Source organism: Seriola dumerili, unplaced genomic scaffold (genome assembly GCF_002260705.1).
Source record: "Seriola dumerili isolate Sdu_G_001 unplaced genomic scaffold, Sdu_1.0 BDQW01000068.1, whole genome shotgun sequence".
In the NCBI taxonomy this organism is placed as follows: Eukaryota; Metazoa; Chordata; class Actinopteri; order Carangiformes; family Carangidae; genus Seriola; species Seriola dumerili.
The window spans coordinates 17,636,028-17,778,521 of NW_019174323.1; the positions used below are offsets into that span (position 1 = coordinate 17,636,028).

The window sequence follows — 142,494 nt, forward strand, 5'->3', positions numbered from 1 at the left end:
TTTTATGCCTTAGTATACTATGACGTTTTTATGCCTTACTATCCTATGTCGTTTTTATCACTTTTTATGCCTTAGTATACTATGACGTTTTTTTGACTTTTTATGACTTACTATTCTATGTCGTTTTTATCACTTTTTATGCCTTAGTATACTATGACGTTTTTATGCCTTACTATCCTATGTCGTTTTTATCACTTTTTATGCCTTAGTATACTATGACGTTTTTTTGACTTTTTATGACTTACTATTCTATGTCGTTTTTATCACTTTTTATGCCTTAGTATACTATGACGTTTTTTTGACTTTTTATGACTTACTATTCTATGTCGTTTTTATCACTTTTTATGCCTTAGTATACTATGACGTTTTTTTGACTTTTTATGACTTACTATTCTATGTCGTTTTTATCACTTTTTATGCCTTAGTATACTATGACGTTTTTTTGACTTTTTATGACTTACTATTCTATGTCGTTTTTATCACTTTTTATGCCTTAGTATACTATGACGTTTTTTTGACTTTTTATGACTTACTATTCTATGTCGTTTTTATCACTTTTTATGCCTTAGTATACTATGACGTTTTTTTGACTTTTTATGACTTACTATTCTATGTCGTTTTTATCACTTTTTATGCCTTAGTATACTATGACGTTTTTTTGACTTTTTATGACTTACTATTCTATGTCGTTTTTATCACTTTTTATGCCTTAGTATACTATGACGTTTTTTTGACTTTTTATGACTTACTATTCTATGTCGTTTTTATCACTTTTTATGCCTTAGTATACTATGACGTTTTTTTGACTTTTTATGACTTACTATTCTATGTCGTTTTTATCACTTTTTATGCCTTAGTATACTATGACGTTTTTATGCCTTACTATCCTATGTCGTTTTTATCACTTTTTATGACTTACTATTCTATGTCGTTTTTATCACTTTTTATGCCTTAGTATACTATGACGTTTTTTTGACTTTTTATGACTTACTATTCTATGTCGTTTTTATCACTTTTTATGCCTTAGTATACTATGACGTTTTTATGACTTTTTATGACTTACTATTCTATGTCGTTTTTATCACTTTTTATGCCTTAGTATACTATGACGTTTTTATGCCTTACTATCCTATGTCGTTTTTATCACTTTTTATGACTTACTATTCTATGTCGTTTTTATCACTTTTTATGCCTTAGTATACTATGACGTTTTTTTGACTTTTTATGACTTACTATTCTATGTCGTTTTTATCACTTTTTATGCCTTAGTATACTATGACGTTTTTATGCCTTACTATCCTATGTCGTTTTTATCACTTTTTATGACTTACTATTCTATGTCATTTTTATCACTTTTTATGCCTTAGTATACTATGACGTTTTTTTGACTTTTTATGCCTTAGTATACTATGACGTTTTTTTGACTTTTTATGCCTTACTATCCTATGAAGTTTTTGTGATGTTTTTATGCCTTACTATACTATGACGTTTTTGTGACGTTTTTATGCCTTACTATACTACGATGTTTTTATGGCATTTTATCCCTTATTATTCTATGACGATTTTATGTCTTACTATACTATGTTGTTTTTATCACTTTTTATGCCTTAGTGTACTATGACGTTTTTTTCACTTTTTATGACTTACTATTCTATGTCGTTTTTATCACTTTTTATGCCTTAGTATACTATGACGTTTTTATGCCTTACTATCCTATGTCGTTTTTATCACTTTTTATGACTTACTATTCTATGTCGTTTTTATCACTTTTTATGCCTTAGTATACTATGACGTTTTTTTGACTTTTTATGACTTACTATTCTATGTCGTTTTTATCACTTTTTATGCCTTAGTATACTATGACGTTTTTATGCCTTACTATCCTATGTCGTTTTTATCACTTTTTATGACTTACTATTCTATGTCATTTTTATCACTTTTTATGCCTTAGTGTACTATGACGTTTTTTTGACTTTTTATGACTTACTATTCTATGTCGTTTTTATCACTTTTTATGCCTCAGTATACTATGACCTTTTTATGCCTTACTATTCTATGTCATTTTTATCAGTTTTTATGCCTTAGTATGCTATGACGTTTTTATGCCTTACTATCCTATGTCGTTTTCATGACTTTTTATGCCTTACTATACTATATTGTTTTTAAGCCTTACTATCCTATGAAGTTGTTGTGATGTTTTTATGCCTTACTATACTATGACGTTTTTGTGACGTTTTTATGCCTTACTATACTACGATGTTTTTATGGCATTTTATCCCTTATTATTCTATGACGATTTTATGTCTTACTATACTATGTTGTTTTTATACCATAATATCCTATTTAGTTTTTATCACTTTTTAGACCACACTATACTATGAATGTTTATGCCTTATTATACCATTACGTTTTGATTCACTTTCTTTTAAGTCAGACAATGACAATGAATGCCTCCAACACAGACTGGCCATCCATCTGCTGCAAGGAGTCTCAGTTCATATAAATGTGATATTTTTGGAAAAAATAAAACACCTGCTCATCATCTGTATTCTGTCTCATGACTCAGTATCATCATATGTATTTATTACAACATGTCAGTACAATGTTCAGTCTATGATCTCAACACTGCAGAGAAGCAGAGACCTGATGTTCTACTAATCATATGAAATATATTGTAAGATACTGCACTGTATTTAATGAGCTTGTGCAGAATCATACAATAGTTATCCTCTGCTCTGATCAGAACCAGGATGTTATTGGTTCATTAGTAAATCTTGTCTCTGGGTGTCAGACTCTCTGATTGCTCCTCCTCCCTCTGGTTACCAAGAAGTTGCATCACAGGATGAAAATAGGGGGGAGGTGTTGTCCCCAGAGGCTGTTTCTGCAATCTCCTCCAGCACTCGTCACATGTGGAGGAAGGGGCCTGATTTACAGCAAATACACCCTGTGGGTTCAGGGACCACCGGGGGCCATTTATAGAAAAATAAGTAGGGAATTGTTTTGTTTTTACTAAATGATGAAAAAAAGATCTCTTTTTTTGTTTTTCCTCCTCAGAATGTGCATTGATTCTCTTATAAAACTAGAATCACCTCCTCGTGGTTGTCTGCCTCCACCACTAAGACTAGTTCCAGGTTACATCCCTGTTTATCCAGAGAAATGGAAAATATGACCCATTTGTGTTAATTTCTGTCATAATTGTTGTGTGAAATCTTAAGTAAGAGTTAAGAGGTGTTTTGTGAGGTCACACTGACCTTGACCTTTAACCTCTGACTAAAATCTAATCAGTTCGTCCTTGAGTCCATGTGAACGTTTGTGCCAAATTTGAAGAGATTCCCTTGAGGAGTTCTCGAGATATTACGTTCACAAGGCCACCACCGTGTTTTGTGAGGTCACTGTGACCTTGAGCTTTGACCTTTGACCACCAAAAACTAAAACATGTGGTCTCGGTGGTGGCAGTTTTGTGTGGTTCAGGCTTGACCTGAAGAGACTGTCAGACGCCCTCTCCTCTGAAGACTAATAATGGTATTTAAGGTTTTCGTGTAAGTGGTTTAAGATTAGTGGAGGAGCATCATATGGATGTTTTGTGTGTCTGCTCCTTGTGACAGTGTAATCAGCAGGAATGATGGGAGCCTGTGAGGGACCTGTCCACTCAGCTATAATCACTTCATCTGTCAGCGAGGTTCAGGTGACTGAGGATGTAACAGCAGCGTTCACACACACGAGTCAGAGTAGTTCAGTTGACAAAAACAGTTTTATTTTGAAGGAATGCTGGAGTAAAGGTGAGGTAGGGGATTAAAAAAGGGTTAAAAACATTCAGTTTGTCACTGACCCCTTTAAAACAGTTCAAAGACTAGAAAACACACATCGAGTTCGTTGGCAATAAAAATAATGTTTTGGACAGAAAAATGAACAAGGAATGTGCAAAACTAATAAGATACAGTAGTACATCAGTTAAAAGAACTAAAACCAGTGCAGTAGGATAAAGTTAAAAAGGAGACCAAACACTGGACCTGTCACTGTGGTGAGTTTTAGTGCAAATATCCCACAAACTGAGCCTCAAACAAACAGGTAAAGTGCCAGGTCTTTTGTGTGAAGATGCTGTGCCAGGTTCCGGATGCGAACCAGACGGACGTTGTGAGCGTCTCCGGCGCTGTACACCCTGAAGATGTGGTAGCGCTCCTTCTCCCGCAGAGCCAGGTCCAGCTCGTTGGCCGAGAGGTGGATGAATGACTTCTCCTTCTTAATAGTCGACTTCACCTCCACGTACACCACCTCCGCTCCTCCTCCAGCTCCGAAGGTGAGCCTGAAGTCGTAGGGCTGGCCGCTCTCTCCGCTCTGGTTGCACCACAGGACATGGGCGGGGCGCCCAGGGTCATCGCCGTCCCGCCAGTCGCACAGGAAGGAGTTGACCAGCTGCTCTCCCCACTCACCAATCGCCGCCACGTCCATGGCGTCGTCAGATAACACCACCTGCGGGAGAATAGCAGTTTAGCTGGCTAACACTCAGCCGCTGGGAAACCATCACATGTGGTGGGAGTACTCACGGTGGTGGGCCTCTGGCAGGTGAGCTCCATGTCCTCCAGAGTGGCCTGAGGGGGCTGGACTTTGCTCCAAAGGGGGAAGTCCAGGTTCAGAGGGGGGCGCTGAGTGTCTGCGGTCCCCTGAAATGTACTGGAGAGCACCACGGCCTCAGGGACGACGCTGAGAGACAAAGGGAGGAGCAGGTGGAGAGAAGTGGGATTATAGATTAAATAAAAATCAACATTAGTTTTCTACATGAATATTTCAGACTGTGGGAGGAGGAGGAGACGCCTACAGGCTGCTGGGAGCAGGCTGCTCTCTGACGGTCTCAGCAGGCTGTGCAGATGGAGGACTCTGTGCTGGTCTGGGATCTGGGGGACCCTCCTGTCTGTCAGTGGTCTCATTCTGCTGACCGTGATCTGTCAGACAAACAAGACCAAGAGGAAGAATTCACATTCACTGTGGAGGATCTCTGCTCTGTCACACTGCAGATAAAACAGAACCAGCTGATCTGTGTTATTCATTAAATATTAAAGGTCCATATAGCCTAGAGGTAGATGTCCATGTGTAGTGTGATTATAGATCAGCTCTAGCTTTTATATTAATACTGTGAAAGTATCAAAGCCTCAGTCCACAGAGAAATGCACACAGCCTGTATTCAGAAACTGAGCCTTAAAACCAGCCGTCAGGACTTCTGGAACTTTGTGATGTCACAACAAAGCAGTCACCAAGCCCCGCCCACCTGGACCCACCATCCAAACCTTGCAGGATTTGGTTTCTCTGAATGTTTACTTGAAATCTTGAAATCTTTTTTTTGTTTGATCGCTCAATAATATATAATAATATAATGAAGCTGAAACATGGCCGACGTGTTCAGGAACCAGAAACCAAAACAATGACCTTAAAGAGGCTAAACCTCTGCAGAGCTGTGCAGAAATGTATCATTAAATATTTAATGTTCACTTCGCCAGACATTTGATCTATTATAAAAAGATAAATATTGATCGGTGGTGCAGCTTTCGGTTCAATAACCACATTGACTGGATTTTCCCTGTAACACTGAACCAGTACAGACAGACGGACGGACGGAGGTTTGTTGAATGCGTTACCTGGAGGTGGTTGTGTGGAGCTGATGTTGGGGGTCACAGCAGCAGGGTGAGGCAGGCCCGGGTGGCTGAGGGCTCTGTGAGGGAGGGGCTGGTCTGGAGGTCTGCTGCTCCTGAGTGGCTGGTTTCCTTCAGAGCTGCTGGGACTCTGGGGGGGGGCATAGCTGCCTTCTCTGGGCCCAGCGTCTCTCTCTGGGTCCCGGTCTTTAGGCGCAGCAGGAGGTGGCCACATCTTCATTACGGCTTCTACTACGCCTCCACCTGTCTGACCTGTTGGCACACAGACACTGTGAGTCATGGGAAATGTAGTTTCTCCTCGTTTCTTCCTTTATTTTGAACGGCTGTGTAAATACCTGATCGACTGGCTCCTGTGTTCAGGATCGACGCTTTAGGAGGCCAGCAGACCAGCGTCTGCTCCCCATCCTCCTGTGCAGGGTGGGCCGGCTCCTCCAGGGAGCTGACGGAGGAGTAACTCCTCGACAGCACTGAAGACAAGAATTAAAACCAACGAAGAAGAAGAAGAAAGCAGAGAATAAAAGCTGTGAAACAACAATCACATAAAAGCCTGTCTCACATATTTTGTAACGAGTCCTTTGATGAAATGAATCCACGGGAATGTGTGTGTGTGTGTGTGTGTGTGTGTGTGTGTGTGTGTGTGTGTGTGCGTGTGTGTGTGTGGTCTACTGATGTTGTGGGGACCTAAATCTGTTTATACTGTTGCATTATGTAGACAAAAAGTAAGTTCCCATCATTAAATTTTAAGGGCGAAGACGTGTGTGTAGGTGTGTGTGTGTGTGTGTGTGTGTGTGTGTGTGTGTGTGTGTGTGTGTGTGTGTGTGTGTGTGTGTGTGTGTGTGTGTGTGTGTGTGCGTGCTCTGCTGCAGTGAGGGATCTGCTCCTCTCACTCTTTGAGCCTTGGCAACAGCTGCTCTTTTATGTTGCCACACACAACAGTGAACAAACTCAAATTAGCATATGTGAGAAACGCACCAGTTATCTTTCTCGGTGTGTGTGTGTGTGTGTGTGTGTGTGTGTGTGCGCGTGCGGGGCTGAGACTCTTTGAATATTATGAAATGATGGTGGAAATCAGGGCAAATGTGACAGAGACTTGGAGAAACAGCAGATGTGAAGCGGCTCTGTGTCGTTAGGATTCATCTCAGGCTGCAGTTATATCACAGTTACAGTTACAAGATGATTCTCTGCATCAACACTGAGCTGCAGATACAGATTATTAAAGAACCTCTGATGAAGATCAACCTTGTTAACGTCCATATGATGTTTTTATATAATACAAACATATGATGATGAAATAATCATCAACTCCATGACCGAGTGTTTCCACCTCGAACTGCAGTGAACCAATCACAGTCTCATAGAAACAGATTCAGGGTTTCATACGTCACAAACTTAAGGAACCAATCCTGTCACCTTGTGGGGACGGGGGGCGGGGCTAAATACACCTGAAACCTTGTCAGTACATAAAGCGAGAGAGTTAGCATTAGCGCAACTGCTAACACTGTGTCCGCCACTGACCGTAACAAGCTAACAAACAACATAAACAAATAAATGATGCTGGTTCTGATGCGTCTGCTAGTCTCTGGTTCTGGTCTCAGACTCCTCCTCTGAGTCTGGGTCTGACTGAGGCTCCAACATGTGGCTGAGTCTCTCTGATGTTTCCTCCTCTCACCATCTTGATGCTCTCTGCTCTCTCACCTGTCCACCTGGAGCCAGCAGGTGGTGGGCGGGGCTTAAGGCCTGATCCAGGTTGATCAACCAGGAAGTGAGAGGAGATGAGCTTCAGACTCAGTTAAATGTGTGGAAAACATGTTAAACTAAACATGAATCACAGCAGAGGATTTTAAAAACATGTCTGGAGGAACTACTTAACCCAGCACCTACATACACCTGGAGCTCGGACTCTGTACCTCTGTCCAGGTTCATATCTGGTCTGGGGGGCTCGGGGACCTCCCACTGCTCCTCCTCTCTGGGCAGCTCTCTGATGTCCTCTTTCTGCAGCAATCTGTTCAGAGCTCCTGCATCCTGCACACACACACACACACACACACACACACACACACACAGTTCATGACCTCATCACGATGTAGGACATTACATGTGTTTTATATATAAGATTTTATGAATGTTTTAAGGATTAACACGCAGCACTGATCCAGTGGTTACATCATAAGACCCGAGCTGAGGACATGTTGGGTTCCTCCTCTCAGATCCTCAGAGAAAATGTTGATGACCTCATTAACCCGTCCTGCCAGTGACTGTTTGATCAACAGGATTAACACAGTGGAGTCCAGACGTCTGCGGCCGCTCTCCCAGTTACAGTAATAAACAGATATAATGAGTGGAGGGGCAGATCAGTCCACAGCCGCTCACATCATCTGACTCCGCTGCATCAAACGTCTGTAACGCTGCAGAATCTCATCATTAAAACCTTAAATCAAATCAGTTTCTAATATTGATGATGTAACACAGCTGCTGCACAAAAACACACCGGATGAGTTGTTCAATAGAGAGAAATCAGAGCTGAGGCCTGATGTTTTAACCTCTGACCTCTGAGTCTGTGTGAGAGAGGAGAGCGAGCCGCCACGTAAACGAGACTCCCTCCAGGGAACCGGCTTATTAGATACTGCTGCGCTCCGCTCTCTCTCTGTGTGTGTGTGTGTGTGTGTGTGTGTGTGTTCGAGTGTGTGATGGAGAAGGACAGGATATGGATTAGTTACATCGAGTGTGGTGATCAGGGCGCTCAGGAAATGCATCAGCTCTTTTCTGTGGTCGCTCTCGGTGCAGAACAGTTTCACCAGCTCCCTGAAACACACACACACACACACACACACACACACACACACACACACACACACACACAAAGACACACACACATCTATGAGCATCACATGATTCTTTTGTTGATAACACTCAGTATTAACTTGCAACAAGAGGAGAGAAGAAGCTTGAAGAATGGCATTGTGGGAAAAGGCTGCGTGTCAGGACTCAGCAGAGAGAGTGTTTCGGACCTGCAGATGTCCAGCCGAGCGGTCAGGTGATCTTTCTGGATGTAGAGCTCCTTCTCGTCCTTCAGCAGACAGATGACGTCCTGCAGCTCCACCACCGGCACATCGATGTCGGCGACATCCAGCTGGTAGCGGATGTACAGCTTCCCCACCTGTGAGCAGACAGACAGCAGGTTCCAGGGTGAGGCCAGGTGTACGTAATAAACAAGAGCTGAGGGGACAGACAGTTACAGTACTGAGAATAACTGGTCTGTCACATGATCAGATCCACCGCTGACCTGCACCTGATGAGCGGCAGACTGAATGTGGACAGTAAGTCTGAGACACCGACTGAGCCGACCTGCCCTCAGTGTTCATGTTAGTAAATCTGAGCTGACAGAACCGCAGGGACACGGAGGCTGAGAGGAGGTTCCTGCTGCTGAAGCTGTGGTCGGCAGCAACAACAACCGGCCCGCCAGATTATTCTGATAATCTCTTCTTTTATTTTATTTCAAAATATCAGACTGACAGACCCGCATGAAGTTATAATGTCCAACTAGATTATACTTCTTTGAACAGGGACGAACAAAGCCTCAGTCTGATCAAACAGGAAACAACCTGCAGGTCCCGAGTGAGCTGTGAGCGTCCTACCTGTCCGAAGTAAAGACGCTTGATCTTCTCTCCGATGTTGTTGTCGATCAGGTCTGAGTAGACGTCACCCAGCTCTTCGTGGTGGTAGAGGAACCTCTGGATGTAGGGGACAACAAAGCGCACCATGGCCTGCATGGGCGGACAGGGCCTCAGGTTCTCAGTCTGAGGCTCGGTCTTCACGCAGTGGGACAGAGGACGGATGCCGCAGATCTCCAGAAACAAAGATCGGTCCTTCTCTTTGAAGGCTGGGGCGGAGTTCGCTCGCTCTCCTGTGACTGTGGGACACAAACAGTCACAATCTCCATTTTGAATATTTGTCTAGGATCAATAATTAAACAGTGTTAATCTAACACTACACAGGTACCAGAGTTCCCGGTCCGGCCTCTCGGAGCCGCCTTCTTGTCTGCTGGCGGCAGGTGGAGCAGACAGACCTGCTGGCGATGTTTAAAGATCTTCTCCAGCTCTCTGTTGTCAGCGATCATGGGTTTACGTGCCAGACTCACCCAGCTGCTGTCCTTGGTGGGGAAGACCCTCTTATCAGACACCATACCTGGACACAGGTAAACAGGAAGGAGAGTCAGACGTTTGTGTTATTCCATTAGTTCCGTTAGTTAACGGCTCCAAGACAGAAGCAGCTGATTCTCCACTGATGCTGCTCTGACAGGTGGTGGATGACGCTCGTTCACACAGACTGAGGAGGTGATGGAGGTGGATTGTGTTTGTGACATCAGTGTGAACTTCACTCACCTTTCAGAGTGGAGCAGTAACTCTGATTGAGCTTGAAAGTGTTTTCCTGTTCTCCAGACACTGGGATTTTACACTTTTGAGCTGTTGAAGACATAAAGACATTATTTATATTATATTATATTATATTATATTATATTATATTATATTATATTATATTATGCTGAATGCTCTTACCAAGTCGGGCGTAGAGCACTGACACATCCTGCAGCACTTCAGCAGTCGGGATGGGCGATGAGGAGCAGATCAGCTCCATCAGACCCACATACTGGTTCATATTGGGGCTGGGCTCCACACTCAGGAGCTAAATATAAAGAGATGTAATCACAGACACATAAACAGTGTACATTAGCTTCAAACAGCCAGGTATAAGTTCATTAAAGAAGCTGAGGACAGCCTGTGGAGCTGGTTTCCCAGAGTCCCGAGGACTAGTCCTGCCTGCTAGCAGAGGTTAGGCTAACGTTAGCTAGTCACCAGAGGCCTTCTCTCTTGTAGATTTAAAAATGAAAACATGCAGTTTGAAAATGGGAACCAGTAAAAGCAGCAGGTTTAAGTATTTCTGAACTGATCTCACGCGTTTCTTTATTTGTCTTCTACATGGATCATCAGCTGTGTTTAGCTTTAGCTCCCATTTTAAAGCAGCTAGCGTCAGCTGGAAACCAACTCACATAGCTAACGTTAGCTTATTTAGCTAGCTAGCTACACATGATAAAGTCATTGTTGTTGTTAGCACCTAGAAACCTTTTATATCTTTTGTATATTCAAATATTTGTATCCCTCCACTGTATATACTGTGTTGTCTTTGCTGTTTCTTTTACTTGATTGTTTTAAAGAAACGTTTTTTTTTATTATTATGATTAGATTTTTTTTCTTTCTTTCTGTTTTTGTTTGATCTAAATAGTTTTTATGTTGAGATGAGGTTGACAGAAGCCCTCCATGGGTTTTCTCACCTTCACATCCACGTCATAAAAAAACTGTACAATGTATTTGTAAAGTTTTCTGTGTGCGAATAAATAAATCAAATCAAACATTGTCGACATGTAGGGAAATGACTGAGCATTGACAGTAACAGGCAGCACAGCGTCGAGCAGCGTACCCTGGTGAAGAAGTCTTTCATGCCGTCCAGCTGGCTGTAGAAAGGAGCCAGGAGTTTGGGCTCCTGGACGCTGCTGTCCTGGCTGTGGATCAGCTGTTTGTAGCGCTGGAACATGGTGGTCGTGTCGCTCCAGCACACCTCCTTCAGGTGGTAGAAGCGTCCTGAGCACCAGTCGTCAGCTCGTCTGGGGAAGAGAGGTTTTACTCAGGGGTTTAAGATTCTGACACGAACCTGAGAAAAGAGAGAGAGAGCGACAGAGCTGACGATGTACCTGTTGTACTCTATGAAGACTGCAGGTGTGTGCTGGAACAGCTCCTTCAGGCTGCTCTGGGGACAGTTTGTGTGCAGGTAGCTGTACATGTTGTGGATGTGCTGAATGGTGGAGATGAAGCCCGCCCCCTCTGACTCGTCCCCAGGTTGTCTCTGCTCCTCGGGTTTGACGCACCACTCCTTCAGGTAGGTGATCAGAGCCTCCACTGAGATGCTCTGTCTCATTCCTGAAGGAGCGAAAACACAGTGACAACCTGCAGTAAATAGAGGATGATCAATAACTAAAGATATCTGATCTCCACCACAGCAGACACATCTTTACCCAGAGCTCTGCTGAAGTCGCTGGGGTCTAAGTCCACGTAGAAGACGTGAGTCCCCAGCAGGCTGGTGACCTCAGGTGAGGTCAGGTAGACTGAGTTGGGACACAGGAACTTCCTCTCTCTCTTGTCTCCCTCCAGCGGGCGATAGGCTGGCAGCCAATCAAGACGACGCAGGGCGTGGGAGAAGGAGGAAGTGGTGTCTTTGATTGCTCGTCCGTCGCTGTCAATCACCTGGGCTGTGAGGAACTGAGAGTAGCGGTGCCTGACGGAGTGAGACAGGTGAGACAGGTGGAGGTCAGTAATGGTTGGAACAGAAGAGATGACCTCTTCTTTACACCCTGTCGTATCACCTTGGGGATCGTTTGATAACTCTGTGTCTTCGGCTGCAGCTCAGTGAACTTCATGTCATTAAAGCGTCAGGACTGTGTGCCCCCCCCCCCCTGCAGAGGCTTCAGCGCTCAGCAGAGCTGCACGTGCTCAGTGATCAGAGGTCGATGCTCTGAAGAGAAAGCTACTCGTGTTAAATGGACCGGTTTAATGGCAGCTACGCTCCACATGCGCCTGCAGAGCCACGACTAAAGAAGAAGAGATTACATGTGAAGTTTGTGACAGACACAAAACCGCTGCAGCGTCTTCCTGCCTTTACTGAATGTAAATAAGAGCAGGTATGAAAATATGGAAGTTACACCACTGGTCGGCCAAGTGTTGGGCTTTTCCCATTGGCTGCTGCTCTTTCAAAATGATTTGGTGCAAACGGTTTTACAGAAACATGGCTGTGCGTCTGTGACAGGTGTGTTACCCAGTGTCCCAGTTGGTGGCCAGCAGCTTCAGTAAGGCCGTCCTCTGCTGCAGGAGGACGGCGTCCGGCAGCTGGGCAGTGGCCAGGGCACGAAACTCCTCACAGGGGTAGTCATCGAGCACACAGCCCTCCCCAGGGATGAGGCGCCACATTGTGCTTTCAGATGACCAGTGGCTGGAGGCCTGGGGGAGGGGGAGGAGGAGGAGGAGGAGGGGGAGGGGGAGGGGGAGACAGAAAAGTATTAAACAAAAACACCTAGTGTTACTGAAGAGGGGACAGGTGAACGTGACTTTTCACGCCGTCGCTGCGTTTAAAACAAGAGCTCCCTCCATCTCCATTTTTAAATCTCAGCTAAAGACACATTTGTACTCACTGGCCTTTTTTAGCTCGCTAACCTTTTAGCCCGTTGTCATGTTCATAATTGTGTATTTTCCTTGTTATTTTCTTGTTTCTGTCAGTGTGTTTACGTGTTTCTACTTTCCTTGTGCTTTACTTATTCTTCACATTTGTTTTACTTCATTTTATTTATTCTAATCATCCTCCGGCTGTGTTTAAATGAGCTCTAGAAATAAAGTTAAACTCTCCACCTCACTTGTTCAGCCTTGTTACGCAGGAAATATGAAACTCCATTGTTCCAACATTACGTGAAGGCAGCAGGAGTTTCTCAGTGACTGATGGTGTCAGGACAAATCCACATGTTATCCCCCTCTATCTGCAGCTCAGGCTAAAACAGGCTCCGGGCCTCAGCTCTGTCTGTGACACCTGCTTTTTCTGCTCATCTTCAAAGCAGATATTGATCTCTCTAATGACTCATCATCGTTAGTATCTTCATCCTTTAATCACCACCTGAGTCATCGTGATGAGTCACACTTGTTTTCTAATGCAGAGGAAGAGTCTGTTCTGCCTCTGGTGTCCATGCAACCGGTAAATATTGTGTCTTCACACGACACATCCACAGCCTTTTATCATCTGTGCTCACAGCTGCGGTGTTAGCGGTGCGACGGCCTCCTCACCAGTTCTTTAGCGCTGAGCGTTTGTGTCTCTTTGCGGATGATGAGACCATCTCTGACTCCCAGTCTGCTGAACAGCTCCCTCCATCCTGCCACATCACCGTCTGTCTGCACGTAGCAGGGACTCAGTAAGATCCAGTCGCAGCCTGGAGGAGGAGGAGGAGGAGTCAGGATTAACGTTTCAAGGAGGAAAAAATGAAACAACAATGAATCTGAAATACTGTAAATAGTAGTGTGTGTGTGTGTGTGTGTGTGTGTGTGTGTACCCGGCAGTTCCTGCGGCAGGTTGATGTTGCCGTACTCCTCAGAGAAGTGCACTCTGTCCTGTCCCGGGCACAGCAGCCCCCTGCTGGTGAGGACGGGTACTGCGACGTCTGAGTACTGACTGGAGGAGGAATGCTGCTTGATGAAAACCAGGTAGCTCACCACCACCGCCTCGGGCTTCAGCTGATGATGATGATGATGATGATGATGATGCAGAAAGAAAGACACTTCAGCCAAGTACAAAGGTAAATACATTTTTATGCATAAAACCTGTAAAATTACTATAAAATCATGTTAATGACACCCAGTGGATCCAGTATATCCAGCGTCTTACCTTCCACTTGTTGTTGCGTATGGAGGGGTAGATGTGTTGCTCCAGCAGCTCCTGAGGCTCCAGTTCGTGGACTCCCAGTCTTCTGAGCAGCTCTCGAACCTGCTGACTCTCCAGAGGCTCCACGCAGCTCAGCAGCGAGGGATGAACGACGTTCACGTCCTTGTACAGTGCAGACAGCGGCCCTGTGAAGAGACAACATGGAGACTCTTATTCCACTTCATTTCTAAGTTACATTTATTTAGGGTTAGAGAAGAGAGAGGCAGAGGATCTGGAAGCGTAAAATACATCGAGTTCCTCATCAACCTGAATGTCTTAGTTTCCTCTCAGCTGAATCTGAACAGACATAACGACAGAACAGGTATAAACACACCTGAGTGTGTGTGAGTGAAAACCTCCAGTGACCTACCCCCCCCCCCCCCCCCCCCCCGAGCTCTGCACTGCTCAATATTTCAGTGGAACTCGGTTTAACTCCGTCGCCTGTCTGAAGTCATCACACACATCTCTGCCGACGTCACCTCTCAGATCTTCAGGCATTAGCTTCACTTGCAGAAGGATGAACTACACTCAGTGACCTGGAAACCGGCCTGAGTCGAGACTTCACTCCCTCTAATATCATTTCCTGTTCTTTGTTTCCAGGCTGCCTGAAGCGAGAGCTGGTGAACGCTGTTCTCCATCACACATGACTGCAGGAATGTGCTTATCTGAAGAATACACCAGTAATTTAGTGTTGGACACCTTTACAGGTGTGTGGCTGCGGTCGAAGATGGGCGTGTCATAAGTCAGAACATCAACATGTTTGACAAACGTCGTGGCTGCTGTGCTGCAAAAAAATTCGTGTTGCTTTTTTGTATTTGATGAAACATGATGATGTGATTTTTGTTGGTCTTGTACCAAACAAACATGTTCTTTTACATCTGGAGAACACGATCTGTAGGCCGGGGCGTCTCTGTAGCGCCACAATGCTAATGGTGCTAACAGTACACAACAATGTGACACGTTTGACCTTCATCAGATAAACTGCAGCTCCTGTGATTCAGATATCACACTTGGTCACATTTTGATTTTATTTGGATTAATTGTGCAGCTCGAGACGGGATCAATACTTTCTTGACATTTTATAGACCAACGAGAGAGAGACAGAGAGACAGAGAGAGAGAGAGACAGAGACAGAGACAGAGAGACAGAGAGAGAGACAGAGAGAGACAGAGAGAGAGACAGAGAGACAGAGAGAGCAGAGAGAGAGAGAGAGCGAACAGAGAGAGAGAGAGGAGAGAGACAGAGCAGAGATGAGAGAGTGACAGAGAGAGAGACAGAGAGAAGAAGAAGAGAGAGAGACAAGAGAGAGGGAGGAGAGAGAGAGACAAGAGAGAGAGATAGAGAGAAGAGAGACACGAGAGAGAGAGAGAGCAGAGAGAGAGAGACAGGAAGAAGAGACAGACAGAGAGGAGAGACAGACAGACAGGATGTTCACAAAATCAATAATTCATGTCTGCTATTCTAACCCTCTTGCTCTGGCCAAGTGTGTGGATGTGGGTGAGTGTTGAGCAGTTTCACATCTTCTTCTCAGAAGAAAGGTGGTGGTTTGTCAGCATGCTTCCTCTCTGTAGCTCGGTGTGTGTGTGTGTGTGTGTGTGTGTGTGTGTGTGTGTGGACTCTCACAGAGCAGACAGCTGTTGACGCAGGTCCTTTAAAACGTTTCTGAATCACCGTCTCTGTTTGTCTGAGTATCACATAATCCACGGTGCTATTTTTATTTCGCTCATGAAGAACCACCGTCACTCTAACCTTCACTGCCGATGCTCTGTGAGACAGATGGAGAGTGGAGCATGTGAAGCTCTCACCACCACCGAGGTGATATATATTTATCTGTTTTTATTTCTCCACATCAGCTCAACACATTTTTAGAAAGTGGAAACTGTGAAAGTGTCCTGCCCTACATCCAGACGGCTGCTGCTCCATCTGTTGCTGTTATTGTGATTTAGCTCCGTCCAATCAGGACACGTCGATAGAAACTATTTCTACTGACTATAATAATATATTCTGTATTTGAATAAGTTGAATCAATAACTGTTGTATGATTTAACTGTGTGAATATGTTCAAAATAAATTACCTGTCTGAGCCTGAGCTTTCTTTTTCTTGGTCCTGGCTTCCTCCATTGGAAAGAACACGCCTCCACCGCTCAGTGCCACCACAGAGCCGTCAGCCAGGGGGATTATGGGTAGATCCTTGAGGGTCTGCAAGATGGAGTCTGCCTCCGCGTAGCCGTGCTCCAGAGCTCGGAAGTTGCAGACCAGCAGCCTGGCGAGCCGCCGCAGACCGGCGTCTGGGAAAGAGACACAGGGGCGGAGTCAGAGTGAGTGGCTGTGTCAGGGTGCAGAGAAGACACACCTCTCAGAAAGTGACAGGTAAGTTTCACTTCCTCCTGACAGCTCATTCTTCACCTTGAAAATAGTAACTTCTGCCTCTAGGCGTCTCTCAATCAAAACAATAACAAAAGGTGACGTTGGGTGACGTCATGAAATGGCGTGCGATCATGGGAGTTGTTTTCTTCACCACCATTACCGTAAGCTCCTCTCGGTTTGGATTCCTTCAGTGTCAGTGGTTCAGTGAATCAAACAGACCCGGTGATTGTAACCAGTAAACAAATAAAACGGTTTCACTTTAGAAATCAGAGATTCACCGACGCTGACAGAGGACGGGACGTCTCCAGCTGCTGGGAGCCGAGCTGTCTAACATTTACTCAGCTTGCTTCTCTGATAACTTCAGATCCAGATGTGCGACGACTAAAATCATCTGGTTCAGATACAGAGCTGAAAACCACCGAGGTGTAAAAAGTGTCTGTGGCTTAAAACTAGATAGAAGTCAAACTGATGACCCGTAAAACCTCTCCTCTCGCACACACCTGAGTGGATGCCTTCCTCCTTCATCAGCTCCTTGGCCATGGCTGTGGTTACCGTGGTAACGTCTGATCCCCGCAGGTGTCGGACTCCCAGGTGAGTGAGCAGGGAGGTGGGCGGGGCGGGGCTCAAATCCGGGTGGAGATAGGACAGAGACAGGTGTCTTTCGAGCTCGTCTCCACCAATCACCTCGCGGATCACGGGGTCCTGACAGACGGCCACCTGGGACGGCAGCTTGTACACGACCTTAGAATCTGGGAGGGAGGGAGGGAGGGAGAGAGGGAGGGAGAGAGAGCGAGAGAGAGAGAGAGAGAGGGAGGGAGGGAGGGAGAGGAGCATTCACAGCGTTTACTACATATATTTATTTATTTATTTATTGTGAGCGTTTTCATTTTCAGGTTTGAATTTGGAGCTCGTGAGTCACACCTGAGCTGAGTGTCGGCAGGAAAGCTTTGCCCTTCAGCAGCTGAATAATCTGCCCGGCAACAGGCTTGAAGAAGTCCAGCACCTCGTCAGGCAGAGGGATGAACTGGAGGAACTGGCAGAGACCCTTCAGCCCCCTGAACTCTGGGTGATTCTGGAACACAGGTTAGAACAACCAATGACTAAAGACTGACGAGTGCATCGTGTTTTGAACTCCCTGTACAAATCCTGATTCTGACTCTTACTTCATATTCCACAGACAATTTGATTTAGCTCAGCTGTAAAGAGTTTCTGGCCTTCAACTGAAACAGGAACAAACCTGTAAATTTTATATTTTAGTGAAACCTGTCACTGTTTTCTGACCTGCTGTCTTTTTAATTTGCTTTAAACTCCAACACTTCCTCCTGTTCCTGGTAAGCTTTTAATTTGAAACATTCACAGGAAATTTCTTTAAATGTAACTTACAGTAGCACATTACGCTGAATTTACCATGTAACCTCTTCAATGTGTTTTTACTTGTAAGTCATATATTATACTTGTAGTTTGCCGTGGTCGGTTTGTAAATGATCAGATTTTCCTTGAAGGCATCATTTACGTATAGTCTCCGCTCATCTGTTCATCAGGATGTAACTATATATCTTATATATATATAACACGGTCTCACAGTGAAGACATCCATGGCGTGGAGGAAGAGCTGCGGTATCTCAGATCGAAGCCACTGGTTCCAGGGGCTGTCTCTGTCCACGTCCTCACGAGACGAAGGGATGTCAAAGTCACCTGTGGAGCAGAGTCAGGTGAGTGGATTGCTCCGCCTCTCTGTGTCTGAGTGGACACCTCTACCACCTCAAAGTCCGTCCTCACCTTGGACGATGAAACGTAAGCCGAAACTCCGCAGGGGCAGATAGGCGAACACGGGCTGTTTCTGAGGCTGGCATATGATGTCACTTCCTGCGCTGTCGCTGCAGAGCTGGAAGGCCAGGGCGAGTTCGGTCGACTCAACGTTCTCTTTGATCTGACGGTGAAACAGATACAATTCAAGTTCAAAGACGCTTTATTGACATGACCAATACATGACAAATACAGCATTATCGAAGCAGACTGCACAAGCAGCGTCGGCTTCTAGAGGCCGGTCGCCATTATGTAATAAATAACATGACGCCAGCGAAAAATGTACGAAATCTAAACATTTTTTTTATTCCATATATTTAAAGGATTTTCAAAATATAAAGAATGTGAAAAACTGTGTAATTTTCAAAATATATATAATAATATATGCTAATCGGCCAATGGTTGTTTAAGGGGGCGGGAGCCGCGTTTTGAGACACTGCTGTGGAGTAAAGTTTGTCGGCCCTCGGGGGCCCCCCTCTGACAGCTGCCCGTTCACAAGCTGCTTCTCCGTGTGTGTTTATTACCTTCTTGGGCTCCAGCGTAGTTTTGACGACCAGCCAGCGCTCCACGCCCTCCGTGTGCTCCACCTCCAGCACGTCGTGACTCAGATCTTTTCGAGTCATGGTCATGAGACGTTTCTCACTCTGCGAGATGGAGAAAAACCAGGTGATTCCTCGAGACCTCTGTGAGGTTTGACGCAACGACTTCACCTGTGTGTGTACGTAGGGGAGCTACCTGGTTGTAGATGATGATGGAGCGCAGGCGGTGCAGGAAGAGCAGCAGGGAGGGGTGCACGTCATGAAACAGGTTTCTGGTCTGATGGCTCTCAGATCGCAGCGGGAGGCAGATCTTTGTGGTCCAGCTGGAAGTTAGAAAACAACAAATATCAAACAAGATTCCTCTGATTCATCCAACACTCACTCAAAACATTTTCAACATGACGTAACAGACAAACAACAAAGTTAATCATCCACTTATTGGTAGAAATATGCTTCAAAATCATTTTAAAACTGCAGTAATCAACTCTTATGACGCGGAGTATTTACAGAACATCCATCGTCCATGTTATTAATCCCTGTGTTTCTCCTGTGACAAGTGACAAAGGCCTGTAACCTGATGTGATTGACGTTCTTCAGCTGAGCGTCCACAGGCCTCTCGTCCTCAGTCCAGTGGGGGAGGATGTATCCCATGGAGCCGCACGTCCTGTCGAAGCGTAAGTGGAAGCCGTTGGAGTGAATCTCAGGACAGTCTGTGACCTTGAACACCGACTTGAAGCCTATGCCCTTTTGTCCTGTGAAGTAGCACAGCGAGGATTATTAAGAAGCTGTGATATATTTTCAGTAAGGAGTAAGTTTTTAAAATCTGTTTCCAGAGGAACTGAGACGTCATGTACGTTCGTACCGATGTATCCGTATTTGTGTTTGCCCTTGGTGCTGCAGCCCACGTCGCAGATGGCCTTGATGTTTCTCTCCTGGAAGCCGATCTCGTTGTTGAGAACAGTGATGCAGTCTTTCTCCACCACGAAGGCCAGTGACGGAACCACACCGACCTCTGACGGGTAACTGTTGTCATCAGCGTTCTGAACAGAAGGAAAAACAAGAACAGGGAGTTAAAATTACATTTAAAAAATTACGTTACTGAGATATCAACAAAATAAAATAACATGCGATAACAAAATGCCTCCGGCTCTGATGCAGGAATGAAAACATGAGGCGGATGTCCAAAGTCATAACCCTACACATACACATGGTTCATTATAACTAGGTTTCATTATCGGGGTGTTAGCGTGTTAGCGTGTTAGCAGCCACCTGAATGAGCTCCAGGACAAAGTGTGTGTCTTTGCTGTAGAGCTCCGTGGAGAGTCGCTCCAAGCTGCGGCCCAGCCGGTCCTGGTGAACCTGCATCAGCTTCTGGCCTTCGGCGGTCAGTTCCACACCGATACCAAACTCACTCTTCCTGAGAGACAGAGGAAGAGACAGATCAGCTGAACAAACCACGTCACCTGAACGGACACAGCGAACGTCACTAACGGTGGTAAATAAGAACCAACCTGATGTCCTCGATGACGGCTCTGTGGCGGTCCGATGTGGTCTCTGATGGACAGCTGGTGCCGTCCTTCTCGTTAGAATCAGACGTGTCTGACTGCTCCTCCTCCTGGCCTCCTTCAGCTTCGACGCTGACGTCCGATGTCTCCCCGTTAGGCAGTGAGGCCAACTCAAACAGCTCCTCTTCATCCTCTTCCTCCTCAACCGTCAGGTCCTGCTCTCCATTCACTAGAAGAAAACATTTAACAATTAAAAACTGAGGAAGGGAAAGTGGTTCGGTCCTCATGTCTATGTGCGCTGCAGCCACCTTGTGGTGGACTCTGGTTGAGCTGGGAGGAGACGAAGCCGTTGTCCATGACGTCCTCGTCTTCACTCGTGTTCAGGTTGGACAGACTGCTGCTCTCAGAGTCTATTAAATTAAACTGAAGTCAAACAGAAGAAGAAAGAAAATGAGAAGAACAGAGTCATGACAGAGAATTATCAGCTGTGTAACACGGCTACACATATACTATGTACTGTATGTTGTCTTTGTATCACGCCACACTGAGAGTGTGCTGGTGTCGCTGTTGTTTGTTTTTTCCGTGTTTCTTGTGTTCTGACCTTGGTCGGTTCCACGGGAGCCGTGTGTGAGCTGTAGGCGTGGCTCTGAGGCGGGTTCAGTTTCTTCTGGTAGTCTTTGATCCAGTCCGTGATGCCCAGCAGGATGCCCAGCCGATGCAGACAGTTCATGTGCCTCGGGTCGGACTGGGCCACGGTGATCAGGACCTGTTTAGACTTGGCCTGGCCCAGGACGGAGGAGAAAGGCTCCAGAAACACCTGAAGTCACATTTGAACGGGAACGGAGAAACGCGTGTTAATCAGGAACTGGACCACCTGAGCTGCAGGTAAAAATGAGCCACAAGGATCCGTTTACTGTCTGATGTAAGAAGAAGAGAGTTTAACACAAACTGACCAACAAGCCACAGAGCTGCTGGAAAAGTATGTGGTTGTCATGACAACGGCGAGACTGATAACCACCTCCTCAGCAGTTCATTATAGCAGATTAGATTCACTGCCCACTCCTTCAGGACACACTGAAGGGATGCAGTTTGTTTTTGTTGTTTCCTCATTAAACAATTCTTCACTAAATTTAAAGAAATACTTACATGTTTTTTTTATTTCCTGAGCATCACCGCTAACGACGCTACACTCCGACTTGTGTTAATCCTGAATACACACATTATTATTCTGAGACATGAATCATGAATCTCTATTTCCTGTTTTTCTGCCACAGGATGAATTTAACAGCTTCCGTGTGGAAAACTTGCTCTCAACGCTACGACACCACTGTTAAAGTCTGACACCCTGCCTCACCTGCAGATCACCTGTCATCCTATTAGCCACACCCAGGTGGTGATATGACTCCAGCTTTCTGTGAGTTGTCACTAACCTTATTTGGTTAATACTACAGCAGTTATTTGGTTAACCTTTTATTGTTGTGTGACCTTTGAATGTTTATTTGTGTTACGTTTCATTAGGTTCCTGTTTCATACCCTGGAAGGGAAGAAGGAAAAGGTGGATGCATAAATGACGTAGGAGGAAGTAACGGCTTGATTTACTTTAGTTTATCGTTAGACATTTTAAGTTGATAAGTAATTTTACTTATTTTGTCTTCATGTATTTTAATATCTCATGTACAGAAAAAAATCCTCCCTCCATCCATTCATCCTTTAACCATTAAGCATCTTGAGTTGTGACAAATAACACTGTTGGACCGGCTCCTTGAGCCTGTGATTAAATTATACAGGAAGTGTCTGATCTGATCATGTGATGTACGTGGGCCGTGCAGTGTGACCGTGTGACCGACCTGCTGCAGCAGAGCCTGACATGTTCTGGCGGGGATTCGTGTCAAACAGGCGAGGAGGAACTCGGCCACTCTGCTGTAACACGACACGTCGTCTTCAGCCTGAGACAAATCTGACAAACACACACCGTGTTTTAGTGACGATGAAACGTTAGAGCAGCGTTGAAACATGATGATTTATTAATTCCTTCCTTGCATCGCTACCTTCTTTAGCCACGGCTGCTGCCAGCGAGCTCTGCATGTGATTGGCCAGGAGGGCTGTGGGAGCATTGACGATCCCGTCAGCTACCACCATGGACACCAGATGACCAGCTGTGCCGACGGGGTCAAGGGTCATGGCGGCACTGGAGAAATGCTTGGCTCCCGTGTGTGTGGTGATCCTGAGCAGCGACCCTGGAGTGACCTCCAACGCCTCCAGGCCGGTGTTAGCTGTAAATACAAAGAGTGTCGTTCACATATTAGTGGTACGTATCATTATCTGGAAATATTAAGTAAATAAAACATGAATTATTGGGACTTCTACCTGCATGTCTTTCGATGAACTCTTTGAGGGAGCCGTGAATGGGTTTAAAGATCAGATCCCACTGGCTCCACTCACTTAAATCCTCCAGCAGAGGGCAGGACAGCAGACTGGCCAGGGCCTGCGCCTTAGACATCTCACCCAGACGCCCCACCGCCTCAGACCCACCATCAGCACTGTTCACGGGAGGGAGAGGGAGACAGACCGATAAACCTTTTATTCATCAAAAAGTTTAATTAATACAAATATTATTTTATCCTTTTTAATAAAATTTTAAAATGTCTAAAATCCCCAAGTGTAGAAAAATGAATTTAAATGATTTTACTATAAACACTTCTTCCTGAATGAACTGTAGATAAAGACAGTGATGAAACAGGAAGTGGAAGATGATGGAGTTAGTTTGACCTTGCTCTTGTTTCCTCATATATTTGCATCTTCATTTACATATTAGAAAACAAGTGCTACAGGTGTAAAATAAAACTACCCTTATAAAGGATTTATAAATGGTTTATAATTAGGTTTTTAATTCAGTTGTTGACACTTTATAAATCATAAATAAACAATTATAAACTAGTTATAACACAGTTTTCATACATTGATGCAGCTCACTATTTGGCAAGATGAAGTTAATGCTAAACTCATTAAACTTACTAACGACTTATTACCATTTATAACTGGTAAAAAGGCGCCTTACATTAAAGGGTGAAACACATCATCATTTATTAATGACACTTCTACACTACTACTCTAGACTACAACACTTCTAACCTTGATTTGCTGTGTTTGGCAAACAGTGCAGACTCATAGTAGACCTGGCTCAGTCCTCCTCCCGCCAGTCCTCTCTGGCGTTGGACCAGACCAGCCAGCATCTGCAGAGATCCGTGGCCCAGGTCCCGACTGTCCCGGACCCTGTAGTGGGACCTCAGCGCTGACTCGATGTAGGAAAGCTGCGAAAAGGAGACGGACGATGAAATTGTTCCTGTCAACTCGTAGATCAAAAAGAAACGTATGAACTGAGAGAAGAGGAGCTTTATTCTGTGTGAAGGACTAACTTCATCTGGATCAGTAGATGTGACGTCACTACACTGTTTGATGAACTCGAACACGTCTTGTCTGCTCGGTCTGAACCCGCTGCCCCCAGGCTCCATGCCGCCACCGCCCACAATCAACGAGGACCCCAGCGTGTCCTGCAGCAGCTGCACGAAACCAGAGACATGCAGGAGGAAGACGACATAGATTATTATCTCACCGCTGTGGCAGCATCAGGAGGGCACACACACACACACACACACACACACACACACACACACACAACTAGAATCATCTCCTTGTGGTTGTTTCCTCCGCCAACCAGACAAGCAAATCAGTTCATCTTTGAGTCTCACTGGACATTTGTGCCAAATTTGAAGAAATTCCCTCAAGGTGTTACTGAGATATCACGTTCACTAGGTCCAAAATGTGTTTTGTGAGGTTACTATGACATTGAACTTTGACCTTTAACCACCAAAATCTCATCAGCTCATCCTTGGTTCCTAGTGAACGTTTGTGCCAAATTTGAAGAAGTTCCATGAGAGCGGGACGGACGGACAACTTGAAAACAGCATTCCTCCGGCGCTGACTGTCTCCGGCGCGGAGGCATGAAAAGAGATGAAAAACTACCTGACTGTGTTTCACCAGGAACTCCAAGAAGCTTCCCTGCTCCAAAGACAGGAACTCTTTGACCTGGAAGTGTTTGGTCAACTTCCTCTCCAGGGCGGCGACGTGGGCCAGAGTGACGGCTGAGCTCTGAGAGGACAGGCTGTCTTTAACGTACTGCTTCACTTTGGCTGAGAGACACAGAGCAGAGCTGTCAGTCACACACCGACACATCAGACCCTGTTTCTACCTGAGGCAAAAAACCCTGCTACCTTCACTGGGGAGGGACGTGGCGGGTTTGTCCTCTGTCGTCGTCTGTGCGCCGGTTTTTGGCGCCTTGTCTTTGGGCACCAGGTCTTGTGGGACGGCCAGGGAGCCGCCGCAGATGGCCAGCTGGAACAGAGCCTTCGCCAGCCGGTCACCCGACACCTGCAGCAGGAAGCTCTGGACGTGCTGGATCGGAAATCAAACAGAGCCGCGTGTCAGACAATCACCTCGAGATTCACACAAGATCTGTCACCTGATTTAATGAATAAAACTGCATCATAATAAAACCAGTCAGGCGGAGTCAGACACAGCTCACTCTGAGCTTCAGAAACGCTCTTCAGAAACCAGTTGTTACGTCCATCTTTATTTACAGTCTGTGCTTTTAGAGAAAGGCGTGTTTCCAACTTTCTACCTCATAAATGAATGGAGGTGATAATATAATGTCGACCTGTGTGTTTTAGAATGAGTGTGACTTTAATGATGATGAAAAATGGCTGAAATGTCACAGATAAGTTGGATAAATTCACAAGTCGCCGTCAAGATGAGTCTAATGTCATCCAGTGTTAATCAGTTAAAACAAACTTATTTTCTAGCGCCTTCATTAAGGGGTAGGAAATGATGAAGGGTGACATTTTATTTATCGGTTCAGAACTGGAGAGAAGCTGTGGAACACTGCCACCGAGCAAACACTCTGATGCATCTGAGAAGGCGTAAGATTCAAGAGTCGGGGCCCCCACCTTGGTCATCTTGGGACTGAACACCCCCTCTGCGTTGGAGAACACAGCCAGAACCACGTCGGCTGCCGGCATGGAGGCGTATTTCTTCCTGAGGTCCAAGCCGCCGCTGGAGGAGAAGGAGCCCGCTCCCTGCACCGGATCCAACACGCTCTTCTTGATCTTCCTCAGCTGCTCCTGGGTCTCCTCCACCAGCTCCCTCTGGATGACCTCCCTGGCCTGCTCCATGATGGCGTGCTCACAGCGACTCACCTTCAGCACCGTCTGGAGGGGAAGGCCGGGGGGGTTCATTTGCATTTCATTTGCATTGCATTTCATAATACAAACATTATTTTTCTAACCACATAGTTCACCTGTACGCTTTAGCTAATGATGCTGCAACTACAAACACTAAAACTGTTTCCTCGGATCAGTTGCGTTTGTCTGTAAAACACAAACGCATCAGTGAGAGAAGATCCTGGACACAGAGCAGTAAAACTGAACTCAGGTGCTTAACATGATGAACCGATATTAATCTACATTTAACCTTCACGCTGTCAATGTTCAGTCTGACTAATGATGATGATCTGTGAATAGCTAAATGTTCAGTATTCATTCTATCTATCTATCTATCTATCTATCTATCTATCTATCTATCTATCTATCAGGCTTGAAGTCACGTCTCTTACTGATATGGGCAGCCCAACACTGTGGATCCTGATCCCCAGCTCGTAGGGGGATTCACAGTTGTAGTGGTCGGCCAGATACTTCATGAACTCGGCCAGGTCGACTTTGGGTTTGTTCTGCTTCCTCCGAAACACACGGAGTTGCTACGGAAAAAGAAAGAGAGTGGAGACGTTTGGGAAAAATGTTAAATCAAGTTAAAATGTTAGACAGAGCCCACGGTCATTAAGCTACAGCAAACTTTCAATTAAATAGATGACAACTGTGGTAATAGGAAATTCACCAGTGACTATTGATGACAAAAGGAAAGCTCCACATTTGACTGTCTGCACTGATTTAGTTCATGTGAGTGTCATCTTTAAGCTGCACACCGTGGTTCACACTTCACCATAGCAACCTATGTCACATGGGTTTATTATTGCTGAGCAGCTTGAGGTCATTTGCATTATTGTCTTCCTGGTTTAATTCAAATCTGACTCTGGAACCTGGACTTTCTCCAGATGGTTCATACTGGTCATCAATGAGCTTATGAGACATATTTCTACATAGTGTAATAGAAAAATCACATTTTGTACTTTGTACGACCTAAGACATAAATCTGTCCTCACACCTGTGCTCCTGCTGTCTGCGACAAACTAAGGAGTTGCTCGTCCTTGAACACGCAGCTGTTTCTACCTGACAGTTTTGATAGAACCCAGAGTTGTTCACACACACACACACACACACACACACACACACACACACACACACACACACACACACACACACACACACAGGCATCCTGACTCTGCCTCCTCCGTTCATGTTCATGTGTGTTCTTTGTTCGACATCCGTCTGCAGTTACACTCTGTTGTGACTCTACACTGACCGTGAAAACTTTAAAACTTGGCTACAAAGCTTAATCAACAGTCACAGAAATATAATTCTTATGTTTACGAACAACTCATCCACTAAACCTCTGAGTGAAAGTGAGTCGTACCTTCAGGATGTCTATTGTCTCGATCTGGTGGATGTCATCGTCCTTGGTGTTGCTGTCGATCTTGAACATGCGGTGGATGAGCGGGAGTTTGCAGAGGGGCCCCAGGTTCAGCTCTTCGAAGCGCTTCTTGTCCTTCAGACCCGCCAGGGACTGGCCCAGCTCGTAGAGGGTGCAGATGGAGGTCACTGCTTCAGTGGACTGGAACAAAGAGGCAGTGAGACTTCATAAGCAAACACACACCCTCATAAACACAGGTCAAGAGTAAATGCACCTGTTTGCTGACCTCTATGAACATGTTGATCTCTCTCATGATGTACTGGAGGTGTTTCAGAGCTGGAATCTTCCAGGGTTTGATCCGTGCAGATTCCAGGGAGGAAATCTGCAGCAGCACACACACCCTGGATATCACCTGGACACAGGTGTGGGATCAGAAATTAATTAATAATGAAAAGAAATCCAACATTCAAATGACCTGCACACGCACACAGGCAGTGTGTTCCTGGTGTAATAGAAACCATAAATTCATGGAGGTGTTGTTTTATTGAAAATTTCCCTCTTTGGTCCAATTTCATTACGACATTATATTTCTAACATTTCTAACACTGACCACGTCACTTACTTAAAGAGTTATTCTTGGGTTTTGCTATTGCTACATAGCTAATGTTTCACATTCACTCATTCACACACTCATTCATATGGTGCATCTCTATCACACACACACATCGATGAAACATCAGGGGCTATTTGGGGTTCAGTATCTTGGAGGACATGTGACTATGTGGACTGGAGGAGCCGGGGATCGAACCACCGACCTTCTGATTAGTGGACGAGCTGCTCTGCAGGTACTGCTGCGTTAACAGCTGTTAACTTACCAGTCTCACTGAGAACCTCAGCCACCGTTGTGTTTACAACTCAAGACGTTATAATACGTCCTCTGAGCAGCGACATCTGGACGCTGCAGTGACTCGGTATCGGAAAGTGACGACACGGGCCGACGCTTACGTCATACTGTAAAGTATTATTTTTATATTTGTATAATATTTTTTTATTGTAAATGTTTTATTGGAAAATGTTTCCATTAATATTTCAGCTACCTGACCTGCAGTATTTATGTAGTATGCTAAGCTAAGCTAATCGCCTGCTACATGAGGATGATATCAATCAATCACAAATCAAACACTGTCCTCCTCCTCCTCCTCCTCCTCCTCCTCACCTTCTCCTTGGTGACCAGCTCTCCCTGTGCAGCGATCTCTCGGATCACATCCTCCATCAGACTGTTGACCATGTCCTGATCCACGGGCCTGTTCCTCCTCCTCCCTGTCACCTCCTCCTCATCCTCCTCCATGGCCTGCAACGCCCTCATATTATCTCCATGCACCTCTCTCAGCTGTGCGTGATAAGCCTCTTTAAAGACAGGGGCGCTGCCCCCTCTCGGAGCGGCATCTTTCACTTTGCTCTTCTTCATCTCTGCCCCCAGCTCTGGAAACTCGGAGGCAGAGAGGAAGTCAGAGGTGACGTCTGCTGGCTGCTGCTGCTGTTTTTCAGGCTCTCTTGTTTGACTGTTTGCTCCTGTGGAAGGACATGGTGACATATTTGTTTCATAAGTTCAGATATGTAACTCTGTTTTTATGCAAGGAGAGGGATGTTGTCACATCTACTGCCTACCTGCAGTTGTCTGTGGTACACCTGTGTTGCGATCTGCTGCTGGTTCAACCATAGTGGGCGGAGTCTTAAGGCACGACGCCCCCAAGTTGTCGTACAGAGACATGTACTGTGAGAGAGGCAGCCGCTCACCAAACTGATCCAGATAGCAGGCCTGGAGTTGCTCCATCGATGGAGTCCTCAGCTGGTACTTCTTTATCACCTGCAACATCAACACATCTTCACTGAGCAGGTGAGTCACATCAAGCACAAAGATCAACAGGGGTAATTACTTTGTGTGCTGTAAAGGTCAAAGGTCAATTTTTAGTTTAGAGGTTTAGATTAGTAGGTTAAAGCCCCAATATCCAAATTAAAACTACATCCAAGTGAATATCATTTTGTACTTTTAAAGGATTGTTTATGTGTTTAAACTTGTTGATCATTGATTTTCTATCTGTGACATTGCCATGACACGGACAAAAGCAAATACAAAACCAACCACGTCTTTGTCAGTATCAACACCACACCCACAGTGTCAATAATCTGCATGTGACCTGAATGACATGAGACATTTACAGCTGTTGTTTCAAAGGTTTCTCAGTGCATTAAAGGAGAAAGAGACTATGCCTGAACCTTTGTCACAGGTGTACCTGACTGAACTCAAGCGTCTCACCTGCACAGCCAGAAGCTATTAAGACCCTGTTCCTCTCACTCTCTCTGGGCAGTGACCTTCTTTATGCAGATTCATGAAAATTACACGTCCTCTGCATGTGTTATTAAAAGATACAGCTGGTGTTTTGAATCTACAGAGTTTTATACATCTGGCCAACGGACTGTGATTTTATTTTGAGCTTTAATGCCAGTCTGACTCTGTGTCATGTGAGCAGCAGCCTGGCTGTTCACACCAGAAGCTCATTTCTCCACCGGTCAACAAGTGATTCTGCTCCTCTGTTTTAATCACACATAGAGCTGATCTTTATAAAAAAGCTCATGACTTTGTAACGTAGACATTTTTCTGTTCCTGGATCAGTGGGGTGCGGTTCCTATGCAACAGTGAAGTTACAACTAAAAAATAGTCCCCAATAAATACACAGTTTACTCCAGTTTGAGTAATGTTTGTTAAAAACTCCAGTACCCAACTGATTCATGACGTTACTGAGCATTTAAAAAAAAAAAAAAATATGGATCTGTGACCAGTTTTTATACATTTCTGTCTATAGGACCCTATGGGCTCGTGGCTGAGTGACGTTCAGGCAACAGGATGGAGAAATCAAAAAGTATTGAGTGAAATCTAGTGGTCATTTGTTAATTCTGTAGGAGTAAGTAACTCTGAAGACAGATGTTTATTCTGCCGCTTCTCGGACACAGAAATTAGGTTTAATAAAGTTAGTGATTTCCTCAAGACTACGATCTGCCTTCAAACTGCAGTTAAGCTAAGCTAAGCTAATGACAAGAGTAACATCACACAATATTTTTTTCCGTTATTTTTTCCACATTGATAAACATTGAGTGGTTCATTTGTCTTCGTAACTGACCTCTAAGACCCTCTGGTACAGCTGCTGCTGGGTCAACTGCTCAGCTGGCTTGCACACGGCAAAGAGAGGGTTAACAGGAAGACAGTGGGTGGAGAATAAAGATGCAGTGGGAGGCAAAGGAGGACCAACAAGGCTGATTCCCGTCTGAGTGGGAGGCACAGAGTGAGGTTTGACATCTTCCTGTGGCAAAGTAAGAGTGGGGGTGCTGCTCCTATCTCCAACTGATCCAGTTCTCTGGGGAGTTGTGGGTCTGCTGTCCAGTCCAGCTCCAGCTCCAGCTCCAGCTCCAGCACCAGCACCAGCTCCAGCTCGACTTCCACACCTATGGTCCCTGTGAAACACCAGTTCCTCTTCCACAACCAGATCCCTCTCCAGAGAGGCCACCAGGCTGATCATGGAGTCGAAGCCTAACCAGGACAGAGTCAGGTTCTCGTGGTATGTCTGGCCGTAGCATACTGCCAATTTTTTCAGGGGGATCCCAACTTGGTGCTGCTTCACCATCACCACTATATTCTCCAGAATCTTCTTCCTGCCTTTTGTAACTTTTTTTGATGCTCCGGCTGAAGCTCCAGCTACAGCTCCAGCTCCACCTCCACCTGCAGCTCCAGCTACAGCTGCAGCTCCAGCTCCACCTCCACCTCCACCTCCACCTCCACCTCCAGCTCCAGCTCCAGCTCCAACATGGTCCCTGTGAAACACCAGTTCCCCCTTCACAACCAGATATCTATCCAGAGACGCCACCAGTTTAGCCATGGAGTTGAAGCCCAGGTCGGACAGAGTCAGGTTCTTGTGGTACGTCTGGTTGTAGAACACAGACAGTTTTTTCAGGGGGATCCCGGCCGGGTATTGCCTCACCATGGCCACTATTTTCTCCAGAATCTTCTCCATGTTGAGCAATGCTGTCAGGGGAAGAAGACACCACCATTATACACTGCAGAGTATTTGACCGGTCGTCTGTGCTCTCACCAATAAGTTTCCTACAGTGTTTGTGGTTCAAATAACGTCCTTTAAAACACACAGAGGGATACAACAGAGAATGATCTTAAATGTCAAAGAGGGAGGGAAAATACTTCTCAACATAAACTGTCAATACTGGGGCTGCCAATTAGAGAATGACTGCCTGGCTTTGGATTGATCTACATTTCTGCATTTGTCTTAAAAAATGTTCAGATCTTAGTCTAAAATATGAACAAGCACAATCTATTTACATTGTGTTGTTCTCGTCACATTCACAGTGCAGTTTGTGAACCAGTAAATGCCAAGAAATGTACAACCCAGCTGAGTGTCGGCGGAAGAAGCTCAGAATCATGGAGCACGAAGCTGCTGCTCTCCAAAACAAACCATCTTTTCACTTCGCCTACAAATGAAAGGCTGAATCAATCCACTAAGTTATGATGTGCGGCTAGTTAACAGTCAGTCGTCAGGTAACACTCAACAACCTCAGGCTCCTCGGACCGAGAAGAAGAAGCTAACTGCTAACTGAAGACACGACAGGTGAGGAGAGCAGTAAAAACAAAGATCGAAAGAGCGACCAAGAAAACTTTCAGATAAAACTGCAACATCTGCAAAAGTCACCAGGAGGACACCTGACCTGTGACCTCAACACTAAATCAGTTCGCAAAGCAACATCTCGATAAGACGGAGTCATTATGGAAACAAGTGCCACACCCACTAAACAAGTCCGGACACTTCGCCAGCTGTTGATGATTCAACAGATTCAACGAAACACCGGAAGATTATGGATGAAAAATGTCCTGCCGTCAGTAAGAAAGTGAAAGTGAAAAGAGGCTTCTACAACGAAACAATGATCCACACAGTAGTAGATGTTATTTATATTGTCTATGAATAATATCACAATACACAATCTATATCTGGATACTTTGAAATCTCCTCTAAAGCTGTTCACAAATGTGAGTTTTAACTCTTTGATGCATAAAAACTCAGCAGTGATGATTCTAGTCCGTGCAACATTCAAATCTTCTTTTCTACTGTTTGTTTATCAGTGGTTTCTATGGGAACAATTTCACATTTGCATCCAAGAAGACAGAAATCACAAATTAAATTTAACCCTGAACAAAAACTGAACTCAAAGAGACAGAAAAGTTCATCAACAAGAATCGAGAGAAAGACTTTGAACTCAGAGCTGCTTCTTCTCTGAACCAACTCATCGCCTCCATCTTCAGTTTGATCACATATAAACTCACTCACTTTAGTGCTGCACTTCTTTCCCTTTCTCACACACACACACACACACACACACACACACACACACACACACACACACACACACACACACACACACACACACACACAGGAGTGTTTTCTGGATGGGAGAGAAGCCAAACGCCAAAGAGAATTTCATGCCAACAGCTTAAAACAATTACGTGATAATTTGTGTTACACTGTTACAGTCCAGGTGGAACAAGCCACAATACATCAAGTACATTCATTATAATCCAAATCCACTTAAAGAAACACAAGCTGAACCCTCGCTGACCTCTGACCTGAACATCATTGAAAATCTGTGGGAGCCTAAAAATATCTGAGAACTCAAACTGCAGAAGTGGATGCAAATCCCTCAATCAAGAACAGAACCAGCAGCTGCTGCTGAGACATCTGCTCTATAAGGTCTCTGAACTTTTACACAGTTACTGTCTACAGTGTTGTTCTAAGTTATGAAATAAAAAGCACCAGTGCACTGACATTCAAAGAGAGGCTTTGCTTTCAAACTTCTGCACACAGGTTTACACACATACAGCACAACAGACTGTTTATCTACGGTCAATGATCATCTGATGCAACCACCTCTTCTCAAAAATGAAACCCATCTAGTGTATTTTTACTTTGTTAAACCACATTACAGAAATAATCAGCACTTGTGCTAATTAGCCAGCGTACACAGTCAACAGTTTAAATCTGCATGAGCCATAAATAGAAAACAGAACTCAGGTCTGTCTTACCTATTCTTTCAAATGAGAAGTTGTGCGGTTCATCTCCGTCACCAGTTGAACTGCTGTGTATCACCCAGCAACAATCTTCCTGTTTATAACCTCCCCTGCCTCCTCCTCCCCCCTCCCCCACTGTGTTTCATTCTAGGCTAAATTACAGAGAATGGAAAGTGAAAGTAACAGGCAGGCTCATTCAGATCTATGGCTGACTGACCAGCTGCCACATTCTCATATTCCTGGAAATGGTCACAACACACAGGCATGACAAGAGGCAACCATGAAGCAGGTAGAAACAGATGGAAGCAGTAGAGCAATATCAGGGCCTGTCTGTCATCACCTCCAGCACAGTACACCTACTTCACTTATGCTCACGGGAAATCTGCCAAGTCACGGAGTTAATGATACGACGCTGAATCTAGTTTCCGATTCGGCAGTTAAGGGAAAAGTTAGAGGCACATTTCACACATTGGACCAGGTCCAGATGAAAAACCACAACACTTTGACATGTCAAATCTGAACTGGATTATCCCAGAGTGACTAAAGACTTTCTAAAACATTCTGTTTGATTTGTGAAAGGTTTATTCTATTTGTGAAAATGCAAAAGAGGTACATTTCACTGCATTTGTCTGCATCTAAACCACATTGGACCAGGTCCAGATGAAAAACCACAACACTTAGATATGTCAAATGGACACTTGTTGCTAAGTTATGGTTCTAACCTCAGTATTGTGTTAATGATATTGTATTTACAAGATAATGTAATGAGGAAACTAAGTACAAGTGCACTGTAAGGAGACATCAATGACAAATCAAGAGCAGGAGGGGTGATGTAACAGAGGAGGGAGGAGGAAAGAAAAACTGGCTTTGAGTTTCACATTCCTGTCCTTGCCCAGCTGATTCACCAGCTGATGTGTAAAAACCATGTGATGTGATATCAATAACATTTGAGCGGTAAAAACAAACCTGTACTTAAGGAAATGAAACAGAGGCTCTGTGTAAAAACTGTGGATGTCAGGACATGTTACACCTCTTTAAATCCGTCCAGCTCTTGCTTCATTTCTTCCTTACTTAACTTCTAGCTGATGGTGATTACACAACCAAGAAAAGGAGCAGAGCACCACCCATGATGCTGCTGCACAATCCTGTGAGAGGGTGGCAATGACACGAGAATACAGTGACTATTAACAGAAGTATGACACTAGTGATTGCTTTGCATTGCTGCTGTGTAGTAAATGAAAATCTTAAAGATCCACATTTTCTTCTCAGGCTCAGAGGAGGCTCTGAGCCTCTCTTCTGATTGGCTGACTGTTTTCTGACTGATCTAATAAAAATATAGCAGATTTCAGGTAAAACACTCAGAGAAACCAAATCCTGCAAGGTTTGGATGGTGGGTCCAGGTGGGCGGGGCTTGGTGGCTGCTTTGTTGTGACATCACAAAGTTCCAGAAGTCCTGACGGCTGGTTTTAAGGCTCAGTTTCTGAATACAGGCTGTGTGCATTTCTCTGTGGACTGAGGCTTTGATACTTTCACAGTATTAATATAGAAGCTAGAGCTGATCTATAATCACACTACACATGGCAAGAAAGACCTGGGCTGTGATCTTGGTGATGAGGAATGGTTAATAATATTATTGAACACTGGGAAATAGATTAAGGAGTCTAATGGAAAATGTGTTCAGTATAAGATAATACAAAGGTTTCATTTTTCTCCTTCTAATCTTAGGCTGGAAATTACCAAGACTGTGCTTATCAGGGGACCAAACAGAATTGCCCAATACATCAAAATATGACTTTACAATGATAAGGGTAAGTGTCATCACGGCTGTCCAAGTGATCGTCCTTCCTCTCCAGATCTTAAAACATGGATAGAGTCTATGTTAGAGATAGTATCATAGGAACACGTTAGCTAAAGTCAATTATGAAGGTGAAAACTTTAAGAGGTCTGTGTCTTGACTTGTTTATTTTGGTTTTAAATACGTATGTGTACCATGGGCCTTCTCATAACCAAAGATAATTATACTGTCTGTTTGTGTATATTGAAATACGTAAATAAATACTATAATGAAAAAACACACAAGGTGATCTTACTTTATACCCTATGGGACCTTTAAATGCAAATTTGAATTGAATGAAAAGCATCATACTTTCTTTATCCATATGTAACTCTGACCAGCAGTCTCTACAAGCCACAACAACATACCTTGGTGAGCGTGCAAAGATGTGGTCAGTGCATCTTATGTTCTCTCCTCCCTGGCGGGGCTGTAGCTTTCAGGACGGGGAAAACACTGTGGATGATGATGAGGACACAGGTGAGTGACAGGCCACATACTGTTTCTAATTTACCTGAACAGAGTGAAACTGAGCAGGTAAATAATTCCACCAGACCACAGTATTCTCTAACCTGTTGAGCAGAGTGACTCATGGCACATGACGTGTTGACCAACTGACCCAGTGCAGGTCATATACAGGTGTACAGTAAGTGCAGCATTCATATCCGATTATGATATTGATATTGAATATATATCTCATACATATACATTTCTCTTCCGTTATTGACTAAAATGACACATAATATATCAATATATTAAGCTGATTGAATATAAAATGATGGAACAAACTTATAACAGTTTCACTTCTGTAACAACACAGGTATACAACAACAGACAGCGACCGACTCCAGACAGACAGTAACGTAATGTCACTTCTGAGCAGCAGCAGCAGCAGAGTTACGTGCTAGCAACACTTGGAAACTCAGTCGCAAACACGAACTGAAAAGCTGGTTAAACGTGTCCGATTGACTCTCCAGCTACCTGCTATTGTGTCGGACATTTCCCGTCAGTGGCAGTTGTCGGGTGTGTGTCTCTGTCCTCACTCAACATTCTCAGTTTGTACTGAGGGAGTTACAACACAGCACCGCTGGGGCCGCTCACTTTAAGCTAGCGGAGATGCTATTCTTGCTAGCTAACGTTAGCACGGTTTAACTTCGTATTAATCACGTAAGTTAGTTAATGACGGGCTTTAAAATGGCCACTGGTACAGTATTTACATTAAGGAGTCTTAACACTGTTGCGATTAAAAATAATATGATACAAAAGAAGCGAAACTCAGAAACCTAACGGTGTTTTTGTTTACCACTGCTAGCCGGCTACCTAGCTATCATATGCTGCGTTCACGTCACACGACACAGATAGTAAATACAAATTCTCTACTGCAAAAAATGTACATGTACAAAAATGCCATTATTTCAGCCACAAAGTTTTGTTCAAACCAGCTTTATGTTAGTTAATTCTTCTCAAGAATTGGAGTGTTGTCTTGTTCTCCATTATTTAGTGAATGTTTAGCACCAATGATGAGAAAGCTGTCATCTACCTGAAGGACTTTATTTCAGTTAGTCCATGGCACTCATTAACATTTTATTATCACTGTGAAATAGTAGATCAGTTGCACATCAATAAACAACCATCAAGTTTCCAGGTTGCAGAAATATTCTTACTGAGGATTGGTGTCAGTCGGGTTTTCTCACAGGTAGTTCAATGCAGACATCAGTATAACAAAGTAACAGTTAAATTCTTGAACTACTACTATACAGTAGACAGAATCCTGATTACTGAACATAATATTGACTTATTGTCACTTTAAATATGAGAAAAATGGTGAAAAAAGTGCTTTGTGCTCCGTAAATAAACTGCCCCAGATAGCAAAATAGATCCAGTCCACGTGCTTGTTTTCTACTGGCCCAGTATACACCTGGTACACCTGCCAACATGTGGAGGTATATGGGCTAGTTTCATTTTGCTATCTGGGGAGGATGATGGGTTGTCTAAACTGCAGCTTGGAAACAGTCCTGACACTTTATTTATTCATTAATATTCATGAATATGTTAATATTGTAATCAAGGATGTGATAATACAGTGATTTCTGGATAAAATGTGAACATACAAACAAGTGTTCATTCCCAGTTAATTTCATTTCCTTGCTGGCGTTTGGCTAGAATGTAAAATATGATATAGATCACCTCCAATAACAATGGAAGAGAATTATTATTTATTGAAAAACACGACATCACCTGCAAATATTATGGAAGGTTTAAAATGGCTAAATTAAAACACATCTATTGAAGAAATAACGTTAAATATAATACACATTGTTTCCTGTGTTTACATCTACTTTGTCATCAAATGAAAACAAGTGAATTAATTGATTTTCATTGTGACATATTTTTTCCATGACACATTAAATTAAAACATGATATTTACATGTTCTTCAGCAGAGGGCAGCATTGACCTGCTAATGCTAAATATAAAGTACTGGGGGCGGGAACATGTGGAGCTATCATCAATTAATAACTAATAATCAACACAAAACAGTGGTCATTATATGAATGGTACAAATTGTTGAACATTTTGTAGGTGCAGCAAATGATCACTTATTTGCTATCAGAAATTAACAACAATAATAATAATAATAATATTAAAATATTGATATTAACTAATAACTTAAATTAGTATTTAAGAACCACCTTGACCAGGGAATTGATTGTTAATTCACTGATTCATCAATTTGGAATCTGAAACTCTGATTAATAATTAATCTAATAACCACAACTAAAATAACCAGATCAATAGTTAGTAAAAGTTGAAGGTTGAAGTTCTGCAGAGTTTGAAAGATTAAAGGTAAGCAGCAAAGCATTTATTTAAAAGATAACAAAAGTAAAAACACACAATGTCTCATCTGAGATATAATTATATATACCGCTCCTACACATGGCTCCTGTTGTTTGAAGAAAAACTGAGCTGGCAGACTTTGTTTTATAGCTGCTGGTGCTAAATTAAACTTGTTGACTCACTGCTGCTGTGAAAGAGAACAGAGCAGAGGTCTGCTGCAGCAGGTCTGCAGAGGAGAGAGCAGGAAGAGAAGAGCTGTTGCTGCCTCTACAGTTTCCCTGAAGAAGAGACAGAGAGCAGGAGGTTTTGACCTGATGTGAAGGAGAATTCATAAGGACTGAGCAAAAGAATCTGAATGCGCACTCACACTATGATTTTTTGAAATCAACTTTATTTATAACACATGGACAATGAATACTTTACTAATCACAAAAACCTTTTGGATTTTTTTTTTTGATTGAAATGTTGAAATAAGATAACATGAAAGGAATACACAAGTAAAAAGAGTTTTAAATGTTGTTGCAGCAAGGAATTGTGGGATGGCATTTCTCCTTTCCTTTCATAGAGGAAGCTCCAGTGTTTCCTATGCTGACGGACATAAGACTGATAGAGACAGTCTTCCTAATTCAATTGGACGGAGGCAACACCTGAACACTAATATTTATTCAAGGGGAGAGTTCCTGAACGCAGCACTGAGGAGAGCATGAACTGAATAAACAACATGAGGAAGATGAAGTCAGTGAGAGGATCTAAATGTCAGTTTTGAGAAGGACACACGTCTGTGCATCGTTCATGCATATGTTCATTAAGTTTATTTTAATCCCAGACAAATTTAAACTTGACATCCTTCATTTTGTCTTTGTAGACTGTATCAAAGTGCTCCGCCTCTGACGCTGTCAGCTGGTTTTTCCAATCTCCAGCGATTCCTGAAACACAACAAGAGGAAGCAGATCACATGTGAATAAACAACATGTTGTTTCCTTATTTTGAGTGAATATTTCGTAAGGTAGGTAAAGTATTATTCAGTGAAACACACCTTTCCTGAGGAACTCAGACTTGGTCTGGTCCATGAATTGGGGAGGAACAGCAGAGTAGTTTGACATGTTGTTCTGCTTCATGTTCTTGAACAAACAGCGCTCTGCTATCTTCTCTATCACCTCAGAGTCCAGAGGTTTCTCCAGGAACTGAGCGAGTCTGGACACAGAGTCCTTCAGGTCCTGAACCAGAGAGAAGCACAGCAGTGATGGGACAGTGCGACTGTGTGAGGTCAGAGCTGCTCAGAAAAGGTCTCAGAGATTTGAGGAGGAAGGTTTGAGGAGTGTCACTGAATCTCACCACGATCATCTCTTCATAGCAGATGTACATGATTCTGTCTTTATCCTCAGCGTTCAGCCAGCCCTTCACATGATCGAACCACGAGCCAAACATGACTGGAGGGGACAGAAAATCACAAGTATCATTATCATGAGTAAATTAAACTCTGTATAATCAGCTGACGGCTCCTGTCACTGTGTATCATGAGTTAATACTGAACACTGAGTCCGACCTTTTCCGTCCAGGAACTTGTGGAGGAAGTCGCTCTGTGGGCCTGGGTCCACCAGGAAGGAGGACATCCCATAATAATGAAAGGAAGATGTAAACACATCTCTGGGGTTCCTCATGACGTAGATGACCTGCAGTGATCATATGACATCCATTAATTCATTGATGAAGCCTTGAACACTGGGTCCTGTTAACGTTTCCTCTGGACCAGGTGGTTGTTTGTTTCATAGTGAGGACAGTGTGCGACGTGTGTGAACGAAGAAAGACACGTGTTTGTCACCAGAACAATAAATAAAACAACCAGCAGTTCGTTGAATTAACTGATCTACACTGATCTATTTTTTTACGTTTTTATTGTATAAATAGTAAATATTTCTTACTGTGTGAATGTTCAGTTAATGCTTAAAAGAATAAAGACATTTTATTATCTAAACATTTGACCACATATTTGTTTTGTTGTTTTTATAATATTGGAATGGAAACAGGGACTCGATAAGAACCAGAATCAGAATCATTAAAGTTCTGACGATACACAACCAAGTTTCTAGAACCACATATTAGAGAAACTGCACAGATGAGTTTCTCTGTGCCATTGACTACAAATGCTATTTAGTGTAAAACAATGTTTTGTTTGGAGCATCTGTAATATATACACATAATATATAATATGTGCAAAACACATTGACAAAGGTTTTCACTGAGGTTCCCTGTTTAGACCTCAGGACTGTGTGGACGTGATCTGTGCTGCATAATGCTGCATCAAACCTCCACCTGACAGGAAGTGTCATCAGTAACTGAAAACCCCTGTGTGGGCGTGCAGAGCCTTTTAAGGTCAGGTAACAATACCTGACAAGTCCAGTCAGGTCGATGAAAGCAGAAAGGTTATAAAGGAAAAGGTATCAGCCTTCTTCATGGCAGCGGCTGCAGTGGCTCAGTCTATGAGAGGACAAAGTGACTGACATACAAACAGACCTCGTCCTGCTCTGACAGGTGCTGCAGTCACACAGATCTACCTTTGGCTTGACTTGGAAGAAGCCTGGAGGCATCATGTTGTAGTGGAAGTGAGTAGTTAACATGCGAGGAGACGGCCTGTTCTCCAGATTCAGGATGCAGGCCCGACTCTCCTCCAACCAGGGAACACGGTCCCAGTTATGAAGACTCTCAACAGAAGCCGGATCTCCTCCGCTCACGATGAGAGGGACGATCTCCTGCATCCAGGTCGTACCTGAGGAAACAAGAGGCCTCCTGAAATATGTCGTTACACTATTGGCTAAAGCACATTTACCTTTTTATCTTTACATTTAGCTCTTATTTTGGAATGACACTACACATGGACGGTACAGAGCACAAAGCAACCACCACCAGTGGGTCAGCCTCAGTCTAAATCAGTTAAAGCCAGTATATATAGTCCAGTCCATGTTGTCCTGTTGATAAGATTCTGCTGAAAACTCTGTGAGAATCCCTTGCATCATTCTGTTAGTTTGTGTCCCTGAGCACGTTAACACCCAGGCCTCACCCTGTTTCCTTCCTGAACAATGAGCTGCTGTGGAGGGGGGGGAGCAGAAACATTGCAAATGTTCACCTAAAACAATATCAGTTTTAGTGTGCACTTTATTTTGAATTTTCTCAAACTTTTTCTTGAACTTCTGTATTCCTACGCACTTACGCTGCGCACTGTATTACTCCACAGATCAGCTGTTTGAATCACAGTCCCAGCATTTTGTGGAAAGGATGATTTCTACTTTTACTAAATTACAATTTGATGAAGGAAAACGAATTAGTCAGTTGGAGAGGATGATGTTATTTGAGGGGACGCAGAAACAGTAACAAATATAGATGTAATCTGATCCTGATGATCCAGTGGTGAGACGTAAAGTTGGCAAATATAAGAAGTAAATTTACTCAAGAAGCAGAATTCATTAGAAACCTCATGAACTGTTTTCATACTGATGATGTAACAAGCCTGAATCTGAGAAATGAGCCTTGTGATTATACAGCCATTATTCTCCATAGTTAAATTACACAATACTTCACAAACAGCTTCAGACACGGAGTCACTGCTGTTGAAATGTGATGGTTTACTACTTGGTCTGAAAACATTCCAGCAGCGAAGGTCCTGAGGGAGAAAACGAAAAAACATTCAATTTCACTTATCAACTTTTGATTTTTGTCTCAATAAGCATTGTATTCTGAAAATATGCAGTTTTACAATAATATGATTGTATTATTTATTTATATAATATAATTATTTAATTATAATGCACATTTTCTCCATTTTGAACTAAAGATTATTGAAACTGCTGTTTGTGTGTTCTGCGTTGATTTGCTACAACAACTTATTTCAATTATTTTCAACCTGTCAGCCAGCACATGCTAACTGTGTCATGTAGAAGTCAACAAAACAATGATTCAAACTAAATTTTGATTCATTCAGACTAAAGCTCAGGACAGCTTGACAAAAAAATGACTTTCATTCCTCTAAAACAACTTTTCCTGGTGAGGGAGGGTCTCACTGAGCGTGCGCAGTATGAATCTCATTACTCTAGCATGTTTCTTATTGGAGGAATAAGACCCAAGTCTCTAGTAAGAGCTTAAACACATTTGACGTCATGTATACAGGTGATAATGCAGGTTATATTACAGGTGAGCACCGGAGCTGACACTACAATTAAGTTTATCACGCAACTTAATCAATGAATTCGACTTTGTCTCCATCTGCACCGTGGGACCAGGAATACCTCCACACTCTGCTTCACGTGCTTTAACGGTAACTATCCGCTTTGCTCGTGTCCATATCACGAACCAGCCGAGTTCACGGAGAGGTCAACAGGACCAGCGCGTGTCATAGGTCAAACTGACAGTGAGTGTTTACAGCATCCTCTGCTGGATCACAACACAAACGACTTCAATCAGCCTGTCGTGCTTCAGGCTGGGAGTCAAGTGAATACGTCATTACAGTTCGAATACTAACTTTTCCTCCGCGTGTTCGAATGTTCGAATTTCGAATGTTACAAAGTAACGTAACGCACGTTCGAGTGTCACTCACCTGACTTTGGATACGTCACAATGATAATATCATCGGGGCGGAAGGTGAAGTCCTCGTAGTACTTCAGGCTCTGAGGAGGGTGCAGACCTGAGGGAACATACACACCTTTATACAGGGAGTACAGCTCGGCCTCAGTCATTGTTCACAGCAAACAGATCTCTACTGAACTGTTGAACTGTTTCACTCTAGTGTCTTCTGCTCTCTCTCTCTCTCTCTCTCTGTCTCTCTCTCTGTCTCTTTCTCTCTCTCTCTCTGTCTCTCTCTCTTTCTCTCTCTCTCTCTGTCTCTCTCTCGCTCTCTCTCTCTCTGTCTCTCTCTCTCTCTGTCTCTCTCTCTGTCTCTCTCTCTCTGTCTCTCTCTCCCTCTCTGTCTCTCTCTCTGTCTCTTTCTCTCTCTCTGTCTCTCTCTCCCTCTCTCTCTCTCTCCCTCTCTCTCTCTCTCCCTCTCTCTCTCTCTCTCTCTCGCCCTGCACAGATTAGATGATGACTGTATTTGGATATGGCATTAACTCATCTGACTCATCTATGTGCATGTGTGCCTGCAAGATGCTCAACACTGACTTTTATCTAGTTTTGAGCCACATTTAATTTTTACACCTTGGTTGTTTTCAGCTCTATATTTGAACCAGACCAAGGGTTTTAGTCATCGGACGTCTGGATGTGAAGTTATCAGAGAAACAAGCGGAGGAAATGTGAGACAGCTCAGCTCTCGGCCAATGAATCTCTGATCTTTAAAGTGAAACTGCTTTCTGGGTGTTTCTACTGGTTTTAACCCCCTGGTCTGCTTCCTATGTAGAGGAGGACACCTCTGTGATTAATTCAGCTGCTGGTTAGACATCTGAGATATCAGACTGCTGTGGAATAAATCAGAAAGTGAAACTTTAACTTTTTTCACACCAAGAAGCAATAAGCTGCAGTTCATCTGCATAAAACCACAACCACTGCCAACACTGACATCTCTGATCAGTTCACTGGGTCAAATGAAGAGTAACGGAAATAATCAGATTAAACAAAGCAATAATTCAGTGGGTAAGGCTGAGAGCAGGTCCTGGTGTGTGTGTACTGATTAGTTTTGTTTTTCTTACTTTGAAAATCATTTGATCACAAACAACTTATTATTTTACACTAAGAGGTCGAGTCATGATGTTCAACACCTTCATCTTTAATCCACAGACACAAAAGGGCAGAGGTCAGAGTTTGTGGGTGGTGGTCTGTGTTATACCCTGTGTTACAGCAAAGTTAGCGTCCTTCATCATTTCATTCAAACTGATGAAAAGCTCTTTAAGATGCAGACGATGGAGCTCTGGTTTGGTGAGTTTCCGTTAACGCTCTGTCGGATTTGATTTGTTTTAAAAGGAGCCACTGTGTCTGATACAGTGTTGAACTGTTCATGTAATAATTAGACAAAAGTCTCCACATCATCACAGTCTGACAGTACATCACGGTGCGATAGAGCTGCGACATTTTCAACTGTTCTCTGGTTAATGGTGCACATGTGAGACACATGTTAATGGGGCAGCGGATCTGTGCTGTAACTTCTTATTTACTGGACCGGCATGAGAGTGGTACTGATCCTCTGGTAGAACTTTCCCTTTAAGACATCGAGACCTGAAAATGTCTCACGGCAGAACTTGCAGCAGCTTGTTGGCCCTCTGGCTGACAGTGCTACTTAAAGAAAAGAGTGACACAGTCATGTATTTTTGTTAAGAGTTGAACCTACTCCTCTGACTCAGACACGGCAACATGGTGGAGCAGTATTAACCAATCAGAGATGTGTTTCAGAAGTATATACCTGGAATTACACCTTACACCTCACAGCTCACTTTCAAAACTGAATTTAAAGTAGAGATGCTTCTTGTTGGTGAACTGCTTCATACAAGGATCTATAGGTTCAGAAGTCACTTTTCTATGTATTATGTAACCTGTTCTTCCAGGCGAGCAGAACAAAGAGAGAGAGAGAGGCCAGAGGAGATAAGACTCAGTCGTAGTAAAGTCCATCAGTTCATTAGATGGGTGTCACTCTCTGAGTCTCTCCTGCTGCTGACATCCTGCTCATTCACTCCAACTATGACTGAGGCTGAGCTGTACACCTTGTATAAAGGCATTTATCTGCCTTTGTCTCTGCACCCTCCTCAGTGCGAGGACTTCACTTTCCGACCTGATGATATTATCATTGCAACGTATCCCAAGTCAGGTGAGTTCACTGTCACATGACAAATGTGCAGATCAGGATTATACTTTATACATGTCTTGAAAAATTAGTCTGCTTCTAAGGTTAAAGGTGCCACCACTCAGAAATGGGATTTTCTAAATTTATGTAAAAAGTCTTAAAAAAGGAATTTAATAGTAAATGTACCGGCCGGAGTCACATCTGTCCTGCGCAGCTTGGATACGATTGTTAAAGGCTGTATTTGCTGGTTTGTTGTTTAACATGTGAACAGGTTGACAGACGATTAAAGGGACAGTTCAGAATATTTAAAGTGGGGCTCTGTCAGCGTATTAATTGAGTTGCATTGTGGGTAATGGAGGCTCCTATGAAGGACAAAAAATGACATAAGTGCAAAAATAAATACATTTTGGTAATGAAAAATGCTGTATCTGTTTTTTTTACATTTATTTATTCATTTATTTACTGTATTTGTTTATATGTTCTATCTCAGTTAAGAAGTGTTGCTGCTCTTTAATACTTTGTGTTGTGTTTTTATTGAATTGGTAAAAAGTTAACTGCGATCACTGAGGTGAATTTCAGTCAGAAACATCCAATTACTGAGCTTTTAATAACAATAACATTAATAACATTAATCATGGCTGCATTCCATTTAGAGTCGGTCCTGGTGTTGTGTGTGCTGATTCACTGAAAAAGCCTTGTGGGAAACTTCATGCTATAAATCCATCTTTGCTTTTCCTGCTATGACGAGTACAAAATGTGAAAAGGTGTCACAACATTTAACATTAGTCATTATAATACCCATCAGGCACGTCAAGTCCAGTCGTATAGGACTGAGTCAGGGGCTCAGTTGTTACTAGGATCAATATCTGTAATCAGAGAAACACACTGCACTTTGATATCAGCCTGAACGCCGAGTCAACAACACATTTTAATATCAAAGACCTCTCACTCTGTCGCTCAGATGAGATGGAGATCAACTTAAAATGGACAGTTCCTTTCCTGTCTCTGTAAAAACACATTCACAGTAAAAGGCGACTGTGCTGCTGTGACCTGATCCATCATGGTTAAGTAACCACTCCAGCAAAGACGTGACTGACGAGACGTTAACAGACATCGTCGAATTTGGTCTTTTCTTAAAGTAGCAGATTTTACGTGTCACAACCAAACTCCTTACATTTTATAACCTAAACATATCTACGTATGTAATAACATATATAATATTTTTTACAGTACAATTGCAAAATCTTCCAAGTCAAAACAGAGCACAGTCCACTGACCTAACACGTACTGTACCTTTGGACCATTTCCCCTTCAAGTTAAACATCAGCTATTAACAGCTCTTTCATCACATACACATACTTTAAATATTTAACATCTTAGTCTCGATCATAAAGATTAAATATTAGTTTGATCCTTTGACAAGTTCATTTTTATGCTTTCAACACTGCATCATGATCTGCCCCTCCTGATGAACCTCCTGCCTCGACCCTGTTAAGTGTTTCCTGTTTAATTTTGAAATTATTGACCTTATGTAACGCCAGTTTTTGCCAATCAGTGTTCGGTGTGTTTGTAGCCTTGTGTTTCCTCCATTGGCAGAACATTATGTAAAGTCACAGCATGCTTCATGGCCTGGTTCCTCTTGTTTATCTGTCTTACCTGCTGGATTTGTTGTTTATCTGTTTGGCTGCACCTCCTGGTTTTTGACCCTTAAATCATTGATCTAAATGAGCTCTGGCTGAACATCTGCATTTGGGTCCTCCTCCTGTGTTGCACTATCTTCCTTGCACCAAACTTTATGGATTGTAGTTTCCCCTCATATGCCTGTATGGTGAGTGGAAGAGAGTACAAAGACGCCGCTCTGAGGGCTGCACCCGAAGACGTGTCCAAAAGAAGAGTTCGTTGCCTGAGTGGCTAAAGGACTTCGTCAACACCCCTGATCCTCAGCCTGATAGCCACCAGCCTGTTCCAGTGTTTGCTGACCCTCATCCTACTTCTTAGTTTGCCTGCAGCCTGCTTATGAGTCTACTAGCATCCAGCTAGCCTCCCAGTCAGCTAGCCTCCCTGTTGGCTAGCCTACAGCCTGCTAGCCTCCAGCTAGCCTCCCAGTTGGGTAAGCTCTGGCCTGCTAGCCTCTGGTCTGCACCCAAAACCTGCTTGTAATCTTGTTCCCTAGTCGACCAGTTTCCTGTTGGATCCTGACCCTGAGGATCTCGAGTAGTCCCCTTCTCTTTGAGACCTGTCAAGCTATTTCCCCAAGACATCTAGGGGTTGGAGTCCCTAGAAGGAAGTGTGGATGACGGAGATGTTGATCCCCCAAGCTACCCAGTTCCCCAGATCCTCAGCTGTCCAGAACTACAGATCCTTAGTTGTTCGAAACTACAGATCCTCAGTTACCCAGAACTACAGATCCTCAGTTGTTCAGAACTCCAGATCCTCAGTTGTTCAGAACTACAGATCCTCAGTTACCCAGAACTACAGATCCTCAGTTGTTCAGAACTCCAGATCCTCAGTTGTTCAGAACTACAGATCCTCAGTTACCCAGAACTACAGATCCTCAGCTGTCCAGAACTACAGATCCTCAGCTGTCCAGAACTACAGATCCTCACGTGTCCAGAACTACAGATCCTCACGTGTCCAGAATAACATAGCCTCAGTAGTCCAGCACAGAGCCTCAGCAAGGCGAGGTAGAGCTGTAGGGGCTCTACGCAGAGGTCGCCGCCATAAGTAGGGGTCATGGCCGGTCCTATTAATGTCCCATCTGTTCCTGCACTGGGGTTGACGTCAAGCCTGATTCTGGTTCTCAGTCAGTAGTGACAGTCCTGTTTCCTAGTCGGCAGCCTGGCCAAGGCGTGGTCCTGAGCTCCCATCAGCCTCCTCTGTCTCCAGATGGGACCTGCCTTCTTGTGTGTTTCTTCTGTTGTTGTTCCTTGTGTTTGTGTCTGTGGCGGACAATGAAGATATATCTTCACATTCATATTCACAATGTCGTTCACTTTGTCGCGTGTCATATTAGTCTTTCTTTAAATGTGAATCCACTGTTACTCTTTATTTCATGAACTTCAAAAAGAATAAAATAAAATCAAAGATGTGGCTTTTGCTCTGTGACCTATACTGTATGTGAAATGGCATAGAGCTAGTAGTTATTTATTACCAGGGATTAAAGTGGGTCAGAACAATCTGTAAGAGTGTTCTGGCACCTTTGGTTAATAAGTAAATAAATCACACCATTTAAACAGAGAGTGAGACAAGTGAGCGCGCACACGCACACACACACACACACATATTCATGAGGTTACTATAAAGATCAGCTCTGCATGTGATTGAAAAAGAGCGATGTCTTAGGAGCTTTTTCTGCATCTGATTTTCATGATGTGAACAATTCCTGAACAGCATTCAATTAAAACTCCATATTTTGTTCTTCTTCTGTGTTTTATTTGAAGTGTTGATCCATGAGAAGATATATTTGTGGTTTTAAGAACTAAAAACCATCTCAGTGTAGTTTTACATCTCCTCTCTCAGGCTTCTCTCTGGAGCTCTACTAACAACAGGTCGGTGAGCCAATCAGAAGAGAGGAGGCTCTGAGCCTCTCTTCTGATTGGCCGACTGTTTTCTGAGTGATTCAATAAAAATAAAGCAGATTTCAGGTAAAAACACTCAGAGAGACCAAATCCTGCAAGGTTTGGATGGTGGGTCCAGGTGGGCGGGGCTTGGTGACTGCTTTGTTGTGACATCACAAAGTTCCAGAAGTCCTGACGGCTGGTTTTAAGGCTCAGTTTCTGAATACAGGCTGTGTGCATTTCTCTGTAGACTGAGGCTTTGATACTTTCACAGTATTAATATAGAAGCTAGACCTGATCTATAATCACACTACACATGGACACAGACCTTTACACTGGAGGAGCTTTAAATAGTCTTCATTATCCACCTTAGTTGATCTCATTTTGGACGAGCACACCTAAATCAGAAAAAACTAAACTAAAAGTGGAACAAAGCTAACCTAATTTATTAAAGTCATTTGACTGATTTACCGAACAAGAGGAAAAATAAAAGTCTGACAGGGGAATGAACACGAGCTACAGAATTCAGAAAACCTCTTTTGTTCAGGTACAACCTGGATGCAGGAGATCGCCCCTCTGATCATGAGTGGAGGAGATCCGGCCTCCGTTGAGACTCTTCCTAACTGGGACCGTGTTCCCTGGCTGGAGGTGCGCCGGGCCTCTAACCTGTACCTGTCAAAGAGGCCGTCTCCTCGCATATTTGCTACACACTTCCACTACAACATGATGCCCCGGGGCTTCTTTGAAGTAAAGCCAAAGGTACATTCTGTGTTAACGGGTCATTAAGACATTCAAATTGGCAGCTATCCAATGTGTTTCACTGCTGGTTTAGTAGGAAGTGGTTGCTATGTCGTTTCTAAGTAGCTAGCATATGGTTGCTATGGCGTTTTATGTGGCTGGTAGTGTACTGCGATTGTTATAGGTGGTTACTAATGTGGTACCAGATGATTGCTAGATAGTTGCCATAGCAACAGGAGGTAACCTGAAGGCAAATGTCCAAATCACTCAGTGGTCAAGTGAAACAACAGCCATCATGAGGACATGTTCACTTCCTGATTGGCTCCTTCCCTGATTCGTCGCGCTCCATCACATGACCCTTTTCACAAGAAAACAAATGGCATCAGCCACAACTACCAGTGGTGACCGCAACATGGATGAGCAACCAACTACAGAGTAGATAATTTGCTTCCTGTTTACACCGCACATGCTCAGTGCACGTGAATGGTCATGTGATGTGTTTTCAAGAGAATTAGTATGGACGGAGACAATTTCTCAAACAGAGAAACACTCGTCTGGAAGGAGCTCGTTTTAGCTTTAAAATTAAAACGAATTATGTTTTATTGAGAAAGCAATACTTCTGTCTTTATGTAAAATGTACACACGGTTAGAAAATGACTCAGGAGCCGATGCTCCAAACGTCTCTCCTGAAGAAACAGTTTGACTCATTGTTCAGAGGTCTTTGATTTACAGAGGGCACACAAACACAACATACAAGACGACGTCAGACAACAGTAGTCACAGCAACCGAAAAAAAAGATGCTAAAGAAAGCTATGTTAATTAATAAATTAATGGATGTCATATGATCACTGCAGGTCATCTACGTCATGAGGAACCCCAGAGATGTGTTTACATCTTCCTTTCATTATTATGGGATGTCCTCCTTCCTGGTGGACCCAGGCCCACAGAGCGACTTCCTCCACAAGTTCCTGGATGGAAAAGGTCTGACTCAGTGTTCAGTATTAACTCATGATATAATACACAATACTGTGTGTCAGACAGGTGGGCATGTGTTTACCATGTGCAGTTCAAAGACCATGACGTTCAGTCCAAAGGACTTTCTATAAATAATTGATGACAACGTTATAATTCAACACATTAACTTTGTGTTTGTGATGTTCCCTCTTCCAGTTGCCTTTGGCTCGTGGTTCGATCATGTGAAGGGCTGGCTGAACGCTGAGGATAAAGACAGAATCATGTACATCTGCTATGAAGAGATGATCGTGGTGAGATTCAGTGACACTCCTCAAACCTTCCTCCTCAAATCTCTGAGACCTTTTCTGAGCAGCTCTGACCTCACACAGTCGCACTGTCCCATCACTGCTGTGCTTCTCTCTGGTTCAGGACCTGAAGGACTCTGTGTCCAGACTCGCTCAGTTCCTGGAGAAACCTCTGGACTCTGAGGTGATAGAGAAGATAGCAGAGCGCTGTTTGTTCAAGAACATGAAGCAGAACAACATGTCAAACTACTCTGCTGTTCCTCCCCAATTCATGGACCAGACCAAGTCTGAGTTCCTCAGGAAAGGTGTGTTTCACTGAATAATACTTTACCTACATTACGAAATATTCACTCAAAATAAGGAAACAACATGTTGTTTATTCACGTGTGATCTGCTTCCTCTTGTTGTGTTTCAGGAATCGCTGGAGATTGGAAAAACCAGCTGACAGCGTCAGAGGCGGAGCACTTTGATACAGTCTACAAAGACAAAATGAAGGATGTCAAGTTTAAATTTGTCTGGGATTAAAATAAACTCAATGAACATATGTAATGAAAGTTGGAGAGGAGATGTCACAGCAATGCTAATGTGGCTAATGGTTATGGTTAGATTGTGTTTGTTGGCTCTCGTGTTCACAGGGAAACTTCATCCAGCTTCTTGTTGTTTGTTTAATGGATGATTTCATCACTAAGATGCTGGTAGTCTAGTGCGACATCTAGTGGCAGATCGTTTACAGAACCTTTAAAAATGTGAATCCATGATGACGGACTCCTGCAGATTCTCTGCTTTGATTAAATCAGGACCTTTGTCTACAGAGTGAATAAATCAGTGACCTGTGAACTAAATGATGAGGAACAGAAGTCGTCTGTGTTTATGTTTATATATACATGTATATATTTATCATTTAAAATTCAGACTCACACTGATCAACAACATGGAACAAACATCACGTCCAATCAAAAAAAAAAAAAACTGAACAAGAACAGCAGCGACGCTCTGACAGAGTCGCCGCGCTTCAGTTTGTGAAACGGGTCGTGTTGCAGTGACGTCATCGCATGTAGGACTTGAACCGTCGTGTCCCGGAAACTGACGTCATCAGTGAGTAAACTCCTCATTAACAGAACGCTGCATCACTACATCAGTAATTATTATGATATGATAATGGGAACTACAGGCAGGTGACACATTAAAGGAAACATATTGATCAAATACTCATAAATACAACATGGAGAAACATAATGATGTGAATCATCATCTCCACCCCTCAGGTTTGAGACTCTCCACCACCATCACACCGTTCATCCGTCCAGAAGAGTTCAGAGAGGTGGGGGCTGTGAAACGAGGAACGCTGAAGCTTTATGTGGATTTTTTCTTTATCTTGTCTCTGTTGTAGCTGAACGCTGGTCCCCAGTTCCACCGGGACAAAGCTCATCTCATTAGTGCATGTCGTCCTCCTCAGCGACTCTGAACCTGAATATTCAACCAGCTCTGATGAGTGTGTCTGTGCTGCTGCAACAGTCTCTCAGTCTGAAACAGTCAGCAGTCAGTCTGTATGGCCTTTGCCATCCAGTCACATCTGGCCAAGAGTAACCTCAGTCTGTCTCCGGATGACTGGATCAGCTCCTTCCCACTGACAGGAACAAAAACACAGAAGAAGAAGAGGAGGAAGAAGAAGAAGGAGAGAAACACAGAAGAAGAAGAAGAGGAAGAAGAAGAAGGAGAGATGTAAAAACTGAGATCTGATATTAATTGTTAATCCTTCAGACCTGGACGTGAGTCCTCCTCACCTCTCGTAGTCCAGTCCGAGCAGACTGACTCCGTTAACGGCCAGGATCCGGTCTCCTGGAACCAGCTTCTCACAGCGAGCTGCAGGAGAGTCCGGGACCACGGCACGGATGAAGACGCCCTTCACCCTGAAGGAGGTGTCCTGGAACAGGAGGTCAAAGGTCACTGATGATGAATACTCACAATGACACTGTTCACACGCTGAGGTGTCATGTTCTCCATGTTAGTTCAGTGTGTTAGCGTGCTGATATTTGCTAATTAGCAGTGAACACACAGAACAAGTTTCCATTACGGAGCAGAACGTCTGTTTGACTGGCGCTGTGTGATCCCGCCCACCGCCAGTTTCCACACCCAGATATGAAACTTAGCTGCAAACACAGCGTGTCGCAGCAGTGGAAGCCAGCAAAAGAACTGGAACATCTGGGCAGATGTTCCAGTTTAGATTCTTACCGACCTGAAAAGCTGAATGATCAGAGACGGAGTAAAACGGGTAAAATGTCAGAGCTGCATGTGAAAGATGGAGACAGCTGAGAGCTCAAGACTTCAAGATGGACGCCAACAGGTGAGCGTTGAGCTGCAGGTAAAGTTAGCTAACCTCAGGTAATTAACACACTGTTAAGTCATTTGTTTAACGATCTCTGTCACTCACCCTTGTGTCAACCAGAGCAAGACCGAGTCCTCTTTCCCCTCGCTCCAGCTCCAGACTGAAAATCTCATTACTGCTGTCGTCATAATGGTCCTCCTCCTCCTCCTCCTCCTCTTCCTCCTGTTCCCCCTCTTCCTCTTTAATTTTCTTCATATGAGGACAGTCTGATGTCAGACGGTCCGCTCTCAGCGCAGACAGACACTCAAACACTAAACCACCTGTAAGAGACACACAGAGGAGTTCAGTTCATTTTCCAGCGGAAGAAAAGATGAACGGTGACGAGTGTCTGTACCTTCATCATCTACATCAGAGGAGCAGGGCAGCGTCTCACTGTCGGCCTTCATCCTTTTCTCCTGGTCTGTCTTCACCTGGTCCCCAGGCTCCACGACGTGGGGGGTGTTTGGAGGGGTGAGGAGACAGGACGGGTCCAGAGCCGACCTCCTCACCTCGCTGCTCGTCATCTCTCGGATTTGCAGCTCCAGATGTCTGAGCTTCTGGGACAGGAGGACGGCGCCGCAGGAGCTGAACTCGTCCAGGTAGTGGGTGGAGAGAGGGGAGGGGGGTGACGGGGGTGATGGAGGTAAGGCAGAGGGGGGTGGGTGGTTGTGGAGAGTCTCCTGAAGACAGGAACCACTCTGGAGGATGAATGACATCAGAACAAACACACATTTTAAATTTACATAATTTAAAGGAGCAGTCTGACATTATTATTATCATTAGCTCATTAGCTCATTAGCCTTGTCGACGGTTAGATGATGATGACGATGATGATGATGAAGATTGATATCACTCTTATGTCTGTGCAGTAAATATGAAGCTAGAGTTAGCATCACGTTAACAGATTAGTCAGAGCCACACTAGCTGCTTCTACTGCTTCCTGTCGTCATGCTACGCTAGGCTAACATCATCACTTGTTAATATAAAATATTCATTTTAGCAGCTTTAATGTTCTGTGTGTGGAATTTAAATTTTCTATCCCATCAATGGTACAACATCAAAAAATAAAGGTGAGTGATTTTCTTTTTCCTGAGAAGAAAGAAAGAAAAAACATTATAAAAATGATCGTGTAATCTCAGTGTTTAACTGATTAAAACACATTTCAGCCGAAAGAAGGAACAGTAAACTCATTTTTTCCCCCTGTGGAAATCTTTTTTTCCTTTCGATGGTTGTTTTATACAGATGATAAAAACAAAGGGCTTCTGTGAGTGATGCTAAAAGAATATTTCAACTCTTTATTGACTTTCTTCCAACAGTACAGGGAACGACTGTTCAGACACTCTGCAGAGGGCTTTTAATTTGAAATGACGGATACAGGAAGGAGACACACGAAGAGGACAGAGGACAAGAAGACAAAAAAAAGAGAGAGACAGAGAAAGGAAGATTTAACTAACTATCATTGAGTTAGATCTTTATCACCTGTTGGCGTTCACTCAGGTGTGACAACGCCCCCACCCCAGGTCGTTTCTCTCACCTGCTGCTGCCTGGTAGCTGTGACCTCAGAGGACCGAGGCTCAGGCGGAGAGGGGATGAACGCTCTGAGCTTGTCGAGCTGGTCCCTCAGACCTGGATCTGTTACAGCTCTTCTCACTTGGAGCTGGTACCCCCCCGCAGGCAGCACCAGAGGGTGGTGGGTGTCAAAACTCTCCAGGACGTCAGCTGAGGAAGGACAGAGGATGATATTGAAATAAAGAGAAAAGAAGTGAAAGATTGTACATGAGATGATGATATTCGTGACTGTATTCACCAGCCAGGGTGACGGTCTCACCGGTTCCATGAGCTGCTGCTTCGTCCTGAGCCGACGGAGTCCACATGTGTCTGCAGGGGGACGCTGGGCTGTACAGACCCAGCAGGTAGTTCAGCTGAGCCGGTCTCAGGGAGGGGTAGTGAGACCGCAGGGACGTCCAAGATGATTGCACACACACACACGCACACGCACACGCACACACACACACACACACAAAACACATGAAGAACACATCCGGTGAGTTGAAGCACCAGATTTTCCCACCATGACTGATCCAGTACTTCATCTCTCATGTCAGGTGACCTCATAAACAACAACACTCCACAGGAACACACACGAGATTTATTCTAAAGGAAAATTTACTTAAGTTTTATATTTTAATCTATTTCTTTCCCGCCATAAATAAATGCTACTATATATCTCTATTAAACCAGACCAGTGTGTGTGTGTGTGTGTGTGTGTGTGTGTTACCTGCAGTAAATTCTTCCTGGGTGTGGCCAGGAGATTGATAGCTGAGGAGAGTGTGTGTGTGTGCTCCAGTGCCGGTTCTCCCTGTCCAGCTGCATGGGCCCAGTCCAGGACCAGGTCCAGATTGGCCCTGATCCGTACTCCTCTGGACCACTGGTAGAAACCTGGCTCTGAGCCTGTGAACACACCAGGAGAAAGTCCTCTTTCAAAACCTCCTCCTTCTTCTTTCACTCTGGTTTCTCATCATGAAGGTCTGAATGTTTTTCTTTGTAGATGAATGTTGAAGTTACAATATGTTGTTTCTGAGTTGGAGCCGCTCTTGACTCCAGACAACCTGAGCACGCTCAAATCTATCATCTGTATTTGTGTTAAAAAAAAAGTAGATTTTTACCATAATCCAGAACTACCACAGCAGCAACCGACCCAAGCACTGAGCAGCCGTTTGAGCCGATCAACATCGGCCCATTTTCATTAAAATACATGATCGGTGGATCAGAATAAATACTTCTAGTCACCAATCACCTGAAAACCGATCACCTGTGATTAACACTCTGGTCTCTGGCTGAGAGAAGCGCTGTGTGCTGTGTAGTGTAGACCGGCTTTGATCAATGCGCCGGCAAGCGACAGTCCTCCAAAACAAAACAACATGTTGCCGTGTGGAACTTTTACAAAGTGTGTGAGACTGATATAATGTGATATAACGAGATATAACGAGATATAACAAGATATAACGCCAAGAATGATGGTTATCGGCCAATCTCACCTTGGCAAAAAACATGATCATGTTATCCCTACTACCAATGTGTGGTTCGTTTCTCTAATAAGAACCAGAGTTTTCATTTCCTGTCATTATCACAGTCTTGCGTTGTTCTGAGCTGCAGTGAAGGATTAAGTGTCAAAGATCGGTCAGTGTGTGGCTGTGACATATTTATTACACATATTATATAATGTAGATGTTATATACAGATTATATAGGTGTTGTAACAGAGCTTCCTGTGTGTAGGTCTCTGGTACCTCTCTCCATGAGCGAGTTGACGAGCGATGCGTTGATGAAGTAGAAGACGTAGCCAATCAGCTGAGAGGAAATCTCTGGATGGAGCTGACAGTCTGAGAGCAGCACCCAGGTCTCGTTCAGGACCTCCACAACCTGCTGGATCTCTGCGGGAACCTGCGGTCCGCTGCTGCTCTCACCTGGACTCTCCCTGAACGGGTTGCAGTCCAGGAGTCCAGGTAGGATGGGATAGAGGACCTGAGGAGACAGAGGTGTTGTCATGGGAACTGTGCGGCTCAGAGACTCTCTGCAGAGTGTTGATCATTCCTGTGGGTCAGTGTGAGGTTGGAAAAGTTGATGTTCTGATCTCTGGGATAACCTCAGACATGTAGCCCTCTACCCCAGACCCAGACCACCCACTCTGCCTCTACATGTCTCTTTGCTTCTCACACTGCTACAGGAGTTGATATAAGATTAGTTTTCCTCTCTCTCAGCCAAAGGTCCTCTCTGCTCTTCACAGCGAGCCCATACAACCGCGGCTTTGTTCGGGTTAATTGTACACAGACATCCCCTCTCCCCTCTAATCTCTCTCTTACACCCACCACGCTTCCAAGGCCAGCGCTGCCCGGAGATCCACATTCCTGAAGAGCTGAATATGGCTCATGTGGGCCTGGCACAGCTCTGAACAGGACTGCTGAGTGAAGAGTTCTGGAGGAATCCGCCCTGAACAGATCATCTTACATTTACTGTAAGGCCCCGCAGCCAGGGCCGCAGCCGGGGTCCAGCCGGGGCCCAGCCGGGGCCCAGCCGGGGGCCCAGCCGGGGTCGACTTAACACGAACAGTACAACGTAACAGCCGCAGCTCCCGTCACATGAGACAGTGGAGCTGGGTGAAGACTGAGCCAAATAATCCTGCTGTGTTTCTGGTTGGAAAATGTCACTGAGCGGAGCCAAGAGGACTCATTCATTCAATAATGCCAGAGTGACCACACAGCACCCACGGCACGTATCCTCCAGAGTGTGTGCTCGCCGCTTATTTCTGCTTTCATTGTGACGGGCAAGTAAAGGCACAGACTGACCACAACCCTGTTTAAGAGCATGTGTATTCATCAAGACACGTCTCCAGCAGTGGCGCCTTTTGTTTTCCATCCTGCAGTGATGACGCTCACATTGACGGCCCAGAGTAAACAGAGTTAAGACAATGTCACCACCATCAGACCGACTGCACCACAGTAAACACTGACACTGTGTCATCACTCTGCACTAAGTGAAAGGATAAACACTGGAGTAAATCAATAGGCCTTTAGCCAGGTTAGTCCCACTCTTGACACCGGTGACTGTCAGTCCAGGACAGATGTTGGTCAGAGCCTGCTGTGAAGTGACAGGTATAACACCTGGATCCAAGAAAAACTGACACTGTCCTCACAAAATAAAATGTGCATCCAGGATTTGTGTAAAGATCATCAAGACGTCACCCACAGGTTTCTAAAGCCCAGAGTGAGCTGCTCCACTGTCACCATCTTGGCAGTGTCTGACTCCGCCCCCTAACTCCCAGCTAAACCAAAAATGGTCAAAGAGGAAGGACGTGTGTGGAGCTGAGATTTCAGTGAACGCCAGTTTGTGGCAAGCATACACTCACCCATCCGTCACTCAAAGAGGCCACGCCCTCAATCCTCCATAACTTTAGTCCTTAATAAAATGTAAACAGGTGAGTTATATAAACAGGTGTAATGAAGGAGGACATTAGCTCTAGAGACCAAAACTGTTTTTGTACCAGGCTGTAAACATGTTTATTTCTGCTGTAAAGTTGGACATTTTAACATGGGAGTCTATGGGGACTGACTCACTGTTGGAGCCAGACTCTAGTGGTCGTTAGAGGAACTGCAGCTTCAGGTTCTTCAGTGTTGATGCGTCATGATTGAACTCTGTAGGAAGCTAGCTCGAGCTAAAGGTAATTTACCAACTTGTTCTGACCTGTTTTCTGTGACTGAAAATTTATTTTGATGCTCAAAAACAGATAAATTAACTTGTTAAAAGGTAAACTCGTCTAACTTTTTTGTTTTTTAGAATAAAGTATTGTTTTTATTTTGTATATCATTTGTTCACAGTTTTCAATCAGTCTTTTTTCTGTTTACTTTTCTACAAATACAAACTTGAATTTCTCCTGCAGATTTATTTTACACATATAAAGGTTGATTTACAAAAACAAACTTTAGCTTCATCTCTTTACAAGCGCAAAATCTTTTTGAACCTAATTTGAGCCCATAAATCATCATATCAAAACTTTGTCCAAAACCTTTTCATATTCATAAATCACTGTCACTGTGCTCTTAAATCATCTTTGTATACATAATACAACAGAAGGGTCAATCTAGATAAATGAGATGTATGATTCATATGTTTGTGGGCGCCTCGATGGCTCACCTGGTAGAGCGTGTAACACATGGGCTTAGTCCTAACTGCAGCGGCGATGGGCACGAGTCCGACCCATGGCCCTTTGCTGCATGTCGTCCCCTCTCTCCCTCCCTGCATCTCTCTATCTCTTACTATACTGTCAAAATAAAGTATGTCATTAATATTGGTTTTGATTTTTTTCCATTTTCCTGCAGACTTTATTTTAAGTGGGGAGTTAACGCGTATGCGGCCCCGGCCCGGTCGGGGAGGAATTCAGACCATAATGCAACACATCAATTCAACATCAACTTTAAATGAAATCCTGCAACTTAAATCTTCATGAACATGCTGTATTATACTCCTGCATTATTTATGGATTTACTGACTAACCACATCTGGAAGTCATCAGCTGCACCGGGCAGACTTGTTGAGAGAAATATATGCTGACTGAGAGGAGGAGTTAGAGAACCACATCCTCCTCTCGGAGCAGGAATGTGCTGTCTCAAACCTGCAGGACATTTAGGAACATGGAGGAATTCCTATAGTTTCCTCTGTAGAGATACAGTGTCATATTCTTCCTGAGTGGGGAGGAGGAGGGGGGAGGGGGCATGTGAAGTCCAGTTGGCAGGACCTGGGACCCTGGTTTGGCTGCTGCTCCTGTCAGACCAACACTGTATTAATGGTATCTGTGATGTGGCTCAGTGCTGGACATGGCTTTCTGCAGCTCTGGCCCCGAGCTCATCGACTGGGCGTAGCTGGTTTGGATGATCCTGGTCATTAGAGGGGCTGTGATTCTGCTTCAGCTCAGATACTAACTGAACGGTACGACATGTTCACTGTACGAACTTGAATAGATCAGGCTCCTCGTTAGAGTTTTCACCCACAGCTCCTCTGGAAATTTGTCTGAATCTTTCCGAGCTCAATTTCATGTAATGGGTTTGGAGCTTCAGCGAAACTGCACACAACTGGATTCTGTGGCTACAATCACATACCATGTTCTCTTTTTCCAAATAATACACTGTGAGAAAACAACAGGACTGTGCACAGTCAAATTCAGTATGTGAACTTCTCCTATTTACCTCCACAGACAGACAGCCGTTACACAAGAGAAGAAAATTATGTGGCGTCAGTGAAACTCTGGCCAGAAATTATTTTCTGTGAAGTTATTTTTTTGGGGCATTTTTGTGTCAGAGAGACAAGAAAGATATAGGACTGAGGGACTGAGCATTAATGGTACGTGCCTCTACCAGGTGAGCTACTGGTGCCCGAGGGATTATCTTTCCTATTACCTGAGTGATGATGTGATGCAGAGGAATGCTATCTATCTATCTATCTATCTATCTATCTATCTATCTATCTATCTATCTATCTGTCTATCTGTCTATCTGTCTATATGGTCAACACACGTGTTTGTGTGACAGTTTCAGAAAGTAAAACATGTCCAGTACTTCATCAGTATATCCAACCTCACAGCTGATCAAGTGAAATATTAGAGGCTGCAATGCAAAGCTTCTTTGGCAACACTTCATTCCTTCATCCTCCCCAACACACACACACACACACACACACACACACACACACACACACACACAAAGCCCTTGGTGTCGTGTCTCTCCCCCCTGTCATAATGCCCCCAGTGTAGTCTGGCAGTGAGGCTGTCGGCACATTAGAGGCTGTCAGAGCGGCTCACTGGGCTCTTTATTCTCTAATTATTTACTTTCTTAATCTACACATCATCATGAGTGAGAGGACTAGAGTCTGAAACTAGAAACTGGTGCACTGATATATAACCATCATTCCTTAGAGAACCATGACATTATATCAGTGCTTACCCAAATAAATTACTCTAAATAACACACACACCTTTAACCTGTGTGCTTGGGCATCGTCTCACCTTGGTGACGTAGTACACACACTGCTGGAAGGCCAGCATGACGACCTCCTCCAAAACCGCCATCGTTTCCTCACTGGCTGAACGGACACAGGACAGACGGAGCGACTACATGGCTGAAAGGACACACACACACACACACACAAATACACACTTATCTATAAATATCTGTAACTGATGTAGGTGTAGCTCAGCTCAGCTCCACTAAAATACTGAACATATCTTAAAGGTGCACAAGGTATGTTTTTGCCTTTTTTGGCGTCCATCCATCCATTTTCTTCTGCTTATGGTTGGTAATGGTGGCAGCAGGTCAAGAAAAGTGGTCCAGACGTCTCTCTCCACGGTAACACTTTCCAGCTCCTCCTGCGGGATCCAGAGGTGTTCCCGGGCCAGATAGGATATATAATCCCTCCATTGAGTTCTGGGCCTACCCCGGGGTCTCCTCCCAGTCGAATGTAGCCAGAAAACCTCCAAATGAAGGCGCCCAGGAGGCGTCCTAACCAGATGACCTAATCACATCAACTGGCTCCTTTCAAAGGAGCAGCGACTGTACTCTGAGCTCAGCTCCCTCTCCGCCACGGCGGTCCAGAACTGCTGATGCCGCACCAATCGGACTGTCAATCTCCCGCTCCATCTTACCCTCACTCATGAACAAGACCCCGAAATACTTGGACTGCTTCAGTTGGGACAACAACTCAAGAACCATGGCCTCAGACTTGGAGGTGCTGACTCTCATCCCGACCACTTCACACTGTCCCAGTTCATGCTGAAGGTCCAGGTCCGACGAGGCCAACAGAACCACATCATCTGTGAAGAGAGATCCAATTCTGATGTTCCCAAACCGGACACAGTCCCCAGCTCGGCTGCGACTTCTGATCCGGTCCATGAAACAGGATCGCAGACGAGGGACAACCTTGGTGGAGTCCACACTGAATATCTGTTAGACTTTGTACCGAGATCACGGACGCAGCTCTCCCTTTGACCGGGCCGGATGGTTCTGATCAACGGCTCCGATACCTCATACTCCTGCAGTGCCCCCCCCCACAATCTGGACAAAGCTGCCCCCGAGTCTTCAGACTCTGTGTCCTCCACAGAGGACGTGTTATTCGGGTTCAAGACGGACACAGACCTGTGATGGTCATGATTTAAGCTGATACAACATACAACAGTGCAGCTTAATTGGTCATACGGTCACATGACCATTGATTTACATACCTAAGCTCTCCGCCTCCTTGCTCTCATCATCTTCCCTTTCTTCATCCTCCTCCTGCCCCTGCTCCTTTCTGCTTCTCCATTCCAGAATAAGAGGTAGCTGGTACTGGATGAACTGCAGCAGCTCCAGACTGTTGGACATCCACACCACCAGGGGGCGCAGTCCTGAGATCACCTCGGGCAGGCTCAGAGGCTGGAGGTCCTCTGAGTTTGAGTCTTCACCACTGAGACTGTAGAACAGGATAAAAGATCTGCAGTGGACTGTAATATAAGAGACTGCTGAAGACAAACTGTAAAGTGCACTTACGCTTCAGGCTGAACTGCTGCCAGATCCTTAGTGTGCTCCTGCAAGAAATAAAGGCTTTGTACATCAGTACAGGAAACGTGATAATATCATGACAACAATGTTCATTTATAAGTAGGAAAACAATACTAAGAAGATGGAAGTTGAGACAAAAAGTATAAAAAGTAAATTAAAAAATCAATAACGGAAGATGCAAAGATATAAAAACAGATCACTACTGCACATTCAAAATGTCCATAAACGTGAGTTTTCAGGAGAATTTCTAACAGAAGACTTGGCAGCTTAAGCCCCCCCAGGCAGTATGATCCACATCCAGTATCTTTAATTGAAAACAATGGAGCTCTTATTGTTTATAATCTAGATTTTAGAACAGCCAATAGAAACCAAAGTCCTCAGGCTGCACCAGTGAAATGAAATCACTAACTCTTTAAAAAGTTGCCAATTACAAAACAAGTCTGGAGCAACTTGTTAGGGGGTGTACGGTCACGTCAGACAACACACCAAGGAATCATGTGAACATAACAAAGAAATAATAATGGCCTGAGGATGAAGTAAAAGTAAAAATGCTGCATCACAACAAACTGTAAACACAACGATAACTCCTCACCAACACATTGTTATGGAGAAATGTGTTAGCAGGTGCTTATTTACACATCCCGCAGACACTGAGCAACATTAGCATCATTAGCATCAAAATTAGCCACCTGATGAATGTAAGTCTGAGTAAGACTTCGTGTGAGACGCTTCGATCTGCGATTGTGCGTTTTCTAAAATTGATCTTGGGGCTGCAGCTCACTCTCAGAGGAAGGTGTTTCTGCTTTAACAGCACCGCACTGGACAGGTGACAGGTGTGTTACCATCACTGCTGATCGGAGCCGGAGCTGATAAATATCCGGTACCACTGCAGTCATGTCAATGAAGATTGAACCCTTTTCCATTGCCAACAAAAGGCCAATGTCAGCGGGTCTTAGCGGGTTTTTTGAGAAGCTTATGAGTGACCTATCATCTCTTTACAATAACTCACCCACATGACTCTCTGGATCCCACTGGCAGTGAGCAGCAGGAGTCTGCGCAGGTCCGAGGTGTGAAGACATGTGGACGAATACTGAACACACATACACAGCAGAAACGCTGCAGTCAGCACCGGTCTGTCTTTGACTCTGGTGCTTCCCATAGCAACGATCTCCCTGACGATGCGATCCTCGTCCTCTGGGTCATAGTTCAGAGTCAGGCTGTGGCCCTCAGGTGACTGTAAAAATGGGGGGCCCCTGCTCAGGGGCTCTTTGCTGCTCTGGGGGTCAGTGCAGGGGGAGATGCAGCTGTTGCAGAGGATCTTGTCTGTAGTGGGGCTTGTTCTAGTGGTAGAGGTGCTATGACCCAACATCCAGGGGACAGCAGACCAGCTGGGCTCAGGGGCAGAACTGTTCACCTCCTTCATTTCCCAAGAAACAAGAAACACAAAGATTGAAACAGGAGTTATATGAACAATATCACATTCAAAACACAAAGTTTAGCCTCTTCAGGATATGTTAAACAATGTGTGTACAATCTGAACTCATCTCTGGGATGGACCAGTGTCTCACCTTGTGCATCAAAGCAACCGGATCCTTGAAAAGAAACAGGTAGTGTTGTCCCAGTCCGATGACATCACCAGGATTAAGCCGTACTTTTTCTCTCAGGACTTCGCCGTTCCTCGTGACCACAGCATCCTGAGAGGGGCAGAGCACGGTGGGGCCGCCGGGGCTACGGCGATGGAAGCAGCAGTGTCTCCTAAGGATGTCGTTGGCGAACAGGAGGATGTCAGGTTTTGACCCATCTTCATGATCACTTCTCCGGCCAATGACAGTTTCGAGCCCCACAAGTAGGTAGATGAGGAAGTCCTGCGTGGAGAGAAAAATTATGAGTTAGCATTAAATCTGAGAAAATCTGAGTGGATATCATTCATTTATAAAGACTTTCTTAACCGCTTCTTCTCCTGATGCTCTTTTCTTTGTTTGTGTAGCCATTGTTGCTATCGCTGCTCATATGAACTAGCGTCTAAGCTAGTTTCTCCTAAAGTTTAAGTAAAGTTTTTTTATTTTGCCAAATGAATTAAATCAATTTGTCTACAGTGTGTAATGGTCCCACAGAAACTCCTACCAGCAAAGATTGGAATAGAAACATTAATCATTTGATCTGATGGTCATATAAACTTTACTGGAGCATTTCCATTTGATGTGATATTATATTTCTGTTCCACTATAATATTATACTTTTTACACAGTGCTTGAAGTGGGAAAAAAAGTGTCTGAATGGAATTAACTGGTTTGATTTCTGTGCTGTTCTCACCTGGGAACTGATTCAGTAACTGTAGTTGGTGACCGTTGACGTTCTGACGTGCTGACGTCAGTGTAGTGTCTCATCTCCAGTCTCTAGAGTTTCTGTTACTGATAGTTTATTGCTGCTGTCTGAACAGTTAATATTGCTGTTTTCTCCATCACAGTGACTAACTACCTGCTGTACATTTAATTCTGCTCCAGCACCCAGAGCTCTCTGCTCCTTTCACTAATTCAGTTGTTTACATGCTGTCCAGATCAGTTAGCTACTTTAGCTTAGCAGTTAGCGCTAGCTTCTCTCTCTCTCTCTCGCTCGGTGTGTCTTGAACCAACAGGTGAACGTGTTCATCAGAGTGCGGTGTTGTTGTAACTTCACTGTAGAGGATTGTGATGTTTACTACAGCTTCAGTGACGTCTGCTGTCTTACCTTCGACACACAGCTCCGCACTTTCACCTGACCCGCAGAGTCAGTGACCAACTGCGTACACAGCAGCCTTCAACGTGATAGGCTATTACTCGTGACGTAAACCAATCAGATGGTGCTGTGGGCGGGACATCTCCCGACAAGTTTTTTTTTACAAAAACAAATCGCCCAGATCCTGGAACAGGGAGTGCAGAAGAGTCCCGGCAGCTAGTGAGAAGTTCCGGTACGCAAGAAAAAGTAACGGTACACTAAAGACTAACATAAAGAAGTGCCGGTACCGGCCCACTTCAATCACTGCAACTACATTTAGTTTACATTAATTAGTTAATTGGCAGATGATTTCACATGTGAAACATATGATCATAAATTATGATTCATTGTTGTAGATTTAAGGACCAAACTGTTTATAAAGTGGTTGAAACGAGCTGTGTACGGTGGCCCTGAGAGCTCAACACACAGCAGTTTAAGAAAACACATGAAAACAGAAAAAACATGAGCTGCAAATACTCACAACACAACAGAAGTGTTTCCAGGGGAACGAAAAAAGTGATGAACTCTACTGGGACACATTTGGGTTGTGTCTGAAATCACTTCCTCCTCCCTCCTCCCTCCTCACCATGGACAAGGGCTTTACACTGAGCTCATTGACACAATGAAAAAACTCTTTCAGACACTCAGGTCATTTTCTCTGAGCTCTTTCTTTCAGCACAAGAGCAATGCATGATGTATATGTTGCTTGGTTAGTGACCACTGATTCTTCACTATTTTTCATGATGCATTGTGGGATACTATGAGTCAACAATGTCGGGTATAATAATCAGTCCCAGCCGGGTTTGTCACTTTTATGTGTCCCCGGTTGTCTGTGCTGCTTGCAGAGTGTCTCTGTATTTGTGTTTTCTTCAGCAGCAGTGTGTTGAGCTCTCAGGGCCACCGTAGCCACGCCTTAACCAGCTAGTGTAAGCAACATCAAGATATTGCTTACACTTTTAAAATGTATCAGTAATAATTATCAAATCATATTCTACAATAATCTGTAATTACACATATTCTAAAGGGGTCAATCCTGCATAATACATACTTTCACTTTTAATACTTAAGCACATTAGCTCCTGTTACTCCACTGAAGGATTTCACCACTTTAACTGATGTGTAAACCTCCTGTGTGTATTAAGCAACTTCTGGTCAAAATGAGTAGAAAAAGTAAAAACCTGGAGTGAAACTGAGTCAATGTTTTGTTTCATCAATCGCTGACAAAGAGCAGAAAATCAGAGACTGAATATTTAGCAGCAGCTACATAACAACAGTCCCTTGGTTAAAGCTCCACAGTCTGATCATGTGGAGGTATTAGAATTATAGTCCTGATCCAAGCCTGATTAAACAAAGAGTGTTTTATCAAATTTAGTGAGTGAGAACAATGAGCAGGATTATTATGTTTGACATGTCTCTTTTCCAACTGGACAGATTTAACTCAACACACTGGCAAATAAACTCCCTCTGATAAAACCCTCAGTAGTCAGAATCACAGCAGAGTGTGTGTGTGTGTGTGTGTGTGTGTGTGTGTGTGTGTGTGTGTGTGTGTGTGTGTGTGTGTGTGTGTGTGTTGTCCAACATTAAAAACCACCAGTAATCAGTCAGGAAGCAGAGCCTGGTTTTGTCTTTCTCTGTTTCCTGATCAGTGTTTTGACACTACATTTACTTTATGACCTTTGTCGTAATGATTCTGCCTCCGTCTCTGTTCACACTGAGACAACAGGCTGATGGCGGCAGATTTACCATCAAAATTTCACACCAATCTTTTAATTCAATGGCTCCTTGATTTTACGCAGAGGCAGACAGTAGCAGGACTCTTGTTTCCAGCTGATGATCTGATCACCGGCTGAAATGAGGACTGCTGCTGGCAGTTTGTCAGTTGTAGCTAAGTTAATTAAACTAATGTTAATGTTTCTTTATAACAGAATTTGACAACTTTTAAATGAAAACTATAATTCTCTTAAATAAACACTTGACCCTCTGATCATCAAATCAAGTGTTTAACCTTGTTCACCTGCAGTGAACCAATGACAGTCTCATAGAAACAGATTCGGGTTCATACGTCACAAACCTAAGGAACCAATCCTGTCACCTTGTGGGGACGGGGGGCGGGGCTAAATACACCTGAAACCATGTCAGTACAGAGAGAGAGAGAGTTAGCATTAGCACAACCGCTAACACTGTGTCAGCCACTGCCAGTTACAAGCTAACAAACAACATAAACAAATAAAAGATGCTAACTGTGCTAACAGTTCTGATCCGTCTGCTAGTCTCTGGTTCTGGTCTCAACAGACTCCTCCTCTGAGTCTGGGTCTGACTGAGGCTCAAACATGTGGCTGAGTCTCTCTGATGTTTCCTCCTCTAACCATCTTGATGCTCTCTGCTCTTTCACCTGTCCACCTGGAGCAAGCAGGTGGTGGGCGGGGCTTAAGGCCTGATCCAGAGTTCCAGATCTATTAAGACTCAAGCTAATGCATATCTGGCAAAAAGTCAGCAAATAAAGGAAAGATGTTTCAGTCCTATGAGTATGACAAAGACCATATCTTGTTCTAACGTATCCATGTTTGATTAGCTTGCAAACTTTTTGTCATATTTTTTTAATGTTGTGTGTTAATTTTCGACATAATAAAATAAAAATCTTTGAGGGCGAGGACCAGGGTGTTTGTTAAAGATAACATTAGCTGGAGTGTGAATTTCCTAAATCCAGCTCAGGACACAGTTCTAACTGGCCTAAACTTTGATAGCATCCAGAGCTGTACCTAGATAAACTAGTTAATGATGTGCTCCCTTGGAAGGAATGCCCGGTTACTACTGTTGGCGGTGAGCTAGTTAGCTGAACGTGCTAACAGTTGTAGCAGATAAAGACAATGTTCCTTACACTTCTGCTGCTGTGTTGTTGGTTCTGGAGAACAGTACACCCCCCTCCACATTCTTTAAACAGAGTGTCACTATCACTGCAGCCACATTCACACCACCTCCACATGTGGAGCTAGACAGGCCTGATGAGTCGTGGTAGGTTTGCTGAGCTGTGTGTGTGAATGAGATACCTGTGTGGGGCTGCAGCCCTGCAGCAGCAGCAGGTACGGACAGTCGTGAGGAGGGTGAATGGCGTACTGTGTGGCGTTATCGTCGCTGCTCTCCATCCCCTCCCTCTGCGACTCCTCTCCTTCCCGCTCGCCTCTCGGCCTTGACGGACAGAGGGTCTCTGTTTTGGCCTGAAACCCCTGGGGGGGAGTTTCCAGGCTGTGAATGTGATTCTGTTCTGGGCTTGTTTTGGGGCGCTTGCAGCTCTGCGGTGACGTTTGATTCAGGCCCTCGCCTCGATCCTTCACACACTTATCGCGATCTGCGTCCTGTTTGGTCTCTGTGTCAGAATCTAAAAGGTCCATCTCACTTTTGCTCCTCCACAGTTTGTGGCTTCGACCCACGGTCCTGTGTATGAGGGTGGAGGTCACTCTGGAGCGGCTCTTCTGCAGCTTTCGAGCCTGAGCATTGATGCCTGACAGGGACATGAAGAAGCAAATAAGAGAGTTGGGAATGCTGTTAAAGCCGTGGGCTAATTGAGCAACTATACATTAAGCACAAGTGTAAAGGAATGTGGTGACAGGGCAACACCTGTTTTTTTTTCCTGAGGTATGGTAAGTGTGTGTGTGTGTGTGTGTGTGTGTGTTTGCTCATTTGAACATCATGTGTTTAGAGGAGCCCCACACAGAGCTCAGGAAAACAGAGTTCAGTGGAAAGAATGACAGAGCTCATGGAAATAAAAAAAAAAAAAAAAGTTCATCTACACAGCAGGCATCCGCAAGCTGGCACTGATAGAAGCTATCACAGGCTGCGTCATTCATAAAAGCAAAGCACAAAACAGGACACACTCTCACACCATGACCACAGCTGTGTCAACCTCAGCCAGGGCCTCCAGGAGAAACGATAGTGGGACTGACAGACAGCGGTCCGCCCTGCTCGTTAGGCAGAGCCTGCAGTGTTTGCGTGAAGCGGCCGTGGAAAGTTTGGGGTATTTTTCTGTTGCATCATTCTTTGTAAATATCAGTGAAGAGGACGTTTTATAACATTTAGTTTAAACAGAGGAGACGTGTAAGTGGAACAAGTTTAATTAGATCACAGGATGTCTATAATGGTCATTAAACTTAAAGTTCCTCAGACCATTGTAAAAGCAGTGAGGATGAAACATGAGCCCAAATTTGTCACAGAAATTGAAAAGAACAAACAAAAAGAAATTGTGGAGCTATTAAATACAATTTGGTCTGTGTGGCTTGGATGATTTTCTCTGGAAAAACAGCGTGCCAACAAACCACATTTTTACTGTGAGAGCTTTAAAACTGGATTTAATACTGACAATACTGACTTTATTTCATGGTAAAAACTCCACCCTGAATCAGGATGTGGTCCCTACAGACAGACACTCTACCAGCAGTGATGGTGTCTTTGTCTCTGGACGTCTTCTCCTCCACCAAGCTCCTCCTCTGGATCTCGAACCGTCTCGCCAGGCCCTCTCTGGGTTTCCATAGTGACTGCAGGAGGAGGGGCTTCTCGTTGTCGCCGACGACTCTGAACCCTTCCGTCCTCCACTGATGTTCGCTGATGGAGCCGATGGCATCGCAGAGAACGTAGGACTCTGCTTCCTCCTTGCCCAGACCGTACCTGTACAACACAGTTGGTTTACAAATTCTCGTCAAAATGGTCAAACAGCTGGATAAAAACAGCTGGATAAAATTTATTTAGAACTTGAGAAGCATCCCTGTACTTTTGGAAACTTCTGGTTTCTTCAATTGTAAATAACAGTGTCTACTCTGCTTAAAGTCCTTGTGTAGGATTTGAAAATTACAGACTCCTAACAGTGCTGCTCACCACTAGTCATCCATTCCCCCGAAAGCTTCTGGAAGCAACATAGACACACCAGTTTCTCCAAGACTGTCTAATATAACTCAAAATATATGAAATAAATAAAATAATAATATCAAATTCAAAATAATTTGAAGGCAGCTATGATTACATAACAATTTAACCAGCAGAGGAAGACTATGAGATGGACCCACAATTCAATGCATTCAAGGGTTTTATTGCTACAGTCTTAGTCGGTGACCAGTATCTTATGGCAGCTGATGTTAGCTAATGTTAGCTAATGTTAGCAGACTTGAGATAGATATTGCTACTTGTGCTATTGCTGCACTACGTATTAGCATTTACCATTAACTGGACACAGTGGCTGCTGTTAAGTTAGAAAAAGGCTTGCTATGCAAACCAACACAACAAGCTGTGAACACAATATTGATTTATTATCACATTATAAAGTCAATACACTGAGCATGTTAGCGAACAGTTACAGGAGTCATGTTTCCTATGTAAGTCCAGTATTCACTCTACGTTTGGTCCTACTAAGCTAAACAATCAGTTATATTCCAGAGCCAAACAGCAGATAGACAGTTAGTTAGTTGCTAACTGTCTATCTGATGCTCAGAAGGTTTATCAGAGCTTTTCTGCTAAAAATAAAAAAGAGATGTGGAGAGGTGCTGTCAAAGCCGTGTCCTTCTAACCAATCAGAGAAGGCTAAAGTCAGGGATGGGAGCTCACAGCTGTCAATCAATACATGCACATGCACTACACAGCTTCTGTGGCTTCAAACTAGCATTAGCTACCAGAAGCAGTCACTGCGTCTGGTTCACAGACTAGCTAGCTCCTGATTCCTGCATGAGCTGAGACAGTGAACACGACGAGGATGTAGGGCGGAGCACAACAGAGCAGGAGGAGAGGGAGGGGTGGAAAGTGGTTTAGTTTTGAGTCTCATGCTAGTGCTAGCTTGATTTTCAGAACTTGCATATTGTAGCTTTAAAGTTGTGGGCTGTAAAACCAAAGATGCTAAAAAAGCATCGTAGAGCTGAGGGGAACTGAAGTCATGTCAGACTCTATTGGTTCATCACTACATGAAAGTGCTTTAACATCGTACATGGTCATTACATCCATTATCAATATAAAAATACTGATTAATGTAAAACACTTTAATATGCAAACATTTAGAAGCTTTGACTCACTGGAGGGTTGTTTTTTAGCTGTTTCTCTTTCTTGCTAATCAAAGTCATATCTTATCATGATATTCCATTAAACCAGCATGTAAGAGTCATAATGTACTTAATGTATTTACTCACCCATTACTGACAACCTGATATTGATATAAATGTCACCGCTGCAGTGTAAACTTTTACTGAGGGAAGAGAAAATGATTCACTCTTTCCTCCACAAGCTGAATACTTGTATTGAACATTCCATTATGTTTTTGGCTGAGACGAAGGCAAAGCCTGACAGACGCTCACCCTGCGGAGGGGCCGCCTCTGAGCCGTGGCCGACACTGGCTGCCTCTTACACAGATCTGTGGTCTGCTCCAGACCTTTTCAAAACTACTAAATGAACTACTTTACACACACACGCACACACACACACACACTGTGCACATTGTACTGCAATTATGACAGACAGAACAAGCTGACCTTGTTCATCTGAAATATAGTAATCACAACAACATGAACATGCTAACCTTTCATCAGCCGTGCCAAACTTCTGTGAAAGACAGACAGTTCTGACTGATTTTATAAATATTCATGTAGCACACAAATATACTGCAGCAGAGGAAGCATGTGGACGGACTCGTATCTCACCCTGAATAGAGAAACATGGACACACATACAAAGAGAGGACACATATGGCAGGCAGATACTCACACTCACACTCACACACACTCACACACACACACACACGACATGGTCTTACCGTTCCAGGGCCTCTTTGACCAGCTCTTTTGCACTGGAGTGTGTGGTGGCCAGGACGCTCTTGTAGTGAGCTCCTTCACAGATTTCATTTCCAAAGATCTTCAGGATTCCTGGAGCACTAATCTGATTGGACAGCTCAGACGGGTCGTCCGCAATCAAAGGATCCGCAGAGATCACTGTGTAACACGACAGAGGAAAGACGTTTCAATGCCGGGGTTAGTTGTGGTTAATGAGCACAATGATAGACATTTACATACAGATAATGTATGTATGTGGCCTTACAACGCTGCTAACATCTGTCAGCGATGTGAAAAGGTACAATTGGTATTCACTCCCGAGTCAAATGATGTAGTAGTCCCTGGTATTTATCGGCTCCGGTTCCGATCAGCAGCGATGGAAACATGACACCCAGGTGAACCTAGGCTGTCAAGCATGGTGCTGTTAAACCAGAAACACCGCGCCTGCACCTTCCCCTGAGAGTGAGCAGCACCGACCCAGGGATTAGACAGATCCATGTTACCAGACTGACCAGCAGCTAACGGCTCACTGTCTGAATCCTGGTCGCCGACGACCAGTTAGAGCTAGAGCTAACTGTGTAGGCAGTTTGTATACAGTGAAACAGAGGTGCGTACCAACAGGAGTAGTGTCATGCAAGACCCCATGTTGAAATCTAGCAATTACCATTACCATGTGTATAGACATTTGTATGTTACTATAACAAACGATGGTTAGAGGTATTGCACTGCTATGTATTTACCAGATCATGTGATATGTCTCCCTTATTTTTATTTCAACACAATGTGAAATTCAGTATCAAAGACGTTTATCTCAATACTGGTTTTCTTTGTTTAGCCTGATCAAGTCCCACCCACATACATTTTGGTTTTTAGTTTCTTGAATGGATCAAGAAAATTATTGCATCCTGCAATTCCTATAATGCAACCCATAACCTTCTGTCAGACCCTCCTTGTCTGTTAAACACTCAAATCTTTCAAACTCCACCTTGTGATGCAGATTTCCTGATATAAATTTATAGTCTCTAAATCTCCTCCAGAGCCACAAAAGAAAACCGTTCTCTCAGGCAACTCCCTGCGACTAGTAAACTGACCGTAGTGTATAAAGTCTGTGGCTCTTTTAAAGTGAAATCTCAAAAAGACGCAGCAATGATTTATTAATGTAAAATACTAGGCGCAGCACCAACAACCATTTCTCTTTCTCTTCTCTAATCTTTCAGTGAGAACCAAGTGCCAGCACAGATAACGTAAAGACAATGTGACGTACTGCTGCCTTTCCTGGCCTGGATGGACAGCGATGACCTGAGACCTGCCGTCAGAGCCATGGAGCCTGGGCTGGAGGCGGGGCCGCGAAGGAAGACACCTGAGAGGCGGTTGGTATGGCGACGGATGCTGCTCTTGCTGGGCTGTCTGACGGCCACTCCCTCGGCTGACCTGCTGGTGGATGAACTGCCGGTGGATGAAGCTGATCTGATCAAAGAGGGAGAGTCCTCGATCAACACCTGTCCTGACTGCGAATTCCTACCAGCAGATCTGTACCTTTACCTGCGACTCTGACATCCTTACAAGGAGAACAGGACTAAGAACAATGATTGATGCTCCAGCAAAGGATGAAGTGAAGTTCAGTGGAAGGAAAAAAAAAGAAGCATGAAAAGAACTTTAACCATAAAATATTGTGTAAGTCAACACAGAGCCGTCCAGCCTGACTCACCTCTCCTCCCTCAGCTCCCCTCACAGCATGAATGAAATAATGAAGTGTTGTTTACTGAAACCAAGCTTGTAAGCTTCTTATCGCTGGTTCAAAGGTTCTCTGCAGTGACGCCACCACATGGATGTAAGAGATTTAAAAACTTCTCATTAAGGATATTAGTGAAAATATTAAAGCTTTATGATGGAATGATGAAGATGATGGAGTGAAGGTCATTTTGTAGTTGTGTGTGGCAGTTGAACGAATGTGTAAATATATTAAAATGTTGTTTTCAGATGTATTTCCTCTCCTCCTCACAGTGGACTGACTGCTATTTCTCAATTCATTTAAGAGCATAAAAAGAGAGTGACACATTCTCTACAGACAAAAAACAATAAAGGTCTATTTCCTGGTCTGAACATCTCAACTCTCACAGAACTCAGAGGTTGTGTTTGTCGCCCAGTTGTTCACACTCACTGCTGAGAGCCATCACTCGTCTTCCTCCCCAGCTTCACGAACCGCCTCTTCGGGGAGGCTGCAGGTAAACTCGGCGGTCTCGGTGGAAGAGAACTCAGCTCCTTCATCCGGTTCATTCCTGTCCGCTGCACCTGGATGCTCCTGTTCAAGGGAAAGTTTCTGTAAGTGAAGACAGGACTGCTCCTACATGTCCCATCAGCCCGTCACGCTCCCAAACCGCTTCGCTTCATTCCTGGGATGTTTCATCCGGGACAGGCGGCAGAGAGCCGTTCAGCTGCTGCTTCATTTTACAAACTCTGGAACAGACGCTGCAGATGTTTCCAGCCCTCATCCAGCTGTTGTAACCAGGCTGTTCGACTCCAGCTACTCCCACTCGCGCGGTGTCTGACAGGTCAGATGGGTTAAATAAAGCTGAATGACAAGACTTCAGAAAGATCTAATCACAGTCTGTATCATATCACATGCAGGCTGAGGCAGGAGGAGGCAGTTTGTTTCAAATTCATAACGAACGCGCTCTCCAGATGTGCGTCCACGGCGCAACTGCCTGAAGGTGCCAAGTGCACATACCCATAGGCGGAGCGAAGGGGGGGGGGCTTACCGGGCTCCAGCCCCGGATGTTTTCCCAAAAGCACCCAATCTTATATGAAGATTATTATAACATTATTTACATTTATAATTTCAACTTGGTGTCACTTCCTCTCAGTCTCTCTGACTGGACCTGCAAATCAATGGAGCTCTGTTAGTACTGTACTGGGGAAATAGACATTTACAGGTCACCCAACAACTTGTGGAGCATTTGGGCTTTACCCAAAACACTTGAGAGCAAGGGGAAAGGACGGGACAACCTGTGGACCAGGAGAGGAAATAGGAATAGGAGAAGAGGTGATGAGGGGAGAGAAGAGAGAAGAGGAAGTCTGGATTTGAAGAGTGGAGAAGAGAGTAGAAAGGGAGGAAAAGAATGAAGGCGAGATGGATGAAACGAGATAAGAAAACTTGTGCAGGTGAAGAAACAGGGATGGGTATGGAGGTAGATTTGTCTCAATATCATTTATGTGAACTGATTGACAACCAGTGAGTAAATGTGTGATCTGTAAATATAAAACACCCTCCACAAATACAAAAAATAAATTTGTAAACTCACAAAAATATCTTGCAAATATAAATCTAAAATAATAAATCTACAAACAAATTTCACAAACAAAAACATATCCGTGAATACATTCAATTAATTTACAAATAAATGAAAAATCATTGGTAAATTTCTTGCTAATATTTACAACTTTCAAACAAACATTAATGAATCAATCTTCTTTTCTCTACGCTTGTGGATTTGTGTTTTATACAAACCTTCTTCTGGTCTGAACGAAAATAGGAAAACAAGTGATCGCCTGCTGACATTTCCGCTTTTCAAAATAAGAGCACGCAGTCTTCTTGGAGCTGTTTTATTTCCTCAAATAATCGGCGACAAGTCACGAGTGCAACGTTAACGGTTGTAAGAAATAAAGTGACAGAAGCTGGTTAAGGTCTTTGATAGTTTGGCTTTTGGTGTTGATGTTTGCTTTGAGAAGAAATGGCATATTACAATTTTATTGTTCATTGTTAATATGCAGGCTAAGCTAACGTTAACTACTAAACCGGAACCTGTTGCCAGGGTGACAGTAAACAGTCGTGTTGCAGACCGAGGGAATGAAAGCAGGGTTCTGACATCCCATACTGATGAAGACTGATTGTAAATAAAACACATTTCATACCCATCCAACCTGTAAAGAGATACCTGGTGTCATTTCTTTACCATTGAGTTTATTGTAATGATTCAGTCATTTGCATAATTGGTATTTTCTACATGTTGGCTATAATCAGTCGGCAGTTCTCAACATTTGTCCTGTAGTCACTGGAACAGCCAACTCATCTCTTACAGGTGGCAATAATAACAAATATGTCATAATGCACAATATTTACTAAATAAGTGAAAGAAAGGTTACAAGGTTCATTTGACACAGGGTTGTACAACAAGATGAGACCACCAATAAAAATATTTTTATTTACATGACATCTTATTTATTAATTCATTTACAGTAAATAATTTTATTCTGTTGAATGGAATAAAGAGAACGGCAACTAGCACTTCCCCATATACAATGTTATAAATATCCAGTGAAAGAAGACTTCAAATAAAGATAAATTAAACTCATCATGCAAACATACACTATACAAAAAGGTCAGTCACAATTTTTCTACCAAAACGAGTTATCACGCATGAATAAAGTGTACACAGTATACATTACACCTCATCCTAGACAAACTCCCCGGTGGTAATATGTTGAAATTGTTTAATTCATTCATCAATGTACAGTACAATGCCAGCTAGCAGCTTGCTAATGCTAAGGCTAATGCTGATTCGGCAGCTTAGCAAGCTTGCTGCCGAGGGGAAACAAAATGCTAATGCTAATTTTGGGGGAGGCTGCTAGCTTGCGCCCTCCATGGGCTAGCCGGGCTTAGCTTAGCCCCTGACTTTATATAGGCTCAAAATGATTTTGAGCTTGTAAAGCAATGTTTACAAATAATTCCAATGTTTGTAGTTGTAAATCAACCTTTGTAAACATGTAAAATAAATCTGCATGAAAAATTCAAGTTTGTGCTTGTGAAAAAAATTGAGCTTGTGGTAAAAAAAATTTGTATTTGTTAAAAGAGACTGTGTGAATCAAAACCGAAGCCGTGACCAGTGGTGAGGTTACACAAAGACAGGGAAAGAAGAAATGGCTGTGTGGATGTCTGTGTACAGATACAACAGATAAAACTCAGCACTCAACATTCCCAGTGTGTGACACTGACAAATACAAATTTTGACCTGTATAATGTCAGTGGCACACACTGTGGAAACTTTTGAGTGCAGAGTTTTACACAGTTTTCTGTTCTGTATTAGTACACAGATGTTGACAAAACCATGTCTTTTTTTATGTCTTTGTGTAACCTCAGCACTGATCCTTTGTTCATAGTTTTCATTCAGTCTTTTTCTTTTTTTTTTTTTAAACAAATACAAATCTCTTTGACACAAGCACATTCATTTTCCCCACATGTAGAAACAGATTTAATTTACAGGTTTACAAAGGTTGATTCACAACTACAAACTAATTATTGGGATCGCCAATGACTTACCATTTCTTGCTAGTTGTGGTGGGTGAAGGTGGATTCTGGTATCCCTGTGAAAACACATAATTATACTAAATAAAACAAACTTCACATTACAGGGAAAACCCGGTCATTTTAGGCAGCTGTTCACAATACAGTACTGAGTAGCATTTTTTTTTTTACTAAAAATTCATTACTCTTACCATTATTAACTCGGTCAGGTGCCAGTTATGCAGGAAGCTCCTCAAAGCAGGAAGCCGCGCAGCTCCAACTGCAGGTACTCTACAACTAAAAAGTTGGTCTCTGTGATTGGACCGTCGATGTCGAATCAGATTCACTTGGGCTAAAATTTGTACTTGTAACTGCAGCGTCAACCACTGGTCAGAAAACCCGCGAACATCGGGCTTTTGTCGGCAACGGAAAGGGTGCTATCGGCATTCACACCCGGGTCAAATGACTCGGCCGTAGACGCGGCTCCGGTTCCGATCGGGACTGATGTAAACTGAACACACGGGTGAACCCGCTAATTTTCACCCCCTTTCCTGCTGTAATGTCTTTCAGAGCACAGACACTGTAAACACACCTGTCACCTGTCCAGCCCACACCTGTTCTAACACACCGCGGGTACACAGCGCTCGGGGGTGAAAGAGTAAACGCAGCCCCGAAATTAGTTTTTAAAAACACATATTAACCGATCGGAGGCTCCGACACTTTTATAGGAGCACCGACCCGGAGATGAGGTGAGACAGATCCGTTTTACCAGTTTGCTTGGCGGCTAGGAGCATTCAGGCCATTAATGTCGCACTGTTCACACGAAGCATCAAGAAATTAACATTTTCTTGAAACACTTTGATGGACTTACCTCCGGTACCGGGCAGTTAATTTCTTGGGGGAAGTTTCAGAGTGTTTGGACCGTGGACTGTTCTCAGAGCCAGGTATGGGCCAACTGCGACCTTCCTGCTTTCTTTTTGTCTTCCGTATTTAAAGCAAAGTTGGCGCCTTTCGGCCAAATGCCCGTATGTGCGCAGACCATTAAAGCAGACAGATGTGCGCACCTCTGGTTTTTTCCCTCCACTCCCCGTTTCCTGTTCGTCCGATTTCCGAAAGTGTCACAGGTACGAAAAGTTTCTGCGTTTGTTTGTTCCCCACTTTACTTTTCTTCTGCTGTTATTACCATTATTCTGGAGAAAGACTCGGCCGGGTCTGGGCCCAGAGATCCGGCTGAAATGCGGTCCGACCGGTTTTCCGAGTCCAACAACCCACAACCAGGCCGGAAGCAGCCACCCGAGCCGGACGGCCATTAGACCTACTGCTCTGGCGCTGGGCCTGAACGGCGTTTGTTAATTTCCTGCTGTTTTCCCCACGTCAGCCCTTCACTTAGATACAGGATGGAATCAGATTACATAACATGCTGTCTTATTAAAATACACATTTATACACAGAGTAAACCAGCATCAATTCCACAAGCAGCAGCAACAATCAACAAACTGCGGCTGTAAATCCACCAGCAGCTGTGCACGAAGTTTAAGTTACTAATAAGTAATAATCGCAATGTTCATAAACGTACAGTTCATTATTATGAAAGTAATTTTGACTAAATCAAAGCTTTAAATGTCACATGTGTTACTCCTGGGCCCAAGGTCAGTTAAATCTGAATTATCTGTCCTAAAATAGAAATCAGAGATAATCCATAGATTAACACAAGGGGCTCTGACTTTGTGAAGAAACAACAGATATGATTTCCAGCAAAATATTGATTAAATGTCAAAAGTGACAAATGAAAATGTGGAATAAAGGAATTGCATTACTCTGTTTAATTGAGTCAGGCTACTGAAGTTATAAAGCTGAAATGACTTTGAGCCACTAAATTCCCTCACTAACCCATAATCTACAGTAGCTGTGTCCTAACAGCTCTCATCCACATGTTGAATTGGTTATAAAAATAACAGACTAAAATTATAAATATTAAAGTCATTATAGAAGCCTATTGGGAACTTTATTTATGATCATGTAAACTTGAAAATGTAATTCCATGATAGCGATGTAATTTTTCACATGTGTTTTAGGATTACACTGGACTTGATGAATATGAGCAGAGCAGCAGAAGTTCCTGGGCAACTTTTATATTTTTCCCAAATGATGTACAAATGTCTTGATGCAGTAAACAGCATGTAGCTGTTGTGAATGGGGGAAAAAATCTCCAGGGGAGCATGTCCCCTGAATATTGACTTAAGTTGGGGCTAAGCCCCCAAATGTTTATAATGTCTGTCTCCGCCCCTGCACATACCCCTGCCCACCCACAACACAACTTTCAAAATAAAACCCTCACAGAGGGGCATGGGTCAGTTCTTTAAACCAATCACTCAGCCGTACGACAGGGATCCAGAGGAGGAAGACTGAGTGTGTGGCCTGCGGCAGAGAAACAGTCCTCTGTGAACCGAGTGAACCACAGGACCGAACAATGGTGTGTTCATGACTCCATCTTCTGGCTGCGCACAGATCACAAGAGAGAGACTCTTATTGTATTATACAAGTGATGGAATGATGTGCTCACACATGGCTGGGACTGACCCCACCCCAAATCAACAGGCTTTTTATTGATGATAATGACTTCTGGCTCTGTTTATCTGGCAGCTGCAGTCCATGTTTTTTTAGTCTAAATCAGGGAAGAGGTTAAACTGCAAACAGCACTAACCCATTGTAATGGTAACCACACTCTGCAGGACATTTTAGGACATGTTCGCACATAAAGCAGTGCTCCAGTGATTTAGAATTAATCTTCCATAAAGGTGAAAGACTCACAAGAGGCGGAGAAGAAAAGAAAAAAAAACCCAGAAAGATACATTTTGATTTATATTCTCTTATCTATGCTGATGCTGGAGTGGATCATTAAGCTTGGGATGTCCAGCACTGCTAAATATCTAATGACAACATATAATCCGCACAGTGAGAGCTGCGCTGCTGCTGCTGGTCCTGTCAGCTGCATCAGCTGATCACATGTGCATCACACATACAGCTCAGAACCATCATTAAACACCTTGTTCTTGTGGTTTACAGACGTATTACATGAATCGTAAAACTCTCTAATACATGTAAAGAGTTAACAGTACAAGTAGGACAATGAAATTAGGCAATACCCCCTAAACTGGCACTTTTTTTGATTGTACAACGTGAAGAACTGCAGAAGAATTATACTTCATGAACGGACCACCATGGACAGAAGTAGTTAAGTCTAATGTCTAAATCTGATGCTAATACTAAAACAAATATTGATGTAACAGCTACTCTTCTTACTAATATTGATTCTAATGTTATTTCTATGTGTGTCACAGGTTCCCACTGACCACTAGATGGCAGGCTTTTCCCTAGAAACACCTAAACCAGGTGTGACAAACTGAACCGTTTCTTACAGATCAACTTACATGTTGCTTTTGTGGAGAACAATGAAGAACAATGAAACAACTGCCATAAAAATCATATATATCACAGCATCAATAGAGTAGCAGCAGTATAGTGTAAATGCAGCTTTTTGTCCATTTAGTCTCATTTACAAAGTCAGTATTTTCTATGAAATCATCCTTAAGGCTTCACAGGGTTTTACTTATTTATAACTTCCAGCTTTCATCCATTTATTTTCTGTGACACGATTTCTGCAGCTTCAGGTCTCCTGTGTAAATCGAACAGCCGTCAGGGAGGCGCAGGGCCGTCCTGGCCCAGCATGTGGAGATAAACGGGCTTACAGGTCCTGGGGCGGAGCTGCTCTGTTAAGGCCTCCCTTGCATAATGTGACGCTGCTGATACGTGATGTGCTGTGACAGCTCCTGCACTGTAAATACAGCACAGGTCTTCCCTTACATGGCACCAGTCCACACTCTGCAGGTCTTCAGCTGGGCATCTTCATCCATCTGCACTGCATTAGAAAGGATATCCAACTAATTGAGGACATTTAAGCATCTGTCTGCGGGCCAAGGTCAGCTCTTCTTGGAACGTATAGAGAACAGAAGGGCTTAACGTGTGGTAATCAGATCCCCGTTGTAAGATCCTCTGCAGCAGGAGGCCCGGAGACTTAACAAAGCCTCACTGCTGAGAGCATGTGCAGCCTATACGACAGGAATGTCAGTGTAATGTGGTGTTAAGTTCAGTCAGTGCTGCTAAGGTTTGCAGATGTTCCCACCGACAGCCGACAGAACACCTCTGCTCTTTCTATAATGAGCCCGAACCAACATAAAGCACTGTACATTTCTTACCTCCCTGTAATGACCCGCGTTGACTTCCCTGCACCACAGCGTGCGACCTTGGTTTGTTAAAGTTTTATCTGACTCAACGATTACTGAGAACTTTGAAGGTCGGTATCTCAGAACTCAGGCAGATATAACCTCACCACTCTTAACGCCACAGAGATACAGCCTTAACCAAAACAGAGGAAGGACTCTGTAACTGAGCGATGCATGATGTGAGTTAGATAATACCAAGTAATATTGGGTTTCACTTCCAAGCTAAGGATGCACCAGTCAGTCATTTCACCAGGCAGTAACACTTAAAGTGTCCGTTTACTCAAAACAAAGTCGTTTGTTCAAGTAATTTAACCACATCAGAGGGCAACGCTGTTCATAAAGAGGGTGAAGAGGCTGTTGTCATAGAAACTAATAAGCACATAAGGGCGCACACACTCCTTCAAGGTATTCTTGCTGCACTCAGTTGCAAACATGAAATATTTGTGTGACGGGTGTAAAAACCCTTTCTACTCCCACACCTTGCTAATGTCGCGTTCATGTCTTATCGGAGTTACTGTAATCACGAATATCTGACTTGTAAATGTAGTTCACGTCAGCAGGAGCCATCGCAGCTCACAGTCATTAGCACTGGACTAACAGCTGTTTCACACGGGGCATCTTCAGGTTGGGATATCTCACATGACCCCCACTGCTCTGTTTACGGGGGGGGGCACTGTCTGTTAGCATGGTGCACAGGTGTGTTCAGGACCCGGAGAACTGGAGCTACTATTTGCCTACTGGCTCATTGTCATGGTTTACTGGGACGCACTTGTATTATATTACATCCTTGCACCCTTGTTCAATACTTTTAACTTCAGAAGTCACAGAGTGAACCGAAGTGTGTGGTTCGTCACTTTTTAGCGTCCCCTTGAAACACTTCTGTTGTGTGTTGTCAAATTGTTGAGGGTGTTTTTCTGTGTTTTGTCTGTTTACACGTTGCATTGTGTTGAGCTCTCAGGGCTTATCTCATTAATCATCCCACTAAACTCTACTTTCTGTAAACGATGCTGCTTAACATCTGAACTTTAAATTTAATTTCCTTTGACACAGGTGTTGGAGGTGAAGGGTACGTTAATACTCAGGTAGGTACAAGGTACCTACTCACTGAGGGCGAGCTGAGGAGTGTTTATTTTGTGTGTGTGTGTGTGTGTGTGTGTGTGTGTGTGTGTGTATAAAGTTGCTAATTGCTGCTAACACATACTGAAACAGCAATTTACCTGTAAATTCACATCTGACCCCTGTGACTCAGCATGACTTCGTGTGTGTGCGTGTATGTATGTATGTATGTATGTGTGCGTGCGTGCGTGCGTGTGTGTGTTTGAGAGAGAGAGAGAGAGAGAGAGAGAGGTAGGGGGCGGGGTTAGTAAGTAGCCGCCCTGCCTTCCTTCACCCTAACCTCGGTTAATTCTTCGCAGGCTCCAGATGAGTTCTCCGCTTCGCCTCTCAAGAGCGGAAGGAACGGAGCGTTTCCTGACGCAGGTCGGTCCACGCTGTCCGGGTGGGTGGGGGGCGGCGCAATAAAATACCGAGGCGGTTCCGCTACAACACAGGGCCTAACCGACCGCCGGTGTGGCATGTGACAGATAACGAGCGTCTTTTTTTTTTCACGGCGAGAGGATCAGGAAAGCGGAGATCGGTGAGAGAGGGCTCGACCTTCAGAGCAGATAAAAGAGCTCCGCGGGCTCCCGCCACGGCAGAGATGGAGCGGCTGTGCGGACCGCAGCTTCCCTTCTGGGTGAGTACGCTGCGTCGTCCCCGGTCTCCGTCATGACCGTGTGTGTGTGTGTGTGTGTGTGTGTGTGTGTGTGTGTGTCACAAGATACTGTAACTCCACTGGCTTTGTGTGTACTTCGCGTACTATCTGAAAAAGGATGCACAAAGTTATGTGACCGGCTGCTTTTGTTTTCTCCCCGTTCAGAAGTTCGCGGTTCACCGTAAATATCAGCGTCATTACCGGATTACTACGTGAACAAGACACCAATTAATACGAGGTTACATCACATCCATTCGTTTAGCTTTATAAAAAACAAAACAGCGTGTTGTTGTTTACAGAGGAAGAACACGGAGTTGTAAAGTTTATCTGAATGTGTTGTAGTGTTTGTGACAGATCAGGTCCATGAACTCATCTCAGTCAGCAGCTGTAGCTCCTGCAGGATCATCACAATATTTCACCTTATAGAAAACTCACAGGAGACAATTATCCCTAACTGACTATAACTCCACACTCACTCTTTAATGTGTCAGCACCATGAATATCACACCACAGAACAGAACAGCTCCACAGACACGCACATTAAATCCCACTGGGAATATTATTGAAGCTTTTATTCTTCCTCAGAGATCACCTGTTCACCTGTAGACTCACCTGGATGACGAAACTGCCGTCACACGCACCCATACACAAATATTATATATGTACATAATGAATTTCCATATATGAAACACATTTACATATAAGATAAAAACATGTAAAAAAATACATATGAAACCTGTTAGATATTGTAATAATTTCATGTCTAGCCCATACAAATATGTATGTTTATAAATGTTAATATGTTATGTATGTATGCTTATATTGTAGACATAGCATGTTAATATATGTTGATATTATAAACACTAGGGTCCAAAAGTCTGAGACCACTTTCCCAGTTATATAAACTTTCCCAGTTGTTTTAATAAACTTATATATATATATATATATATATTAATTTAATATATATTGTTAAACCATATATAGATTCAGCATCATTTTTAATATACAGTATGTACATGTTCAGATTTGACAATAAAAGTATATCTTCATATGTCCAAAGGATGTATATAGGTGATAATAATATGACATTACTCTTGATATAAACACATATATGCCATGTATTATATTTCCATATGTGTGTTCAGTTTTAAAATAATAATTTTTTTTAAAAGTTTTATTATTATTATTATTATTATTTTAATCATGCAGCAATACAGATGTTGCAGCCTGTTGCTGGTCTGTTACAGGTGTGTTTTCCCACAGTCATTAAACACAACAGCAGCACCAGAAGTACTCATGCTGTGTTTGTCAGATACAGATCAGTGTTTGATTTTATCGTGAACCAGTTTTTGAACCCAAACGCTGCCTTCAGAGGATGTTGGGAATTCTGTGGAAGTCTGTTCATTGTGCAGTTTCAGCACGTCTCCAGTTGTTTGTGCTGCAAATATAATGTAGCATAAAGTATGAATGGAGGCAAAACTATTTACAAGCTTCATGTTGAACTTTAACATCAGATAAAAGTGTAACAATATTAAATTTGTTGAATCCTGTTCTGATGCGGCATTGAAAAAGCCTCCTCAGTCACTACCTGTGACCTGCCATGTGTTACAGTAAAAGTCTTCCCCTCCTCATACATTTTTCTCTTTGACATCTCCATGGGGGGTCGGAGGAGTTTTGTTCGTGGTCTTGTCGATATCAGCCCTCTGCAAAGTGCTTGTTGTGGAAATGCAGATAGTGACTGTGTTCTGTAAACACGGAGCCGCCGGTGTAGAGCTGCTTTAAACCTGCACTAACTGTTTTAGATCACGTGGCTCAGAGCGACACAACACTCGGCTGTTATGGTGAGTTTGTATTTATGAACGCATCCAGCAGACTCATGTTTCTGACCCTTGGGGAATGTGAGGTCAGTATTCACCTGTTTGTTTTGGTCTCCACCATCTCCTGACAGAGATATCGTTCTCTTCAGCTGATAAATCCTCCTCCACGTTCACCAGCTCTTCTCTGACTGAGTCTGTGCTCCACCCGGAGACACGAGCTGCAAATACTGATAACACAACAGAGCTGTTTCCAGGGGACACTAAAAAGTGACGAACCCGGCTGGGACGCACTCGCGTGATGTATTTTAATGCATGATAATAATTATTTTCAATTATTTTTTTTTATAAATCTGATTATTTTCTGGGTTAATTAATCAGTTGTTTGTCTTTAAAACATCAGAAGATAATTAAAAATATACATGATGATTTCCAGTCATTGATAAATTGAATAATTATTTCTCATGTATTGTAATCCATCTAATCTAATACATATAATCAGTGCACACTTGTTGTTCAATGCTTTTCATTTCAAAACTCAACAGTATATATAAGACATCACGCGAGTGCATCGCAGCCGGGTTCGTCCCTTTTCAGCGTCCCCTGGAAACGCCTCTGTTGTGTTATCAGTATTTGCAGCTCGTGTGTTGTCACATTGATGAAGGTGTTTTCTGAACTGGTTTGTGTTTCTTGAAGTTGCAGTGTGTTGAGCTCTCAGGGCCACCGTAGGTCCGTCGCCTTTCACTCAGTCACTTTAATCTGTTGTTAATATGACAGTTTAGATCAGTGCAGCTTTAGCTCTGCACGTGTGTGTGTGTGTGTGTGTGTGTGTGTGTGTGTGTGGAGGCCTTGGGCCCACGCTGCCTTTAAGAACCTGCTGCAGCTCTGCAGCGGAGTGTCGTCTCATGAAGGGTTAAGACCGGGGCAGAATTTTCTCTGAGGCCAGGTTGTTTTCCAGTCTTCACTCTGTGCTGCTGTTTACGTCCACTTCAAACAAACTGCAGCCAGTTGTAATCCCCCAGCATGCAACAGGGCCTGTTCTCTGAGAGTCAGGTCAAACGCTGAGGCTCGGCCACGGACTGAGTTTGTAACCCGTCTGTTTTTAAAAGTGTGATATGTAACCTGCTCCTTCATCTGTAGCTGACCTCAGATCAGGTCAGTGTTGTAGATTAATGAATCAGCCTCTGAGTGACAGCTGAGCTCCGTCTTAATGAAAGTCTCTGTTGATATAACACCTTCTTTAGACGGATAAGATCAAGATAAAACCAGCACCTTGTCCCTGAGCTGCCGGACTGTTTACAGAGCTGTAGCTGTGGTGAATCAGTGTTCTCACCATGGAGAGGTAAATACTGTGATGGTGCTTTCACTGTTTCTTATCGTTTGTGTCTAATGTTATTACTGTAATAAAATCAGAGCTATTAACGCTATCTAACAGATCAGGGTCATCAATAATAATTATTTCCACCTTTGATGAATCATCTGATTATTTTCTGGATTAATGAATCACTTGTTTGGTTTTTACAATGTCAGAAAATAATTAAAACGGTGGATTATAATAAACTGAATAATTATTTCTGACATTATCAACCTCCAGCTCTGCTGAATCATAGTCATTATATTCTGTTGTGATGCAGCAACAAACTGTGTGTGTGTGTGTGTGTGTGTGTGTGTGTGTGTGTGTGTGTGTGTGTGTGTGTGTGTGTGTGTGGTGTGACTGCAGCTGCTTCATCATAAAAACAATCCTGTGATACTTTCTTCTTCTTGCTGTTTATGGATCTCCGTCACTTTTCAGCTGTTTGTAAAAAATGTTCCTCAATAAACCTCAGAGCCCTTTAGTAGATGTGATTTGGGCTTTCAGTTGTATCACATGACATATTCTATCTATCTGCACATACTATATTGTTATACTATATTATTTATCTATTATTTATCTTATGTAAATCTTGTCTTAGTTTATATTAATTTATCAAAAATGAATCAGTTTATCATCATTGTTGTTGTGGGATTTGTTCAAAGTAATAATTCTGGAGATAAAATAGAAATTTAAAATGGAAACTTGGGAAGACCATGGGATACAACTGAAAGCTCCAGAACATATTTGAACAGACCTCTCCTGTGTATACCTTTTGATATTTCAGCTACTAGAGTAATGGCAGCTCAAACATACTGATATATAATAATTATCATGTTGTTGATGCAACACGCACATGGAGAAACTAACGTGTCGTATGCTGTATGTGGTATGTTGTATGTTGTGTGTTGTATGTTGTGTGTTGTATGTTGTATGTTGTATGTTGTATGTTGTGTGTTGTATGTTGTATGTTGTATGCTGTATGTGGTATGTGGTATGTTGTATGTTGTATGTTGTATGTTGTATGTTATATGTTGTATGCTGTATGCTGTATGCGTGTAACGGAGCAGCGGGGGGGTTAGGGTTACAGGGTGCAGACGGGGGAAGGTGCAGCAGGTAGCACACACGGCACCAGGCTGATGTAAAGCCTGTTTATCCTCAGCGTTATAGAGCAGCTCACTCTGTCAGCGGCAGCTTGAATTACAGCTGTGAGCGAAGAGAAAGAGCAGGAGGAGGAACTGAGTGTAAATCTGTGAGCTCAACAGAAACCGAGGAAGAGGAAGTCGCTGTGATTGAAGAAGTCGTGCTCATGACGACAGGGGTGTTTGGTGGGAATGTCCAGGGTTTCCCAGTCGTTAGCGTGTGTTAGTTGAGGTGTGTGTTACCTTTTAACTGACGTGGGTTATAGAGATGATGCTTCAGGGTCAGTGAGAAATCTGACTGTGGTCAAACAACAGTAGCACCGATGATCAACGTTTCATCTTCATGACTCATTAGTTTTTTTTCTTCTGTGTCACAGAAACGTCTCACAATCACTGCACTTCTTCTATCCATTCATTCATTTCTTTTCTGGATGACTGTATAAAACAGCAGCAGGGTCTGAGCCAGAGTGTTTGCCGTTACAACACCTTTTAAAATTTAAAGTGTCTCCTCGCGACGACGTCCCTGCTCCAGTTTCCCTCCTTAAAATCAGGGGGCAGGATCACAGCTGTTGGCAGGCGTCTCATTTTTAGTTTTTATGAGCTGTGTCCAGAGTTATTCCATGATTAGCCCATCGGGCTGTAGCGTTAGGTATCTGTGCACGTCAGGTGTCAGCTGGACAGAACTGACCAACAGCTAACAGGTGGTAAACATTAGTCTGAATCCCTTAGTTACAGTTGGTTTTTAGTGGAGCTGAGTGATATGCAAAAGACATGTTGCAATTACAAGATGAGTCATGAGTTCAGTAATTTTCAATAAATACATTCAAAAACGACGATGGTGTGATTTTTGTCGAGTCTTGTACCAAACAAACGTGTTTCTTTTACATGTTTACGGTCCGTTGTGACACATTTTACCTTTATCAAAAAGCAGCTCCTGTGAATTTATATATTTTCATTATATTTTGATTAATTGTTCAGCACCAGTTCTTAGTCACACTGAGTGACTGGTACCTGACACCCAGAGCTGAGCAGCAGCTTGTTCCGTCAGTGTGTAAAACTGTAACGTTAGCTAGTAGTTAGCTAATAGTTAGCTAGTACTGTTTATATTAGCTCAGCAGGTGAAGATGAGACTGAGAGCTGTTAGCTGGTTCAGTTTAGCTGATGTCTGAGCTCCTCAGCCGTTGGTCATTGTGACCAGGTCTAAACCGAGTATCTGTTGTGACCACATATGGTCAATGTGTGAAAGCGAGGGCGTAGATAAACTGTAAACAACTGACATCATCTCTTCCTGTTATCATTCAGAGAGGGCAGAACTGGAGACTCTTTTACAGCCAAGGTTTGTCCAAAAAATGGGAAATCAATGGGGAAACTCCAACTCAGTCACGTGGCACTTGGCTGACCAATAGTGAAACTCTGATCACTCAGTCAGTCACAGATATTTGTGATTATAGGGCTGTGGTCCAGCCAGAAACGACATATCAGTAAATATAATACCACATTTCACTGTAGTGACTAGAACGTAACGTGAAGTAAGTTCAGGAATCCTGGTAATGTAGTTTTATAAATGAGGTTTTATTAATGAGTACGACTGTAACGTGGTCTGGTTGATTTCAGTGTCACAGTTGAATCCTGATGAATGGAAAGTACTTTCTCTTCCCGTTACTCATCCACATGATATGATTTCTTCAAAATTCTCATTTCATTAGTGCAACTGAAACAAACTTACATACAATATGTTAGTTATCATTCCTTCTGTTATTTAACATTATTGTGTTAAAGTTTCCATAGTGTTGTTTATTGGATGGAGGAGGGTAGTCTGATCTCCTCCCAGTCAACCCCGGTCTCTAACACTGTAGTAGTGTTTTTACAGAAAACAGGGGATCTGTTTCCTGAGCTGCTAACACAGCAGAAAATCAAGAATGGAGAAGTTGTGAAACTGTTGTTTTCACCTCGGGATGTCAGGACGCAACCGTGTGATAAACTGGTGTTAGAGAGAGTCGCTTATCAGAAACCTTCTGTAGAAAGAGTCGGATTCCCGTCAGACCTGTGCGTTGTTCCTCCAGCTGGTCTGTGATTTATTATCTTCAGTCTGCACAGTCTCGCTCACTTCCTGTCTGCTCTGTGATATTTTCTATTGGTTTTCATACAAGTAAAAGGCAGAAATCTCCCTGAATCATCATCACTCCTCTGTATCCAACGGCAGATAGGAATGCGCATGATGTCAGAGTGTTGGTGAACATGACCGGCAGCAGTTCCTGTCCCCCCCGCTGTCTTTACTGTCGTCAGCCTTCCCCTCATACCAGCCGCTGCACCTCATCTCCTCTTCCCTCGATCATCACGATAAAAGTTTCCATCTCAGGCGATATCGATATTTATCATGATAAATGCCACTTCGTTATTTCTTTCAGGTTTAAAGGCTGATTTTTGCTCCTGAATTGAGTCAATTATAGTTTTATAGAGAAACACAGAACATTTAAAAAGTCTGAGGTACAAACGTTCAAAATAGGATAAAATATGCTTGATCAAAATCCTTTTCAGTCCTTTTTTTTACTCAACAGAGTGAATAGAAAATTAAGTTCTGCAGTGTGGTACAGCACACATGTAACACGATCAAACTGCAAAATGAATTAAAAAATAGATAGACGAAGAAGATTTGCACTGGGTTCTGACCTGGCGCTCGTCCACTAACTAACACTCGTTTGGGCCTGTGATTTCCTACTTCCTGTGTGTTCTAACAGGTGATCTTGTTTCAGATGATGAAGCAGGTTTGTGCCTGTCTTTGATGGACCGTGTCTCCGGCACAGTGTGCAGGACTGTAAACAGCCGAAATATCTCCCAGCTACTGAAGTTGAGTGGACCTCTCTCGTCGACGATAGCTTCGTCCTCCGAGCTGCGTTCTGCTTTTTCTTTTTCTCTCACCGTGCGTCATAACTTGCGCAATGCAGATCTCTATTCCTGTGACATGATTGGCTGTTCGTGATTCATTTGTGGGCGTGCTATAAGCATAGAAATGAATTATATCAAATATTTATTGAACATTTTTAGTGTTTCTATCGAGAAAAATAATTTTGCGATAATTATTGTTATCGTTTTATCGCCCAGCCCTTCTCTGAACTCTGTACAAGTATAAGTGGAGTCAGTCAGACTCACACCAGCTGTTCTTATGACTGTCAGGACCCGAGGCTTCATGTTCTCAGGTCGTCCCATTCTCTTGAACGTGATATCTCAGTAACACCTAGAGGGAATTTCTTCAGCCCTGGCGCAAACATGAGCCGTTTCTCAATCCGCATTCTTCTCTGTTCTTGTGAAACATCCTCAGTCGCAGCTCAAGTGCTGTTCCAATTCAAAGTCCACATCCACCCAAGTACAGATCAAATGTTGTCAAGTGTTGGTTTTAATTGATGATGCATCTGTTCGTGACTTGTGCGGACGTGGGACAGCTAAGTATCCCAGAATTACATTTTCGCACCAAATAGTGACGGGCTCAAAGTTGAACCAAATTTCACTCTACGACTGTTTTTATATCACTTCATTGAGTTCTGATGTTTTTTCCACTAAGACTTCAAGTATGTCGTCAGTTTATTTATAATAACGGCTGTTTGGAAATTTGCTTTGGCGTGTTCGGAGACGTGCGTACCGTCCTACCGGCTCCTGAGATGACCGGCTGGTCAGTGTGCGCCGTCAAAAAAACCCGTTATCTCTTCAGCCCTTTGGTAATTTACTGGTGGCTCTGTTGTCTGTAGTGTTTTGACACATGATAAAATTCCTTCTGGAATATGAAATTTGATCTCTGAGTTGATATAATATAATAAAATATAATATTTGTTGCTCCTCATTAGTCTGAGAAGATGAAGCTGGAGTCAGGCACTGCCAAGATGGCGATGGTGGAGCAGCTCAGTCTGAGCTCTTCAGCAACCTGTGGGTGACGTCACAGAGGTGACGTCCATCTTTGTTTACAGTCTATGATCAACTCGTGTGTTTCTTAAATCCCCACAGAAACTGAAGCCAGGCTAGCTGGTTCCCTGTTTAGTCTTTATGCTAAGCTAAGCTAACCGGCTAGTGTTTGAGCTTTACGGTTCAGTTACAGAGAGTTGTGTAAGAAAGTAAAAGAGTTTATTTCCCAGAAGTTCAAACTTTTCTCTTCCTGTTTTGGACCCTTGACCTCAAAGGTTCAGTCACGTTATGTTTCAGTTCAGTGACCTTTAACCCCTAAAAACAACATGATGTCATGTTTCTGAAGATGGTAATAATAAACACTGATCAGAGAGTAACTGACAGCAGTAAATATAATGATAAAACAAGCTTTTACAACATGTTCTCCATCTACAGTCTCACCTGCTCGCTCAGAGGTGAACTCAGGTGAAGTCTAACCTGTGAGTCGGAGCTGATGATCACAGTGAATCAGGAAAAGCTGAACTTGCTTGAACTTGTCTGTTGTGATGAAGCAAATATTAGTGTGACAGAAGTGAGATGTGAGCTCAACGACCTCAGTCAGGAAAATAACGATCGAGAAAGCAGCAGTTTAAATGTCCAGCTGTGTTGAGCCGTGTAACTCAAGTGTGTGTGTGTGTGTGTGTGTGTGTGTGAGGTTTATTCAGCCTCACTATTTTCTGACCTGCAGCTCTGTTAACACGAACAGGTTCCTGCTGATGCCCCGCTGCACTCAGCCGCTCACTGGGAATCACAGATGAACTGATTAGATTCATCACACACACACTGAGGCTGACACCAGTGAGTGTGTGTTACAGACAGGACCAGTCCTGCTGACACGTACAGTAAATGAATTATTGGAGAAATAATCAGCTGCTTAATCATAATGACAGTAATCATTAGCACGAGTCATAATAATCTAATGAGATCATATATAATTGTATTCATGTACATTTTCACGATAATACTCACAGACTTTAAGTTAACATTTTCCATGCAGGACTTTTACTTTGACAGTGTGGTGAAGACTTCCTCCACCACTGGTGCTAACATGCTAACATGCTAACATAAGAGGAGACATTTTACACAAACTTTAATTAAAAAAAAGTTTAAACTCAAGTAAAACGTTTGATCAACCAAAAAAAAAACCTTCTGTTAATAATAATAATAATAATAATAAAGTTTGGTTCAGTTTAGCTGAGACAACAAACCACTGCTCATTGTCTTTAGTGAGCAGCTGTTTATCATCGAGCTCAGCTCTGAGAGATGTTCAACAGTTTACCTTCACAGTGTGATCACCAGTCTGCAGCAGACAAACCTCTTGCTCTCACTAATTGTTTCACCTTTAGATGAGATGAGCATGAATGGGACTGGAACGGATCCATGGGTTTGATTGATCATTTATCAGAGGGTTGGAGTTTGCCTGTGTCGTATGAACTCACACGTTACACAGCAGACTGTGTCAGCGAGTGAAAGGTGGACCAAGAGAAGTGAAAGTGAAAGATCATAATCGGGATTAAATGAGTCATAATATGAAGATTCAGTGGATGAAGGAGGAGGGAAAGGTCCCTGCTGGTGATGTGGACCTGGAACAGAGTGGGAACAGGAATCTGTGTTTTTTATCACAAATATTTTATCTTATTGTTTATATTTCAGATATCTGACCTGCAGCGCTTGTTTGTTTTATCGTGGTTTATATTTCTTTGCTTTGTACTCTTAACACCAAAGCAAATTCCTTGTATGTCGAAAACCTACTTGGCAATAAACCAGATTCTAAATCCGAACGCTCTCCATCAGGATTACTGGGTAAATTTCCTACACCCGGAGTTTCTTCCAGGAACAGGAGAAACTTGAGACGTGGTAAATGTCGGGACTCGTCGTACAGCAGCAGCTCTGTTGGAGATAATCATCATTCAGATCTTGATTTATTGCTGTTTTACACTCTGTTTTCTGAAGTTTGAAAAACGATTCATCAGCTTCTTCCGTGGAGCTGTGGAGTGTGTGTGTGTGTGTGTGTGTGTGTGTGTGTGTGTGTGTGTGTGTGTGTGTGTGTGTGTGTGTTGTTTGAAGAGGGCGGGGCTCACGTGGACTGAGCTGACGTCACCTACGTCCAAGCACCAATCAGAGTTTAGCGACGCTTGAATGAAAGTGTGGAGCCAGTTGCCGGTTCACTGCTGAGCCGCTGCGATTAATTAATTGATGAAAAGTTAAGATACCTAGATAAAGATAAAGATACCTGGGCTTCATTCAACGTACTTTAACACGGATTTCATTGTCTCATCAAGCAACAATTATTTTCACTAACTGAGGTCACTTTGTTCTAATGAAGTCAGGTGTGACTGATAAAACCAGGAGCGGTGCCACAGTGATGAGTGAGCAACCTGCAGGTTAAACTGCTCCTGTCACAGCTGATGGGCTTCAGTCTCTCTGCTCTCTCTCATGAGGTTTCTCCCTGGTTGAATGAAGCCTCCTCCTCCTCCTCCTCTCCTGGCTTCACCTCACCCTGTTAATCTCCTCTTTTGTTGGAGTGTCATGTTTCAGGTCTTAAGTGGACTGATAACAGCCTGAAAGTCTGTGAAATGGAATAAAGGTCGTGCATTCAGTGCAGGTAGAAAACCTTCGGTGTCTGATCGGAAAGTTTAAACATGTTCGTCCACGGCTTAGATGAACAGCAGAGAGAGTGTCTCATAGCAACCGCAGAGCTTTACGTTTAGTATTATTAATAGTAATTTCTTTAAAGCAGGTTTTCTGTGTAAACATCTGCTGACATCGTCTCTTTATGTTGACATGAATGTGAAAGATCAGTCAGCAGCAGAAACGAATTAAAACTGGAGAGAGAAGAGTTAACGAGACGCGCGCGTGTGTGTGTGTGTGTGGTCAGTCATTAAACTGGTATTTACTGACTGATTTGAACCTGTCATGGTGAGAGTCCGGTCTGCTCAGCCTCACCTGGAGGGTGGAGGAGTTGTGGTGTGTTCAACAGTTCAGTGGAGTATGAACATGTCTGATGTGGGTCCAGGATTGAGTCTGACTTTAATTTGATTTAGTTCAAACATTCAGTCGGACTCAAAGATGAACTGATTAGAATTTGGTGGTCAAAGGTCAAAGGTCACTGTGGTCTCACAAAATCCAAATTTATTAATTATGACACAATTTAACTCAAATGTCTAAAAAATGAAGTGATGACATTTTATATCCAAAAGGTCAAAGGTCAACTTCACTGAGACATCATAATGTTCTGGTCATTATTCAACTCAGATCACCCCCCCACCCCAAACACACACACACACACACACACACACACACACACACACACACACACACGTAAAACACGATGTAAAAATGATGATGTGTTCAGGTCTGACGTGTTTTTTTCCTCCTATTTTCTGCTGCATCATTCATCAAGCTTCAGTTCAGAGTGTGTGACTGAAAACACACAGTAGGCTGAGTGTGTGACGGAGGTTTGTTTTTTTCAAATTAAAAGTCTGGGTTAAAAAAAATGAAAGAAGCTTTTTGCTCTATTTAATCCACACACACACACACACACACACACGCTAACCCCTCACTTCCTTTACTACCACTACACTCAGCGGGTGGGTGTGGTGGTGATGTATGGAGAGGCTGGCAGCTGTGTTTATCTTGTTCTGTCCGTGGGTGGGCCTTCAATCGTGTTTGTCCAGGGGAGCACGATAACCACTGAGTCATGTTTACTGAACCATCCTCTTCCTCCTCCTCCTCTTCCTCCACTGTGGTCACTCAGCTAAATAATGAATCACACTGTTGTCATACAGTGTTGTTTTAACATGTCACATATGGAGCTTCCCTTAACGTCATGACAACAGCTTCTGTTGGATGATATAGTGTCCCAGAAATAATTCAAACAATGTTATTGTCATTTTAAGACCATTTGATGCCACTGATATAATGATAATATAATAACATAATAATGCAACTACAGCCTGAGAGCAGTGAACGTTTCATTCATAATAATGTGTGTATATACTTATATATGTGTGTGTGTGTGTGTGTGTGTGTGTGTGTGTGTGTGTGTGTGTGTGTGTGTGTGTGTGTGTCTACAAAAAGCTGGAGTTTACAGTTGTTTTGTTCCTTTCACTGTTTCTGCCAAGAACTGGCTCTCACATCAGCCCCCCCCCTCCCCCAGGCACATGGGCTCAAAGTGTTTACAGATTTCAGTTCAAGGAAAACATCTGGTATGATGTGTGTGTGTGTGTGTGTGTGTGTGTGTGTGTGTGTGTGTGTGTGTGTGTGTGTGTGTGTACAGTTGTGTTCTGTAAACTGAAGCTCTGCTCCACTTCCTGTGTCCCTCTGCAGGTAGCCAATCAGACGCTCCACACAGACCGGCCCGACCTCCCGGAGTGTTTCCAGCTGTCAGTCCTGTCATGGCTGCCGTGCATCTACCTGTGGGCCGCCTGCCCCATCTACCTGTTCTATCTGAAGAGGAACAACAGAGGTTACATCATGATGTCCATCCTCAACAGGTTCAAAACGGTGAGACGGGACTTCATCCGTTCATCCGTTCATCCATTCATCCATCTTTTTTCAGTCACTTCAGCCACACATCCAACACACAATCTAACACAACTCACGATCTGTAACCAAAAAATGCACATTTGTCACTGAAACAGTGACAGATGACCACACATAAACATAACTCATTCAGTTTGTGTTTATACTGTTTTCTTAAATGAAAGAGTAGAACAACATGTCTCATTCCACATCTGTATTACACATGTGCTGTAATGTTGTTGCAAAGAAAATTTTCTTCTATGATCGTCATCACATTCAACATTAAGGTAAACAGCAGAAACATTTATGTTGATGATGTGATTTTGTCTTTATATGATTTACAAGATTAAAAAAAAACTGTATCTGAAAACAAACAAACACTTAAATACAAATACGTCACAATATCGTTAATATGGAAAATGAAAAGTTTCCAGATTTACTTTCAGGAAATCTATAGTGTTCTCTGTTGTAACTGCTGAACCACAACCGACACCAGCGACTGTAGTTTGAGGACTGTTATGGTTCCTCTAGGTGTTTTAGACCAGCAGTGAGCAGAACTTTTCCTCCGCATGTTTTTACAGCGTTTCATGTGTGTTTTTCTGTCTCACGGTCTCTCAGGTGTTCGGCCTGATGTTGTGGATCGTGTGTTGGACAGATCTCTTCTACACATTCCACGAGCTGCGGCAGGGACACAGCCAGCCGCCCATCTACTTCATCACCCCACTGGTTCTGGGCATGACGATGGTGAGAGTTTATCCTGTCCGTGTAGTTATCAGTCAGACGATGTGTGGCTCTGGTTTCACCTGATGCTCTCTCACAGGTTTAATGACCTTCTTTATGTTCGACATTCATATCTGTAAAAATAGACGGTTTTTGAATAAGTCCCGGTTTGAAAGCAGCATTGTTACTCTATGCAGATTTTACTGTGGAATTATACAAACATTTTTTTACATATGCAAATATGGAGATGTTATCATAGGACACGTAGGAAATCTTTTCAGCTCTGGATCCCATTGACGTTTTAAGACGTATAAAAATAATCTGCTTTGATTAACAAATTCTGTCTGTTGATTTATTTATTTCACAAACAAAGTTCAATTCTCGTCCTTCTTCCTCTTTTGAAAATGTGATGTAAGTCCTGCTTCAGTGTGTGTTCTCAGTGTTTGTGACCTGGAGGCTTCAGGGCTCCACATCAAAGTTCGGAGGGGGATCCAGGGCCTCGGTCCGAGACACCTCAGTGGTTACAATGAGGGAGGGGCTCTTTCATTGATCCGCTGGTCACAGACTGACTTCTCTAACAGGAAGTCATCAGTGAGCGGTCACTGACATTGATCCTGTTTGGAAACTGCAGGGATTTGGTTTCTGTGTAGAGAGTAAACGGAGGAATATCAGGTGTTGTGAGGAAGCTAATACGAGCTAGTGCTGGAGCATATGGCTAAAAGCTTCTGTCTCAGTGTATCACAGTAATGTATATATCATGATGCAGTAAATTGCTTTGTAAATTAACTGAAGAAAAGATTCATTATTCATTATTTTATTAATATTATTTAATTATTCATCATTAGTCTTTACTTCCTGTCAGACCTTCCAGTGTCTGGCGTCGCTGTTCACCAGCAGCAGTGACGGTGAGGCTGCGGCGGACTGGAGGAACAGTCAGCATGAAAGACTGACCCAGTCCGACCGAGGTTCACCTCACATGCCCTGAGTGATTCTGTCTTGGCTAATCTAACTCAGTCTCTCCCTCTGCCCCCCCTCCCCTCCCCTCCCCCCTCCCTCCCGCTCTCAGCTGCTGGCCACATTCCTGATCCAGTTTGAGAGGTTACGTGGGGTCCAGTCCTCAGGGGTCCTCTTCATCTTCTGGTTCCTGTCTGTGCTGTGTGCCATCGTGCCTTTCCGCTCCAAGATCCTGCAGGCCTCCAGCCAGGTGAGAGACCGCCGCGGCCCCCGGGGGGGGGGGCCTCGACACGTCTGTCCTCACCCCCTCCTCACCTGACTGTCCTTCAGCTCGTCTCCTCCCTCCTTGTTCTTCTGCGTCTCCTCCTCCTCTGTCTTACTGACGTTTAAGAACACTAGATCATTCAACCCTGCCTGCACCACCTCCTCCCCCTTCCTCCCCTGCCTCCCCTGCCACGCTGTCTCAGGAGCTGGTTTGCAGCTTACAGTGAGTGGATGTTTTGGAGGGTCAGGCCAGGACACCACTAAGCAGAGAGCGAAGAGGGAATAGTGGGCCTGTTGTTCGGAGCAGACTTATCTCACCTCTCCGACAGAGCCGCAGCACACGCCAAACAAATCCTGCTGGCAGCGAGAGGAGACGGGCGGACAGAGGGTGGAGTCAGGCCGGAGGAGACGCACACAGGCAGAGGACAACGTTACATATGTAGACACAGAGCCGCAGCTCAAACCGATGATCATGTGCATGGGGATGGACGTGGTTGTTGGTAAATAGCAGTGACCCAGGTATTTACTGGGTTAGGTGCTGAGAGTTCTGGCTTCCAGACCTGCACAGTTTTAATCTACTGGAATTACAAGACTCCCACATAAGTCTCCTTTTCTTCTGGGAGCAAAGTGGTCAGTGACCTACTAAACGTTTCTACTACAACGGCTGGAAACTGTAAGAAAAATAAGTGAATTTCCAGCAGTTTTACTGGTTTTAAAGTCGAGGCTGATCGTTGCAGAAGGTGTGTCAGTCTTTGGCATCAATCCTCGGAGCTGAAAGCTTTCCAAACCACTCCTTCAAGACAGCTTGTAATTTCTTGTGGCTGCTTTGGCGTTGGAGGTAAAAACCAACAGCAGTCGTACATGAGGCAGACAGGCAGCCCTGTGCTGGGGTCAGAGCAGGCCACTATAATCAGGTTGGCCTCAGACAATAGGTCCACATACAAGTATGAACAAAGATGACTGAGGAAAAGTGAAGTGATTTTGTCCACGGCGACATCTCCATTCATTATCGTGTTTGGCTCATTTATATGATTGTGTGCAGCTGAGGAAGGAGGAGTGAGTTACTTTATATGTGTGTGTGTGTGTGTGTTGTTTTGAGAACTCAAATGAATAGATGGAAGTTGACCTTTAGTCCATGCCTTTATTGTGATATCCACAGTGAGAGAGAGAGAGAGGACTCGAACCCACGGCTGCTGTTTTTAGGACTAAGCCTGTGTGGTACACTCTCGACCAGGTGAGCCCCATGGAAACACAATATTCGGTTATTGGGAATATTCAGTTTGGAGTAAGGTGTAATAGTAACCTCATTCACAGAGGCAATCGAAAGGTCGGTGGTTCGATTCCCAGCTCCAAACTCTGACACTGAACCCCACACTGCCGCTGATGTGTCGTCAGTGTGTGATGGAGAAGCTGTGCGTCAGGGAACTGTAACTCAAGCTCGGGTCCTTGTGACATGTAAGCTGTGTTGCTGTCATCCCAAACGTCAACCACGGTTTGAGTCGTCGCTTCGACCGAGACTTTACTCCGACTCTCACCTGGCGCCATCTGCAGGTCAATCGCTCCTGTCCGATCATTTGATTTATGACTCGATACCTGCAGAACTCCTGACGGTGTCGTCAGCCTCACCTGAACGCTGCGTTCATAAACACAAAGTCTGTGGCTGTGTTAGCACGAGTCAACACGTAGTTAGCATGCTGCTCAACATCAGCGGGTGTCTCACAGAGCTGCTAGCCGCTAGCTGCTAGCATGGCTGTAGCTTCTTAATAGGGCTGAACGACATATGAGTCAGATTTCAGTGTGAATGGTCATTTTTGGATTTAATTTTCACTGAAAAAAATAGTTTAAAAAATGAAGATGATGTGATTTTTTTATGGAGTTTGTACCAAACAATTCTGTTGTTTTACATCGTAGCACCACAACGCTTCATTAAGGTCTGTTTTACCTTTTACCTTCATCAACTCCTGTGATTTGGATGTTGCACTTCTTCATATAAATATATATATATATATATATATTGATTAATTGTTCAGCCCTAACTCGTAGTCCTGTTAACTACTACTATCCATGCCGCCATGCATTATTTAAATCTTAATATAATCTTTATATCTTTGTCTTTTTTTGTTTGTACATTCAGACATTTGTGTAGGAAAACTCACTCTCTGACACCCGTGCCTAATTTGCCTGTGTAAACACACTGCGTGACAGGTGCTTGTAACTGTATATGTGAATTCATCTCTTTCTGTGTGTGTGTGTGTGTGTGTGTGTGTGTGTGTGTGTGTGTGTGTGTGTGTGTGTGTGTGTGTGTGCATGTCCTTGTTTTACCTCCCAGAGTGAAGTGACAGACAAGCTGCGATTCTCCACGTTCTACTTCTACTTCAGCCTGGTGGTGTGTGAGCTGATCCTCTGCTGCTTCAATGAGAAACCTCCTCTCTTCTCCAGCGTCGTCACAGACCCAGTGAGTCACATCCTGCTGCAGTCTAACCTCACAGTCCATGAACAGTGTGTGTGTGTGTGTGTGTGTGTGTGTGTGTGTGTGTTGTTCCTGCTGACTGGCTGTTGTGAGAAGCTGAAGGTCTGAGTGCTGTGGGGCCCCTCCATGCCTGTTAAAGCAGGTCACACTCAGTCATCCAGACTCCTCGTCCTGGTTTAACCTCTCCGGCCTCTTCTCACTGTCTCCTCAGAACCCCTGCCCTGAGACCACGGCAGGTTTTCTCTCCACCATGACATTTTGGTGGTTCACAAGGTGGGTTTGTTCTGCTCTCTACCACCGCACCAACAACACAGACACACACTCTGTTGTGATCTGCTTCAGTGATTATAATGTCATTACAGAGCTCAGAGTTTCAAACTGTTCAATATTAAATAAAAAAGATATTATAATGTGAATAATCAGATCATAAAGGTGAGGGCGGGGTGCAGAGTGACTACTCTGTCATGGAGAGTGTAACAAATAAAAAGTGACATGGATAAACATGTTGTTGGGAAAAACACCGTAATGAAATGAAAACAGACTCAGAATAAAAATGAATTAAAGCTCCTCCAGTGTAAAGGTCTGTGTCCATGTGTAGTGTGATTATAGATCAGCTCTAGCTTCTATATTAATACTGTGAAAGTATCAAAGCCTCAGTCCACAGAGAAATGCACACAGCCTGTATTCAGAAACTGAGCCTTAAAACCAGCCGTCAGGACTTCTGGAACTTTGTGATGTCACAACAAAGCAGTCACCAAGCCCCGCCCACCTGGACCCACCATCCAAACCTTGCAGGATTTGGTTTCTCTGAGTGTTTTTACCTGAAATCTGCTTTATTTTTATTGGATCACTCAGAAAACAGTCAGCCAATCAGAAGAGAGGCTCAGAGCCTCCTCTCTTCTGATTGGCTCACCGACCTGTTGTTACTAGAGCTCCAGAGAGAAGCCTGAGAGAGGAGATGTAAAACTACACTGAGATGAACCACAAATATATCTTCTTATGGATCAACACTTCAAATAAAACACAGAAGAAGAAGAAAATATGGAGCTTTAAATTATTTTTTTTATGTAACAAGAATGATGAAATATCATATAATTATTTCTATCATAATGTCTTTTTATTTATTAAATATTGAACACTTTCAACAGACAGAATAATGATAATGATTGACTCCTCAGTAATCGAACATCAGCCCATGTTTGAGAGCTTCTGTCTCACAGCGACGGTTCACTTCTCATGTAGTTGCTGTTTTTCTCATGGACACTCAGCTCCTTATTTCTTGTTTTCCCCTCGTGCTGGAAATAAGATGAAGCCAATTTCTGGTGGAATCTGATCCACTGGTGCAATAATCATGATCAGCAAATCCAGGAAACTCCATTAAGAAAAGCAATTCTTATTAAGTTGTCTGTGAGATAAAAGGGTTTTAGTTTGAGAATCAAATTTCAGCCAGTGAATGAAACACACTCGGGGGACAGAAAATATATTGAAACATGTCTGGAGTACAGCGAGGACTGAAGACTCTTCTGTGACTATAATGCACCAGATTGAATTAAAGGGCAGTTTCCCTCTCTCAGATTGGCCATCAAAGGCTACAAGGTTTCCCTGGAGGCCAAAGACCTGTGGTCCCTGAACCAGCGCGACAGCTCCAAGGTGATGGTGCCGAAGCTCCTGAGAGAGTGGGACAAGGAGCAGGCCAAGGCCAGGAGGTGAGTGTCACGGTACTGTACAGCTCCGCATTTACATTCCAGAGACAGAAGCTCATTGACAGAAATCAGGTTAGAGCTGGAAACCCGAGAGCTGCTGTACCCTGTAATGTACAGCTGATCGGTAATCAGGTTTATACATTACAGTGTTTTGAACGGAGGCGACTCGCGGTAAGTGTGTTACTGACATGCGATGCTGCGACTTCAGAAGCTTTTATTTTGTTTTCTCTTCCTGGTTGGAGCGTCTGTACTGATGGACACTGAGAGACCAGACTCTGTAGGGGGAGACACTGTTTGTCCTCTAGTGTCCCACAGTGATACCCCCCCCCCCTCGGTCTCAGGCTCATTGGTTCCTACTGAACACACAGCAGTTCTTCAAAAACACATTTTTTAAAAAAAGTAAATTTCCTGTCGGTGTAATTTTTACCAAGCGTTGCTCAAAAAAGGAGGAAGTGGCTCATTGATCTCTACGGCACGGAGGAAGAAGATGTATCAGGCTTTAGATTCACACAGTAACGTGGATCAATTCATTCTTTCGTTTTTTGTCTATGAAATATAAAATATAAGATCATTTTTATAAGTGATAAATGTACATTAGAGCGACGGCTCATAGTTCAGTTTCTAAGCTGCTGCTTTCAGAGAGAGAGAGAGAGACAAACAGCTGTTCTCCTCCCTCTGACTTTTGATTGTTTGTCTGAATGTGAATAATTGATGCTTTGCATGTGACGACAGTTTTGTTTTAACAGAGACATAAATGTTATTTGTCGTCACTCAGGATGGAGAGCGGCAAACAAAACTCCACAGTGTCTCGCTCGCTCTTTGGTCGCTGTTTTGAATTAATTTAACACGATGTTTGTGTTGGTTGAAGTTACTAAAACCAATCTCGACAAAACAAAACTCTCAGACGATCTACAGCTTCACGTGTGTCTGTGGAGGACGCTGCAGGGGACAGGTAGCCCCGCCCCCTCCCTCAGTCTCACAGGCATGTCCGGTTCTCTCATCCCAGCTCAGTGACGCCTCGAGGGAACTTCCTCAAATTTGGCACAAACATTCACCAGGACTCAAGGACGAAGTGATTGGATTTTGGTGGACGTAGGTTAAAGGTCAAAGGTCACGTTGATCTCGGAATACACGTTTTAGCCGTTACTCAGGACTGACAGAGACAGACAGTTAGTCGCAGCTCCATTTAAAATATTAGTGGCTGATATTTAACACTGTAACTCACTAATTATGACGCAATTTAACTCAAATGTCTATGAGGACAAAATGAAGTGATGACATTTTATATCCGAAAGGTCAAAGGTCAACTTCACTTTGACATCGCAATGTTCTGGTCGTTATTCACCAGTGTAACTTCAGGAAGGAGAGGCTGCGACCATGTTTCCTGTAACGTCTCTGTTTGTTGGAGGACGTGATTCTTCTTTCTGCTTTTGTTTTTATATAAAACTCCAAGTTTAAATCGTTTCCCTTCACGTCCACGTCAGAACAGAGAGAGGAGAGGATGTTGTCTTTGAGGTCAGGACTTGAGACACGTGTGTGCGTGTGTGTGTGTGTGTGCGTGCGTGTGTGTGTGTGCGTGCGTATTTGCACACATATGACAAGTGAAACCACAAGTGTGTTTTTAACTTTGGCAGCAGGATAGCTTCATCTAATACATGAAACAGGTTCCTGCTGCTACACACACTTTAAAGGAAACCTGAAGACCACGCAGCGTGTGCAGACATCACAGAGAACAGATGGAGCTCCTTCTGTTGTCGTGTTGTTGCTCTGATGTGTTGCGTTTGAGTGCGTTCGGTTTGCAGGATTAACTCCGTCCTCCTCTGTGTGATGTTCTGCACAGTTAATGACTTTTCTCATGTCTGTAATTTTACATTCCCCGTGCGTCCGTTTCCACTGAGAGCGGCAGCTGAGCTCCGACACTCGCTGCAGCGAAAAAGACGATGTCATGCACAAACACGTGACCAGTCTGCTGACCTCTGACCTCCATCAGGCGGCTTCCTCTCTCTCTCTCTCTCTCTGCTGCCGTTTCCCTGTCGGTTTCATTCAGCGTTCTCACTGAGAACATCCTGTAAACTGATACGGTGAAGCCTGATTTCATCTCTTCACAGGTGGTTTGTAAACCTGTTCGGCGTTGAGCTGTTGAACCGTCGTCGCTGATTCTTTCGCTGCTGGAATCTGACTCCTGTGTTTTTAAGCTGCCGTTGGAAAACCTGAAGCTTTTATCGCATCGTGTCTCTCTGCCTGAGCTCCTGCTAAACAAACGAACATTAACAAATTAAACAAATGCAACCGCAAGCTAAGACGCTAACGCAGTCGTCGTCCTCAGGGGGTTTTGCACTGTTTGTACTGTTACTGGCTTTTTTGTGTTGCCAGAGGGAATTTATCAGAAACAGTGAAGTTTGAAGCCGTTATCCCGTTAATCAATAATGAACACAGTCGTCGTTGAAACTCTTAATATTCAGTTTAACGTGTTTTTCACACAGAAAAACTCATCTACTTTTCTAGTCTGGATCTGGAGGGGGAGGGGCTATCGAGGGGCTGCAGAGCGGAGGTGATAATTATCTACAGGTTTGTTGCTTTGAACAAACCCTTTCACGTTAAAGTAAAGATTAAATCAACTATTAATATGAACATATTGATTGCAGCAGCTTTAAATTGTGATGAAATGAGGAGCCTGAGCAGCTGAACCTCTGTCCTTTGTCTCATCCTGACTGAACTTGTGTGACTCGTTTTGTAAATCATCAATAAAGAAATAACAGTTGGTCCAGACCAAGCCTCTAACGCACCGTCTCCCAGCATTCAACAGGGTGTGTTCACTGACAGGTCAGACACTCAGGTTGTGGGTTTGTAACCTCACTGTTTGTAAAAGGTGTGATATGTAACCCGCTCCTTTTATCTGCAACAGGTTTTCATTGGTCAGATTTACGACCGTATGAACCAGCCTCTTAGTGCAGTGCTGTTACTCTTAGAGTAACAGCACATGCGCATTTTGTGATTTTGTCCAGAAACAGTTCCACGACTTCCTCCATATTCTCATATTGACTATTAGCATCATTTCGAGGCTTAATATCGAAGCTCTACAGGGCGCTGCGTTCCTCCCTCAGCATCGTTAGACATAGATGTAATAAAACGAGTCCACACCTCCTCTGTGGGAAACTACAGGGTAAAATGCTGCGTCACAGACACAGAGCCAACCTGCAAAAGAAGAAGACAAAGTGAAGCAGGATGAACGTGTTTCCGGATCTAAAGTTCAACTGTTGCAGAAATTAAATGGAATAAAATATGCAGCAATAATCTGTGAGAAAAAACAACAGGAAAAAAAAAACAAACAGATGAAATGTTTTATTGTTCAGACACTTTCAGAGGTCCTTGAAGTCACCGTAGACCCCGGTCCTGTTACAGCTCTCCCTACGCTGCTTCCCCGTCCTCTTATTCTACTGAAATATGAGGACGTATCTGATATTATACGAGGCAAGAAGAAAATGAGGCTCACCTGGTGAATTCTGTAAAATCTGGAGACCTTTTTATATAGATATATATTAAATATGAAGGAGAGAAGTTCCACGAGAACCCGAGAGGAGAACAGTTTCTGGTTGTACGTGTTGTTCTATGCTCATCATTTAAAGATGCAGTAAACAGATTTTTATTTTTATTACGATCATTTCCAGTCATCGATGAATTGAATAAAAATTGTTTCTTTGAAAAGTTACAGATTGAACGACATCACATTCATTACATTCTGTCTTCTGTCCTTTCATCGACGCTGCTCTGATGTTTTATCTGTTAATATTATTATTGGTTTTATTAATAGGATCAATAATAGGAGTTAAACTGTTTTCACTGACATGATGAGAGTCACCTGTCCTCACCTGTCCTCACCTGTCCTCACCTGTCACCCGCTCCCTCCACAGTGAACCGAGCGTGTCCAGTCAGGCTGTGTACTCCAAGCCCCTGCAGTCCACCACCAACCACATAGCAGGAGGAGTGGGAGGGGGAGGGGGTGACACCAGCCCGGAGGAAGTGGAGGTGCTGCTGTCCAATCAGAAAGCGGCTCCCCGTCAGCCGTCCTTCCTGCGCGCCCTGGTCAGAGCCTTCGGACCGTACTTTCTGATTGGCTCAGGCTACAAGCTGCTGCAGGACATCATCACCTTCGTCAACCCTCAGCTGCTCAGGTAAACCACGACACTCGCGTTATTGCCGCGTCCCTGTATTTGCTGCGGCGTATTTGCAAGTTGTAAACGGCAACAATCTGCCATTGTTCCAGTGTTTTCACGTCCTGTTTCAGTCTCTTTGCGTTTTGTGTCGGTGTTTTTGCGTGTTGGTTGGTTTTCTCCACGGGGTCGTTCTGTTCTGTGTCCACGCCGGCGACGGTCTGTCCGTCTGTCTCATTCTCGTGGACACCGCATCTCAGTAACACCTCGAGGGAACGTCTTCACATTTGGCACAAACATTCACTATGACTCAAAGGTGACCTGATTAGATTTCGGTGGAGAAAGGTCAAAGGTCAAGGTCACTGTGACCTCGCGGAACACGTTTTTGGCCATAACTCACTACTTCATTCTTTCACATTCATTATGACACAAATTAACCCAAATACCTATAAGGGTAAATGAAGTGAAGTGAAGGAATGAAGTTTATATCCAAAAGGTCAAAGGTCAACTTCTCTGTGACATCATAATTTTCTGCAAAAACATTCAACACTGTAACTCAGGAAGAAGAGACTGTGACCTCGTTTCCTGTAACTCGTCTGGTTGACGGAGGAAACAACCACGAGGAGGTTTTTAGCAAATTATTAAAAATCATTCATGATGATTATTGATATTCATAGAATCATTAGTGGGAATCAGTGATCACGGGGCATCACCCTGGTATCAGCAGAACGAGCTCAGCTTCTGTTGTATGTGGTTGATAACTCTTATCTCCTCCTTTCTGCTGCGTCGGCTTTCATGGTTTCAGACTCGAGCTGCGTTCTCTGTCCTGTTTGATCGTTATAGATCCTCGGCCTCTTCTCTCCGAAGCGTCACACCTCTCTCCTTCAGTCCTCCCCTTACCTCCAGCACACACTCTCCTCTCCTCCTCGCTGTGTCTGTTTCTCCTGGTTAAAGACTCTTTCGTCTTTGTAAAACTCTCCAAAATGATCTTTGTTTTCTTGTTTGCTCCAGTGAGTTATCACCATGAATCTCTGCGGAGCTTCCTGAGTGGTCGCTGGCTCAGAGCTGTGCTTTCAGTTCGGTCCGGTGTAGTCAACTGTGACTTCAGAAATTCAGCCACAGATTCCTCGGCGTTATCACTTCCTCTGCTTCAGGATGTTGTTTTGTTCAGTCAGTAATTCCCAGTGTGTCGCACCTCTTCAGGTTCCAGGTCACACTCCTCCATCTCAGCATCTGGCTGCTCTGCTCCCTTGACTCATGTTGTTGTGACCTGGTTTCATCTGCATCTCAGTGTGTGTACCCGACAGCGTTTGACGGAGTTAGCATTAGCATTAGCATCGTCACCACGCTCTTGTTGTAGCTTTACTTTTATTTTCTGAGTTCGTCCCCTCGCCGTGTTTCCACAGCAGACTGAATCGTGGGAAACAAGCCAAGCGCACTCTGTCCTGCTCAGCGTGCAGAGTCATTCTGATATGTTTCTTCTTTAAGGTGGAAGTGGAGCAAAGTGATAACAGCTGCTGTGAGGAATCTTATCTGTGTGCCAGTGAGATAAGCCGTCAGAGCTGGAGACCACATACATTTCCTCTGTGTATGTTGTTACACAAGCTTCATTAATACTGATATTTGCTTTGTGAAAAGAACAAAAAACTTTACACAAGTTTAATTTTCATATATTAATGTTATAATTCAGATGTTATGCACATGGAGTAGGAGGGACTTGGTTCAGAACTGATTCGGTGGAAGCGTGGACGAGTTTATCCATCAAAGCTTTATTTAATTATGAAGTAAAAAACAACAGATGAAATCTTCTAAACTCACCATGATGCTGGAATTTGCATAAACTCCAACCTGTAGTTTGGTGGATCCGACCTGTGGGCGGCGGCCCCCTGGTGGGCCGTGGAGGTATCGCAAGTGGGACGAAAAAATCATCTGCTAAATAGTGTAATTTTGACTCAGGACGTCGCAGCAGCGTCTCTCGGTCAGTGTGTTTTACCCTTCATCACTGTCTGCTACAGGAGGTGAACAGTAAGGTTAGATTTTGGTGGTCAAAGGTCAAAGGTCACTGTGACCTCACAAAAGCACGTTTTTGGCCATAACTCACAAATGAATTCACTAATTACGACACAATTCAACTCAAATGTCCATGAGGATAAAAATGAAGTGACGACATTTTATATCCAAAAGGTCAAAGGTCAACTTCACTGTGACATCATAATGTTCTGGTCATTATTCAACACTGTAACTCAGGAAGGAGAAACTGTGACCATGTGTTTCCTGTGACGTCTCCTGTTGGTGGAGGAAACATCCAGGACGTCTCTGTCACATTCCCCCGACCTGTGGAGACAATGTCTCGCTCGAATGTGTGCAAAGTGTTTATTATGGCTCCGCATAATGTTTTTAAATGTGTTAAAAAGAAATGATCTTTAAAAACATTAAAAGCTCCTCATTGTTTTTAAGGTCTCTCACTGTGATGAGTCAGTCTGGAGCTTCCTCCATGTTTCCCTGCTCTCCGTTCAGTTCAGTCGTTACCATTAGAATAAAAGCTGCTCTGAGAACGTGTTATTATTATGGGATGTTCCAGTGGCTGTCAGTTGAAAAGGTCGGACCCTGCCGCTGTAGATAATCTGTGACCACTGCAGAGCTCCGACCCCGTTATCTTCAGACCGTGACGTTTCCCTCTCGGTGCTTTTACAGGATGCTGATCTCATTCACCAAACAGAAGGGGGTTCCTGACTGGTGGGGGTACTCGCTGGCCTTCCTCATGTTCTTCACCGCCTTCCTGCAGACCCTCATCCTGCACCGTCACTTCCAGTACTGCTTCGTCACGGGCATGAACGTCCGCACAGCCATCATCGGAGCTCTGTACAGGAAGGTGTGGAAGACTGCACACACACACACACACACACACACTAGCTGATGCAGTGTCGTTACAGTTGTGTCTGTTTTTGTCCGTTGTCGTTGTGCAGGCGCTGGTGATAACGAACGCCGCCAAGCGTTCCTCCACAGTGGGAGAGGTGGTCAACCTGATGTCTGTGGACGCGCAGAGGTTCATGGACCTCACCACCTTCCTCAACATGCTGTGGTCTGCTCCTCTGCAGATCATGCTGGCTCTTTACTTCCTGTGGCAGGTCGGTGCACACGCTGCAGGAAGTGGCACCGTCTCTCAGTTGTTGTTGTTGTTGTTGTGTTATTGTTGAGCCCCTCCCTGCAGGCTGGAGGTGTGGGTGGGTCTGTGTGTCACACCCACAAATAATATAAACTGAGAAACATCGGGGTCTGAAACGCTCCACAACCGAATATTATTCATGACGTTAAAGTGATGAAGGTTGTCTTAAAATGAAAAGATGTGAGCGTCAGACTCGCCACATCGCACGGTGTTTGTTTCCTGGTCTGATGAACAGAAACGCACTTTAACTTCCTCTCACCAAACGATTTATTAGAATTCAAATGTATGAAGATAAATAATGTTCATCTCAAGACAATCATGAGCGTCTCAGACACTGATGTTGCTGATTGTGACTGTGGGTGGAAACGTCCAGCTCAGTGAGTGGAGCATGTTTTATTGATCAGAGGTTAATCTGCTGCTGTGCTCTGCTGTGTTTGTGTCCGACAGAACCTCGGTCCGTCGGTTCTGGCTGGAGTCGCCGTCATGATCATGCTGATCCCTTTTAACGCTGTGATCGCCATGAAGACCAGAACCTACCAGGTGTGTCCCTCGGACTGCGTCTCTGTTGGTTTTCAGTGGAGCCACAACAGTGACAGGAACATGTTGTTTTGTATTTTTAAACATTTATTTAAAAAGAATTACTCCAAGATAATCTTTTTGTTTTACAGAATTATTTCTGATGAATCCATGACACTAGAGAATAGTTCATTAATCCTCAGGTTGAACAGTTTATATGTGATTCTTTAATACATGTATAAATGTCTCAAAATATTTGTATTAATATCATGATATTATGAGTTTCCCAGTTTAATCTCTGAGTTTATCAGTTTGTTTAGAGTGAGTTTGAAAATCTACTGTGATGTCCTTTTGTTTGCAGACGTTTCTCTGTATTTGGTGTTTGGTTTGTTTGAAGAGTGTTAACTTGTAAATAAGCAGTTTGACTTCTTGTCCTCCTCTTCGTCCTCCTCTTCCTCCCTCCCAGGTGGAGCAGATGCAGCACAAGGACGCTCGTATCAAGCTGATGAACGAGATCCTGAACGGCATCAAGGTCCTGAAGCTGTACGCCTGGGAGACCTCCTTCAAAGAGAAGGTCCTGGCCATCAGACAGAAGGAGCTCAACGTGCTGCGCAAAACCGCCTACCTGGGAGCGCTGTCCACCATGGCCTGGACCAGCGCCCCTTTCCTGGTAGGCTCAGTCCACATGACCAGAAGCTGGCGGTGAAGCCGGTCAGGAGTTAAACCTTCATGATGACACATGAAGTGAAAGATGAATGTGCAGCAGATTCAAACAGAATCAAGCTGCGAAACCATTTTTATAAACCTGTTATAAATGATTCACAGAGCCCACAGTGAAATAAATAATAAATCCATGTGTAGTGTGATTATAGATCAGCTCTAGCTTCTATATTAATACTGTGAAAGTATCAAAGCCTCAGTCCACAGAGAAATGCACACAGCCTGTATTCAGAAACTGAGCCTTAAAACCAGCCGTCAGGACTTCTGGAACTTTGTGATGTCACAACAAAGCAGTCACCAAGCCCCGCCCACCTGGACCCACCATCCAAACAGAAGAGAGGCTCAGAGCCTCCTCTCTTCTGATTGGCTCACAGACCTGTTGTTACTAGAGCTGCAGAGAGAAGCCTGAGAGAGGAGATGTGAAACTACACTGAGATGGTTTTTATCTCTTCTGATGGATCAATACTCTCTCTGAGGAAACATTATTGAATATTGGCCTGAGCTGATTATTGGTTGATAGATGTTTTATTCGTCAGAACGGATGATGAACCGTCATGTGATCAGTATCAGCTGCTAACGAGGTTATCGATGAGCCACCGGTGAACTCGTCGCCACAGTAACTGATGGAGCTGTTTCCTGATGTGTCTCCAGGTTGCCTTGACAACGTTTGCTGTGTATGTGACTGTGGATGAGAACAACGTCCTGGATGCGGAGAAGGCCTTTGTGTCGCTGTCACTCTTCAACATCCTCAGGTTTCCTCTCAACATGCTTCCTCAGGTCATCAGCAGCATGGTGCAGGTGGGAGCTCCTCCTCCTCCTCTTCCTCTTCCTCCTTCTCCTCTTCCTCTTCATCCTCTTCCTCCTCCTCCTCTTCCTCCTCCTCCTGTCTCTTTGTTAAGGTGTCACTGAATGTCTGTGTGTCTGTCTCCTTCTCAGACCAGTGTCTCATTGAAGCGGATCCAGAATTTCCTGAGTCATGATGAGCTGGATCCAGACTCTGTGGACAGGAAGAACACAGCCACAGGTGGAGTCATCATTAAGTGTTGTAGCTACGTGAGGAGACAGTGTCAGTGCAACAACGCTGCCTAACAACCACTTCAAATACTAATGTTTAATTTACCAATGAGTTGATTTGATATTGAAAACGACACATACACACTCGCCGTGTGGATCTCTCAGACAGTTTGAGAAACACATGAGATTTTAACAGATTTACTCCACAAGCGACCCCTGATGGTCCGCCAACCACGCTTTGAGAAACGCTTCTTTAAACAGACTGTGACGGCTCAGTGAACCTGCTCTGTCATTACATGTCATCAGTCCTGTGTGTAGACTGGTGAAGCCGCCGCCTCCGACCTCTCACCCAGAGACTGAGATGACTCACCGCTCAGAAATGTCTTTCAGTCTTTTGTCCTGTCACTACACACACACACACACACACACACACACACACACACACACACACACACACACACACACACAGGCACCTCTTCAAAGAGAAAGTCATGTGACGTTTTGTTGCTCCACAGATTTTTCTGTGACCGTCGTCAACGGGAAGTTCAGCTGGGCCAGAGAGGATCCTCCCGTCCTGCACAGGTATGTCACGCCGTGTGTCTGCACGTGTCACGTGTTTGTGTCGTTGTACCTGAGGTTGTTTGTGTAACACCTGTCGACTGTGTGTTTGTAGCATTAACGTGATGGTGCCTCAGGGCTCCCTGCTGGCCGTGGTCGGCCATGTTGGCTGTGGGAAGTCGTCGCTGATCTCCGCCCTGCTGGGGGAAATGGAGAAACTGGAGGGAGAGGTTTCTATTCGGGTACGACATCACCTCATCTTCTCACCTGTAGCTTCTTTGTATCCGTCAGAGCTTCACTAATGAACACAGAACCATCACCCAGATCTGCAGCCTCAGCTCTATATCAGCGTCTTCCAGCTCTTTGTTTTGGTTCATCTTCAGTGACCACAGCCTGCGACTTATATCATCTGTACAGCCATTACAATTCTTTCTCTTACTGTCGGGAAACATAAGAAGTTTCCTCAGAGCACATAAACCTCAGTGCAGCAGGATGAGAAACATCAGCGACATTAGAAAAGATCAGGTCAGTTTTTACAGGATGTACAAGTAGGTAAATAACGGCCCCCGATGACCCGACAGCAGTGAGAAGCTCTGTGGTGTAAAGGAACGTTTGTCGGCCTCTGTCCTCAGGGATCGATGGCGTACGTACCTCAGCAGGCGTGGATACAGAACGCCACGCTGCGGGACAACATCCTGTTTGGGAAACCCTACAATGAGCAGAAGTACCGCTGCGTTCTGGAAGCCTGCGCCCTGACCCCTGACCTGGAGGTGCTGCCTGGAGGAGACATGACTGAGATAGGAGAGAAGGTACGAGAGACGAGGACCCTCCGGTCTCCGTTCATCCACTCAGCCGCCTCCTTGTTTAGTTTTCTCTCTGCAGGTGTCATGGCGTCTGAGTTTCTCTTCCTGTCCGATCCCTGCAGGGCATCAATCTGTCCGGCGGTCAGAGACAGAGGGTGAGTCTGGCCAGAGCTCTGTACAGCGACGCTGACGTCTACCTGCTGGACGACCCGCTGTCCGCCGTGGACGCCCACGTGTCCAAACACATCTTCGACAACCTGATCGGCCCAGAGGGCGTGCTGAAGGGAAAGGTGAGACTGTGCTGACGGATGGAGGAGTTTCAACATTATACCTGCTAAACTTTAGCACGTTAGCATTTCCAGTTGATTCAGTTCAGATGATGATGAAATAAATATTCATGTTTCCCTCATCAATCCTCCATAATAATACTAATAACAATAATAATAATGATGATAATGATAATTTTAGACATTTTTTTCAACTGTATTAAAAAGTGAAATCTCACATTGACATAAGTATCCAGACACTTTACTGTGACACACACTGTGCTGTTTAGACTCTAAGAGGAAGTTTGATCTTTACCACTGAGGAAGTCTTATCAGTTTATGACTGTGATACGATCTGTTTGAGATTCTGTTACTGGATCTGTTGCTAATAAAAAGTGTGTGTGTGTGTGTGTGTGTGTGTGTGTGTGTGTGTGTGTGTGTGTGTGGGTGGTATTTATGTGTGTTTTATTAGATAATAACAGAGTTTTATTCTGTTGTTTTACTCCAGACACGTATTCTGGTGACGCACGGCATCAGCTTCCTGCCTCAGGTGGACAACATCATGGTGATGGTGGAGGGCCGGGTGTCAGAGATGGGCTCCCACCAGGAGCTGCTCAAACAGAACGGGGCCTTCGCAGAGTTCCTGAGGAACTACGCCCTGGAGGACATCGTGGAGGAGGACGACGCCATAGGTGGAGCTCTGCTTCCTCCTCCTCTGCCTCAGCTCGCATCAGGCTGACGCTCGTCTGTTTGTGCTTCATCAAACTGTTTCTCTCTTTCACAGAGGAGTTGATTGAAGATGAGGAGCTGTTCCCTGACGACGCCCTTAGCAACCACACAGACCTGGTGGACAACGAACCAGGGATCAACGAAGCCAAGAGGAACTTTATAAGGTATCAGATGAATGATGGTCAGTTGTAACGATTACAGCTGCTGCTAAATTAACATTATTGTTTGAAACTGGGCTTTAACTTGTTTAATCAGAATAAAGAGAGAAACTCTGCACTGAGATGACCCCCCCCCCTCCCCCTCATTCTCACAGGCAGATCAGCATCATCTCAGCAGACGGGGAGAACGCCAGGTGTCGCTCAGTGAGGAGACACGGCTGCAGCCAGAGGAAACACTCCGAGGCACAAGAGAAGAAGAAACCGCGAGAGGTGGAGAAGCTGATCCAGACGGAGACCACAGAGACGGGCAGGGTCAGCACGCTTTTATTTCCCCTTTTATTCTTACGCTCACATATTCTAGTTGTCCTTTGAATCCACAGGTAGAACTGTTGTTCCCAGGTGAATAAAGTGCAATAAGTTCTGGACCCAGAATTGTCCACAACACATTCTGTTTCCCGCCTCATGTAAATATTTGTGATTGAGAACGTCATGGACATCAACCAACAACAACACAGCAGTGGTTTGTACCTTAGTGACCTCGGCTGAACTCTCCCTCCTCACCAGGTGAAAACCAAAGTGTACCTGGAGTATGCGAAGGCGGTGGGACCCCTGCTGTCAGTGCTCATCTGTTTCCTGTACGGCTGCCAGAGCGCCGCCGCCATCGGAGCGAACATCTGGCTCAGCCAGTGGACCAACGACGCCTCGAGGAATCAGACTAAGGAGAACGTTCACATGAGGGTGGGGGTGTACGCAGCACTGGGCATTGCACAAGGTAAGAGTCACAGCCTGTTAGCGTTTATGGATTTATTGTTGCGTAGAAACTCGAACAGGTTTAATGGTGGAGCTGAACAGATACTGTAACTGCACCTGGAGCTCGTGCACCTGCCTCCGCCCACACTGCGTCTGGCTGAGCGGAGAGCAGGAGGAGATGTGTGATGTGTTGTCGTTGTCGTTGTGTCAGACTCGTGGACGTTGATGCTTCTCTTCCAGTGAGCTGTTCGTGTCTTTACCTTCGGGACGGACGCTACCTGTGTCTGTCTGTCTCATCCCATAATAAACCTCCCTCTCTGATATCTCTGCTCCTCCTCCTCCTCTGGTTCACCTCCACCCCAGGTATCCTGGTCATGATCTCTTCCTTCACTCTAGCCATGGGGAACATCGGCGCAGCCCGGAAGCTGCACTATAACCTGCTCTCCAACAAACTTCACACGCCCCAGTCTTTCTTTGACACCACGCCTATAGGACGCATCATCAACCGCTTCTCCAAGGACATCTACGTGATCGACGAGGCTCTGCCTTCCACCGTGCTCATGTTCCTGGGCACCTTCTTCGTTTCCCTCTCCACCATGATAGTTATCGTTTCCAGCACGCCCATCTTTGCTGTTGTCATAGTGCCGCTGGCTTTCACATACGTCTTTGTCCAGGTACTCAGGAGAAATGTGCTCGTGTGCCAGACGCCCTCCCTGCTCCTCCTCCCTCCTCCTCCTGTCTCTGGAATGGCATGTAGCTTGCAGCTTTCTAACCTTTGCGTTTTTTTGGGGGGGGGCGTCTGTTTCTCCGCAGCCTGTGATGGTGTCCGTGACGAGCGGCTGCCGCTGTGATTATCTTTATCTGCAATCATGAATTCACTTTGCTCTCTCTCTCCGCAGCTGAAACACTTCCTGTCCCGCCCGCAGCCTGCTGCCACGCCCCTCCTCTCACACACACACACACACACACACACACACACACACACACACACACACACATGCACACACGTTCTCATGCTCCACACAGAACCATGTTGCTCAGTCTTTACTGATCCACCACCTCCCTCTAGTGGTGGATCAGTAAAGACTGAGTCAGATCTGTTTCAGGGATTACATGTGATGTGCAGTTTGTGTATATGAGTGTTTTTTTTATTGCCACTGAAACATGGAACAATCTGAACTGATGTGTTTGATGTGTTTAATATTTAAAGAGTCTTTTATGTCGAGTACAGGGTTTTATTTAATCCCAGCTACAGAGGTAGAATCTGTCAGTGGTTTTAAACATGACTGAGCTACAGTTGTACGAGAGGGTGGATTTTAGTCTTCAGTGCCTCGTGTATGTGTCTCATATATAGACATGAATGGCGTCCATACAGTGAGTACAGGGGTTTTACACCTGGGAAACAGAGAGCCCTGGTGTCGGATCAGTACTCTGCGTGTTGTGTTCACAGCGGGGTCCAGAAGTCTGAGACCACGTCCCCATTCACGACTTCTGTGATCAGCTTTAAAGAGCCATGACCCTGATACATTTACAGCTGTGTCGAGTTTTAAAACTGACTGTCTTCAAGTACGAGGTGCAGAAATTAAAACTGCCCCCCCCCCCGACATCCACGTGAGGAGGTCGTAGCTACCTCGTACTTTATTTGGGAGCATCAAGTGGATGGCAGGTTATTTTTCTCACATGGCTGAGGCCTCGCAGCTTTTCACCCGTCTCAGGAGAAAGAAGTTTATTTGCATAGGCGTGATTTTTACTGAACAGCCACCCCCCCCCCCCCCATGAGAATGGCTAGTAATCCAATTTAACACAGGTGTTGTTGTGTGTCACACTTGACCCCTCCACCCCCCACCCCCACCCCTCCCCTCTCTCGCAGGTGTGCTGTTGTTGGTTAACTGCCTGTTGTGCCGCGGCTACAGTATGCTGCGGGCGGCCAAGCTCACACACCGCAACCTGCTCCAGGGGGTCCTGCGGGCCCCGCAGGCCTTCTTCGAGAGCACCCCCACTGGGCGGTTACTGAACCGCTTCAGCAAAGACATGGACGCTATAGACTCCCACATCCCAGAAAATATTGACATATGGATGCGCACTTTCTGGTACACACTGAATGTGCTGCTCATATGCTCTGCCCTCACCCCAATGTTCCTCATAGTCATAGCCCCATTAATGGTGTTCTATTGGTGGGTTCAGGTAAATAGGAAACAAGTCTGCTAACTCATTAATACAACATGCATGTCTGAGAGTGTTGTTGAGTGCGTGCTGCTCGACTGTTGCATGTGGTTGACGTGGTGATCGTGGCTGTAGAGGAGTAGCTGCAGTGTTGTAGTGCAGTAGTGTAGCTGCTCGGTCTGTAGTGACCCAGTGGAGCTTCGTTAGCTCCGTTAGCTTCATTGGGAATCAGCGGTAATTAGTCAGGGTTCGAACCCCCGAGCTTCTTGGATCACTAAAGTCCGTCCAGATGGATTTTTGTGCTGATATTCATAATGTGAAAAACAGTAAAATGACATGATGAATTCTTTTAAACTTGGTAGACGGCCTTCGGGGACTGAGATACACATTTCTACTATAAATGAGCAAAATCAGTCAAAAAACAAAACATGGCCGCCATCTTCTCTATGGGCGGAGCTCGAGCCATAACTCATTAACCATTTGTCCAATCATCATGAGACCGGGTAGGTAACTTCAGGGCGTGATAGACAGTAGGCCTATTAAAGCATTTTGAGCCCGACCCACAGGGGGCGCCACAAACACCAAAAGTGTGTACCTCAAAACCTGGTGGACAGAATCTCACCAAATTTGTTGCACATGTCCTGGAGGCAATTATTAACTGAAATATTGACTGATGAAAGTGGGTGTGGCTTATTCATCAATATCTGCCATTTTAAGCCTTAACCATAACTAGAAATATGATCTCAGTCGGCCCAGTCCTGGCGCTATGATTAAGTGTTTTTATTGAGCACAAAAGGGTTCGAACCTGTAAATTGCCACTTGATAATGTTGCAATTATTAATAATTGTAATTATTACAACAGTAACTTTTGTTATTACTAGTAAACTGACACAGTTCTCAGAGGCAGAGCTGCTCTGGAGGCAGAAATAAACTCAGTGGTTGGACAGTTTGATCTCATCCATATCCAATCAGACGTGACCTGGAGCGATGTAGAGAGAGAGCTTTCATCACGTCTGAGCTCAGAATCTGCAGCTGACTGAAAACCCAGTCCGCCTGTCGAGCAGCAGACTTCTGAATCTTCCTCAGTAGTTTAACATGTAATCTGCTTCACCTGTCCTCCAGTCTCCTTTCGGCCACAGTCGCAGGTTGTTTCTGTCACCGAGCGCCGCCGTCTGACCTCTCAGGGTTGTTGTCGTTTGTAGTGTTGAATCAGACACTAATATTCAAGCGAATTCAAATCCTGCACTAACTTTCACGTCTCAACGCTGGAGATGATCACCAGTGTTTTCAGAATCATTACTGTGATCAGGACGTTTGATTCAGACCAGGTTAAAGGTGACGGTTGTTTGTGCTCGTGTTGTGTTCAGGTGAAGAAGAGCTGATGAGTGTAGGTGTAGAAAAGGATGCACTCCTGTACCCGACCTCTAGGTGGCACACTTTGGTATATTTCTGCTGTTACCTCCGGTTAAAGGGGCACTCCACCAATTCCACACATGAAGTTCAGCTCTCTTGTCTGGAGTGCTGCGTTCGTGTGACGTCGGCTGTGGGAGTTTTCAGAGTTACAAACTGAAAGTGTGACGACTAAAAGCATCCAGTGTTCTCGGAGCTCGAACCGTACGAGGAAGTAAAAGTCAGTGGCAAAGTTTGTGGCAGAAATTGCGTCATTAAAGACTCAGGATCAGATCACTTTCTAAGTCTCCTCCTCCTCCATCATTTCTGTGAGCTTGTTTTTTAATAGCCCGTTAGTTCTTTCAATGCCTCGTGAAATATTGTTTGTGTCTTTTCAAAAAGTTTCTCCCGGTTTTCATCTTCAAAAAGAGCGGAATCCGACCGCAGGTGCAGAGGTTAAATTGTCCTTAAACTTCTCAGAAGTCGAGGTCACTGAGTCATGTACAGTCAGTCCAGTCACATGCACCATGTCAGAAAACAGAGTCTACACTGTCTACAGCAGCCTGTACATCCTAAACGGCTCTGCTTTGATCCCGTCTTTGCAAACTGCCTGTGTGTCTTTCTGAACTCGTTTCTTTGTGCTGCTGCGAGGACAAATACTGAAACAGGGCGTTTGTCTCCACAGTGTGATTTTCTTCAGATGTGGAACATACGAGCAGCAGTGAAACACTTTACATTACCGAGCACAGAGAACAGACGTCGGCTGGGTTGGATAGAGCAAACAGCCTCATCTACAGCACAGATTCATTTCAAAATGAAAACGTATCAGTGAGGACGTTCAGCACAGAACTCCACAATTAGCAGCATTTACAAAGTGAACAAATGAGAAACTAAATGAGAAACTTAGATATACTTTTACAATATATTTTACTTTTAACACGTGTGACTCCCCCAATTTTGTGGAAGTGACTAAACTGCTGGAGTACCCCTTTAACCACGCTGGGTAGAGACGACACACAGTCTGTCAAACCAATCAGGTGAGAGAGTCGATCAGTTTGTCAGTGCATCACACAGGAGCACATCCGGTGTAACTCTGTGAAGACACAGTCAGTATCTTTAAACCTACACATACGCCGATGTGTGCAGGTCATTAAAGTGACGACAGAGCAGAGATTCATGAGGCGTTCAGGGTCTGTGTGCTCACCTCTTTGCTACTAACCTGACTTCCAAATGATTAATATCAGCCGTGCTAACAGAAGCTTATCTCACTCCTGTGGCTTTGTCATGGCATCTATCCTGCATGGCTGCATCATGTGTCTGCACTCACTGTAACTATACGTCTGCACATACTGTTGCTGCTCAGGGAACTGCTGCTTCAGGCTTTTAACATTTTCAAAACAACTTTATTTTATAGACTGTAAATTAGATTTTTGATGTAATGAAAAACAAAACACCTGCAGTTAAAATCACCAGTCCTTTGGGCCTCGTGGAAAAACATGGATGAAGTTATGATGCAATAATAATAATAATGATTATACTAAATTCTAAATTTCAAAAGTGTGTTGTAATATATTCCCGAGGTGAATGCAGGTGAGCTGATTTGCACGTACGCTTGGAAATCACCACCTGGGAGGAGCTTATGTAACATTAGCTGGCTCCTTATCTGAAGAGAGGAATATCAAACCACCACTGCAGGTGGTTTGTTCAAACAGGCTCTTTATTACTCCGAGTGCTTGCGACTGTGTATGTGTGTGGGCTCGTCTGTGTGCATCATAATGATTTTTTTGAATATCTGAACATCTGTCATGTCTTGTTCAGTTGTAATGTTGTGTTTCTTTTTTCCCCCCCCTCCCTCAACGCCTGTAGAGATTTTACGTTGCCACGTCTCGGCAGCTAAAGCGCCTGGAGTCGGTCAGCCGCTCTCCCATATACTCCCATTTCTCTGAGACCATCACGGGCTCTAGTGTAATCCGAGCCTATGGCAGACACTCTGCCTTTGTTCTGATGAGTGATATGAAAGTGGATGAGAACCAAAAGAGTTACTACCCTGGTATAGTGTCCAACAGGTACGTGTCCTGTTTCAGCTCAGCAGAGCAGCTGCTGTGTTCCAGTGTTGTTGAAGAGACTCCTGCACACAGCCACTGGTGTGAGGGTGTGACAGTTTGGGAAACACACATTATCAATGGGGATCGACCGATTATCGGTGGTAATATTCAGCATTTTAACCAATAAAATAAACGTGTTAGTGCGTTACATTTACAAAAACGGGGGAGGGAGTAAAACATCTTATTTGGTGATGATAATAATAAATGATAAAACCATTAAATCAAAGAGCATCTTTAGGTTACCAGGTGAATCAGAAATCAACCAATTAATTCCAGCCAGGCTCTTTGCAGTCTGTGCACACAGCTGATAGTTACTAATATACACTCAGTGTTCAGTTTATTAGGAACATGTAGGTAAAACTGATGTAGTCAGTCCTGCAGTAAATCCTCCTTCATGAAGATTATGATGTTCAGTTTTTATTGAAATAGTTTTAGACAGTTGTTGATGATCACTGTGGAGGATGTAGTGTGTGGCGCTGTGTTACATTATACAGGTGTGTCTGTTATTTAGCCTGGGTGGACAAAACAATAGCAACACCTGGACGCCACTGTGAGGTTCCTTATACAGCAGTAGTTCTGTGTTGGCATGTTGGTATCGGCCCTGAAAAAAACCATATCGGTCGATCCCTAATAATCACCTCACTAAAGTAAACTGCCAGGCATTTCAAACCGGTGAAAGAAAATGAAAAGATTTCAACACTGGAACGCAGCCGCTGACACGTTTCACTGAACAAACACACTCCAGAGTTTCAGAGCCTCACTGCAGAGAGACGAGTTCCCTCAGCTGCACAGCACACAGTGTGATTTCACTCACAGTAAAGCTTATTGTACAGTATACTTAGCATAGTTATACAGCTCCTCTTTACTTAATAGGTCTTTCCACAGCAGACATCTTCACATGTCAAAGCAGCAAAAGATAAGTAATGTAATTATGCTTCTTCTGCTGTGGCCTGTAAAAGTGTCTGCAGAGAAAAGAGCTTATAATAATTAATCAGTACTGTGAAAACAAACATGTCATTTCCTTATATATGAGACATTCATGTGAAGGATAAGTCAACAGGTGTTTTCATCAGTAATCAAAGCCCCAGCAGTAACGTCACTCTGCAGCGTGCCTGAAAAGACTTGATGCTAATTTATTTTACAGTTTATTGTTTTTGCACTCACTTACATATTTATATCAGGAACTGAGTTCTCCTGTTGGTCAGACCTCTTATTACCTGTAACTGTGCTGTAACTCTGTCACACAGGTGGCTGGGAGTGCGTATTGAGTTCATTGGGAACTGCATAGTGCTGTTTGCTGCTCTGTTTGCTGTGACTGGAAAGGAGAATCTGAACCCCGGCCTCGTGGGTCTGTCTGTGTCCTACGCTCTACAGGTACGCTTCAAACAACCTGCCGTTAATGATCTGCATTAACTGTTGCCATAGCAAAGGACTTAGTTCAGCTGCTGAAGTTGGTTTCCTTTACCTTATTAGTTAGCTAGATTAGGATGACATGACTACGTACAATGTGAAACTGACTCATCACCAGACTCACCAGACCTTTTAGCCTCTTTTAGCTCATTATTTTGGTTTTCCAGCCACAAACTCAGCTCTCATCACCTGTGTCTCCAGCCGCAGCAGACATCTGCAAAAAGGCTCTGATAAAATGAGTAGCATCCAGACAGAAAAAACAAAGTTAGCGACTAGCTAACATAGAACACAGAGGAGCATTTAGCATCTAGAGAACCTCATGTTTTTCTCTGGAGTTGTTGAACACGAAAATAGAGATAAAAAAAAAGACGGGTAGACAGAAACATGACTCCAAATGATATTGCTCACAGTTGCTGGATATGTAGATAAATAACTGTTTGCTAACAAGTTCACTATATTTAAAGCTTGTTCTGCTGCCTCAAAGTGGCCAAAAAAATACTTTCAGCTATTTCAACCGTTTATCCATTAACTTCTAGCTAACTGTTTTAACTGTTTATCCATTAACTTCTAGCTAACTGTTCTAACTGTTTATCCATTAACTTCTAGCTAACTGTTTTAACTGTTTATCCATTAACTTCTAGCTAACTGTTCTAACTGTTTATCCATTAACTTCTAGCTAACTGTTCTGTTTATCCATTAACTTCTAGCTAACTGTTTTAACTGTTTATCCATTAGCTAACTGTTCTAACTGTTTATCCATTAGCTAACTGTTCTAACTGTTTATCCATTAGCTAACTGTTCTAACCGTTTATCCATTAACTTCTAGCTAACTGTTCTAACTGTTTATCCATTAACTTCTAGCTAACTGTTCTAACCGTTTATCCATTAGCTAACTGTTCTAACTGTTTATCCATTAACTTCTAGCTAACTGTAACCCCACCCCGGCCAACAGCATTAGCACCCTGTGGGGTGCAAACCTTTTTGTTTTTAAGGATCACTCTGAAGCCTGTATTGCTCTTGTAGGTGACCATGTCTCTGAACTGGATGGTGCGAATGACGTCAGATCTGGAGAGCAACATCGTAGCAGTGGAGAGAGTGAAGGAGTACTCTGAGACCAAGACAGAGGTGTGTTATGAAGAGTGTGTCTCTCTCACTCCACAGACGCTTCAGTCGGACTGTGCATGTGTTTGCTTTCAGAAGTAAAACAGCGTTGGCTTTGAGCTGCTGTTAAATGTAGGAATTTACTTACATTCTAAAAAAAACTGTCCTGCTGCCAAGTCATGTTCCTTACAAACACTGGACCTATAAACTATAACTAGATCCAGAAATATTAGATTACCTGATGCCAACACGGGCCCCTGTGTTGCATAAGATAAACAGGGCATTTGTACTGTACACAGTGTACTTTTTCAGCTCTTTCACAATAAGGGCCCCTCTATTGCTGGTATAGTTGTTAGTGAAAGCCTTTGTTTGGAGCGTCCAGTTTGTCCCAGAGGTGAAGTAAATGTTTGGCAGCTCTGAGTGACTGTGGCGACCAACTCAGGTTTTTAGAGTGAGAAACAAATCAGTTGTGTGAAAAGCCAAGCAGGCTAATGAGTTGTTCAGAAAGTTTCCCCGGTCAGAAACGCTGCGTTTACCTTCACAGGCCCCCTGGGAGGTGGAGGACAAGAAGCCTCCTCCTGAATGGCCCATGGAGGGAAACGTGCAGTTCCAGGATTACAGCGTTCGGTACCGAGAGGGACTGGACCTCGTCCTGAAGAACCTGACACTGAGCGTCAAGGGAGGAGAGAAGGTGGGGGAGGGTGTGGTGGGACAATCACTAAAGGATCATGGGTCAAGAAAACGGCTTCACTAATCAGGTCTGTGTGTGTTTCTGTGCAGATTGGTATCGTGGGTCGCACCGGAGCAGGAAAGTCCTCCATGACGCTCTGCCTCTTCAGACTGCTGGAGGCTGCAGCAGGAGAGATCACCATCGACAAGGTGAAGATCTCTGAGATAGGCCTGCATGACCTGAGGTCCAAACTCACCATCATTCCACAGGTAACAACACACACACACACACACACACACACACACACACACACACACACACACAAGATAGTCCTCAGGTTTTGGACAGATGCAGCGATGGGTCAGTCTCTGCTCTGTCCTCCTGTCTAACCTCACGGCTGCTCTCTGTCTCAGGAGCCGGTGCTGTTCTCGGGGACCCTGAGGATGAACCTTGACCCCTTTGAGCAGTGTAGTGATGAGGAGGTGTGGAAAGCTCTGGAACATTCTCACCTCCGCAAGTTCGTCAGCAACCAGCCGTCCAAACTGAATCTGGAGTGTTCAGAGGGAGGAGAGAACCTCAGGTCGGTGCGGAGGAGGAGACGGACATTACTGGTCTTAGTTAGTGGACAGACGTCAGTGCAGCTGTCTGCAGCGCTGTGATGTGTCGTGTGCTGTTGTGTCTTCAGTGTGGGTCAGAGGCAGCTGGTGTGTTTGGCTCGAGCTCTCCTGAGGAAGACGAGGATCCTCGTCCTGGATGAAGCTACAGCTGCTATCGACCTGGAGACAGACGATCTGATCCAGTCCACCATCAGGACTCAGTTTGAAGACTGCACCGTCTTCACCATCGCACACAGACTCAACACAGTCATGGATTACACCAGGTAAGATCTCTGTGTATACTTCCTACTGTAAAGGAAAATTACACATCAATACACTGTTGAAAACTAAAATATATAAACGTATTATTTAGTGAATAACCTCTGAGCCGTAGATGGCAGATTTGAAGCTTCAACAGCAAGACAAAATGTGTCCTACACAGAATCTAGTTATAAGACGTCTTCACTAAAAACTGAATCCAAGGAATATTGAATTACATGTTTACAGTCTTCTTCTTCTTCTCCTGAGCCTTTGTTGGTGCGTTGCTGTGTTTCCTGGTGTGTCACCTGTACATCAGTAGAATAGTGTGAGTAATATTGTGCGTCACGTCGTGTAGCGTGTGAATGTGCGTCTTCACACCCTCAAACAAAACAGGGACATGAAAACCTTTAATGGAGAGACTACAGCAGCTTCACACAGAGACAGATCACACGTGTGTCTTCAAAAGCGCTGCAGGAACATCACAGGGTGGTTTTAGATCAATATCTTGTATAAACTGTATATCTAGTATATCTAAACCTTGTCTTTGTGAACATGTTCTCTAAACTGTCCAGACTCTGTACCTGAACCACCGTGTGCTCTGTCCTCCTGCAGGGTCCTGGTGTTGGACAAGGGAGAGGTGGCTGAGTTCGATACTCCGACAAACCTCATATCACAGAGAGGAATCTTCTACAGCATGGCTAAAGATGCAGGACTGGTGCAGTAAACCGCCTGTTTGTCCCCGATGAGGATCAGCTCAGTTTGACTCTGAATTCTGGCAGTTCAACTGAAGAGTACCTCCACGTGCAGTTGGTATATTTTCAGGGCACTTCCTGCTGGTTCTGAACTAAACCTGAGCTCCTTTCCAAGCTTGGATCAGTCAGCAGTTGCAAACAGTTGAACCGACATCAGGACATGTGACTGACCGTATTGTCCTGTGGGGCAAACGGTCCTATTGTATCTATATAGGACAAAAACAAGCCATATGTGCAAGTGCTGGTTGATCCAAGTCTGCTCTTTAGTGCCTTCTGCCAGTGGGACGAAGAAGCCAGTGAATGTATCGTTTTCTAATCAGCTGCAAAACAAACAACAAAAAGGAGGAGCTTTTTTATTTTATTTTTTCTACCAGAGAAATGCTGTGCCACTGTACTTTCCTCAGACAAAAAAAAACCATACACTTTGTGATAAACCCACTTATTTTTGTACTGTACCTTTATTTAAGCCACTTTTTAAAGATTTTTCTCATAGGGAAGTTTGCTCAGTTTAACATGTGATTCTTCTGTGAACCAAATTTATAAAAACTTGAATTCTGTACCACCAAAATATTAAATATGATAATGCCTTTATTAAAAAAAAAGGAAGAAGACTGTGTGTGTGCTGTCTGTGTTCATGAAAGATGTGAACAATGTGAACTTGTCCTTGAAGCTACTGTTGGTTTATCAACCTGCAGCTGAGTTTATATTTTAATTATATCCCACAGAAATCATCAGTCCTGGTGCTGAGTGATAATGGGAAAATAAAATAAGGAAAATGAACTTTACAGAAGAATGTAATTATTCCAGTCGTCCACTAGAGTGCGCTCACAGTCAGTCAAGGATCCACTAGACGTTAATATCACAGCGGTGCCGCATTATGAGTTTTCTATAAACTCCCTCTGATTCCTTTAAATAATATTTAAACTTGATCATTATTAATGAAAGCATTAAAGGCCGATCACACTGAAGTTACCACACAGTATACATGATGCTGCACTTTCTCTGAAGACTAAATGAGGACAATCATTTATTTCAAATGTCAAATAATTAAATGCGTGGTAATTACCGTCCCAATCAACATCTTGACAGGGTTTCAGGATTTTGTTGTGTACTTTGTGTATCAACTGGATTCAGTTGATCTTTTTGATGTTTCATCAACTGCTCGGTGCCAAGAAGAAGAGTTCACCACAGATCCCTCACGGCAAGACGTCTCTTGCCCCACACACATATTCTTCATGGACCGCTGCAGTGTTTTCATCCAGCTACTGACACCGAACACACACCGTCTCTGTGTCTCTGACAGATGCTGATAGCACCAGTATGAATGAATGCTTGGCTGCCAGCTTCTTTGGTAATGTGCCTGCCCATAGGCAAAGCTGCATGAAGTGGCAGAGGCTTGGCTCTGGCTGTCTGCTGACAGGCCCCGTCAGTTTGTGCTGCAGGCGCTGGATCCTCAGTGTTCAGCAGAGTGGTGACAAAGCGAGAAGCTCCTTGTTTTTCCAGTCATGATTTGTCTGAGTGTTGCTCAATGTTACGTCTGAATAACAACCTGATCCTGGTTGTTCTGTTCTTCAGGCCACCTACAGTTGTCTAAACAGTTGAGTGTTTATAAGGAAATAATCTTATTTACTTTCTTGCTGAGCGTTCAACATGAAAGTGAATATCACTCATATCTGTATACAAAATATGAAGCTACAATCAGCAGCTGGTTAGCTTAGCTTAGCATAAAGACTGGAAATGGGGAGACAGCTAGCCCGGCTCTGATCTGTCCTCCAGCACCTGTAAAGCTGGTTATCATGTTCTTTAGATTGTTAACCACTTTGTTCCCTTTGGATGCAGCCAGGCTACATTTCTCCCCATGTTTCCACTCTTTGAGCTACGCTAAGCTAACCAGCTACTGGTGTTGCAAATTATTTAATCTATCAATCATCAGTCATTTGATTTAGCCACAGCTAGCAACCTCTTCATCAGCTAGCTTGGCTCTGTAAGTCCTCCTACTAGCACTTTTAAAGCCTACTAACATGTTTTGTTTTTTTTTTTCATACAAACACGTGTTAAAACAATAATATGTGGTTATGTGCTTTCTGTGCAGCAGGTTACTGTGACCTATGGTCACGTTTTGTTGCTAGGCGACATGTAGTGGTTGAAGTAATGATGCAGGAGCGAAGGGAAAAGTGTCAGTGACGTAGTATAAACGTATAAAGTATAAACGTCAGGACATGGTGGTGGATGGACGGATGGAGAGCGGTGTTCGATTCGCATGTGAAACCAGCTGTTTATATGTTGTTTCTGTCATCAATGACGGTTCGACAAAATTATTGCTGTAACCATGACAACAAAGCTTGTCCAATGTCGAGGAAGTACTTTTTATAACCCAAACAACGACTTTTTCCTAAACCTAACCAAGTCATGACCGTTTATTATTGTAACCATGACTACAAAGGTCCGGCTCTATTGTAACCATGACAACCTGTATGGTTGTTCAGGCTGGAGGTCTGGTTGAACAGCTTGATATTTGGGGAAATTCATATATTTTCTTTCTTGGGGAGTTAGATGAGATGATTGTTACCACCGTCAGCTGTCAGGGAAATATATAAGGCTACAGCTAGCAACCTGTTAGCTCAGTACAGGGGACACACATCCTCCTACCAGCTCCTCTAACAATCAGTAACATGTTGGTTTTATCCACAAAAAACGGACAAGTTGTCAGTTTTACAAGGGGTTACATGTCAGACTGTTTCTTTGCAGGAATCATTGACGTCCTTTCACAATGAGGTTGTGAGGCACCCAGTCCAGACTACGATACAACATGTTGACAAGCATAAGAGGTACTGTAGGTTGATTTTAATACTTTAGTATTCATGCTAAGCTAAGCTAACCAGCTGCTGGCTCTAGCTTCATATTTAATGAACAGTCATGAGATCCATCTTCTCGTCTAACTCTCTGCAAAAAAGTGAATAAGTGTATTTCCCACAACAAACGGAGTCATGCTTCAGTTTTATCCATAACACCTTGTTTATGTTTGTTATTTATTTCATTTGATATTTAAGTTTCTGCGTGTTCACATCTCATGTTGGATTGAAACTTCGCAGTGTTATTTGTAGGTTGCGAGAATAAACCCAAACCAGTGATTGCACTCCACTTGCACAGAACATGTTTTGACATTGGACCCCCTCAGAACTCACGACTAACTTAGTTTTATTGAAACTGGGATCCTCAGATAACCTCTGTCCTGACAACGTGCCATTGGATGACTGTGCTCTTCAGGGTTCCTGTTATTTGATTAAAGTCTATCATTTCCTGTATATTTGTAGCCTGCAGATGTATCCATCCTCACTGGGTTTGACTGGAGTTTATTAATTCCTTCGTACAAAACGTCTCATTTGTAAATGACAGCTTCAGACTGTGTGAGGGTTGCATGAGGTGAGCTGACTTCTTCCTCTCGAGGGAAATGATTTGATATTTTTTTGTCCTACACAGAAATGTATAAAATCAGCTGTGAGAATGAATGTAAAGATGAGCTTGTACATGTAAACAGGTTTTTACAGGTAGACTGTACAGAAAGTGACCTGAGACATGAGAATTAGAACTGTTACGGAACTGTTACAATGAGCTGATATAGTTAATCATACATGCACAATATGTGCAGTTGTTTGTCATTGGAAGTGAAATGGAGCAAATATAATCCTTCTTACAGGATTGAGACCTGCAGCTCTGGAAGCTCAGAAAGCTCCAGATAAACAGGCTTTATTTATTTGCTTGTCATGCGAACACACACACACACACACACACACACACACACACACACACACACACACACACACACACACACACACAAACACACACACTCACTCAAAAATCACTATGTCTGCATCAAGAACAAACAATCTACCGCACAAACAGTCTGACACAGCGTGAGTCCGCTGTTATTGCAGGGAAGGCGGTCTAACAGCTCCTCTGTCCTCAGCTGAACTGTGGAGGAAAGTAGTTTACACAGAGGAGAAATGAGTGGTGCAAATTATAATAACACCTTCATTCATTAAATCCTCTGCCAACACACACACACACACACACACACACACACACACACACCGACTGTGGAGCCCATCACCTGAGCTTCAAAGTGTTTTTTTTAGGTTGTATTGTCCTCATCTCACCTCTGCTGGCCCAGAGTGGTGTTTGCTATTTTAAGTCGTAGATTTGGAGCCAACTCTTACTCAGACCTGAGTGTTGACTGATAACCTGCTATGATGTTGCAATTAAAGTTTTCTCCTCAGTATAATGTCCTACTGTTTATATCTGTGAGTCTGTAAGTTTCCATAAATTCACAGAAAACACTTGGACTGATGAAACTAATCCTGTGTACAAAAACAGGCTCTGTGGACGGTGAAGGTTAAGTCCATGGCTGAATGCTGAGCAGCAGCAGACACACATCACTGGTCACATGTCACAGGAAAAACTCTTAATCACCACAACATTCACTGAACATGCCAAGTGTGAAACCATTATCAACATATCTCTGAATGTGCTTTATTTATTTATTTTACAAATAAATCATGAGGCTTTTTACAGGAGAAACAATTATCTTCAGTGTTTGTTCTGTAAAAATCATCTGCACTCAGATTTAATATGATTTTATTTATTGAAATGTTTCATCCTTTTTTATTTGAACAGTTTATAAATCAGGTGAAACCTGAAATAAATTTACTCTGTATTTATTATTGTTGGACACAAATAAAAACCACTTCATTTCTTTAGGACTAATACATTAGATTTTTCATAAATTGGTTTTATGAATGTAAGAAGGTTTAACTAAACATTATTATAATATTCAGGAAAAAAATCTAAAAAAAATCTACTGTGTAATATTAAGAGATAATAATGATTATCTGAACCCAGCATCGTATATTTCCTGTGGGATCAATCACACATCGATCAGAAAATATTAGTCTGTTCTGTGTAAGGAAACAGGTTGAATTAGATCTGAATGTCTGAGGTCAAAGCACCTGGACTCTCCAACCTGAACATCCCAGAACCTGAGTCTGTGATTGTGACCCGACGTTCTAGAACTTTAACTGCTACAGTTTCTAGTTCCAGAACGTCACAGTTCAAACGGTCCAAGTGATTTTGTTGCAGCAAAAATAAATGTGTTGAAATTATAGCAAATTAAAAAAAATTAAACCCATTCAGCAAATGTTTTTTCTTACTTTATGAATATGAATCTTTCATGAATAAAACAATAAATACTGAAGTTTTTTATTAAGTTTCTATTACATGTAATTAAACTATATTAACTTACATATATAACACGGGTGAGTTCTGAACGTTAAACTGAACACGTGGTTTGAATTCGTGTGATCGTTAATAACATGAAAGTGTCTCAGCGCTGAGATCACTCAGCTCACAAAGGGTTAACGGGGTAACAGAAATGCCTCTAACAGACAGATGCCCCGCCAGCTGCAGCTCCAGCTCCAGCTCCAGCCCAGACCTCTGACTTTTAAAAGCTTCTTCAGCATCTCAGGAGAAACTCTCTGTCATGCTGTGAGGGACTTGGCGGGTCACGGTAACGGCTGCAGACCGGTGATACACAGCATCACCACCGCGGAACCAGGACGACAACCCGGACTCACACACTCAGACTCACACGTGCGATGCGCGTTTGATTGTTTCTGTAGTTTCACTTCTTTTTATGTCCAGAGAGGAAGAAGTCTTTTCGTCTTCTCCACGTGCTGAGTCCAGCTCCGCTCTGGAGATGTGGTGGATGCTGTTTCCACGGTGGATCTGGTTCCTGGTCTGTGTGTCAGTGTGGATGGAGGTCCAGGTCGGAGTTCGGCCCCAAATCACCTACTCACACGCGGGAATCTGCCCGAATGACATGAACCCCAACCTGTGGGTGGACGCCATGAGCACCTGCACGCGAGAGTGCGACACCGACCAGGTAAAGTCACCTTTAGGATCAAGGCTCATCCTCCGCACAGTTTGTAAATGTGAAGCTGTTTCACAGGCAGGTTCTGGATTATGGAAATGAAATGTGATCACGTAGGATCTTTGAAATGAAATGTGTGTTTTTATTCATATGCATCATATTTCCTGAGCTCTCTGGGTTTTTACTCCATCATTGTCGACAGTGTCAAACCCTGCAACGTCTCTCCTCTTGTCTTCAGGAGTGCGAGTCCTTCGAGAAGTGTTGCCAGAATGTGTGTGGTAATCACAGCTGTGTGGCGGCTCGTTACGTGGACGGGCAGAAAGGCCCCATGGGAATGCCGAAGGAAGCCACCTGCGCCAGCTTCATGTGCACCCAGCAGGGGTCCGAGTGCGACATCTGGGACGGGCAGCCGGTGTGTAAATGCCGCGACCGCTGTGAGAGGGAGCCGCACTTCACCTGCGCCTCCGACGGCATGACCTACTACAACAAGTGCTACATGGACGCGGAGGCGTGCTCCAAAGGCATCACCCTGTCTGTAGTCACCTGCCGCTTCCACCTCACCTGGCCCAACACCAGCCCCTCGTTGCCCCAGGCGACCACCCTCCGCCCCACCACCGCTCCCCTTCAGGCGACTGTCCCCCCCCCCCAGCCACCAATCGAGGTCAGCAGCCCCGTGCACCAGACGGTGAGCGTGGGCGACACGGCCAGCTTCCTGTGTGACGTGACGGGTCGCCCCAGGCCCGAGATCACCTGGGAGAAGCAGCTGCCTGAGGGGGCGGAGAAGGTGGTCATGAGGCCCAATCACGTGCGAGGAAACATGGTGGTCACCAACATCGGTCAGCTGGTCATCTACAACGCTCAGCCGCATGACTCAGGCGTCTACACCTGTACGGCCCAGAACCCGTCCGGCTCGGTGCGGGCCAACCACCCGCTCACGGTGCTGCCCACAGAGCCGCCCAAAACCCCCGAGCCCAAGAACGTGAGCCGCTGCCTGCCTGAGGAGTGTCTGAAGCCCCCCGATAACCCAGAGGATTGTGGGAGTGAGCTGGAGAGAGTCAGCTGGTACTACGAGCCCAAGGCCAACAACTGCTTCTCCTTCACCCACTGTCACAGCGACCACAGCCAGCAGCCGGCGAAGGCCTTCGACACGTATGAGAAGTGCGTACAGTGCTGCGGCCCCGAGCTCACGGGCCCCTGCGGCCTCCCCAGCCTGCAGGGCCCCTGTAAAGCCTACGAGCCGCGCTGGGCCTACAGCAGCGTGCTGCGTCAGTGTCAGTCCTTCATCTACGGAGGATGTGACGGCAACGACAACAACTTTGAATCTAAGGAAGCCTGCGAGGAAATGTGCCCCTTCCCCAAAAACCACCACTGCAAGTCCTGCAAGCCCCGAGGCAAGATCGTGACGAGCTTCTGCCGCAGCGACTTCGTCGTCCTGGGTCGCATGACGGAGCTCACAGAGGAGAAGGACTCGGGCCACGCCCTCGTGACGGTGGAGGAGATCCTGAAGGACGAGAAGATGGGGCTCCGCTTCTTTGGCAAGGAGCCGCTGCAGGTCACCTTCCTCAACATGGACTGGAACTGCCCCTGCCCCAACATCACGGGCGCCGCCGCCGAGGGTCAGGTCATCATCATGGGCAACGTCAACGACGGCATGGCGGTCCTTCAGCCGGAGAGCTACGTGGGAGCTTCCAGCCCTCGCCGCGTACGGAAGCTGAGAGAGGTCATCTCTAAGAACACGTGTGACATTCTGAAAGCGATCACCAACAGCCCTCAGTAGGGGCGGAGTCTGCAGCAGCTGTTTCCTCTGGACTGTCACTGTACTAATGTTCCCCCACAGTTACAGGACTTCTCTGCGGTTCTGAAGGAACCGGCTCGTTCCACTTCTCCAACGTACAGAAGCGTCTTCATCCTGTTACGCTGCGGTCGCTGCTGCCGGTGATTGAAATACCATGTCTGTGAACACAGGAGACATCCATCACGATCCTCTCGTTACCTTAAAGCCCCAGACCCCGTCGCCCCGCGTGCCCTCTCCCGCCCCGGCAGAGATGGAGGTTGCAGACGTTCAGTGAAGCAGAAAACAGACACGTTTGATTCTCATGTACAGGATTTAACTGTCACTCTTCTTCTGCTTCTTTATTCTCCAGCTCTGATCTTTCTTTACCTTCAAACATTTACTCTGTTTCTCAGCAGCACCTGTGCACACAAGACTTCATCCAGATAACTGAGTTGTAATATATTTTATTAACCAGCACTTTTTCTCACAACCTGTCATTTATGTTTTTATCACTTTTTATCTATTTATTATCATGTAGGCTTTTCTTTTGTCTTGTTTCATACTTCACCTCCCTCTGAAGTGAAATGGCGTTTTGTCATTTTGTGTTAAAGAAAATAAAGATTTGTGATTTTTCATCCGTCTCCGTCTTTAATCTTTGTTTACATCAGTTCTATCAGAATGACAGACGCAGGGCTGATGAAAGGGTTTTGTCTCTTCAAGCTGAGGTACACAATGACTTGTACAGATTCGTGTTCAGCTGTCTGTACCTGCCGCTCCATGTACCTGTGTGGCTCCTCTGACAGCCTGTGATAAAAGAGACGTGGGAATAGCGTGTCCCCAGCCCACCCTGCCCCCACCCTGCCCCCAAAAAATAAAAAACCCCCAAACAGAGCCCATCCATTCTAAAGACCCCTGTGGCATTGTAAAAACTTCACCCTATTTTGCTTTGCCTCCATCATCCAGTCTAATTGGGTAAAGAGCCCAAGCTGTAAACCTCAGATCCACTCCCTTACAAGAGTTATGTGTTTGATGGCGTGCCAGCAGGCATCTCTGGGTTACTGGGAACAGGCCTTGGTGGGCTTCGACGAGGGTGTTCTCCTTCCCAGATGAGATTCTGTTTCTCCCATCCAGAGCGGCGAGGGAGGGTGGGAGACCGGCCCATGTACGGCGTTCCTTTACTGGCAAAACCACCAGGGAGCTCAGACCTGCACTTCAGCAGCTGTTGGGGCTCTGGAGCAGAGAGGGATTAGATCTGCAGCACCTTGGACCAGATCGGTTCACGTCAACAACACAAACACAACAACAGCTCCTCACACGTTTTATCACTTTCTGATTCACGGTGAACACGTTTATCCACTGGTTTGACTGGTGCATTCACACTGGTCACATGATGTTTATCTGTGATCACTTCAGTCCAAACACAACCATCATACATCAACGTGATTAAATCAAATATTCATTCATTCTTTATGTGAAACAGCTGGAAGGAAAAATATGATTTAATATTAATGATATAATAAACTTTTTCATAAAAGACTCGTAGCTGAAAGCGCTTCACAATAAAGAAATCAAATAGAATCAGAAAAGGGCAAAAGACGGAGAATGAAAATAGAAATCAAACAGAAACCAATGAGAGAATTAATTAAAAGCCAAGTTTAAAAATGTTCACTGAGCATCTCTTACAGCTCTTGGCAGGGTTTTCTGTAGTTTAAATAAAAATCTGCACTGCCTGTTTTCTTGTGTGTAAAACTGTGTGTATTTAAAAGTGTGACAGTAGAAGATCTGAGAGAGAGTGTTGGCCCCAAACCACCAAGAAATCTCTTCTAAAAGATCCTGGGAGCCAGTGAGGTTGTTGTTAAGGTCGTTCAAAGACTGACGCAGTGGGACAGTGGGACAGTGGTGCAGTGGGACACAACGTTAGGGTTGGGACACAATCACCAAGTGATTACTCACTTACTCTGAGGCGTCCTGCTGCACATACACACATGCAAACACTTAGACCGAGCTCAGAGAATAACATACTGTACTGTTATATATGTTTAGATTACCAGAGTAAACTCTGTGTGTGTGTGTGTGTGTGTGTGTGTGTGTGTGTGTGTGTGTGTGTGGATGAAGCTCAGTCAGAGTTAGCTCAGTGACTCTAAATGTTTGACTTCCTAATTCAACAACAACAAACCTTTATGACAGTGTGATGTAACTGATGTAACGGTGATGTAACAGTTTCTCTGCTGCTGTGTTCAGGTCAGCTGTTGTAACGTGTGTAGTGACGGAAACAAAGAGGAAGGAAAACAGTTGTGGGACAGGTTCGCTCAGTGTTCCCAGAATCAGAACCAGGTGAAGCAGCTCTGAGTTCCTCACCTGTGGCACGAGCTTCCTGAACACCTGAGCTGAGACTGTCAGCTGATCTCAGGCCTGAAAACGTCCCAGTTTACTGCAGAGGTCCATGTGCATCACTGCAGCACTTCTTTTAAAAAGGTGTCCTACGTGATTTTATGAAATCTTCATATAACTGATTTTTATTTATTCAAATGAGTTTTTCATGTTTTAATGTATTTCCACGCCTCTGTAAAGCTCTTTGAATTGCCTTGTGTTTGAATGATGCTCTATAAATAAACTTGCCTTGACTATCTACATAAAAAACTCTTTTTTGTAAAGTGCTGGACACTTTCACCTCTTCAGGCCTCTTGGTGTCTGAACTCAGACGTCACAACATTTTTGGGGATTTTACGTGTCTGTTAAATAGCGACAGCAGAGACGAGTCACAGGGTTCATGGTCAGTGTGAAAGGTCGGGGGCCACTGGACCGGAGCCTCTTCATTTACAGAGAAGCCTTTGGGTTTCTGATAATCTGGTTATCACTGATACACATGTTCACATTATTATTCCTCTAATGCAGCAACAATTGAGTCTGACTGAAGTTAATATCATTCGCAGGTGCAGCATCAGGTCAGCTGAGGGAACTGGTTCAACTATCAAAACAACCATCAATTATTTTTCTCCTCTGCTGATTTTCCATTAAAAAAAACCTCCTTTTACCACCTCAGCACTTCAGTCCACAAAAACACTATTTATTATCAATTAAAACGCCGCATATTCGAAACATGTGTGATGCTTATTTTTCTCGCACTTTTATGCTTTTCTAATTTGAAGCGAGGGGTACAGGAGTTCTGCTTTGATATGCTGCGCAGAATGTTTTTTTTTTCCTCTCCTTCCTCTCGGGGGCTGTTGATTGGACGGGGTCATTGCGTTCACAGGCTCGGTTCACTCGAGGCAGGAGCAGTCAGAGAGGTCCATGTGAGGCTCAGACGTAGACCTGCATCAGGTAGAAGGGACAGGGCTGACAGCTGAGCGGGGAGCGTCGGGGCCGGTTCCTCTCCGAGTGTATTTCTGTGCGGTGCCTCCATGCTGTGTATCCTGAGGAGAAGGGACTGAAGCACCTGTGGAACAGATCAGCCAGCCGGGTGGTTTAAGACCTTTGATTCATGATGTGCATCTGTTATGGTCATATCATTTGGAACGTCTATTGAAAAGATACAGTAGCCACTCACACGCAGTGACTGGAGATGAGCAGGACCCGGGGCAGTATATCATCCTGGGGCAGCAGCAGCTCAAAGCCTTTAAGCTGGTAGGTGGGGGGGGGGCTTCTGCTCTGGAGGGAGACATGATGGAGAAATGCTGTCACTCCTGTGGCCTTGAGAAAGTCACTTCACCCACAAACCCTCCTTTGTCAACAGTGACAGATGCTGTTTCTCTGAAAAGACCATCAGTGAGCGATCGACTGAAGCCAGGAAAAAAAACATTCATCAACTCATTATTCTAGTTCTGAGTCTAATGATCTTATTTTTCTTTAAACAAGTGAAATCCATCTCTGATATCCTGAAACACTGTCACTGATACTTTACATTTGTGTCACTCACTGTCACTGATTCTGGCTCCTCTGCTGGATTTCTCTAAGATTTAATACTAAACTACATTTCTTGGCCTGTGCGCAGGAGTCCAGGGTCTGTGAGTTTTTTGACTTGATACCTTTTACACCCCTTCACCCTTCATCTTTAGTTTGGTTTTCACAACTGTGGCAAAATGAAGAGATATTAATTAGGTCATATTTGTTGCCTAGTTAAAAACATATAAAGCTGGTGTTTACCACAGTGAAGCCGATCTCATTAGTGCAGAGGAGTGTGTTTGCCTCTTTTCCTGCAGTGCAGTGCAGGTTGTGAACCACAGCATCCTCTGGTGTTGACTGGGGTGGGTCTACAGTTTGGTCTGCTGTGAGTATTTAGCACAACCTATACTGTATAGATTTACTGACAGGAAGCCGTGGGGCTGGAGATATACAGTTAGCTACAGCAGGAGCTGAAGTGTCTGTAGGTAACAGTAAAGGTTTCCTTAGTTAAGGAAACGATGTAGAATAGGTGCGTCTCCTGGTCCAGAACTCTTCTTGGGTTACATTCATTTTCTTCATTCATCACATTAAACTCAGAGGTACCTTTAGTTTTTTTATTTTTACTTACTTTGGTGACTAAGGTCGATTTCATCAACTTTAAATGATTCCTTATAGTATAAGTATAAGGAGAAAACTTCAGTGAACGTTTTAAGGAAACCTTAAGGAGAAGACTATAGAACGTGGGAGAAAGCAGGAGTACACAGAGAGAACCCATGAAGGCCCACGATCCAAACCCAGAACCTTCTCATTGGAAGGCAGCTACTCTGACCGCTGCACCACCATGGAAACCCATACTAAAACATTAGTGTAGTAGGTTATAAAAACATCAAAGTACAGTAAAGCATTACACTGTCACAAAACACCACTGAGCCCAGGATTTCAACCCAGAACCTTCTCATTGTACGGCGGTTATTCTAACCACTGTACTACAACAGAACATGAGAATAAACACTTTGTTTAGTGAGCAATAAAAACGCCAAAAAAAGTCATAGAATATTAAGGCATGAAAATAAAAAAAAGTCATAGTATAGTATGTCATAAAATTAAAAAAGAAAAGTATTTATAGTAAGGTATAAAAATTCAAAAATGTCTTACACTGTAAAAAAAAGAAAGTTATTTTAAGGAAAATAACTTTTCTAACAGTAATTTTCTGTTTTAAATTGTGAACAAAAGTCTGTAAAATGACAGAAATGATCTGTGAATTAACAGCCGAACTTCAATTTTAAGCATTACGCCAATAATAATGAATTATTTCTCATTTTTGTAAAGAGAAATTACTGTATTATTTATACAGTATTTTTTCTGCTTTCTTAAATTACATACTGGACGACGTCGCCATCTTGGGTTTCTTTTATATTTCATACGATGAATAGGCGCAGTAATCCTTCAGCTCCACTAGAGGGCAGCACGAGCTCATGTAAGACATGACACTGAAGCAGAGGACAGGGCTGTACCTGCAGCATCATTTCAGTCTCTGTCCATTAAAGCATTTAGACAATAAAGAGCCCAGTGGGCTGTTCTCAGAGCTTTATTACCCACAATGCTGCTGTCTGAGTTTTATTGTCCTCTGGTGGAGAGGTGATGTTATCTAAGGCCCAGATAATTGACCATGTAATGAAGACACGGAGGGATCTATTCAGATGGATCCAGCTGTTAGATTACACTTTATATGACCTCACTGTAAACCAGACACTGAGCCTGCTGCTGGCCTTATGTAATGAAACGACCAGGACAACATGTAACCACACACACACACACACACACACACACACTGCAAACTCAGCAGCTTTAACTGCTCAGAGCGACACAGTGAGTGACTGGTGGAGGATGAGAGGAGGAAGTTCTTCTTCCCGTCATTATTCTCATGTCATGTGGTGATGAGACGGTCGAGTGACACGTCTTCACTGTCTTTGATCTCGTGGATGTTTTTTTTTTTTCATGCATAATGAGATCTTTAATACGGAGTGTGGAAATCCTCAGCAGTAAACATCAGCACACATTATATAACAGTCAGTTTCACATTAAACATTTGAATCAGGAGAAAATGTCTTCTGCTTGATCACTGAAGGTGTAAGAAGATTTGAATGTCTGTGTGTGTGTGTGTGCGTATGTGTGTGTGTGTGTGTATGTATGTGTGTGTGTGTGTGTGTGTGTGTGTGTAGAGGTGATTGTGTTGAAGGGTACGATGCTGCATTCACACGATGTCAGCAGAATGGGAAGAACAAGAGCGTTAGCCGTGGTGCTAACCTTGTAGTTAAACCAGACAAACAGCCTGAATTAGCATCTTTTGTTGCGTTGAGTTTTCAGAGCAGTTCGTTACCGAGTGAAACCAGATGTGTTAATCCTATAAAACGAGCTGGATCAAATGTATTAGTGTTAATACTGCTTTTATTTTGATATAACTGTGGTGTGTTTGCAGACAGTCTGGAAACAGTGAGTATCTGTGGGGAAGGAAGTGGATTCTCTGTATCTTTGATCAGAAGCTGATTTTTTGTTTTAGACTTGGCCATATCATAAATATGATTTAAATGATGTGACAGAGCGTTGAGTATTTACATTGAGTAACGTGCATCTGCTGAGTGTTGGATGGAACGACTGCATCCACCTCAGCAGCCGTTGTAATGTACACATGTGTGGGTGTGTGTGTGTGTTTGTGTGTGTTTGTGGGGTGGGGTGTTGCTGCATATGCATGTGCTTGCCCACTCTTTCATAGTGTTTTATTTTTGGAGCAGCTCACAGGCTGGTCAGGAATAGAACAGCAGTCAAGTGGAATGAGTTGACAGGCTGGAAGGCCGGTCTCTCTCTCTCTCTCTCTCTCTCTCTCTCCTTCACCTCCCTCTATCCCTCCATCCCTCCTCCCCAGACAGGGAGTGAGCTTCAGCTGCCTCACTGTGTCTGGTCTAATCACTCACACTGACTCCCAGAGCCTCCATGACCTGAATCCATCCCTTCACTTTTCTTATGCAATCCCCCCATCAGAGAGAGAGAGACAGAGACAGAGAGAGAGAGAGAGAGAGACTGTTCTAAATCTCCACTGCCCCGCTTCTGTTGCATGTATTATGCAATCTGCTTTAGAAGTTTAATCAGGGTGCTGAGTGTGTGTGTGTGTGTGTGTGTGTGTGTGTATATATATTGATCTGATCACTGTGAGCAGTCTTGCTGTATGAAGAGTAACTTATTCTTGATGTTTGTTCTGCTAATTAAAGATAAATAAAGGTTGTTTCAGGTGAAGCTGGTTATTGTTCGTGTTGGTCGTCAGTGGTAGAAACTGTCATAAAAAAATAATGTTGCTGCTTTAAAACCAAAACAAAGATCTGAACGACTAAAACCTCAGTACAGCTGATGATTTTCTGCAGCTTCGTCACCAACGGCTCCTTTTACATCACGCAGTCATTTAATGTTTTATACGAACACTGATGAATCCAGATTTAAGTTTATTAATTCAGGACTCGTAATAGAGGAACATTATTGTAGTTCTGTGTTACTCTCATCACACTCATCTCTACAGGCTGGAGGACGATCACAGGAAGAAGACATGAAAACTCTCATCTATCACCTGTTGACCTCAAACGTGGCTTCTTATTGGAAGCACACAGTGTAATTAGCCTCCTGTTCGCTACTTAGCATGTCCGCCCACTCTAGCCTTCTCCTGGCTGGTTGTTCTGACACATTCACATTAACAGACATACGTATATTTTAAAGGACAGTTTAGTTTTTCTCTGTGATGTAGCTCAAAAACATTCTCCGATTCCTCCACAAATATATATTTAACTAATTAAATTAACGACCAGTCGACTAAAGTGTTAAACTAACGGGGGACTTTAGTTACTGACGATGAACCAGTGAAACAGACAAACCCTCGTGTCTGTTATTATAAAGTGATCGATGAGGCGTTCAGTGTCTCCAGCAGCTCTGTGCTGTGTTCGTGTGTTGGAGGAGAACTTCGTTAACTCCTACATGGCGTTGATCTCGGCTCAGTCCTCTTCCTCTCTCCGCTCACTTGTTTTCAGGCTCTGAATGATTTGCTTGTGTTAAAGCTCTTAAACCCAGATTTCCCCCCCTCCCCCCCCCCCCCATCTACTCCCTCCCTCCCTCCCTCATTCTCTCCCCCCATCCCTCTGATCCTGCAGAGCCTCTGCTGCCAAAAGAAAATCCATCTTAACAAGTCATTAAATCTGTATAGACACTTCAGTTTGACCTGAAATAATTGAACTTGTCTCCAAAACAACACTGTGTAAATGTCTAAATCTTCCTCTGTCAGCTGTGATTTCATTGATGCTGACGTTCTGCTGTTTTCTTGATATAATGAAAACATAATGAAATCCGGTTCTGGACAGACTCACTGAGGCCTGGAGAAGTAAAGTCAGATCATACGAGCGACCCAGTAAATATCCTGATGTTGTGTCTCAGTGTATCTGTCCATGTTTTACTTTGTGTTCAGACTGAGAGCAGCAAGAGTGAAAAGAAACCTCCCTGGCTGCTCGATGAGGGACGTCGTGGAAGCTCGTGGGCGCTCTGACGTCGATGACGGATTGATTTGCGTGCTCTGCTGTTTTCACTAAATGTACTATAGGCTGCATCTCACCAACTCACCTGGAGCGCCAACAGTGTCACACACCGTTGTCCATGCAGCGTCTTTTTATTTAAGACCTTGTAAACAAACAGGGACACGTCATAAAGGAGGGAAACCACCGCAGTCATCAGCCTCTCCTCCATTCGATGGGAACCAACGATTAACAGGTTGTGTTCTCCCGTGTTCTCTAGATCAGTGGTTCTGTTGATGAGTTCACAATCCTGTAAGTTCGGTTTGTTTTCACAGAGAAAAATTCAAGTGAACCAAAATGCATCATTACAAACCAGGTGAGAACGTTCTCTTCTCTTATTGGTCAGATCGTCTGGCTGGAGGAGGAGCGTAAACACAGGAAGAAAGTTGCAGGAACCGTCGAGCTCAAACTTGTGAGTTCGTTTGGGTTCGTTTGGGTTTGCTCGTTGCTAAAACAATGATTCATAGTCACAACATTAAACCTTCATGATTCAGATAACTGACCTCGGTCGGCAGGTCTGTACTGTTTCATCCATGGAGGGAAAAGGGTTTTTTTTTTGCTGTAGTACCACATTTGACCTCTGGGCAGAAAGACTCACACTGTCGCACCTGACCCAGCTCCCCTGGTGTCTCCTGGGTAAAATAACCTGACACAGAGAGACGTTTTTTGGGAATAAAAGAAGAAGTGTAGAACGATCGTGACCTCGGCGCCAACACAGCACCGTCATGACGCTCAGCACCAAAATAAAAACAAGAGGATCTGAAGGATTACCACTTTAAATTCTCACTGCACGTGTTGGTGCAGCGCCCAACAGTGTGTGTGTGTGTGTGTGTGTGTGTGTGTGTGTGTGTGTGTGTGTGTGTGTGTGTGTGTGTGTGTGTGTGTGTGTGTATTCTGGGGGTTCTGTTTTGTCCTCATGCTCCTGGCTGCAGCAGCAGGTTTGGCACAGGAGACAGTTTTCACCTCACATGACCAAACCCTCTGCTGCTCCACTCAGCCTCCAGAGGACGAGTGAAAGGTAGAGAAGGAGGAAACACAAGGAGAGAGACTGAGGGAGAGGGGGAGGAGGTTGTGGTGGTGGTGGTTGGTGGTGGTGGAGTGGTGGTGGGCGGGTGGGGGGGGGGGGTGTGTATAAAAAGCATGAAGAAAGCTGCTGAAAAACATGAAAAGGACTCAGGGTCAGGTTCAGAGTAAGAAGTGAGCAGATAGTGGAAGTCAAGGGCATTGGAGGGGGTATCAGTGCAGTAGTGTTGGGGGGCGGGTTGGGGCGGGGTGGGGGGGCTGGGGTAAAGTGAGGTCACATGGGTGGATCAGGTTAAAGCCAGAACAGAGAGGGGGGACGTGACAGGAGGTGTCCCCAAAGTACATAGCTGCAAGCAGACTCCTACAGTTGGACACAGCCCAGGAAAACTGCTGCGGGTACATCGTGTTCACTCTCCCATTTCTACACACACACACACACACACCCACACACACACACAGTTTACCTCACGTAAACTACAATCATATAGAGGGAGTGTACGTGGAGCTGATCGTCTCATTGGTCGGCAGGGGAGGGTGTTACAGCTGATCACAGGTTCAGGACTGTGGGAAATGTTCCTTTAATCCCGCTGTTAAAGGAACAATTCGTGACTGAAAATAATTATTTACCCTCCACACACGGAGGCGATCAGATCTAAACTCACTGATTTTGGGGACAAGGTCGCGCAGAATTCACGGGGAGTGGTTG

General features: G+C 44.1%; 6 protein-coding genes and 1 long non-coding RNA gene across 10 annotated transcripts; 3 read left to right on the forward strand and 4 right to left on the reverse strand.

Annotated features, from left to right (window-relative positions):
* Window positions 1-3,732: 3,732 nt before the first annotated feature.
* LOC111219679 lies at window positions 3,733-33,190 on the reverse strand. Its single transcript, XM_022742395.1, has 48 exons — window positions 33,149-33,190; window positions 30,845-31,087; window positions 30,189-30,760; window positions 28,678-28,876; window positions 28,226-28,581; window positions 27,296-27,421; window positions 27,013-27,210; window positions 26,039-26,179; window positions 25,374-25,634; window positions 24,642-24,822; window positions 24,394-24,560; window positions 23,787-23,930; window positions 23,503-23,681; window positions 22,738-22,910; window positions 22,419-22,643; window positions 22,218-22,327; window positions 20,972-21,187; window positions 20,679-20,793; window positions 20,377-20,599; window positions 20,135-20,282; window positions 19,728-19,905; window positions 19,440-19,617; window positions 19,062-19,188; window positions 18,851-18,970; window positions 18,300-18,450; window positions 18,103-18,215; window positions 17,442-17,592; window positions 17,021-17,269; window positions 16,229-16,441; window positions 14,118-14,299; window positions 13,786-13,966; window positions 13,523-13,665; window positions 12,510-12,691; window positions 11,713-11,972; window positions 11,392-11,617; window positions 11,121-11,304; window positions 10,202-10,328; window positions 10,028-10,108; window positions 9,645-9,830; window positions 9,281-9,555; window positions 8,654-8,802; window positions 8,363-8,447; window positions 7,553-7,667; window positions 5,981-6,112; window positions 5,631-5,897; window positions 4,817-4,940; window positions 4,545-4,701; window positions 3,733-4,470 (listed from the first exon to the last, which is right to left on the reverse strand). Exons 2-48 carry the CDS (start codon window positions 31,074-31,076, stop codon window positions 4,057-4,059), a joined length of 8,916 nt encoding a protein of 2,971 aa, XP_022598116.1. The 5' UTR covers window positions 31,077-31,087; window positions 33,149-33,190; the 3' UTR covers window positions 3,733-4,056.
* A 1,725-nt stretch (window positions 33,191-34,915) lies between these two features.
* LOC111220420 lies at window positions 34,916-36,281 on the reverse strand. Its single transcript, XR_002665060.1, has 3 exons — window positions 35,946-36,281; window positions 35,336-35,420; window positions 34,916-34,988 (listed from the first exon to the last, which is right to left on the reverse strand). It is a non-coding gene; the product is annotated as an uncharacterized LOC111220420 (long non-coding RNA).
* A 1,942-nt stretch (window positions 36,282-38,223) lies between these two features.
* On the reverse strand, window positions 38,224-42,616 carry LOC111219889 (sulfotransferase family cytosolic 2B member 1-like). 2 transcript variants are annotated; one of them, XM_022742728.1, is made up of 7 exons: window positions 42,389-42,454; window positions 41,372-41,458; window positions 40,356-40,567; window positions 39,347-39,473; window positions 39,136-39,230; window positions 38,837-39,017; window positions 38,224-38,726 (listed from the first exon to the last, which is right to left on the reverse strand). In XM_022742728.1, exons 3-7 carry the CDS (start codon window positions 40,554-40,556, stop codon window positions 38,617-38,619), a joined length of 714 nt encoding a protein of 237 aa, XP_022598449.1. In that variant the 5' UTR covers window positions 40,557-40,567; window positions 41,372-41,458; window positions 42,389-42,454; the 3' UTR covers window positions 38,224-38,616. The 2 variants fall into 2 exon arrangements, with proteins under 2 accessions (XP_022598449.1, XP_022598448.1); XM_022742727.1 differs by lacking the exon at window positions 41,372-41,458 and having other exon boundaries at window positions 42,389-42,616.
* Window positions 42,617-44,218: 1,602 nt separating this feature from the next.
* On the forward strand, window positions 44,219-50,958 carry LOC111220026 (bile salt sulfotransferase-like). Its single transcript, XM_022742961.1, has 6 exons — window positions 44,219-44,581; window positions 48,662-48,873; window positions 49,708-49,834; window positions 50,024-50,118; window positions 50,237-50,417; window positions 50,528-50,958. Exons 1-6 carry the CDS (start codon window positions 44,236-44,238, stop codon window positions 50,635-50,637), a joined length of 1,071 nt encoding a protein of 356 aa, XP_022598682.1. The 5' UTR covers window positions 44,219-44,235; the 3' UTR covers window positions 50,638-50,958.
* Window positions 50,959-51,645: 687 nt separating this feature from the next.
* LOC111219680 (ras-associating and dilute domain-containing protein-like) lies at window positions 51,646-73,386 on the reverse strand. Its single transcript, XM_022742396.1, has 18 exons — window positions 73,271-73,386; window positions 72,374-72,576; window positions 71,094-71,268; window positions 68,740-68,972; window positions 67,361-67,812; window positions 63,128-63,424; window positions 62,569-62,976; window positions 61,548-61,585; window positions 61,266-61,464; window positions 60,032-60,127; window positions 55,767-56,001; window positions 54,755-54,928; window positions 54,306-54,449; window positions 54,012-54,196; window positions 52,846-53,175; window positions 52,544-52,651; window positions 51,897-52,036; window positions 51,646-51,739 (listed from the first exon to the last, which is right to left on the reverse strand). The coding sequence occupies exons 1-18, from the start codon at window positions 73,384-73,386 to the stop codon at window positions 51,646-51,648; spliced, it is 3,627 nt and encodes a 1,208-aa protein (XP_022598117.1).
* An 8,715-nt stretch (window positions 73,387-82,101) lies between these two features.
* On the forward strand, window positions 82,102-125,190 carry abcc3 (ATP binding cassette subfamily C member 3). Of its 3 annotated transcripts, none has more exons than XM_022743407.1 (31): window positions 82,102-82,408; window positions 94,996-95,172; window positions 95,809-95,934; window positions 96,977-97,114; window positions 99,458-99,583; window positions 99,810-99,871; window positions 101,173-101,304; window positions 105,213-105,473; window positions 108,147-108,324; window positions 108,419-108,580; window positions 109,066-109,158; window positions 109,601-109,804; window positions 110,506-110,652; window positions 110,791-110,878; window positions 111,384-111,450; window positions 111,542-111,668; window positions 112,059-112,235; window positions 112,352-112,519; window positions 113,004-113,187; window positions 113,280-113,388; window positions 113,538-113,694; window positions 113,947-114,154; window positions 114,496-114,806; window positions 119,551-119,750; window positions 121,037-121,163; window positions 122,223-122,324; window positions 122,845-122,991; window positions 123,081-123,239; window positions 123,384-123,550; window positions 123,656-123,850; window positions 124,440-125,190. In XM_022743407.1, the coding sequence occupies exons 1-31, from the start codon at window positions 82,373-82,375 to the stop codon at window positions 124,549-124,551; spliced, it is 4,647 nt and encodes a 1,548-aa protein (XP_022599128.1). In that variant the 5' UTR covers window positions 82,102-82,372; the 3' UTR covers window positions 124,552-125,190. The 3 variants fall into 3 exon arrangements, with proteins under 3 accessions (XP_022599128.1, XP_022599127.1, XP_022599129.1); XM_022743406.1 differs by lacking the exon at window positions 114,496-114,806 and adding an exon at window positions 116,003-116,316; XM_022743408.1 differs by lacking the exons at window positions 114,496-114,806; window positions 121,037-121,163; window positions 122,223-122,324; ... (3 more) ...; window positions 123,656-123,850; window positions 124,440-125,190 and having other exon boundaries at window positions 119,551-119,722.
* A 5,141-nt stretch (window positions 125,191-130,331) lies between these two features.
* LOC111219681 (WAP, Kazal, immunoglobulin, Kunitz and NTR domain-containing protein 2-like) lies at window positions 130,332-132,282 on the forward strand. The gene is made up of 2 exons (XM_022742397.1): window positions 130,332-130,517; window positions 130,744-132,282. Exons 1-2 carry the CDS (start codon window positions 130,332-130,334, stop codon window positions 132,280-132,282), a joined length of 1,725 nt encoding a protein of 574 aa, XP_022598118.1.
* The last annotated feature ends 10,212 nt before the right edge of the window (window positions 132,283-142,494 follow it).

Coding starts and splice junctions, on each gene's coding strand:
- LOC111219679 (XM_022742395.1), bottom strand. CDS start 31,076: ATGGAGAAGATTCTGGAGAAAATAGTGGCCATGGTGAGGCAATACCCG. Junction 23,682..23,786: donor CATCTACTGATCCAGATGAA/GTTAGTCCTTCA, acceptor TCCTTTTCGCAG/CTTTCCTACATCGAGTCAGC. Junction 9,831..10,027: donor TTACTGCTCCACTCTGAAAG/GTGAGTGAAGTT, acceptor ACCTGTGTCCAG/GTATGGTGTCTGATAAGAGG.
- LOC111219889 (XM_022742727.1), bottom strand. CDS start 42,527: ATGACTGAGGCCGAGCTGTACTCCCTGTATAAAGGTGTGTATGTTCCC. Junction 39,231..39,346: donor CAAGTTCCTGGACGGAAAAG/GTCGGACTCAGT, acceptor TGTCCCCTCCAG/TCATGTTTGGCTCGTGGTTC. Junction 39,018..39,135: donor GCTATGAAGAGATGATCGTG/GTGAGATTCAGT, acceptor TCTCTGGTTCAG/GACCTGAAGGACTCTGTGTC.
- LOC111220026 (XM_022742961.1), top strand. CDS start 44,236: ATGCTTCTTGTTGGTGAACTGCTTCATACAAGGATCTATAGGTTCAGA. Junction 48,874..49,707: donor TCTTTGAAGTAAAGCCAAAG/GTACATTCTGTG, acceptor TGATCACTGCAG/GTCATCTACGTCATGAGGAA. Junction 50,418..50,527: donor GTCTGAGTTCCTCAGGAAAG/GTGTGTTTCACT, acceptor GTTGTGTTTCAG/GAATCGCTGGAGATTGGAAA.
- LOC111219680 (XM_022742396.1), bottom strand. CDS start 73,386: ATGAACCGGATGAAGGAGCTGAGTTCTCTTCCACCGAGACCGCCGAGT. Junction 61,586..62,568: donor GGATCCAGAGAGTCATGTGG/GTGAGTTATTGT, acceptor TATTTCTTGCAG/GAGCACACTAAGGATCTGGC. Junction 51,740..51,896: donor CTCGGACTGGACTACGAGAG/GTGAGGAGGACT, acceptor TGTTCCTGTCAG/TGGGAAGGAGCTGATCCAGT.
- abcc3 (XM_022743406.1), top strand. CDS start 82,373: ATGGAGCGGCTGTGCGGACCGCAGCTTCCCTTCTGG. Junction 99,584..99,809: donor CCAGCGTCGTCACAGACCCA/GTGAGTCACATC, acceptor CTGTCTCCTCAG/AACCCCTGCCCTGAGACCAC. Junction 123,851..124,439: donor ACAGTCATGGATTACACCAG/GTAAGATCTCTG, acceptor GTCCTCCTGCAG/GGTCCTGGTGTTGGACAAGG.
- LOC111219681 (XM_022742397.1), top strand. CDS start 130,332: ATGTGGTGGATGCTGTTTCCACGGTGGATCTGGTTCCTGGTCTGTGTG. Junction 130,518..130,743: donor GAGAGTGCGACACCGACCAG/GTAAAGTCACCT, acceptor TCTTGTCTTCAG/GAGTGCGAGTCCTTCGAGAA.